The sequence below is a fragment of the Chamaea fasciata genome, unplaced genomic scaffold (genome assembly GCF_029207755.1).
Source record: "Chamaea fasciata isolate MVZ Bird 193981 ecotype frontalis unplaced genomic scaffold, bChaFas1.0.hap1 SCAF_19, whole genome shotgun sequence".
NCBI classification, from domain to species: domain Eukaryota; kingdom Metazoa; phylum Chordata; class Aves; order Passeriformes; family Sylviidae; genus Chamaea; species Chamaea fasciata.
The window spans coordinates 7,567,891-7,704,818 of NW_027094104.1; the positions used below are offsets into that span (position 1 = coordinate 7,567,891).

At 50.4% G+C, this 136,928-nt stretch overlaps 9 protein-coding genes and 1 long non-coding RNA gene across 22 annotated transcripts in view; 4 read left to right on the forward strand and 6 right to left on the reverse strand.

The window, feature by feature from the left end:
* Window positions 1-203: 203 nt before the first annotated feature.
* On the reverse strand, window positions 204-5,325 carry MRPL38 (mitochondrial ribosomal protein L38). The gene is made up of 9 exons (XM_066200531.1): window positions 5,241-5,325; window positions 4,138-4,317; window positions 3,478-3,606; window positions 3,183-3,391; window positions 2,782-2,854; window positions 2,054-2,099; window positions 1,569-1,727; window positions 1,076-1,212; window positions 204-790 (listed from the first exon to the last, which is right to left on the reverse strand). The coding sequence occupies exons 1-9, from the start codon at window positions 5,305-5,307 to the stop codon at window positions 654-656; spliced, it is 1,137 nt and encodes a 378-aa protein (XP_066056628.1). The 5' UTR covers window positions 5,308-5,325; the 3' UTR covers window positions 204-653.
* A 1,210-nt stretch (window positions 5,326-6,535) lies between these two features.
* Window positions 6,536-27,286, reverse strand: ACOX1 (acyl-CoA oxidase 1). Of its 3 annotated transcripts, none has more exons than XM_066200828.1 (14): window positions 27,093-27,286; window positions 25,895-26,054; window positions 17,238-17,398; window positions 15,394-15,501; window positions 14,805-14,924; window positions 13,472-13,587; window positions 13,105-13,274; window positions 12,646-12,808; window positions 11,754-11,944; window positions 10,972-11,151; window positions 10,264-10,369; window positions 10,035-10,178; window positions 9,025-9,231; window positions 6,536-8,078 (listed from the first exon to the last, which is right to left on the reverse strand). In XM_066200828.1, exons 1-14 carry the CDS (start codon window positions 27,205-27,207, stop codon window positions 8,028-8,030), a joined length of 1,992 nt encoding a protein of 663 aa, XP_066056925.1. In that variant the 5' UTR covers window positions 27,208-27,286; the 3' UTR covers window positions 6,536-8,027. The 3 variants fall into 3 exon arrangements, with proteins under 3 accessions (XP_066056925.1, XP_066056926.1, XP_066056927.1); XM_066200829.1 differs by lacking the exon at window positions 17,238-17,398 and adding an exon at window positions 20,273-20,433; XM_066200830.1 differs by lacking the exons at window positions 25,895-26,054; window positions 27,093-27,286 and adding an exon at window positions 20,273-20,335.
* Window positions 27,287-27,333: 47 nt separating this feature from the next.
* On the forward strand, window positions 27,334-31,663 carry TEN1 (TEN1 subunit of CST complex). Of its 3 annotated transcripts, none has more exons than XM_066200832.1 (4): window positions 27,334-27,395; window positions 29,101-29,203; window positions 29,326-29,483; window positions 30,639-31,662. In XM_066200832.1, the coding sequence occupies exons 2-4, from the start codon at window positions 29,118-29,120 to the stop codon at window positions 30,776-30,778; spliced, it is 384 nt and encodes a 127-aa protein (XP_066056929.1). In that variant the 5' UTR covers window positions 27,334-27,395; window positions 29,101-29,117; the 3' UTR covers window positions 30,779-31,662. The 3 variants fall into 3 exon arrangements, with proteins under 3 accessions (XP_066056929.1, XP_066056931.1, XP_066056930.1); XM_066200834.1 differs by lacking the exon at window positions 27,334-27,395 and adding an exon at window positions 27,497-27,666; XM_066200833.1 differs by lacking the exon at window positions 27,334-27,395 and adding an exon at window positions 27,690-27,889 and having other exon boundaries at window positions 30,639-31,663.
* Window positions 31,664-32,833: 1,170 nt separating this feature from the next.
* On the forward strand, window positions 32,834-37,707 carry CDK3 (cyclin dependent kinase 3). Its single transcript, XM_066200293.1, has 7 exons — window positions 32,834-32,961; window positions 33,872-33,949; window positions 34,289-34,409; window positions 34,864-35,034; window positions 35,453-35,554; window positions 36,213-36,416; window positions 36,796-37,707. The coding sequence occupies exons 1-7, from the start codon at window positions 32,834-32,836 to the stop codon at window positions 36,919-36,921; spliced, it is 930 nt and encodes a 309-aa protein (XP_066056390.1). The 3' UTR covers window positions 36,922-37,707.
* A 456-nt stretch (window positions 37,708-38,163) lies between these two features.
* Window positions 38,164-42,392, forward strand: LOC136299102 (uncharacterized). Its single transcript, XR_010723438.1, has 3 exons — window positions 38,164-38,392; window positions 39,074-39,231; window positions 41,355-42,392. It is a non-coding gene; the product is annotated as an uncharacterized lncRNA (long non-coding RNA).
* A 2,305-nt stretch (window positions 42,393-44,697) lies between these two features.
* EVPL (envoplakin) lies at window positions 44,698-68,216 on the reverse strand. The gene is made up of 22 exons (XM_066200539.1): window positions 67,911-68,216; window positions 62,057-62,156; window positions 61,456-61,610; window positions 60,660-60,783; window positions 59,875-60,000; window positions 59,571-59,609; window positions 58,664-58,825; window positions 57,982-58,089; window positions 57,263-57,358; window positions 56,904-57,029; window positions 55,911-56,057; window positions 55,612-55,766; window positions 54,251-54,348; window positions 53,528-53,709; window positions 52,624-52,802; window positions 52,079-52,217; window positions 51,338-51,531; window positions 50,840-50,990; window positions 50,171-50,254; window positions 49,973-50,083; window positions 49,262-49,354; window positions 44,698-48,506 (listed from the first exon to the last, which is right to left on the reverse strand). Exons 1-22 carry the CDS (start codon window positions 67,982-67,984, stop codon window positions 45,057-45,059), a joined length of 6,093 nt encoding a protein of 2,030 aa, XP_066056636.1. The 5' UTR covers window positions 67,985-68,216; the 3' UTR covers window positions 44,698-45,056.
* A 9,422-nt stretch (window positions 68,217-77,638) lies between these two features.
* SRP68 (signal recognition particle 68) lies at window positions 77,639-91,764 on the reverse strand. Its single transcript, XM_066200406.1, has 16 exons — window positions 91,423-91,764; window positions 89,480-89,546; window positions 88,877-88,990; window positions 87,795-87,990; window positions 86,999-87,081; window positions 86,674-86,783; window positions 86,256-86,338; window positions 85,870-86,010; window positions 82,640-82,738; window positions 82,291-82,355; window positions 81,847-82,006; window positions 81,071-81,165; window positions 80,713-80,842; window positions 80,240-80,315; window positions 79,392-79,444; window positions 77,639-78,962 (listed from the first exon to the last, which is right to left on the reverse strand). The coding sequence occupies exons 1-16, from the start codon at window positions 91,568-91,570 to the stop codon at window positions 78,735-78,737; spliced, it is 1,848 nt and encodes a 615-aa protein (XP_066056503.1). The 5' UTR covers window positions 91,571-91,764; the 3' UTR covers window positions 77,639-78,734.
* Window positions 91,765-95,352: 3,588 nt separating this feature from the next.
* GALR2 (galanin receptor 2) lies at window positions 95,353-98,502 on the forward strand. The gene is made up of 2 exons (XM_066200759.1): window positions 95,353-95,693; window positions 97,026-98,502. The coding sequence occupies exons 1-2, from the start codon at window positions 95,353-95,355 to the stop codon at window positions 97,804-97,806; spliced, it is 1,122 nt and encodes a 373-aa protein (XP_066056856.1). The 3' UTR covers window positions 97,807-98,502.
* Window positions 98,503-103,605: 5,103 nt separating this feature from the next.
* EXOC7 (exocyst complex component 7) lies at window positions 103,606-124,379 on the reverse strand. 9 transcript variants are annotated; one of them, XM_066200270.1, is made up of 22 exons: window positions 124,247-124,379; window positions 123,362-123,427; window positions 122,128-122,312; window positions 121,355-121,460; window positions 120,636-120,858; window positions 119,415-119,582; window positions 118,403-118,414; window positions 113,938-114,030; window positions 112,891-112,959; window positions 111,547-111,692; window positions 111,164-111,316; window positions 110,656-110,754; window positions 109,995-110,057; window positions 109,628-109,694; window positions 108,161-108,199; window positions 107,069-107,134; window positions 105,919-106,039; window positions 105,445-105,540; window positions 105,107-105,170; window positions 104,542-104,583; window positions 104,242-104,375; window positions 103,606-103,861 (listed from the first exon to the last, which is right to left on the reverse strand). In XM_066200270.1, the coding sequence occupies exons 1-22, from the start codon at window positions 124,304-124,306 to the stop codon at window positions 103,759-103,761; spliced, it is 2,175 nt and encodes a 724-aa protein (XP_066056367.1). In that variant the 5' UTR covers window positions 124,307-124,379; the 3' UTR covers window positions 103,606-103,758. The 9 variants fall into 9 exon arrangements, with proteins under 9 accessions (XP_066056367.1, XP_066056368.1, XP_066056371.1 ...); XM_066200271.1 differs by lacking the exon at window positions 118,403-118,414; XM_066200274.1 differs by lacking the exon at window positions 112,891-112,959.
* Window positions 124,380-133,154: 8,775 nt separating this feature from the next.
* FOXJ1 (forkhead box J1) overlaps window positions 133,155-136,928 on the reverse strand; it is a 6,417-nt gene continuing 2,643 nt past the window's right edge. The window contains exon 3 of the mRNA XM_066200460.1: window positions 133,155-135,559. Coding sequence (XP_066056557.1) covers window positions 134,759-135,559 — 801 coding nt within the window. The 3' untranslated portion in view covers window positions 133,155-134,758. The remainder of the gene's footprint in view (window positions 135,560-136,928) is intronic.

Here is a 136,928-nt window from a genome sequence, read left to right on the forward strand (position 1 = left end):
GCTGAAGTCACCTCCACAAACAGTGACCTCGTGCAGGTTTACCACCTGTGTAGCCACACACTTCCCAAACTACAACATCCAAGAAGGGAAGTGACTCTGGCCAGCAAAGGGCTGCCCATCTCCCCTGCACCCTGCTGAGCTCCTCAGCTCTGTGCCAACTGGCCAGGGTAACAGGCGCCTTCTAATAAAGACAGCTCTGCCAGCACTGTTCAGAGTGTTTAATCAAACTCATCTCTCCAGGAGGACTGCACAACTAAAATCTGACACAGTCCTGAACCACAGCACTGTGAGAGGAAGAAATCCAGGCTGGCCTGGCTCTGTTTGTTCCATAAACAGACAAGAGGAGAACTGTGATCCTTGGCAGGAAGCAAGGCAGAGCATCTCTAGGGAGATGCAACCTGCCAGCCACTGCTCAGCTCTGCTGCAGAATCAGGAGCAAGGTTTCAGCCTGGCCATGGATTCACTTTGAATGTTCTTGTTTAGCAGCCTCTTGACCACGCAGTTGCCAGCCCTGTGAGCACCCAATGCTGTCTCCCAGCACAGTGGAACTGGGAGCTGAGGGGCTGAGACTTTGTCATTTCCCTCCTGAGGCACTGAGGGGAGCACAGGAAGTCCAGGAGCCAGCATCTCATAGACACAGAAGGGGACAGCTGCTAGTAAATGCCATAGGTGGGCTCCTCTGTGTCTCGGTACCTGTCCAGGTACCTCAGGGGCTGGTGCCGAGGGAACTTCACCTGGGGAGGGTGGTAGGGGGGCGGCCGCACGAACTCGAACACGGGCTCCCTCATGTCTGCAAAGAGGTGACAGGGTCAGCAGGAGGGCTCACATCTGAACCACACACCCCCCTTCACCCACACAGCACCAGGGCTGCTCAAACATGCCCATGGAGTTATTTTAAAATCCTCATCCAAGGATTAGGGGTTGTTCCTTCAGGGATGCTGTTAATTTGGAGGAGCATGACTCAGGAAGGGCTTAGTCTGTGCTGATCCTGGACAAGTGCCAAGACCAAGTGAGAGCCTGCAGCCACAGGGCAATGTCCCACCCATGGATCCCCTCTAGCATCCCCGTTCCTTACTGAGCAGCTGATGGAAGGTGGAAGTGACAGAGCTGTCCCACTGACACTGGAAAAATGCCAGCCCTGCCGGGGTCATGGCCTTGGCATGCTTTTTGTAGAAGTCAAATGTGCTAAAGGTTCTCATCTTCAGGCTGTAGCTGGAAAAAAGACACAAGCACCAGATGAACCTCTCCTTGCAGCAGTACTCTGCTCCACATCACCCCAGGGCATTTGAAATAGGTGGAAAAGGAAGCCACTAAAAGGAAATCTCCCAGTGTCTCCATCTCTATGCACATTTCTGGGCAGGACAAACCACTCTCTAACAGCCTGTTCTGTAACAACAGGACACTGCAGAGCTGGGATTGTGGCTGCAGAGCACACACAAACCCGAAGCAGCCCTGGAGAACTCTGCAGAGTGACAGGAGCTGTTCCTCTACTGCAGTGACAGGTACATGAACCCCACAGGCAGCAGCAGCAGCAGCAGCCAAGCCCAGCAGGTGAGCAGAGGAATTACCAAGGCGTTGGCCGAGCGTCCTGGCTGAAGTCGATGGGACCGTGTTGCTTGAAGAGCAGGAAGATAAAGCGGTGATAGCCCGTCCCCATGGCAGGGAAGGGGGGCAGGTAATGGCACATCTCCTTGCCAGCCTTGATGTCACTGCCTGGGATGTTGGTCCTGGACACAAACACATTGACACCCATTTCCCTCCAGCAGATTCATCCAGGACTGCAAATCACTCTGTCATGCTATCATGTGATTTCTGCCCCATTTGATAAGGGAACAGATAGCAGAGATTGCTTTCACCACAGGAAAAATCCCACCCAGTGATTGGAATGCTGAAGAGCAGCAATACTTGGAACTCCTGCATCCTTAGCAGGACCCAGAACACAGGGCTCAAGGAGCTAATGGCAGGAGCACCAGGAAAAGCCATGGATTCGGAGCTATTGGAGGAGTTTTTGCCCAGTCCACAAGTACAGAGCACATGGCTCTGATGTACTCACACCAGCCAGTGGAGGTACTCCGAGTCTGTATCCCTCAAATGTCCATCTGCCAACACACAACAAAGAAAAGTGACTTAGGGACACCCCGGTGCCAGCTTCGACCCCAAAGTGAAAATGCCCAGATCTGCTTTAACCAGGGGGAGCAGATCAAGACCTCCCAGCATTCCTTCCCTAGCAGAAAAGGAACATTCCTATAGGACTGAGTTTAAAATGAGGAGCAAAGAACTCTGCAGATCTAATTCCAAGATTCCTGAAATCTTCTTGGGCAGCTGCATCTCTTCACTGTGCCTCAGTCAGGGTGAACAGTGTCAGCAAAGCTGCCTCCCAGGCAGACTAGGAAGAGGAGGTTAGAGGTAAACAAAGATGGGAGTCAGGAAATTATTTCCTCTACAGTGTGACACAGGCCCTGTTGTGTCACCGTCCCTTCTCTCAACTGCTACAGATTTAGGGAGGCTACAATCTTTCCTCCGTATGTAATATGTCCCAATCTAACAGATATAACATCATAGAACACAAAACAGTTTGGGCTAGAAGGGACCTTAAAGCTTATCTCATCCTACCCCCTGCCATGGGCAGGGACACCTTCCACTAGACCAGGTTGCTCCAACCTGACCTTGAACCCTTCCAGTATTTATCACCCCTGTGCAGCCAAAAGAATCAGGAGTTAACCAAAAGCTGAGTGAAACAACCCAGTTTAAACACGTTCCTTTAAAGAACTCGTTGCTCACCTGGATTTGTGAGCAACAAGGTCCAGAGGGAGCCTTTGTCTGCCTCATACGACACTGCAGGGGGACTGGAAGCCTAAAAGAGCAACATAAAGAGAATATAAATCACTCACACAACAGCTTCTGTGAACTGTGTCTGGTCAAGGCTTGGACACAACACAGACTGGGCACTACCAGGCCACTGAGGAATCCACTTGGAAAGCTCCAGGGCATAAATAACCAGCAGCCTCCTGACAGACAACCTACAATCTCTGTCTCTATCACACCCATTAAATAGTTCTCTTCAGGACAGAGGAAACACCCTTGTAAAAGGCATCTCCTGGAATGAACCGTGCCCGTTGGAAGCACCTGGCAGAAAAAGGCTTTCCAGGGGCTCCAGGTTGTTCCCAGCTCCCCTCACACACCTCTGACGGAGTCATCACGTTCCCATAGTAGACTGGCACGAGGTGCTCGTCCTCCTGGCTGTACTGCACCCTCAGGGAGACCCAGGGGGTGAAAGTGTCCCCCTTGAACAGGTCCCGGAACACCCCGCAGTGCTTGGCCACGCGCTGCTTGTGGAACGGGCCACTGGTCCTCTCCCACTCAGCCCTGACGTCGTCAAGGGGAATGAGCACTGCAGGGAGAGAGGGAGGATGCAGAGGCAGCAGCAGCTGGAGCCCCAGAGCAGCTGGGGCAGGAAGGGAGTGCTGGGGCACTGACCAGTGCGGAGCCGCGCCGCTCGTTCCATCTCCGCATTCTGGCGGTTCTCCCTCAGGATCCTCTTCCTATCCCTGAGCTCCTGTGCCCGGGACAGCTTCTCCCGGGGCAGGCCAATGTCTGTGGGGGGCTCTTCAGAGAGGGGGGAAACATGTGAGCCCCCAAAGCACCCAAACACAACCCCCTGTGAAACGTCTGAGAGGGTGAGACAGAGACTCCCAGAGATGAGGATCAGGGAAGGGTTTGGGTTGGGAGGGGCACTGAAAACCATCCACTTCCAACCCCTGCTGGACAAGGACACCTCCCACTAGAAAAGACTTGAAAGGACAATCAGGACTTGACTCTGTCCCCTCTGCACCTCCTTCCCCGGCTCACATCCCTCCCATTCCCAGCCCCAAGGACTGCTGAGCAGCCTAGCTGTGTTATCTGCTGCAGGCCTGAAGCTCTGGCTCGTTGTCTGCTCTCTGTGGCCCCGCTGGGGCCCCCAAGCAATCACTTCTTTGCTCCGTGTCTTTCGGCAGGTGCTGGCCAGCCCCACTCCCTCTTAAAAACTGCCACCCCTTTTCCCTGGCGACATCTGCACTCTGCAGACTTGTTCAGGGGAAAGGGCTGAGCCTGGAGCACCGGGCGGGGTGTTTTGGGGACACCCCGAGGGGCGCGTACCTGCGGGGGGGTTGGTGTGTCCGCGGTAGGTGTTCCACCAGCGAGGTTTGCGGCTCTCCCGCTCCGCCCGCCGGAAATAGCGCGTGAAGCTCCGGTACCTCTGCAGCACGTCCCCCTGGCCGACGTCCACGGCCTCGTTGGGCATCGGCCCCAGCGGGGCTGCGCGCTTCCAGAGCGCGGCTGGAGGGGAACACACATCCCGCGGGGTTCAGAGGGAGAGGAACGAGCCTGGGATGGGCAGAGCCGTTCCCCACCTCCCGCAGCCACGTTCGTGGAGTCACAGGGTGGGTGGGGCTGGAAGGGACCAGAGTCGTCTGATCCCACACCCCTGCTCCAGCAGGGTCATCCCACAGCACAGGATTGTGTCCAGATGGCTCTGGAACATCTCCAGTGAGGGAGACTCCACACCCTCTCTGGACAACCTGTTCACGGCTTGGTCACTGCACAGGGGAGAAGTTCTGCCTCATGTCCAGGTGGAATTTCCTGGGCATCACTTTGTGTCCGTGGCCTCTGGTGCCATTGCGGGGCCCCCTGGAGCAGAGCTGGGCCCTGCTCTGCTCCTTCCCTGCAGACAGGGACAGAAAGGGAAGCGGGCCCCTCTCAGCCCCGGCACCCTCAGCCTTTCCCCAGGACAGAGATGTTCCCGTCCCCAGATCATCTTTCCACCCCTCCACGGGACCCGCTCCAGGAGCTCCGTGTCTCTCCCACCCCGAGGAGCCCAGAACTGGACACTGCTCCAGGGGAGGCCTCGCCAGGGCTGAGCAGAGGGGCAGCATCACTCCTGACCTGCTGGAAATGCTCTTCCCAACGCACCCCGGGACACCAGTGCCCTCCTCGTCCCCTCGGGCACAGAGCTGGTCACGGACAGCTCATTGTCCACCAGGACCCCCGGCTCCTTCCCCACAGAGCTGCTTTTCCAGCCTGTCCAGGTCCCTCTGAAGGGCTCACAGCACTCTGGGCTACCGGCCGCCCCCACCAGCTTTGTGCCATCAGCGAACTTGTGACAAGGCTTGGCGTTCGGGACGCAGCCCGAGAGCACCCTCCTCTTCTCCCCCCCCTTCCCCGGCAGGTTTCGGGGCTCCCCCGGTTCTCCCGTCTCTCACCGGCCGTGCCGAAGCTCCGCCCGCCGCGGGCCCCGCACAGCGCCGCGCTCAGCAGGGCCGCCGCCATATCGTGCGCCGCGCTCAGACAAGGACCCCGTTGCCATCGTGACGGGCGCCGCGCCGCGCCGCGCACTGCTGGCTTGGAAGGCCCGCCCGCCATGGGGCTGCCCCGCGTGCCGCCTGACTCCGGCCGCCCCCGCAGCGGGGCTGCCCACGGTAGAGCCTGATTAGAAACGTCCCTACAGCCGCAGCTCTTCCCTCGCACCCGGCTCCCCATCCCCGCCCTTGCCCCACTTAGGGAAGTGTCCCAAACCTCCTTCGTGCCGTGGGCAGTTCACACCGAGGCTGAGTACAGGACAAAGCCAGTCCTGCTCCGGCTTGTTTGTACTCGAGTTCCTGCTTCCCGCAAATCCCTGGGAATCATCTGCCTCTGGGAGATCCCTCGTTCCAGGACTCTGGAAGAACAGAGGCGCTTACAGGCGTCATTGCTTGACACTGGAATTACTCCTGCGCCACAAGAGGCTCAGCGCTTGTGGAAATGGCATCATCATCTTGTTGCCCCAAGATGGATAAAGCTGCAGGGTCGTCGGGCAGAGTTTAAGCAGTTTTAACTGTTTGCTGACCCCGAGACACAGCAATTCACGCCAGGTTGTGGCATTCAGGCATTATCACCAACCACAGCAAGATAAGGAGCGCACAAAATCCTCACCAACAGCAAGGAAGGAAAGTGTTTCCCAATACATCAACTCCAAAAATGAACGGAAAACAACTCCTGTGGGCTGAAGCTGCTGCTGCCCAGAGTCAGACCCTTGCAGTGGGCACTGATCAGCTTTTGCAGGTGTTGGAGCTGCAGTGACACCGAGCAAATGCCACAGCCAGCTGTGCCAGCTGTGCTTCCCCTGTGGCTGGGAGCAGCAGGAGAGGCTGGATCCCCTTAGGCTGGGGCTGGCTGCCCTACAACACTGCAGAGCAGAGCTAGGGAGGTCACACTATATAAAACACCGAACTGATTTGAGGTCTTCTGAATACTTCATTCTACTTCCCCCATTATTTTACATGAGATCCACTGAAGGCAGCGTGTGAAAAGAGAGACATTTTGCCTGAAAACACATTTTTGTAATTTATTAGATCTGTACACAGCTAGTGCTGTTCTCATTAGCATATTTTAAACCTGCTCCTCCATCCCCCCTCCCTAGGCCAGCAGCCTGTTCCAGTGGACACAGGGAAGGCAGAGCCCTCAGCCTCCTCTAGCATCCTGAACTTCCATGGGACCTGAAACACTCAGCAGTCAAAAGGCAAGTTTGATTAGTTTATTTAAAATTAAACATTTCTTTCTGTTCAGCTACTGCACATGGAGCCAAACCTTGTGTCTGATCATTGTTAGTGCCAGAAAACTGATTCAAAATTAGAGACTAACAGAGACCAAAGCTGCAGAGAAGCAGCTTCTCCAGTGTTGCCTCAGAGCTGCAGGATTTGGGTTTATGGTGAAGCTTTTTTACCATTTTAAGCTCAGAGTTGCCCTTCTTTAGTGTGAAGAGGTTTTATGGTTACTCGACAGAGTTACTGGTGTGGAAAAGCAGCAATGATTTTGCTTGGTTGTGGTTGTTGCACTGATTTGCCTGGGCAGCAGGACGTTCTCTTCCAAGCTAAATTCCTTCTGTTCAATCAGAGAGCACTGTGCAAGGCCCAGGTCGATATCAAAAGAAAATTAAGCAAATCAGAGAAAGCTCCTTGGAAATGCACGGATAGAAAAAGAAAAACAACATCTGGACGCTTCACTTGGGATTGTCGTTTTCTTGACAAATGCCTTTAAAAAACCAGGACAACATCCCAGAAAAAAACAGAAGACCTGAGGATGCTGGTCAGCTGATTTCTGCCCTCCAATACTGGCTTCATCATTCCAGGTCAAATCTGCAGTTTTTACCACTACATGTGGTTTTTTTCCGTCACCAAATCAACGTAAGTAACATTTGTAAAGTGCTTTGAGATAGTGCTAGAAAATGCTAAGAGTGAAAAGAGGGGCAGAACATCTGTCATCAGCACCCAGCTGATTACTACGAGTTGGTTTTTATCCTCAGAGCAGCATCACTATGTTCTCCTTTGACCTCCTATTAACCAAGAGCTGGCACAAAGGGAAAAAGGAGTTTGTGCAGGGCATTGAAAGAAGGAAAACAAAGGAAACACGAGGATTTCTTCTGGGAAGATGCCTGAAGCAGAGCTCCAGAGAAGGACGGGTATTTACTTCCCAGATCCATCAGGAAAACAGTGCCACACGCAGACTCACATGCACAGAGCTCTGCAGGAGGCTTCACACAGCAAAACTTTTGCCAAATGAGGAGAGAGGTGGGGCTAATCTTAAAAAAAAAAAAAAAAAGAAATCAAGACACTGATGCTTTTTTTGAGGGGAGGACATAACTGCTCACCAGAAGCTACTGCCTGAGGGCTCTCAACTACGTCGTAGTAAAGTCCTGCCATCTTTTCCAGCTGACAGGAACTTCTCTCTAGTTAGCAGCTTCACAAAAGCAATCCTTGTATAAATCCATAAAGCTTTCCCAGATTTTTAAAAGGTTAATTTTACCATTATAATTGCACTTTAAAAACAGGCATCAATCCCTACGCACTCTTCCCGAACACCTCCTCCATTTATAAAAGAGGAAAGAAAGGCTACAATTATTCACTGTCCTACAGCTACAGGATTCAAAGGTTTGATTTAGGTGCCTGAAGGAAGGATGCAAACACCCAGTTTTCAGGGCAGGACAAGAGTGCATTTTAAAAAATCTGCAGGCTTCACAGCTTGGCTTGCATTGGCTTCAGGTGTTTATGGAAAGATTCGTGAACCTGCAAGACAACAAGACAGTGGTTACAAGGTTAGGTCTGGTCTTTGAAACAGTTTTACCTCCTCACATCTTGCAGTGTTTTTTAATACTACTTAAATTTGAATCAGAGGCACTTTGGAGATTTAAGACCTAGATAGATTTAAGAAGCCAGATAACTTCTGTACTTCAGGATCTACATGATACAAAGCACGAGGATATAGAAAACAGCCTGCCCACTACCTTTCTTTTAAGAAAGAAATGTAAGATTTATATCCATGCAATTGTTTGGCATTTTAATTACAAGAAAACTGGTACAGGTTTCCTAAGGGGCTGTAATGAAGCTCCTAAGCCCCACTGACTTCAGAAGTACAGAACAACGAGCAAGCTGTGGTGGGATTTAACTCCAGCTGCAGTCTTTGGCAGCCCGTTGTAGGAGATACAGTCTGCCCTCATCAAATATCGGCACCAGGAGACAGGATTTACCATCCTGGCTGATGGAGCAGGGACACTTCAGTTTATTTTAGCTCAGCTGCAGCTCCAATCCTAGGCCAGATATACAACATCTGACACCTAAGTACTAGGGGAGCAATTTATCTTTTCCTCCACTCACTGCTACTGCCTGAAGACTGGAAGATTTGCCAGAAGATGGGCAAGGCTTCCACAGCTACTGTCACTAAGCAGAATCAACAGCAAGTGATAATTGCTTTTGAATTCACTGAGATAACTCAGTTGTTTCTCTGTGGAATGCAGCATTTCCACCCTCGACTGAGAAGCTCAAGAGATCCCACAGGGATGAATGCAAGGTACACCTGGGAGAGAAACTCCAGAGAGCAAACCAAAAGAAGGCTGTTGGTTTTGGTCCATTAGTACTTGTGACTTTTCTCCCCCCTTCTTCAATTACCTACTGAGATCACTGCAGCATAACTGAGTTGTTGCTCTGGTCATGTGAGAAAAAGAGGTTTCTTTACCTGTGTTTTGTTCAGTGGGGATTTCTTTGCCCATTCAAACATGTTCTCGTAGACGTTGCCGTCGTAGCGGCCCAGCACAGATCCCAGATGGACATCATGGAAGTCAAAGGAGTCCACCAGAGCCACTGCATTGGGACGAATGACAGCCAGGAGCTCCTTCACATGCTGGTTCACTTGGCTTATTTGGGCACTGGTCAAGATTCCCGCCTTGAGAGGGGAAACAAGGATTACACAAGTCACAAATCCTTCCCTTCTCCAACATCTCACACAGCTCACACACAAAAATGCAGCAGGTCATAAAACACCAAGGGTTTTTTTTTTTTTTCTTCACTAAGTAATTAAATTGGCAATTTGCCACAATGCACAAGCCGAGGGAGATGCTAGCACAGCTCTCCATACTGCCCAGCTATTAATCCTGGGTGGGATACTCTGTGAGTATCTGTAAGTTAACTGCAGCAGCAGGTTTTCTTGGAGAATATGCATATAAGGATATTAAATTGTGCCTGGCTTCAGGGAAATTTTTAGTAAGCAGCAAAGAGAAAAATGGGAAGACAAAACATGCCATGTCTGCCTGAAGAGCAAACAAAACACCGCTGCACAAATGCATTCTCAGATGGACGGAATGAAGAGAACAAAAGCAACGCCTGACAATGTAAAGCCATTCTTTGAAGGATGGGTTAGAATTTGGAGCACAAGATCCCCTTTGAGGGATATTACTTGTGGAGCACGTCTAACTGCTGCTCCTTTATTAATTCCTAGTTTTTTAACACACAGCAGCTGGTCACCAACTGGAAACCATTCAAGCTAAACCTTGGCACGTGCCTGGTTTCCATTTATCACAAGGGAAACATAACAAGAGCCTTCCAGCAGACACACACTTCTAATGAATCTCTGGCAGACAACAGCCAAGAATTTACACCTATAACATCCATACAGCTTGGCATTTAAAGCCCATTTGCAAGCAGTGAAGGTGGCTTCAGAGATTTAGAGTGCTGGAGGAAGACACCAACCTGCAGGAAATCACCGGCGTTCCTGCTGATGCCGAACAGGGCGTAGAGGAGGCACAGGTCGGTCAGGACCGCGTGGACGGCGGCGTCACTGACCTCGGCCAGCTTGGCTGTGAACAGCTTCACTATCACATAGTGACAGTGGGCCTGCAGAAAACACGGAGGCTCAGTCAGTGCCACAGAAAGATGAGGAGCTCCCTCAGTACATTTCTTTAGCAGGCACATCACTGACCTCTGATGCCCGCACGAGATCAACAGAAGTCCTGTTCCAGGCATCCTCCTTGCTCTTTCTGTGGTTCAGCTCAGCTTGCAGATTCTTCGCTGCAGATTCTACAAGCCTGATTCATATGATGAAAAAAACCAGTTTATATAACAGCACCACATTAACAGGATGACATACACTGAATTCATACACGTCAGTCATGGCACATGAGCTCAGAATTCTTGTCATGTGCCGTGAGTGAAGACAGTGACTGGAGTGACAAGTTGTGCCTCTAAAACACCAATAATCACTGCTGCAGCTACAACACAGCTACAGAGGGGTAAGAGGACTTGTCACAGCACACGTGGTGCTTCAATACCTACTCACCCACTTCCCTCACAATGAACTTTAATATCAGGATTGTTTCTCTCCACAAGGACCTCTGAGCAGTTTGGTATTTCTAAGTTTGAATATAATTTACACATAAATAAGAAGAAGATACATCCCAAAGGGATAGGGAGCAGAGTAACCAGGCTATGAGCAGGCTGTGAGCAGCCTCCTGCAGCCTCAAAGCACTTAACCCTGACCCCCAACCCAGTAAAGTGTGTCACTTCCTGAAAGCAACGCACGGATCAAAGCTTTGCCAGCCACGCCTTGAGAATCCAGCACAAACAGGGCAGTGCATCACCACAACCTCACCCAGTTTTTCTTGGCTCAGCCCAGTCAGTGGGAGCTCACCGGGCAGCACGTGACTTGTAGGCCTCTACCAAGCTGGTGGGGTCGTTGATCCTCATGGTGACAGTCCTGGCAGCCACGTGCTGGGGCTGGATGCGCTGCCTGGAGAGGTCGTTCAGGTAGGACACCATGCCAGTGACCTTCTGTCCAGAGGTCACCTGGGAGTAGCTTTTCATAAGGAACCTGAAAATAGAGACAGCAGATGGCAGATCTTACTCATGAGTTGTCTGAATGGACAAAAGTAATCTCACTGAGGCTCAGGCCAGAAAAAACAGCTGTAGGCACACAATTGCCTGTCAAAAATGGGGTAGGGGACAGAAACCTGACATGGTAATACAGACACTTCTGCTCATCACTTTGTCACCAAATTCACTGCAAACCAGTCAAATAAAAGACTCCTTAACACCAATTTAGTGTTAAGAAGGGCATTATTTATTACAGGTGCCTGGTTGCATGGGGGTAACTCCTCTTGTGTGCATGCGATTTTTTACAAGCGTGTTGCTTACAAACAGGCACTACATGCATATTATAATTCACTCATTACCATAAAACCCTCCCCAAGTTCCCAGATTCAGTCCTTGTTTTGGCTGTAGCTACATTCCTAAGCCAGATGTCTCCCCCTTATCTTCCAACTGTCCTTGCTGGGATAGCAGATTCTCCCTGCCCTGTTTCTCTGCTCAAAGTTACACAGACGCAGCAGAAATTGAATTAACCCTTTTGGCACCAACTTCAGCCACAAAGACCACAAGGAGAGGCTGGAACACCCCTGTGCAGAGCTCCCATACCTGGCCGTCTGCAGCATCATGACCGTGTTCTCGCCCTCGTAGGTGCAGGACGGGGTGAAGGTGACATAGATGTCAGGGATGCCACTGCAGCGGGAGTAGCCGTGCCCGCCGCAGGCCATCCGACATTCCTCGATGCCAGCATTGGCAGTCCAGGAGGTGAACGCCTTCAGCCCCGCTGTCAGGGCGTGCAGCTGAGGGGCAACAGCAAAGACAGGTTCATTTTCCAGTCTTAGCTTGTACACATACATGTTAAGGACTGCAACTCCCAGAAAAAAAAAGAAGTAGAGTCAACGTCATTCTTGCGCTGTTCCACGGGGTCTTGTTTTTCTTGAAGGAACTCTTCCCTGAGCCAAGTGTTTATATGAAAGCCCTTGTACATGGAAAGACTTCTTTTAAGTACACCGTTCCTTCTGCCCCTTCACATTTTAAGTACAAGACTGTTTTTAACTGCCTATTGTCACAAACCCTAACAGAAAATTAACATTTTACAACCCTAACCCCTCAGTACAGTACTGATATTTTGATCAACACACCTATTCTACCCATGGCACTTGGAAAAATAATTCAGAAGTTACAGCACAAGCACAAGACCAGTTGTAACTCCCAAACAGTACTCCGTAATTCCTGGAAATGCACCTTTTGAATAAAAATATACTCCCAGTAGCTTTCTCACTGTGCATTACTCCGTGCATTACACTTTTTTTATAAAGTGCTAAATGAATAGAGCAAATAAATGTCACCAGCACATACTGGACTTGGGGGCTTCTGAAACTACAGAAGTAGAAGACATCTCATGAGTGAAAGTCAAAAAGGCTCAATGCCTCTTTTTCCATGCTGTAAAGAAACCTCCCACAAATTCAACCAACACTCTGGTTTCCAGAGGACACAGTACCTCTGGCAGCTCACTGAGGTCCCCTGTGCTGATGTCCCCACTGATACGATGATAGGTGTCCTTTATGTAGGCTCCCACAAAATGGAAGGCGTATGCTGTTGCCAGGAGAGGAAAGAGTTTGTATTGCTGGGTCTGATAATCCAGGATCTGGGGTTCTGGTTCCCTACAGCAAAACACAGATGAATTAGCACGTCAGTGGTAGCAAACTGCTGCAGAAATCCCATTTATCCCTACACTAAGTATGTTCACCATCCATATCAAGCCAGACTCTCTAAGGCCATCCAGCAAAAACCTCTGGCAGGGGAGGACATTCCAAGAATGAAAGCACTCCCCAGGACAAACAGTGTTTTGAAACCGTACCGAGTGCCAAAGCAACTATCAGCCACAGCCCCGATTCCTCCCAATACTTCAGCATTTTCCCTCAGCTGTTTAGGCTGCTCTGGGTCTTCCTGCACTCACCCTGGCTTCAGCTCAGACTGGTGTCTGACGGCGCTGTAGCGGATGGCGATGGTGCAGGCCCGGGACAGCGAGCGAGCAGAGTCACCCACGATGAGGGAACGGATGAACACCATGGTCCCATAGGTCAGCTTGTCACTGACTGGTTTCACATAGGTGCCATCTGGTTCAACCTGCCAAAAAATACAAGATTAAAAAGAAAATACAGGCTGTTGATTTGTGAAGTTTCCTCTCTTTTACATGTTCACACTCTAAACTCATCAAACAGCATTTAAAAGCCACCCGCAATCCTTTTGGTGCAGTGCTCAACCTCACAGGAGCAGTCAGTGTGCCCACTTCTAACAGCAGATACTGAAACTCACGGCTTTACCTGGGCGTATTTCATCAGCATGTTTTCCCGAGGAATTCGGAAGTTGTCCATTTTCAGGTAGCCGTTATCCATTTCATCATAGCCAAATTTGGGGCCAATGTCTCCCACTGTAATACCTGCCACAGACAAAGCCACTTGCATTAAGAAATAGGAACTAAACACCACACAAGAGGTTCAAGCCTCCTCCAATAAAGAGATTGTTTAGTTTTCTAGCAAGTCCTGGCAGTGTTATGAATAAGAGTTAACAGAGGCCTTAATCTCTTTGATGGAAAAGTGGTGTCCTGGTTTTGGCTGGGATAGAGTGAAATTATCTTCCCAGTGGCTGGTACAGTGCTGTGTTCTGGATTTAGCAGAACAATGTTGATAACACACTGATGGTTCAGCTGTTGCTGAGTAGCACTTGCATCAGGTCAAGGACTTTCCAATTTCCACACTGCCCCAACAGCGAGGAGGAGGCTGGGGGGACACAAGAGGCTGGCAGGGGACACAGCCAGGACAGCTGATCCCAGCTGGACAAAGGGATATTCCCCACCATGTGGCATCATGTTGAACAATAAAGCTGGGGGAAGCCAGCTGGGGGGGATGACAGCTCCCTGGTCAGGGACTGGCTGGGCATCAGTCAGCTGGTGCTGAGCAATCACACTGTGATCACTTACTCCGCAAATTCTACTACTGTTATTGTTATTCTTATTTTTATTATTATTGTTGTTATTATTTTCCCTTCCTTTTCTGTTCTATTAAATTGTCTTTATCTCAGCCTACAAGTTTGTTGGGGGCAGGTTTTTTTATTACCTGGCAGATACCTGTCTTCCCAAACCAAGACAAAGTTTTACCTTTTTCACAATTCCTTCCCCCATCTCTTTGTGTGGAGGGAATGGCTGTGTGTGTTTAGTTGCCTGATGAGTTAAACCACAACAACTGGACTTCAAAACGTAGGAATCTCCATAATTTCCATGCAGCCTTACTACCCACTCACTGCAAGAGCTGTCTCTAAAGTTCATCCAGCTCAAGAGTGATGAAAGCTCTTCTTCCACTTTCAGAAAGCAGGACGTGGTGCTCGTGGAATGCATAGCTGGGAGACACTGGAGCAGAACCAAATCCCAAACTAAACTTCACAGGGGCAGAATCAAATCACAAACTAAACTTTGCACTGAAGGCCTGGTAGGAAAGATGATTTAGTGGTAGTTCAGTCATAAGAAGGACTCATTTAAGCCCCATGATCTACCAGCTGAATTCAGCTAATGAAATGAGGCATGGACTTCAACAAGACAAAGCAGCTATATATAGCCAGAGAGAAAGAGATTTAATGTATTCCCTGAGTGTGACTTTGTACCTGGCAGAGGCTCATGTGTGCCCAGCTGCCGGATGGGGACAATGAAGGCGTGCAGGCCTTTGCACTGGCCCTGGGTGTAGAGCTGAGCCAGAACGATGGCGTGGTTCGACGTCTTCCCAACTGCAACGGGAGCGGGAGTCAGCACAGAAACAGTCACACACAGTTACACACACACAGAGTCTTTCTTCTGAGATAACCTCATCACATCATGCACTAGAAACCCAGACTGACCCCACTGGATGTCACCCCAGTTGTACGGCTCTAGGACAAAGTGTTGCTCAACAGAAGTTGCACAACACAATTTTCTTGACTATAAAATACCACACCTGCCAGTGAAGCTGAAGGAACTATAAATAATTTGATACAAGCAATCAAAAATTACACCAAATCCACAGTGTGAATGGTTCTGAGCAACAGTCCAGAGCACACAATGTTTAGCAGGCTCTGGTAAGTCTGCTTGTTATGCAAGAGTGACTGGCTTTCAGCCAACTCTTTGGATCAACTTTCAGTTGTCACTCTGTAGATATAACGCCCATGGCATCACCTCCCTGAGTTTTTCCATACATCTTCCAGATTAGGACACACTTACGTCCACCTGGCCACCACTTAATGGAGGTGACAGTGGGGCTGTTGAGGATGAACTCCTGTGTAGAGGGGTCGTAGGTGGCTGTAGTTTCCAGGCCCCGAAGATGAGTTCCTGGAAACAAGAAAACACATTGTTTTGGCAGGAAGTCAGTCACAAAACAGAGACAAGGACAGAACTGGACAATGGAAAGTGGAACTCCAGTAGTAATGTTTCAGTTTTAACTGTGCTTTTAGGCTATATATAAAAAAAGCTAAATATCAACCAATTAAGGAAGAACAAGTGAGAGCCAGACCACATTCTGGCACAGGAAGCCAATTCTCAGAAAACAAATTGATTTTTTTCCCCAGTGGTCTAAGACTAGTTTTCCAAGCACCTCCAATCTGACACCTTTTTGCTATCACACACCAGAAGCCCTTTCTCAGTTAAAATGTTCCACAGGAACACACTCACATGAATTTCACTAAAATGCAATCTGATTAAATTGCAAAACAAAACCATCCAGTTCTCGCCACAAGTCGAAATAAACAGTGCCCATCACCTCTTCATTCCCTCATCAAGCCTACATTCTCCTCACTTGATGAAGCTGATCTCCCAGAAGAGATCATCCATAGCACCAAGACTGCAAATAATGGCATGGGTATGCCAGGTACTGATGCAGGTAGATGAAGAGACTGCAAAAAGATGGAGATAATTCCAGGAACAGTCTTGGTCTTCTGCCCCCAATTCTTCATTTCCCACACACCTGTCCCAGAGCAGTGGCATTGCCCCTGAATGCCTTAAAAACTCCCCAAAGCACCAGGCTTACTTGCTTAAACTGGACAAGCTGTGAACACTCCTGAGAGTCTGGACTGACAGGGCAGGACAAGAGCTCCAACAGGAGAAAGGAGATCACCTTGCAGCAACCACGTTCTCAAAGCATGGAGATAATGGCAGACTTCCACAGGCAGCTCAACACAGACTTACTCTGCTGGGAAAAGATCTTCAAACCTCACTAGTTCCAAGAGATTCTCCTCAGACTTGCAGTTACTTTATGCTTCACACAGTCTCTACATTTCCCTTCAACACAAAGGTGAATCCTGCTCATTTTTAGAAAATAATTCTCATCTGCAACTCTGAGATGACCAAAATTAAGGTTTCCCAAGGCAGAATATCCTCCCTTTGAAACTTGAATTAGAAGTGTTGCAATCACAATACTGTTGGAGTTATCAAAATCCATTTCAAAGCTTGAAAGCAAAGGAATAGCAACAAAAAACAAAGTCAACTTGAGACCGAGAACTCAAAAAGCCCAACACATTTCACGGTCAGTTAAAATGAACACATGGGAGTGAACTAAGGGGAAAAAGCTCCCCACAGAACATGAGCGTTGGAACCAAGTTAATCCTGACCCATCTAATCCAAGTTTAATCCTGAGGTGAACAGCCAACTTTAAATTTTTTGGCATCTCTTTCAATACCTCAAAGCTGTGTCCTTTTGTCTTTACACTGAACATTAACTAGAGCAAAGCAGAACTCAAACTGGAAAGAACAGCAAATGTAAAATGAACAGATGCCACCTAACTGACAGCACCAGTGATGGCAGCAATGATACTGGTTTGAATGGCACATGGAGCATCCAGGTGCTCATTTACAGAGCTACAGACGTCAAACCCTCCCTTCCGAGGAAGAGAGGGAAGCAGCACATGGCATAATGCTCTATTTACCCTTTCAGAGGCTGTCCACTTTTCCCGACAATCCCAGTTGCCCGTGTAAAACTGTGGGATACACACACACACACTGTTCATCCCAGGCACGGGAATCCTCTGTACACAAAGCCATTCTTAGAAAGAGCATTTACTGAATGTACTGTACCATGGCCCATTTCAGTCTGGGCATAAGTGCCAATGATCTCCAGGTTCCAGGCAGGCATGAAGAAGCGATCCTGCTGCTCTGGGGTGGCCTGGGTGAGAAGAGTGGGGAGGAACATGCCCAGGTGAAGGTCCAGAGGTTCAGGCCGTCCGCGGTGAACAAAGCTGTGAAGAATTGTCACGGGATGGGAGCGTGAAGGGAATGTTATGGGAGGGAAGCAAGCATGAGGATTCATGGTGGAGATTGAGGAAGAGACAAAAAGAAAAAAAAAATGATTCACGTGTCAATCGGAATTCAGCGAGTGTATTCTAGAGAGCCAGAGCACTGTCCTTTTCTCAGGGCTGAGTAATAAGAAATTGCGCTCGCTTTGAAATTAACACGCTGCAGTGCATTTCTTTGTAATCATGCAGAAAGTGCATCTGCAACATTCCCCTAAATTGACTTAAAAAAAAAAGGATGAATCCAAACCAAAAGATGGACCAGACCTTCTGGTCTGAACACCAGAGCATCCCTAAGTTCAACGGGCTGAAGCAGACAGCTGAGAATGTCAGTTTGTTGGAGATGTGATGTGGCTGAACACAGTGTGCTTTCAACCAAATACAGGAAGTCCATCTTTTTCTTTTTTCTTTTTCCTATGTTTTGAAGGTGGAACAAAGAAGGTACACCAGGTAGAACTTGGTGGAAATCCCAGTTTATCCAGTTAAACAAGTTAGGTTTTCAATGGACTTTCTTTTTCTAAAAAAAGGCAAACCTTAACTGGCTGCACTATTTACTTTAATTTTTTAAAACTGAATATCAGACACAATTAGTGTACATGTCCCTTCAGCTTCTTCTATTTTAAAGAACTTTCTTAAAAGGACAGTGCTCTGTACCTGTAAGTCAAAGTTGTGAACATGAACAACTTGGGAAGAAAGCCAACATTTTGCAATTTGTAAATCACCAGCACAAATTATCTCCAATTAAACATCTTTCATTAGAATTACTTTTTCTCCATGTTCTGACAAACATCATTGTGAGGTAATTAAGTGGTCTATTAAGTTTTTTGATATGAAGAATTAATCCATTATTAAACCTTAAAATATTGACAGCTTTGAGTATTAAAATAGTGGGAATAGACTGAAGACCAGTACCTCCATCTGGCTCATTTATGTATGAAATTAATTGGACTTTAACAGGAATATATAGATATATTTAAATGAAATGCATTATGGAAAGAGCACTGGTCTGAGCTTGGCTCAAACTCATCTGACATTCTTAGCAAAGTGGGAACAATGCATCCTTGTGTTCTCTAAATACACATTAATATGAACTAGTTCTGTCCCTAGGGCTTCCCAAGAACTGTTTTTTTGATATTCTCAGACTCCTACAAACAAATTCAACTATTTAATAAACCCAGAAGCAAGGTTTTCTAAGCTTTCTGACTGCACAGTGACCAAGTCCAACAGGGGACTAATGGCCTACCAGGAATACCAGCTTCTAAGTGAGCTCAGTACTGGTGAGGACTACACAGCTGACAGCCAAGAGTGGAAAAAAATTTCCTTATTTACCAGCAGTAGTTATAAACCAGATAGAAACAGCACAATATTTTCACTTTTTCACTGCTCCTTCTTGTTTCATTTTCAGCCCTGTGCTATTTGTTTTTTCTTTCTTTGAATTTTTTTTTTTTTTAGAGAGAGAGACTTCTTCACTATGAAACAGGCTAAAATCAACACAGGCTATCACACACATAGTCACCAAGATAAAACTGAGTAACTACCCATTCAGGCCAGAGTTCAATAATCCAAAGGTCTGTTTCCCCATCACCAGATTTTAAACATCAGGATTAAATTAAGCAAAGTTCAGTGACAATTACTGCAGCAGCTTCACTGATGAAATATCAGATACTCAACATTCATAGCAGGAATGCCAAATGTTTGCATTTCAATTATTCAGCATAGAAAATATATCTGCTTCACTGTATTAGCTCCATTTAGTGTCAAATAGTAATTTAACCATGAAACAACATGAGAACTATAAGGAAATCAACCATCACCAGGCAAGAAAGTGCAATGATTTAATGTGAAATCATAAGTAAAACCAATCACTGCAGTGTGTATGTGACTGATTTCAAGCAGCTGGTGTGAGAAAGCAAATAAGGCCAGCAGGCACTGATTGTTGCCATCCAGTTATCTCTCAGCTTCTGGTGTTGAGCTGGGTTTGTTGAGTAGGAGAGAGGACAAGATTTCTTCCACTGAGTCTTCTACGAATGTTTCACAGCTGTAACTGAACAACCAGACAGCTGGCATTGCCATCCAGCAGCGTCCAGACTTGTACACCTCAGGCTTTTCCACTTCAGATGCCAGCACAAGCATTGGAGTCCTTGTTGGTAAACTATTCTTGCTGGTATTTAACAGCCATAATTCCAGGTGCTGGGCTAAAAGACTGTTTCTTGATCCATTAAATGTTTTTCCATTTGAAGCAGTGAAGGTTGCTTTCAACAGCAGCAGGAATAAGATGGTTTTTTTTTCTTTGTAAACAAGACCTTTCCAGGAAGCTGTACAGCTGCAGTGGAGCAGCATCTGGAAGAGAAGTGCCTAGGGCAAAGCATACCTGACTTTCAACCCAAACCTCACAATTTTGCTCCACTGCTCCTATAGGAATGCTCCTGACCTGTTTCTGCAGGCCAGCCATGCACCGAGGGCTCTGGCATACATGTTCCAAAATCAGGCAAAAGTAAAAACCACAGTACTGTTCATTAACATGTTCCAACTGGCTCAAGTGAAATTCAGACTCTCAGGGCTTACAACAACCTCCTCATTTCAAAAAGAAGGTAACAACTACCAATGCAGAGATCAGCTAAGAGGTGCATTCTGGAAAAGACCAAAAGGAATCCTGGGATTGTCAGGATGTGAAATGAGGCAGCTGTCTGGTTACACACATCAAACCATTAACTGAGGAATTTTACCTTTCCCCCTTTAGACTGACCCAGGGAACATTAACAATTTACCCACTGGAGTTAGAGAAAAGAGGTTACCCATTGATCCCTGAAGGGAACTAACCATGTCCCATTTCGGTTTGGGCGTAGGTGCCAATTATCTTGACTCCACGGACCAGGGGCAGCCACTTCTCCTTCTGAGCAGCAGTCGTTTGGGTCTCTATGGTTTTGTGAAACATGCTGAAGTGGAGACCCATAGGTTCAGGAGAATTGCCCAAGCATGTTCTACAGGAGAGAAATAGAGGGATCTGGATCTCAGTCTTACTGTTACCACGAACCTGAAAGGCTTTTCTTCAATTGGAGCATAAGATAAATAATCTCTTTGCTTCATTCAACCTTTTTTTTTTTTTTTTGTCCCAAAAGCAACCTCCAAATGTGGAGGCATCAGAAGCAGAGCTAATGGGGAAACAGATGTTTCTTCCAGGCATCTTCTTCACCCCATGAATCCTGCTGTGGCTGTGTATCTGGAAAAAATATCCTACAAAGGTTCATGAGGAACTTGAAACTAAGGACATGAAAACCGAATTATTTTCTTCCCCAACTTTCAGGCTTTGTGGGAATAAATCCCACTGCTGCTGCTGGTAGCCTGCAACTAGGGCATTGTTAGTTAAAAGAAACATATATTAAAAATGTAAAGCTTTCTTTGGTGACTGAGTTCTTTTCAGAACAGCTCTGTACTACCTGCAGCTGCTTCTAACAGTTGTGAGACCTGGAACTCAGCTTCAATTAAAATTACCGTTACAGTCTTGTGCTGGAGAGAATGGAAAGAAAAATCAGATATTTTAAGTTTGCTTCACCAAAGCAGAAGTTATTTCATGAAAGAGAACTCTAATTATCTAGTAGCCACAATGGCAGGCAAAGTACATTCTCAATTAAAACATCTCCCTTCTGCAGCTTGAACAGTTTCTTCATCTTCTACTGTAGACAAATGTTTATTCCATCAAAACTCTAAGACAAAGGAGGAAAAAAAATGAGCCCTCTGCATAAGTACCACAGAGGGGGTGTTCTGCACACAGCTTGTCAATTACAACAGCATTTGTGACTGGCATTTTGCTCCATGCAGAGAGTAAATAATTGATAATTCAACAGCAGGTCCTGTACAGGCTGTGAAAACCAGCCTTAGAGTGAGAGACAAAGCACCACTGAACTGCACGTTGCCTTTTTTAAATGAACAAGACTAAATGAGCCATGGATTTTACCAGGACCAAAACTATTGTAATCTAATGCTGGTGCTATTAGATTTTCATTTAGATATTTATTGAGATAATTATAATCTAACTGTGCTTTAAGCTGGTGTGGGTGCAGGTACAGTGTCTCAAGTTCCTGGAATCGAGCCACACAGTTCTTTCACCAAAAAATTCTTGCCTACAGCAGCACATGTTACCAAAGCTGATGCTTTTGGGGCGACCAAGGGCTAAAAAATGCTGCAAGGACAGTAAGACAGAGCTTTTCAACACTCTTGTGGTTTCCTAAGTGGGTCATTCTTTTAGCCCAGGCCCTATACAGCAACAGCAACACCCTTTTCTTCCTCACTGCCTACAGCATAATTATCGTGCACCTACTCCTTGGACCCAAAAAGGACAAATCTACAGGGAGAAAATGAGTGCTGACTTTGTTTCAAAGTTTCACGGAAGCTTGGGAAGAGTTTGAATTGGTCTTTGCCTATTTTCAGCAGTCATTGAAAGAACTTGAGAAAAATGTGCAGCCCATGCTTTGCTGTCAGAAAAATCAGGTCAGACACTGCTTCTCCGAAGGTAATTCTCCAGGAAAAAATCCCAGAAATCTTCTGAAAGGTCACACCAGCAACTTTCACTGCCTATGAGGAAGTTTAATCACAAGTGCCAGATATCTCCTCATTAACTATCCCCTTCTCTGACAGGAGGAAGATAACAGACATTTTGCAAGTGGATGCTTTAACACATCCCTGTGTCAGAAGGTCATGATGTTTCAGTAGCCAATCGTGCAGCAGTTTAACAGCTTCTTGCATTAACTAAGATGAAAATTAAATTATAGCAGAAACTATTCATCTCTGCCTACTACACACTGAAGATTTAGGATTTCCTTAATGTGCCTTCTAACAACTTGAATGACAATGAGAGAGAATCCTGTTCTCCTCAAGACACAGGGCAAACAGGAGAAGTACCAGCTGTGAAGGGAGGAACAACAGCTTTTCTTCCCTTCCTTTTTCTTTCTCTGAACTCTTACTGCTTCCCATCATAATTTCAGTACTCCCAGCACGTGGACTGGCTGTTCTCCAAAGGCTGCAGTGTGTAACTAACTGTTCAAACACTCTGCTCTGTCAAGACTGATGGTGGCAGTTACCATCTAATCAATGACCAGCTGCTCTGAGGTCAGCCCTGCAACAACAACCAGTGTCACAATGAGGCTGCAGCTCCAAATCCACTTCTGGGAGAAGGCTGTGTAGTAATATGTGCTTTGGCAATACAGATCTTCTTAGATTTCACAGCAACCAGTGCCACCCACACAGTAAATGGCACTTATGTGACAGGTGTGTCACTGCCTCCAAGTGCACAGAGGACAACAGAGGCAAAGTCTCTGTTCAGAGGCTCCAAAGCTACAGAACAGCTGCAAAGCCATTCTCAGGCTGCAGAACTTGGTCACAGAACAGGGGGCATTTACTTTACATTAGTCTGTGTGCAAACTTTTCTGCTTTGTGCAGTTCTTGAAGTAACTCTCTCAAAGAGGAGCTCAAAGGGTGGAGATCCCAGTGGAGAAGGAGCAGGAGCTGCGTTTGAGCTGTGCTATCTGGGCTTCAGAGCTAACAACTGCTATGGCAATAAACTCCTGTTCCAGCTGTGTCAAAGTAAGATCAAGGCAGACTCATGCACTCTGCATTAATTGAGCAATGGCAAGTAGGGCCCATAGTAGAGTTTTTCTACTTTGACAAGATCAAAGCTACTCCAGGTCCTAATTTAGAGATGTAAAACCAAATTCCAACAGGGAAAGTGCACATTCATGCAGTGCTCATGAACACAGGAATCATCTGGTGACCAGCAGCTCTCAGGTCTTCTCTTCTTCCATTACCCAGTTTATCTCAACTGTTTTTCACTTCTTTGTTTAAACCCATTTTCCTCAATGAAGGTTAATTAAAGTTGAAGGTGAATTAAAACTGAGCAGCTCGCTCTCTTCCAAGAGTGTTGGAGCACTACACCAGAAACATTTCCCATTTTTCATGCTGAATTACATCTTGCTGCAGTTAGACCGTAAAAGAAATCTGGAATATTGGCACTTTCAGGCTGATGGCTTTCAAAGCTGTAGTCACAACAGCTGCAACTGCAGTGTGGACATAGAAGAATTACTACATGAAAAGGAATTAAGTATATTTAATAGATCCTCTTTAAGATTTGGAGTCCAACAAAGCCCTTTGGAAACAGGAAGGAGGAGCATTCACTTGGACATGTCACAGCAGCAGCAGCAACTGTTTAAGTATATCTTCAGGGCAGTGAAGGAAGCAGCATTTCTCCTCACCTACTCATAAATCAAGCTATAAAGTTGGTGAGTCATGTGCAAAGCTACCTGGAGATGTTCTGGCAGTTTAGGAAAGCTGCAGGGAAAAACTCCTCAAAATTGCATATGTAAATCTGTCCCTGCCTTTTGGGGATAACTGAGGAAATTTCTTAAGCTTCCGTAAGTAGAAATGTCAATCACAATAAATACAACTTGAGGTCTGGATCAAGGACGTCAGTCTATTTCATAAACTTCATTTGAGGCATGTTGCAACACCATATCCATTCAGATTTTAGTTTGGAAAAATGAACAAGCCCAAACACACTTTTTCCAGGTCAGCTTTTACACAAATGAAGTCACTTACAGTTAGCACCAATTAGCATGTTTGGATATGGGATAGAAATAAACATAATTTTGTCAGTTGGGTGCAGTTCACCAAATCTAAAAAATATTTAACACTCAAAAGGTGGGAAAGTGGGGACAGATGTTAAAATGCAAATGAAATCAAAGGATGAAAAAATAATCCTTTCATTTCATCCATTTTTTAAGCAGCAGCAAGCCCACATCCTCCCTTGCCAACACCACACATTATAGTAAAGAAGACAGTTCAGAATATTAACAACGTACAGTTCTTAGAGCAAACACATTTCACCTGTAGGCAAGAAGTTTATGCACTGCTCTTCATTCTGTTACATGTTATTACAGAATGAATATGGTATATAAAATAAATAAAAAATGGCAAATACAGTCAGTCTATAGTAATTGCAACTATATTTTGAAATTCTGAGTGGCTGCAATTAGATTTTACCTTGGAACAAAATTAGCCTTTTTCATTGCTTCAGTTGGTTTTGGACTGTGAGTTCTGACTAATCACACATAACCATTCATGTTACGTTAGATATGGAGGTACTATTTGGTATCTCTAGGAAATATCACACTTTCACCCACCTAAGAATTGCTGACTCCAAAGTAAGGTTATGGAAAGACAAAACTAGAATGTCTCATTTGACTACTTCAGAAAAGTCTGTTTTCATATAATATTATCATTAATGCTACAAAAAGACAGAAAATTTGTTAAAATTTTCCATCTGACAGACTAGATGACTTTACTGAATTTTCTCCATGGAAATAAAAAATGAAGAAATTTCCCTGACACTTTCAATGAACCTTGTGTAGGAAAAGAATTAATGATTAACTTTGGCTGTGCAGCACCTGAATAATGCACTGCTGTCACTGAACTTGTTTCCTATTATCACTGTCCACCAATGATAGATTTTAAATTATTTACGTTACTTCCATGAGAACTTTCAAGACACAGGTCAGTGCAAACCAGTTTCTCTGAAAGTAAAACCACAGTGGACAAGATGACCTCAATTTCCAGTGCCAGTGGTCATGCCCTGGGGCCCATGAGAGCTTTTCTACAAAACAAGTGAGAGGGGGCTTGTGGTTCATTATTTAATGCACCAGAGGATATATCCATGGGATTACAACAGATTTCTAGATCTGTGTAACCTCTCTGCTTTCAGTTTCTATTTCACTAAATCAGAAAAAGTTTAACAAAATTAGGGGGAGAAATGTATCAAAATCGGGAACTGAGCTCTAATTCCTTCTGGAAGGAATGAAAACTCAGATGTAAAGACATTCTTACTTTGATTAACTTGATCCAAAGGTCATATTATCAGATAAACCAAAGGTCAGATACAACAAAAAGCCTCTGGGTCAAAGAGAACCTCTGTGGAACCAGGAGCTTAAAGGAGGGACACAGAACACACAGTGATAAACAAGAACTTATAAGTCATCTTGGAATATTTTCAAGTATCCCTGCAATGTGACTTTATTGGGTCTAAGTGCAAGGTGAAGTAATCAGCTTTTAGAGATTTCATTAGAAGCTGACAACTCATCAGATCTATTCAGATTCAAAGTAACTCAGTATAAATTTTTTATTCCTTTGGGAAGAAAAATCTGACTTCAAGTTCTGTTTTATGTTTTCTGCACCACATATAAAGTGCAATTGTTAATGTTGCATTTCTGTTAAAAAAAAAACCTAAGAAAACACAAAAATCAGGAATTTAGGGTTTCATCTGAAATTCACTGAAGCCAGACTTGAGAGGTCTTGAGCTTCCTTTAAACAAAAAACATAGGGAAAAAGCACAACTCTAACATCCTTGGTGATGATTAAAGTATGTACAAGAAGCAAACTCTGCATCTTTTTAGGTACCTTTTAAACCAGTAGATCTCCTCGGGATCTGCAATTCCATATTCCCTGAGCTTCATCACCATCAAGGAGCTCTTCCTGATGGCTTGCTCATAGCGTTGGCTCCGGGACAGGAAGTTCAAATCCTCGTGCTGGAAGTCAGGGTCATTAAGAACTAAAGCCTCTGGGGACAGAACAGGAAAGGAAAACAAGCTCAGTTTCCACAAACCTCAGCAAGGGGTGAGAAACAACCCAGCACTTTACCTGCTCTACCTCAAGGCAGAGGTATCGGAAAATTGAAAATAAAATTAGAAGTTAACAAAACGGGAAAGAAATCAAAGCTCTTTGCGAGCTCAACTCCCAGCACTCTCGTTCCACACATAAACCCCATTTTCAGTTCAAAGCACTCTGGACTTGGCAGGAGGGCAAGCCACTGATGTAAGACCTGCAGGCCCCTCAGCAACAGCCTCACAGGCTCAGGCAGCCTCGTGAACTCTGACCCCCCATGTAACTCCAGCAGAAGGGCACAGTTATTATTCCCACTGTGCCAACTGGAAAACAAGGTGCCCAGAGACCACAGACTTTCTGTGGCCCCCCTCTGGCACCGAAGTTACACAACAGCAGCCTCTGACAGTCCCAGGCCAGGGAAGGGACTGGAAGTAGCTCATTAATCTCTCACAACCACGTCGTGCCGGGTGACAAACAGATGACATTTGCACTGTTGGGCAAGAGCATGTGAGGAAGGAAAAAGGAGACAGAGTACATGAGAAATGCCCATGGGAAGCTACTTCTGACCCTCTGGAGGAAGGGGAAACAGAGAAGTAAAAGGACAGTGCTCTACCAGGGTCGCACTACATCCTTTCTGGGGAGAAGAGGGGGACCAGGGACTTAACGCAGCTCTTGCTCCCCTCTAACCCCTTCCTTTACGCTGATCCTCCACCTGCAAACCCTCTCCTCACAGCTTTCTCTTCTCCTTGGGGAAAAAAGCTTCTCCACACCCTCTCCCGCCCCGCGACCCCCTCACAACTTCGTCGTTCCTCACCTCCCCGTTCCTCACCTCACCCCGCTACCCCCGCCCTGTACCCCGCTCTCCCTGAGGTGCTCCCTGGGTCTCCCCCACCACGCAGCCTCTCCCCTTCCCACCCCCGCACATCCTCCTCCTCCTCCTCGCCCTCACCGGGGCTGTCTCGCCCCGTCCCCACGGCCCGGGCCCTCCCCTCACCGATCTCCTTGCGGCGGCGGGTGCGCTCAGGGCCGCCGTCCAGGATGTGAGTGAGCAGCTCGGGCTGGAAGGTGGCGGCGGCGCGCTCCCTCTGCAGGTCCGCGTTCACCGACATCGCGGCGGCGGCTGTGCCCGATCCCGATCCCGATCCCGATCTGAATCCCAACCCCGATCCCGACCCTTCCCGTCCCCGCCGCGCCGGCACCGCCCCCTCGTGACGTCACTGCCGCGACGCCACGTGGGCCCTGAGCACGTGGGCCCCGCCCCGTGCCCGCCCTTCCCGCGGGAGGCCATGGCGGAGCGGTGAGGGCGCGTTCAGTCGTGCTGGGAGCGGTGCTTTAAATCGCGCCGTGGTGGGCGTAGAGCGGCGTTGGGAGAGCGCCTGGCACGTGCGGCATCGAGTAGTTAATTAAATAAACAGCTCATTAAGTGCCATTAGGGGGCTGCGTTTGTGCGCGCGTTAAATGCGGTGTTGGATAGTGCTCTGGGTGTGCGCATAAAGGGCTGCGCTTAGGGCTGGGCCTGCCGTAAATCTCCCTACAAGGTCCTGCGGCGGAGGTGGCGCATGCATTAGGTAGCACATTGGGTGGGCAGAGGGGGTGTGGTGATTGGGGTACGGCTTTTACAACCTAAATGACTCTATACGTTAAATAGTGCATTAAACGTACACTGAGCATCTTGCATCCCTGGCTGATCCACCTTGCTGCACAGTGTGATTCAGGAGCAAAACCCGAGCGGTACAGGACAGTCTTTGCCCTTCTGGAGGTGCAGAATTGACCCCGTGTTTTCAATGTGAGGTGCGGTGGGGATGCAGGGAGCTGCAGAGGGCGGGGAGTTGGGTTTCCACCCTACCAGAAGGGTTTTTCAGCCCGCTCTGGGTGTCCACAGCCTGGCATGGGACTGTGGGGCAGCAGGCAGGGAGAGAGAGGTGTGTGCAGTGACGGGGTAAGCCAGGATCGCCCTGGTTTCGGCAGCCTCCCACGGAGTCCTCCGTGGGGCATTTTGCAAGGTTGCAATCCCGTGAGCAATGCGTCGGGTGGGCAGGGGACACCGAGCATTAAAACCACAGTGTGTGTGAGTAATCAGTACTGGGGGTCCTTGAACACCCAGCAATGGACCCACTTGTCTGAGTGGCAGGAGTCCCTGCCTGGGCTGTTGTGCAGCTCTCGGGGTCCACCACAGAGGAAAAAAAAAAAAAAAAAAAAAAAAGTAAATGAAGCATGGAAGTACTCTGAACACAGGCACGCTGCAAGGGAGATCAGAGGGGAAATTATGCCAAAAAAAACCACTTCAGGGCACAGCCAGGAGCCTAACTATGACATTGACTGGGCAGGATTAGAACTTGGCTGAAGCTGCTTTGCATTCCTGCCTTTCTGTGTGCTCTGTGCTGTGGCTGACTTGCCTGTGCCAGTCCTGCTCCACTGCAGGAGCTCCCAGGAGGCCCCACCTGAGCCTTGTCTTGGAATTAATCCTTCTCACTCATCTCTGCTAAACCCTACCAGACTTCTGACAAAACCAGGCTGGCTTGGATCCAATTTATTGTTCTCCAGTTGCAGGATCAGACACTCCCAGAACTTCTTATGCTGCAGTAAGAGAAGAGGCTCGGGATCATTCCTTAAATCTTGCTGTGTAGTACTCTACACCCCAGCAGCTGTGGCTATCGCTGCGTCTCAGTCCCTCACATTCTCTGAACTGCTCAGTCACCATTCTCCCCACTTCCTTAACTTTTCTCAACTTGTCCACAGCCCGGGGGAGACCCAGAGGACCTGGTAGGCTGCCTGTAGTTCATGCTGGGTTGTGTGGGACTATGCAGCTCCTGTTTGTGCCAGGATGCCGTAGGCTTGGCACAAAGAGGAGCTGCAAATAGGGCTCAGCAGGGAAGCTGTGAGGCTCTTGCAACCCCCTGGATGGTAGAACCTGGGCAAGGAAGGAGTTGAAGGGCAGTATCACTTAAAATTCGGATCAGCTACTGGAGAAGCACAGAGTCAGACCTTTTGCTTTACTGCAGGCCAGCCGTTGTGTGAGATGCTGCCAAGTGCTGGTGTCTATTACTTCCCGTGGGAGATCAACAGCTCAGTCCCTGAGGGGAAGACACTGAGGACATTTGGCAGGTGAGAAGGGTACTCTGCTCTCCTTGCAGGCCAGGCCTTTCCTTCACTGGCTGAGCACCCCCCCTCTTTGGTTTTTAATTGGATTTCTGCACAGCTGAGCTTCCCACATTGATCATTCCCAGGTTATGCTGCTACGACCTGGCCCGATCTGAAGCCATTCTCGCCACGCAGCACAACTCAGCTCAGTACCATGTCTGTGTTGACACCAAGTTTGTGGAGCCATTCCAAGCCCAAGTGGGATCTTTCTACCTAGTCCTGGGAGAGGCTGAACACAGGGAAGGTAAATGCTCCAGGAACTGATGCCCTTTGCAGCTCTTTCGGGGTTCCCTGAGTCACTGAGGGCAGCCTGGGCCAAGGCTCCTCTTGTGCAGCTCCTCCAGTCACACGAGTGTGTGATACAAGGTAGGAGCAGCCTCTGTCCCTGCTGACCATGAGAAGAGCCACCCTTATCTTGGTGAAAATCTGGTCCTCTGGCACAGATTATTTTAGAAACAAGAAGCATTTCATCAGCATTGCTGGTCTTGTGAAACCTGTGCTAAAGTCTTCTGGCATCACTGCCAGCCACCACACCAACTGTCTTCACCCCAAACGTGACAGATTGCAGCAATACCTCATTGCAAGTGGCTGGGTTGGTCTTTGCCATCCTTGAAAGGCTCTAATTATATTCCCTGCCCTCAGACATGTGAGGAATGTGGGCAGGCTCTGTCATGCAAGTCACCCTGTTGTCCTTTCCTGGGGTGCCCTATGTTCCACCTGCTTGGTGCTTTGCGTGGTGAGTTGATCTGATGGTGAAGGAAATTTTTTGTTATCTTGGCCACACCTGATAAAAAGCATTCGTATTCATGCCACCAAAGTCCTCAGTGGCACGTGGGAAGCCTCTTCACATGGCCTCTAGAGAGTGACCTGCAAAATTCCTTTAGAAAATTGTTATTTTGGTCATCCCAGCCTAGGAGGGGGTGGCAGGGGAGCAGACTGAGATGGTGGCTGTGTCACCAAGGTTTGGCCCCTTCCCTGCAGCTCCATGTTGAAAGCCACCAATGAACTGTTGGTTGTAGCCAGCTTTGAGCCTCTTCTGAGCCCTCGTGTCTGCACGGGGGCATTCAGAAATGAGCTCAGCCACATCACTGCTGCTTTTCAGACAGGGAAAACCAAAGTGCATCCAGCCACAAAGTAGGCAGATGCTGCATGGCAGGCACTGGCACTGTTCCCCAGTGCAAGGGGAGTGCAGTGTCAGTCACCAGCATTTTGTAGCCATCAGGGCAGAGGGAAAGCATGTCACTAAATTAAGCTGTCCTGCTGCTCACATCAGTGGCAGCATGCAGCCAGTCTGGTCTCCTGAAGTTCTCAGGCTATGGTTATTTGTCCAGCTTGAGTCATGTGTTGCCTGAGGGAGCTCTCTGTCTCCAAGCTGCTCTGTCTGTTTTCCTTTCTCCAGAAACTTCCAGTCCTGTGGTAAAAGCACGAATATTGACCTGCGTGGAAGGGATCAACGTGCCCCTGCTGGAACAAGCCATACAGGAGCAGAGGAAATACTTCAATGAGAGGCAGGAGCAGAGGGAAAACAGCATATCCTGACAGCAGCTCCAAGGCCAGCGACGCTGGTCCTTGCACTGCCATTTGCAACAAATATATTAAAAGTAAATTAGGAGGTGTGTTTGCTGTGGCAAACAGCAAATCACTGAGCAGGGAATCACCTGAAGACTGCGAGTCAACGTGTGTGACTGTGGCCTGTCCGTTCCTGCCCCAGGTGTCATGATTGAAAATAGCTCTGGGAAGCAGGTTTGTTGTTTGCTTGAAAGGGTGGTTAAGGAAAGGGAACACTTGGGTTACACTGATCCTTTCATAATGCACAACATGAAGAAGTCAGAAGAGGAAGTCTCTGAATCTGGAGTTAAGCAGCTCAGGTTTGGCAGATGGGGGAAAAGGGCATTGACACAAAGTTCATTACCCCTGCCTGGCTATGAGCCCATGAGTGTCTGTGTTGGGGTACCCTGACTCAGCAGCCACGCAGGAACATTCCTGGCAAAACATTCACATAGCTGGGCTGACCAAAAAAACAAGAAGAACAAAGAGTCCCTATTTTCAGTAGCACCTGCCTCATCAGGTAGGAAGAACTGGTATCTAAGGGGAGGATTAATTCTAAGTCTTAAATAAATATTTGCAGTACCCTGAGTACTTGACTTTCTTCCTTGACACAACTAAGTTTAAGAGACCTTAAATCACTATTTTTGAAGTATCTAAAGATTTTAATTGAAATTTTTCCTAAATAAAGATGAAAAAAGAAGGCAGCCTGTCTTTTATTGATTAAATCCCTCTTTCTTGCCAAGTTATATGTGTTAGGCCCTGCACAAACCCTATAGATGATGTAGGAAAATTCAGTTTTCCTCCTTCTCCTAAGTACTGGGTGTGTATGGAAGTGGCTGGCTTTAAAAAAGTTGCAGAAAAGGAGATGAAGTTACATCAGAGCCACTCTGATTAAAGAACAAGGTGCCCACACAGCTGAATTAAACCATTGACAAAAGGACAGAACATTGCCAGTGGGAGATGAGAATCAAATATTTGTGCAAGGGAGAGAAGACTCTCATGTACTGTAGAAATCCCCAAATCTGGGGTGAGCCATGCCTGTGGTTTGCAGGGGAATGCAGCCATCTCCAGCCTTTTCTGCTTGCACTCAAAGATTTTGAGCTGCTGGCTCAGCAATGGGTTAAATCAGGCCTTTTTTAGGTCACCCAGAAGTTGGGGTCTTCCCTGTGGACACATGTAGCTGCAATGTCCATGCTCACCCAGAGACATGGAGCCCCCAAGTCCCCCAGATGAAATTCCCTTTGCCTCTGCCTTTCCTGGTGCCACATGCCTAAGTTTGTTTTAATCTTGTGTTCTGTCAGCTATCAAGTCAATGATTAATTCCCCCTCAAGGACATTTCCCGAAGGCTGACGGAGGAGCACAGCCCATGTTGGGGAGGTTCAAGGGACAATTGTGCAAGACAAAAGGGGGAAAATAAAGACAAAACAGAGCAACAACAACAAAACCCTGCCAAACACCCCCCCCCCCCCAAAAAAAAAAACCCAAACCAAACCAAACAAAAACCCCAAACGAACAATATAAAAGGCATTTCTGCTGAGTGTTTGCCCTCAGTGTGTCCCAGGGAGCCGTAATTATGAACCCAGTTACCGCACCGATGCCCAGCACTGTGCAGATGGAGCAGGAGAGCTTCCCCTGGTCCGGCGCAGTTCGTGCTGCTCTTCCCCAGGCCCCAAAGTGCCTCTTTACATCAACTTCCCTCAGTTTTTGGCTGCAGCCAGCACACTGGACAACCTGGGCAACAGAACAACCAAGCCTGTGTGGCTCCTTGTGCCTCTGTCCACCTGAAGCTCCCCGGACACCCCGCACCCCACCAGGCCGCCCTGTGCCCTCACAGCTGCCCCAGGCAGGTCCCTGAGGGGTCACTTCAGGCTGAGGGAGCAGCAAGGTGGGACCCAGACCCCGGCAGCACCTCAGGGAATACCTGGTGGGGGCTCAAACGCTTTGCCCACATTCATCTTTTTTTGTTTCCCGCTCTTTTTTTTCCCCTCCCCTCAGAGCGCGGTGCCAGCCGCCCCACGCTGCCATCGGCAGGCCGAGGCAGCCCCATGGAGGCCATCCAGGAGTCGTTCCAGAAGGTGGAGAAGATTGGGGAGGGCACCTATGGCGTGGTGTACAAGGCTCGCAACAAGCGCACGGGGCAGCTGGTGGCCCTCAAGAAGATCCGCCTGGACACGTGAGTGGGGCAAAGCCCTGGGCCTGCCATGGCGCCAGGCCTATGGCCAGTATGGTGCCAGAGGCACAGAAAAGCCTGACATGAGGGGGGAAAAAAGGTGTCTCTAGGATTAAACCTTATGTATTGTGGCGCCAGGAAAGGCAGAGCCAAAGGGAATGTTGTCTGGAGGGCTTAGGGGCTCTATGTCTCATGGGCATGGCAGCTGTGTGGGTGCACAGGGAAGACCCCAACTTTCAGGTGGCCTAAAAAAAGGGCTGATTTAACCCATTGCTGAGCCAGCAGCTCAAAATCTTTCAGTACAAGTGTTTAGGGCCTGATCTGGCACCACTTGGCCCCGGGTCCATGGCACAGGGCAGGGGGAAGCAGCTGCCATGTAGTGAAGTAGTGTCTCCCTCAGGGCTGTGCTGTGTGGGTCGGGCAGGGTCAGCCTCGGCCCTCCAGGGTGGGGTTGAGCAGGTTAAAGCTTATTGCTTTTCCCCTGGGTCGGCCCTGAGCTGTGTGCACAGCGAGGGGTGTCTGTGTGGACTGGGAGCCAATATGCTGGGGCTGCACCCCATGGTGGCCCCTCAGGGTGGGGGAAGTGGCTGCCCGAGGGGCGAAGAGCTTTAATTTTCCCCCACATCCTAAAAGAAAGACCTAGCTATTTAATGCATTATTGTGTCTCTAAATGCACCCTTAGGTGCTTCCAAATAAGCTCTGCCCCAAGGCTTGCATATCTAGGTCATCCTCTCCCTCTCCTTGCCCACAACTCCATTTCCCCCCGCCTCACCCCAGCCCACCCCAGCCACTGCTCCACCCCAAACTCAAATTCTCCCTTCGGGTACAGTGGAAGAAGGAAGGGACACAGAGCCCATTGGGCTGTGGGATCCTCCTGGGTTATGGGGTGCAGTACAGCCTATCTCTGCCACAGGGAGTCAGAGGGTGTCCCCAGCACTGCGATCCGAGAAATCTCACTGCTGAAGGAGCTGAAGCACCCTAACATAGTCAGGTAAGACCTGGATGCACCCTCCCCACCAGCTCATCCATGAGCCCTTGCTCCAGGAGCAGATAGCAAGGGGGTTATTCTGTCCTTCCCCAGCTGCATAGGCAGGAGCAAAATACACAGGAAAATGCAGAAATCCCTTGCACTTCCCTGGCTTTCAGTAGTACCTCAGGGGTCTGCCACTTCAGCAACACACTGCTACTGCCCCATACTAGATTCTGCCCTTAAGCTGCCCCTCTCTTCTCCAAAGGACCAACAGAGCAGAGGCATGAGCGGGAGGAGGGATGTTTGGGAATTTGCAGAGGTCTGGAGCAGATACTGAAGGGAGAACCTGTACTTTTACAGGCTGCTGGATGTCATACACAGCCAGAAGAAGCTCTATATAGTGTTTGAGTATCTGAATCAGGACCTGAAGAAGTACATGGACTCATGCCAATCTGGAGAGCTTCCTTTAAGCTTGGTCAAGGTACAGTGTGGAAGGGATGCCAACAGGCAGAGCAGACAGCATGTCCCTGCTGCCTTCTGTTGGGCAGAGCCATCTCTGGGGAAATGATTCCTCAGTCTCCCAGATCTCAAACATTTCAGCTGGGACACCCTCACAGCACTATTGCTCAGAAACGTTTATTTCCCAGCTGTTTCTAGGCTGTCCAGCCAATCTTGGTGCAGAGGAAAGGAGGGATCTGTTGCTAATTGTCTTTGTAGACAGTAAGGGTGCCTGGATTAGAGTCTCTCTGTCCCCACGTGGTGTGGCAGCAGTTTGTGTGTATCTCTGAGTAGTGGCCCATAAGCCTGATGTTGCACTGTAACAAGAGCTTCCTTCCCATTCAGATCTATAAGTGATCCAAAGTCAGTTGGTTTGCACAATCCAGAGTTCAAAGTGTTTTCATCGTGGCCTTATCTGAAGTCTCTTCTCTCCTTAGAACTACCTTTACCAGCTGCTGCAGGGTGTGAGCTTCTGCCACTCGCACAGGGTCATCCACAGGGACCTGAAGCCGCAGAACCTGCTCATTAACGAAGCCGGAGCAATCAAGCTGGCTGATTTTGGACTGGCAAGAGCTTTCGGGGTCCCCCTACGCACATACACTCATGAGGTAGTGTTGATGTTCCCCGAGTGGGGTACACAATCCAGAGTGGGTGAACAGCAGCAGCAGCACAAGTTGCTGATCTGTAACAGAGGCACAGCCATGCCAGGAATGTGCTCTTAACTTCACCTGCAGCTAAGGGACCTCCATGTCCCCACCAGGCGTGCTGGCTGTCTCTACCGGAGCCTGGCTGCCAGCTGAGCTCCCACCTTCTCTCCACAGGGTACATTTAATTGTTCCAGAGTGCGTTGTTGAAGAATGTTCTGTTAATCCCAACCCTGCAGGCACTAAAGTGTCTGTGAATTCAGCAAGGTCTTAGCACGCTCTGATTTGTAGTCACTGCATTACAGCTGAGAAGGGAGGGTCCCGTGCCTCTGGTTTCATCCAGGGAAAGGCAGACACAGCCTGTTTGTTGGTTCCTTTCCAGGTGGTGACCCTGTGGTACCGAGCCCCTGAGATACTGCTGGGATGCAGATACTACTCAACCCCTGTGGATATCTGGAGCATCGGCTGCATCTTTGCAGAAATGGTAGGATGGGTTTAAATAATCTCTTTAATGAGCCAGAGGAGGCAGCTGCAGTGCGAAGGAGGGATGAGATACAGAACATCTGGGATGCTGTATTCCCACCCTCTCCTGGGGTGTGCTTTATGGAGAGTCCACCCTAAGTGTTAGCTGGTCCTTATCTCAGAAGGAAATCTACCACCCTGGGGGCCTGGCAGAAGGTTGCAGTTCCAAGTACATTGGAATACAATGCCTCCCCTTGCAAAAGGGGTAACTTCAGCCTCATTGCTGCAGCATTTTGGCCCTGGGAGGAGATGACTCTCTTCAGATGTCCCCATGGTGGGCTGCAGAGAACAAACACTCTCGTGGCATGGCAGAACAGATCTTCTAGGGGTCCATACTCCCCTTGGAAGAGCTCTGGTAAGCCCTGCAGTGTAATGGCACTTTTCCTCATTCCCAAAGTCCCTGAGCTGCAGAGCTGACAGGAGGGAGCTAGCCCAGAGTGGGAACAAGCAGTCAGACACCTGTGATGTTCCCAAGCACTGTCTGGCAGAATCACTGCATTGTAACTGCCCTGGTCTATGCAGTTGTTTGCACCTGTTGGGACAGAGGGTTGCTTGCAGCAGGAAATAGGGAACACAGCGGATGGAAAGGTGGGAACTGGCTTTTCCTTTTCTTCCCCTAGATGACCAAGAAGGCCCTGTTTCCAGGGGACTCTGAGATTGATCAGCTCTTCCAGATCTTTCGCATCCTGGGCACTCCTACTGAGGTGACCTGGCCTGGTGTGACCCAGCTCCCTGACTACAAGGGCAGCTTCCCCCGGTGGCCAAGGAAGGAGATGAAGGACATTGTTCCAAACTTAGATCGAGATGGGAGAGACTTACTGATGGTGAGTGAGGGCTCAGAACAGGCCCTGGGGATAGACAGGATGCTTTCAAACTAGGCAAGGAATAGGGATATTTGAGATTTAATTACCTGGAAGTGTGTTAGCTCACCTCTGACATTGCAAAAGCACCAAATCATGGAATAGGTCTCAGTCCTACTCTGAAGAAGGACTGTCGTTACAGGTTCCTCTAGGAACCACTGCACTAGGAGTCAAGGAACTCTTCTAAGATAATCCCCAGAGTAACTTCAGTTGTGAGTGACTGCTGAAGCCCAGAGAAGGAAAAAGGCAGGACCAACAACTGCAACTGGGCCCAGCTGTGTGCAGGTGCAATCAATCACCCAGTTTTTAAAATCCTAAATCTGTTGGGCTTTTCTCTTGGCAGCAATTGCTCCTGTATGATCCCAACAAGCGCATCTCAGCCAAAGCAGCCCTCAACCACCAGTACTTCCTCTGCAGAAAGTCTGGGAGCCCTGAACAGCGACCTGTGCTGTGGAGAGACTGCAGATGAGAGGACGTGGCTCTCCCCAAGCTCTTGCACCTCCAGGTAGCACTGCAGTTCTGGTCTGGGGCACCTAGCAAGGGCCTGGCTGGAACCCAGTCTTGCTTCTCCTGAGGAGCCTGGAAAGGGACATTCTTAGTATTTAGAGCCTTTCAGTCTGTTGCTGTGGGAAAGTTTGTGTTACAGCCAGGAGAGCTGTTTTGAAGAGGTCATGTGCAAAAGGTGGGGGTAATTTATCAGCATAAACCACTGAAATGAAGAGAAGAGAGCATCTCCCTGAGGTTTGTCCTTCTACTAGCGAGCTAAGGTGACACACAGTGATTTCTGTCTCCAGCACTGGAGCATTCCCAGGTCTGCTGGTGGCAGTTGCTGGCATTAGGGAAGGGGGGCACTTCTCTGCTCAGCCCTTTGCTGCTGTAATCAGCCAGGTTTCTCAGCACAAGGCAAGCTGTTTAGCCTGAGCTGTTTAACAGAGCTGACATCCTGCTCTTTCACAACCTGAAGAGCACTATCAGGTGTCTTAGTTTGTGCCTTAGCTGGGACCAAGAAGTCAAAAGATCCGGTTAGCATAAAGCAGATCCAGTTAGGATAAAGCACTTGCTGCATGTGACTGGAAACAGGGAGCAGCTAAACCACTGGCTTTCCATCATTGTTCCAGATGTAATGCTGTTTGCTTTATTGTCTTGGAAACATTTTTGCTCTTCAAATGTTTGGGGGATTGTCTCTGACTCTTGGTGCGGTGTTGACATCTTAATTTCTTTCTCATCTGTATAAAATAAATGCTTGTCATTTGTTCAGAAACCTTGGTGTTCATTGTATGGCAAAGCCCATCAGGCTGGTAAGGCAGGACAGCCTGGCTGGTCTTTTCCCACAGAGCCTTTTTCCTTTCCTCATCTCCTGCACTCTTTCTTTTATCCTTTCCAGCCCAAATCCTTGGCAGGTGCAGAGATGTGCTCTCAGTCCTGTTGTGGAACTGGCAGCAAAAGCGTTAGTCCAATTTCTGCTGTGTCTGTGTAGTTTTAGCAAAGAAACAGGGTATGCAGGAGCTGCTTTCTCATCAAGGACAGGAAGAAGATAAGGGGAAGACATCTGCCTTAGGAATGCAGCTACAGCCAAAACAAAATTATAGAAAAAACTGAACCTGGCAGCACGGGGAAGGTTTTATGGTAATCAACAATTATAATACACACGCGGTGTCTGTATAGAAGCAATGCACTTGTAGTGAATCCTGTGGACGCCAGGTGGAGCTTATCCCCTCTGCACCAGGCCTGTTAAAACTTCCTAACGCTACGTTGGTGTTAAGGGGTTTTATTTTACCCGCTTTTCGGTGAATTTCGGTGACAGTTATTGGCCACCCAGATGGGAGCTCACCTCTGAGCCTCGACGGATCTGCAGTCTACAGATTTCCAGCCGGCACCGAGGGGTTCTCGGGGAAAGCCTCGGCCTCAGACCGTCAGGGGCTCGGGGCAAGGTCCCTGGGGTGAGTAAAGGCATCATTAAAATTGTTTATCTTGGGGTTATTGACGAAGGGGACGAGTCCCCTCCCAGAGTTCCTGCTGAAGGGTTTGAGTCACCCAACAGGGTTCAAGTCCCTGGGAAAGCTCACCGTCCGGGGCTTCGAGTCCCCCAGGACTACTGGGGAGGTTCCAGTCTCTCAGGACTGGGGGGTTCCAGTTCCCTCCGAGGGGGTCCCCTGGAGCAGGAAACTTAAAGCAGTTGTAGCTGGCCGAGGAGTAGAAAAACAGGCTCATAACACCGGAGCCAAAGCATTGCTGTACTCGCTTTTGTGCTGGAGTTTGCTTAGACACTCTGAATCCTTTTTGGTCTCTGGCAGCGTGCGCGAGTGGGTTGTGTGTTGATTTCAGTTTGCCGGCCTGTAAAATCAACACTGGGACGCCTGCGATACAAAGCTCGCTTGCTGGAAGAGTGTTGAAACTTAAATGGCTGTTGGGGTTTCGAAGCAATCGCGGGTGTGCGCTATCGATTATTGATTTGTTTTCTGTGTGCGCGGCTGAAATCGCGGAAACCTGTGGACGCCAAGCGCCCTCTCGTGCCAGTGCGCGCCGGATTCCCGGCGCGAGTGGGAGCGGGCGGGCGGGCGGGCAGGGGCACCCCCAGTTGCAGCTCAGCCGTTTTCCCGCTGTTATCTTGGCTCGGGGAGGAGCAAGAGAAGAGAAAAAAACCTAACAGACCCGCAGCACGGCAGCCCGGCCCCGGCCCCGGCCCCGCGGGCTCTCGCCTGTTCCAGCGCCAGCCTCCTGGGCAGCGTCACCCGCCCGCTGCAGCGCAGAGACAGCCGCGGGGACTCCCCGCGCCCAGGTAATCGTTGTATTCGCTTTCCAGCCGTTGTTATATAATTGTGTTATTGAGTACGGGGGCGGTCTGTTCTAAAACTAGAGTGGGAAATGATATCCCGAATTCTCCGTTGAAATGTATGTTGAACCACTGGGGAAAGATGGGGGAGACTCGCTACTTAAATCCAGATTAATCCAATATTGTAACTACTGGTGGCCACTGTATAAACTGGACAATCAGGCGAAGTGGCTGGAGAATTTCACACCATGTTACAGCTGAGGCTGTTTTGTAGAAGAGAGAAGGGGAGTGAGATGCCTTATGTAGAACTGTTCTTTAAGAGACCATCTGGAATTGCAAAGGGGGTGCCTACCCAGCCTGTCAAACTCTCTCATGTTAGCTTCTGGAAAGGAACGGGAAAAGGATAGGAGATTGAAGCACTATTGTTCTTCTTGTAGTATTGGGCCCCACTGTTTGAAGTGTCACAGCCAATGGGAGGAGGATGATGTAGAAATGAAAGGAGCACCAGATGCAGGAGACAGGAGGGGTACAGAGAATTGGAGTGTGCCTGATAAGGGGGAAACACAAGGAGGGGATGAGCAGTCAGGGGGGAGGCAAGAGTTAATTTCAAGTCCAGTGGTGGGGAAAACCCAGGGTGAGCAGGAGGTGAGAATGCCAGAGGTAGGGGAGCAGGAGGAGAGAAAGTAGGAGGTAGGGGAAGAGGAGGTAAGAAAGCAGGAGGTCGGGGAGCAGGAGGTGAGAAAGCAGGAGAGGGATAAGCAGGAGGCCATAGCTCAGCTCTGGGCAGGGGTGGGGTCTCACAGCCTGACAGTGGTGAAGGCACCTTTCTCCCCCATTGATCTCGAGGCATGGATGAGACTGGCAGGGCCCTACAGAGAAGATCCGGAGAGAGTATCTAGGGTATTTGAAACTGTCCTCAATACCCAGAAGCCGGACTGGGGGGTTATACAAGTTCTATTAGATACTCTATTAGACTCCACAGAAAGAGAGGTAGTACTCAGGGCTGCTAGGAAAGAAATGGACAGGATAAGTACAGCAGGTGCATTACCTGGAACTGTGGAAGAGCATTTTCCCTCCCAGGACCGCCACTGGGACCCTAACACAAAAGAGGGGAGGGTTTTTCTGGGGCAATATCAACAGCCTTATTTGGCTTTAGACATGCAATGCCAAAGGCAGTCAGTTGGTCTAAACTTTATGAGGTGAATCAAGAGCCGCATGAGACTCCAACTGCATTTGTGGAACACCTAAGGGCAACTGCCAGGAGATACACAAATATTGATCCAGAAAAAAAACAGAGGAGGCTGTACAGCTGGCTTCCATTTTCATAGGGAACTCAGCACCCGATATTAGAAAGAAGTTACAAAAAAACTGGAGGGAGCAGAGTCTCGTGACTTAGGAGAACTCCTAAAAGTGGCCTGGATAGCTTTTAGTAATAGGGGAGAAGAGGAAGAAAACAAGATCCGAGAGAGAGAAAAGGAAAAGGAACAGAAAGAAAAGAGATGGGAAATTGAAATGGAGGAGAGAGAAAAGAAACGGGCGGTGGAAAGAAAAAGAGGAAGATGCAGGGATGCAGTGCTCAGTGCAGCCCTGCAAAGGGCGCTATTTAACCGCAGAACGCAGCGGGGCTCTGCTCACGGGGGGTTGCAGCAGAATCAGTGCGCGTATTGCAGGGGACTTGGGCACTGGAAGCGGGAATGCCCCAAGAACCTGAAAGGGCCCAAGGTAACCGAGCTAACCCTCCACCAGGAATGATGGGAACAGGGAGCGAAAACCCCAGCTAAACCCCTGGTTACAACAGAGCTGGGGGAAAGAGAAAATTGACTTTTTAATCGACCCTGGGGCTACTTATCCGATATTAAATACAAATACTGGAAAATTAAAACAGGAAACGGTAAATGTTGTTGGTGCAACAGGGTAAGAGGAAAAACAAACATTCTTTAACCCCATTAACTTTAAATTTGGCAAACAGGGGATAACACACCAATTTTTATATATGCCTGAATGTCGAGTTCCTCTGTCAGGGAGACCTGCTAAGTAAATTGGAGGCACGGATTTTGTTTAAAGACAGAGAAGTTCAGTTATTGGTACCTGAGACTAAAGCTATTGAGGCAAGAACTTTTATATTGCAGGGAACACTGGAACCAGACATGGCATCTGAATTCAGAGGTTCTGACCTAGAGTGAACAGTGGGAAACACTCGGCCCTTGTGGCTGAAAATGTTGAAGACATCTGTAAACCATCAGCAAAATGCATAGACTAATATTTATGGGAATTATTTTATCTTTAGATGGAGGTGTTGAAGAAAATTTAGCATTGACTTGAATCCAAGGGTTTGGTAAGATGCACAATCTGTCCGGTGCTACAGCCTGCCTCCCTATCCCTAATTGTAGCAGGGGAGCCTATTCTTGGGGAATTGTCCCTATTAATCTGTCAATGGTGAGTCAATATGATAATCTGACAATACGAAACAGAATAGCCTTAGATCTATTGCTGGCCAAAGAACCAAGGGGGTTGTGGATGTTTTAAATTGGATAGAAAACGTTGTGTACACATCCCAAATGTAACAGATCTCTAAAGACCACAAAATGTGGCCAGTTGCTGAGGATAGCAATGCTATCCTGAAACTAATTGGTTCAATAGAATTCTTCAAGGAACAGTCTGATGGTCCCTGAAAGGAGGGCTGGCTGGAATATTGGAAACCATTGTAACTGTCATTGTAGTTGTAATAATTATTAGCATTGCTATTGGTTGTGTTTGCAAAATGATCAGTCATAATCTTGAAGGAATATAAGTGACTATAGATAGAAATAGAGTTGGAACTTATCAAATGGCCTTAAGGAATTTGAGATGTTTCAAAGGAGGGAATTGATACCAAAAGGGTTAATCCAATTTCTGCTGTGTCTTTGTGTAAGCAGGAGCTGCTTTCTCAGCAAGGACCTATTGAATTCCTAAAACATCTGGCTTAGGAATGCAGCTACCATCAAAACAAGACTATAAAAAACCTGAACCTGGGAGCATGGGGAGGGTTTTATGGTAATGGGCACTTAGAATATGCATGTAGTGACTGTATATAAGCAATGCTTTTGTAGAGAATCGTGTGCACATTAGGTGGAGCTTATCCTGTAATAAATGATGCCTCTTCTTAACACTACATTGGTGTTAAGGAGTTTTATTTTACTCGGTTTTTGGTGGATTTCAGTGACAGAACGAGGGGCTGATGGTTCTGCAGCCCAGTGATGTCTCAGTGTAGGATTCCTTTCCATTAGAAGTTGCCACACGCTATTTCAGAGTTATGTTCTACTTATTTAAGTACTCAAAAGCCAGATCTAATTTATGGAAGCCAAACTTCTGTACTCCTGTTTTTCATGCACGTGCACACAGGTGCTCTTCTAGTAACTGCAATCGCAAAAAACCAATTTCAGCACAACCCGACAGCTGTGCTCATGCATCTCATGGCCTCTGTGTGGTGACAGCCAGCTTGGAGGCACATATTTGTCGATGAATCCATGGAACCGTGGATGAGTTCTGCTGTGGGAATCATTTCCCTGCCTTTGCATACATGTTGTAAAGTCAGTGCTCCACTGTTTGCTCTATGCAAACAACGCTCACGTTGTACCAGACAAACTGTTTGCAGAAGAGTTTCCTTTTTTTTTTTTTAATAAAAGATCTGGAGTAAAAAATAAATACTAAGGATATTCATCCAGTCCAGAAGCATAAATAAAATGCTAGAGCAAACCTAGCCCAAAAATTGAAGCAACTGACTTAACTTTAAACATTTCTTATCAACTCCACAGCCAGCAAAGGGAGCAAACAACAGTGTTGAAATAACTGCTCTGGGAATGCCAGAGTGCAGCACCATCACTCAGTGCCTGGGAAGGGAGGAAAAGTCCTGCCTGGCTCCTCCTGAGCAAAGCACAACCCTGCCAGACAGCAAGGCTCTGGGGAAAGCCCCGTGGCTGAGTGGTGCTTCCTATGGGCACATCAGGATCTGACATGAGCTACTTTGTGCAGATAAGGGGCACGTGGTAGCAAACAAAAGGATTTTTAGCGAGTCTTTTTCAGACTAGACTAAACTGCTTAGCCACCTAATCATCTTTTAACAACTTCATCCAACCCCAGGTAAATCCCTCCTGCCACACAGTTTTGTCCAAAATTATTAACTACCTGCTTAATTACCAGCACTCCAAGTCTCATGGTGGCAGAGCACTCCCCAAACCATTAATCACCTCACGGTGCGGGGTGAGGAAGGCTGGCAGCAAACTCACCTGCTGGGCTGAGCTGCAGGAAAGGCAACAGCTCCATTGCTGATGGATGCTCCTGCATTCAGCCAGCCAAGGGGAGCAAAGCCATGGCACAACGAGGCTGCTCCCAGCAGCTTTGAAGAGCTGTGACCCAAGGTTTCCTGGGAACAGCACTGCTCCAGGGCTCCTGGGTTGTGCTGGGACAGGATCCTCACCTGGCCATGCTTCTGAGTTTCAAGGGTTGTTGGGCAGAGTTTCTCTCCTGGTCTGTGACAGTCCAGCTCCAGGGCCTTGCTGCTGGTCCGGACCAAAGGAAACAGGCTGGGAGTGGATGCTCCAGGCTGTGTGCAATGGTTTTCCCTACTGTAAGCCAGCAAATTGCCCAGCATTGATCATGGCAGCTGAGATGGCCACAAACAGCAGCCATAGGCCTGACGACAGCCAGAGACCCTGCAGAGCCTGGGAAGATCTCAGACTGGAAACTCGCTGTTACAGATTACTGATGCTGGGCACCACCTACCAGCAGGAAGGTGATGGGAGCTGAGTGTGCTGAGCCTGCCAGAGTGGGAACAGTTTCTTCCTGGAGCCCAGACTTCAAATTCCAGCTATGCTATATGGAAATAGAGGCTATGCTGCTGGTCTGGGGGGTGAAGGAGGGGAAGAAAACCTCTACTCTCATGGATTATTTCGGGTGTATTTGAGTTCCTGAATAACATCAGCTAAAAGAGCCCTTGGGAGATGGGAAGGAGCAGCTGATATGGATAGAAAGTAATTTTCTCATCTCGTAAACCCAGGGGCTGCTCCACAGTAGGGTAGATACTAGGAAAGAACATTTGGGATATGAGAATTGCTTGTTTCAGGAAGGACTGAGTGGTGGAAGTTACACAGAGGAATAACTTCCTTTTAGTTCACCTAAAGAAAGAGCAAGTGCAGATTTTGCAGTACAGTTAGGTGGGACTGCACCAATTTGGTGTTTGGGTTCCTCTTTTAGAAGTGTCCAAATGACCGGGAAGCAAAGTCCTGTTGGTTTTCAGTTTTAAAGACAAATATAATAAAATCTTTAAAAATATGGACTCATAGGCAGAAGGACACTTTAGGGGGTTCAATGCTGGGAGATCAGGGAAAGCAAGAGTCTGCAATACCTTTGTGGGTTGGGCTGCAGGGCATGGGATTGCATGGGGGAGGAGTAACTGTGCCTTCAGCCACAGCCTGCAGAGACAACACAGCCACAGACACTCACTTGCTATGTTTATTGCATGCAGAATGACCCAACTGGAAAACACTCTGGCTCTCCCCGCTTTCTGGGCATAGCCACGTTTAACCTACTGCCTGTGAAGTTCTCCCAATCAACCTCTCTCTGGGCTGATCAGGGAACAGCACCCAGGGCTGTGGGGACCCCTCCATGGCAGGCCCATGACCATGTTTTCTTCCTCGCCGAGCTGTGTTGGGAGGCAGGTAGCTAAGAGAGAAGGGTAGGCAGCCCTAAATTCTAGATGCTCCATTCCTGTGAGCCTGCTGCCTCTGTGGGGAGAAGTGTTCTGAAGGGATGAACTCCTGAAGGAACCAGCCCCAGTATCTGCCTTGGTCCATTCAGTGCCTGAATCGCGAGAGCCTGGGGGAACGGCTGGCCTGGTGGTATCGCTGATACCCCTCTGACGCGGCTGGGAGCAGCAGGAGGTGGCTCACAGAATCCTTCTGGCAGAGGGCCATGGCCTCCTTGTAATTCATCTTCTCTTTAGTGACAGGGTCAACGAGATCTTTTTCATAGTTGGATTCATCCTGGAGCCTATTGGCCAGGTTGCTTGTTATCATCCCCGTCTGGACAGCTTCCAGCACAGGGATGCGACCGGTTTTCTTGGGATCGATGAGCCCTCCAGTGAGATGCTGGACTTGCAGGTAGGGGAAAGCACTGTCCTTGGTCATCCAACCCTTCTGAACTGCTTCCCCCACAGACAGCCTTCGCTTGGTCACTGGGTCCTCAATGCCTGTGAAAGCTTTCTGAGCATTGAGCAGTCTCTGCATGTAGGTCCTGTCAATCAGCCCCCTCTCGATGGCCTTATGGACCGAGAACCGGTCCCTGGAAACGAGGTCTATGATGCCCCCTGTGGCAGCCTGGGCTTCCAGGAGCTTCTGAGCTGTCATGGGATCGAGCAGCTTCTTTGCAACGGCAGTTTTGATGTTGTACTTGGTGTTGGTGGTGGTGTCATACACCCCGGCGATGGGGGACGTGTCATCACATATGCCCTTCTGTGAGGCTGGGGGGAAGAAGGTTTGGGTTTGGTGGGTGGTGGGTGATGTGAGTGGGGATTTGGAGATGATAGAGCCAATTGAGAGGGACGAGGGAGGCTTGGTTTCCCCAGCCACCAGCAAGGCAAATTCAGAGATGGGAATCTTGCCATCCCGGTACAGCTGGTACTCCTCCTTTGTGATCCTCCTCAGCCTTAGTGCATCATCGATGGAATACTGCTTCCCACTTTTCTTGTCAAGGAGAAGTGAGATCTCCCCATTTGGGCCCAGGGTGGTGATTTCTTCCCAGTCACACTCCAGCTCTTGCAGCTGGATGTACTGGCCTCTGTCTATGATACCTCGCTTATAGGCTTCGTAAGGGGACATGTCCTTCCCTGTGTCAGGGTCCAAAATAGAGATCTTGGTGGAGAGGTTCGTCTCTCTCATCTGGGTCTCATGATTGATTTCTTCACGGTTGACCTTTGACTGGAGATCCCGAATGAACCTCTCCTTGTTGTAGATCTGGTCCTTCTCCCTAAGGATGTCTGCCTCCAGCAGGGAAACCTCATGCTCCAACTGCTTCTTCTTCTGCCTGTCACTCTCAGTCCGCTGGCTGAGCAGTTTGGATTCCTCCCGAAGGAAGAGGACTTTCTGCTGCTTCTGCCTCTCCAGCTCCCGCAGTTCACTCTCCAAGTTGGCTCTCTCCTGGATGGCCACGTTCCTGGCTTTCTGCAGCTCCGTCTCTTCACGAGCCCATGTCCTCTTCATGCCTTCAGCTCTCTCAATCTTTTCCCGGAGCCGCCGTACCTCTTCTTCTGCCTTTTGCTTGGCTCCCCTCTCCCTGCTCAGCAGCTCCCAGATGCGTGCACGTTCACTCTCCAGCGCTCTGTCCTTTTCCACTCGAATCACCTCCTTGTAGATGGTCTTCTCCTGGGATTTCGTTTTTTGCAGGACATCGACTTGCACCTGCAGGTTCTTGCATTCTCTCTGCAAGCTCAGCACCTCCATCTTCTCCCGGTCCAGCTCCAAGCGCAGGCTGCTGGCAGACTGTTCCAGGACTGGATCCTTCTCCAGCTTGACCACTTCTTCCATAATGATTTTCTCTTGTACTGGAGCTGGGCTCTCCTCCAGCTCCTTTATTCTCAGTGTAATTTGTCTCATCTCCTTCTCAAGTGCAAGCCTCTTGCTTCGATCCTCCTGAAAGTTGAGCAACTTCTCTTGCTCTTCCACCAGCACACGAACCTGCTGCACGTCGCGTTCTAGGCGACGCCTGTTGCTCACCTCCTCATCCAGACTGCGTCTCAGCCTGCTGTGCTCATCCCGGAGCTTTGGATCCTTTTGGGTCAGTATCACCTCTTGAACAACCACCTTCTCCTCCGGCTTCCGCCTCTCCAGTAGCATGTATTTATTCTGGAGGTCATAGATGGCATCCTCTGCAGCTCTCCTCTTCTGGGACATGTTACGGACCTCCTGACGCAGGCGATCGGCTTCTTTTTCCAAGAGTGGATCATTCTCATAGCGGATTACTTCCTTGTTGACCAGCTTGGTTTCCACCTTGGATCTCTCCCTCCTCCATTCATCCCTTTCCCCCTGCAGCCTAATGAGCTGCTCCTGGGTCCTGCCATTGGTGTTCACAAGTTCATTGAGCTGCTCTTTCAGCCTGTCAATTTCTCTGAGAATCTCTGGACTCTTTTCATGTTTCACTACCTCCTCTATGACCTCCTTAAACTCCACCTCTGGTTTTTGTGACCTGAGGACTTTGAGCTCTGCTAACGCCTCTTCCACTTCATTGTCAATCTTAGTCCTTTTCAGAGTGACTTCCTGCAGCTCCCTTTTGAGGTGTGCAATCTGCCGCTCTGTTTCAGGGTCCACCAGGAAGATCTCATTGACCCTCTCTTTCACCTCTATCCTGGGCTTTTGCTTCTCTGCGATGCTGTACTGGCTCTGCAGCTCTCCCAGCTCACCTGTCAGCATCAAGTTTTTGCTCCTCTCTTCTTCAATCAGAGTCTTAAGCTTGGAAGTCTCTTTCAATAACTCTGGGTCCTGTTCTACCTGTTTCACCTCCTTAACAATAATTTTGGGTTCTGCTGTTTCAATCAGTCTTTCCACCTCTTCAATCTTGTTCTTCACTTTCACTATCGCTTCTTCTGCAGACTTTCTTTTGAAGGATTCCTCATCGATTTGTAACTGCAGGGTCCTAACAGACTTCAGCATTTCTGGGTTTTTCTCCAGTTTGATGAGTTCCTTCACCACCACCTTCTCTCGGATGTTGGGCTGCTTTCGCTCCAGCATGTGCAGCTCCCTCTTTTGCTGCTCAAGCTCAGAAGCAGCAGCCAAGCTTTCCTCCTGGAGACGCTTGATCTCCTGACGAAGACTGGCTGCTTGGCCATCCAGGCTTGGATCTTTCTCGATTTTTGTGATCTCTTTGGTGAGAAGCTGGGCAGGAGCGACCTTCTTCTCACTCTCCATCTGGGCAAGCTTACGGCTCATCACATCAATGTCTTCTTGCAGGTTCCGCCTCTTTTTGCCTTCCTCTTCAATCTGCTGTACCATCCTAGACAGGTTGCTCTCCACCTGTGGGTCTCTGTAGTATTCAATCACCTCTTTTTCTTCCACTCTTTCAATGGGCTTCTGAGTTTTCAACATCAGCAGCTTGTTTCTGTGTTCCTCCAGGTCCTCTTCAATCCTGGCCACTTTCCTCCTTTCCTCCTCCAGCTGCGATTTCAACCCCTCAGATTCCCTGCTTGTTGTGGCTTTGTTTTCAGCTTTCTGGGTTTGCTCATGTACAGCTTCAATGTCCTCATGCACTTCCTTCTGCAAGGGAGAAAAAAAAAATCACTCTTTTAAGGTGACTCAGAGATCTTTTAAATGACATGGCATGGTGGGAGACAAAACTGGCACAGAATCCTCACACAGTCTTCAAATAAGGCTGTTTGTAAATGGAAAGTGAGCACACAATCCTGTCATCTCAAGCAACTGACTTGGTGAGTCTTCCCCTTGAGATGGAGGTGCTGCAGCAGCCCAGAAAGGTGCTTTGTGCTGCCTTCTTGTATCTGCAGCCAAGGGTGAGCATCACAGCCAGTCCCCAGTTTAATCTCTTGTGCTTCCTGAACCCACTAAAAGTCACCCGGTCCTGAGACCTTTCCTGCAGGTGGTTCAAACCTTAGAAAGGTGTAAAAATCCAATTGCTTTGAATCGTTTCCAGAAGGTTGTGAGCACTAAACTCCAGACACACCCACAAACAAATCTGAATTTTTCAGTCTGTGATTGTTGAATAGCTATGGCTAAGAGAACTGGACTTAAAAGCCCTAATCTTTTTTTTTTTTTCTAAGCATAAACTACAGCTTCAGTAATGAGCTGAGGGCCCCCAGAGTTGATGAGTCACAACCCAAGATCAGTGTCAGTGAAACTGTGGTTTCTTGTGGTCTTTTTCTCAGAGAGGCTTCCATTCCTGTCCTTCCTTACACCTGGCTGTGGAGACTCAGGGAGGGGTGGGGGAGTCCCAGGCTGAGCAGATTTGAACCCCAATCTCGAGTACCCCAATCTTGCAATGAGCTGAAAGCTGGTACCTTCTCAATGATCTTCTTGGCAAACTCCAGCCGGCTGAGCTGCTGTTTGTTTTCTGCTGCCAGCTCCATGTAGAGCTTGGTGACATCATTTTCCTGCAAAAGAAAGAGTGGTGAGAGCCTTGTGCCCTCACTCGGACACTGCTCTGTTGCATGGCAGACTCTGCCACACCTCCTTTCAGCCTGGACGAATTTTTGTGTATGGCACAGTTCTAGGGATTAGTGTCTTCCCATTGACTCTTTAGAGAGAGACAGAGTCTAGGGACTCATGCAGGAGATCCTGTACCTGTTATTTGAATGCCTGTTAGATGCCTGCAGGCCTACACAGGGTCCAGTCTTCCAAATTCACAGATGGACAGCAGCTAGCAAAAGCCTTAAGGTGATGCAGGAGAATTGGGGTGTAATTGGGAAGAGCACAGAGGAGCTGCGGCTCCTTCCTCTCCCCACACACCTACCCTGTAAGTTTTATTTTAATACACAATGTGGTGAGGAGGCAACATCAGCAATCTCAACCCAGGTGCCAGGCACAACCCTAATTCAGGATCTCACATGCTGCTTTGGCCCAGGCACAAAGGGATCCCTGAGGACTCTGACGCTGGGATTAGGACCATAAACAGTGGTGGCTGTGAGAGTGAATTAAGGCCTTGCAGAGGACATTGGGGCAGGGGTAATGAGCTGGACAATGGTTTCCTTGCCTTCATCTTAACATTTTACCTGGGCCTGGATGCTTTCCTGCAGGGGGGTCACACGCAGCCTTTTTGCAGCCGAGTCGGTCAGGGAAGGGTCCAGAGAAGAGCTGTATTTGCCTGCTTCAAGCTCATAGTCCTGTTCACACACGAGACACACGAGAATCAGGTGGGATCTCTTGGATGAAATGCTAAGGAAGTGATAAATGGGAAAACCCATCCTTACATTGAGTGTGGACTGCACGTTCTGGGACAGCCTGATCAGGGCGTTCTTCTCAGGCTCCTTGCTCTGGATCTCCTCCACCAGCCTCTGCAGGAGACACACGTGGTGTTAAGGACACACTGAAATCCAGCTGCCCAGTAATACTCATGCAGCCTAGAGAATCAGCTCAGCTGAGGGAATAGTGGGAACAGGAAGACATTTAGGAAGAGTCTCCAGGGGTTTAGGGTATCTCAGCAGTGCTATAACTTTCCCAGGACCTCCCACATGGTTTTATCACAAATAAGATAAATAGCAGCCAACACAGAGACCTTCACAACTCCTTGTCTGAGCTAGTGAGCTTAGAGTCTGCTCAAGGAGAGAAAAATGAAGGACCTGGATGCAGCATCTCAACCTAAGGTGCAATATTTCAGGATCTGAAAGTGTTCTGTCCGTAGAGATGATTTCAACCTGGAGGTGACTGGCACAGATGAGGACACCAGCACTGTAGATAAACCCAGCAAGGTGAGATACACCAGGCAACACCATCCGTGGGCTGCAATCCTTCTCTAGTTCATTCACTGTGATGGGGGAGCACACAACTAGGAGGTGGCTGGTACTATTTTGCATGTGCTGTTCATAAGCAAATTGCCCCATCCCCGTAAAGTTCCAGGCTGTTCTTGCCCTGGAACACACCTTCTGTGCCTGCAGCTTGTAATTGATCTGGCTTGGCCCATCAGTGGTCTTCACTTGGTGCCTGGGTAGGTTGTTCATCCAGAACATCAGGTTCTCATTGGAGTTTTGGAACTGCTGGTAGGTGAGGCTGATGTTTCTGAGGGTCTTCTCTCTGTGCAGCACAAAAGTGGACAGGAACATTAAGGGGAAGGGCAAAGATTCATGTGCAAGTTCCTAGGAAGGAAGGTGAAAGGTGAAAACATCACCACAACAAACATCAAGATAACAGAAACAAGGGGGTGACAACTGATGCCTGAGTGGGGAGCACAACTCTGGAAGCTCAAAGCCTGTGCTGTGAATAGGAAGGTGGCAACTACACAGCAGGACACACCTGGTCCTCAGTATTACAGGACTGTGGTCAGGATCAGGGCCCTGCAATGAAGAACATACTCAGGGCTGTGACCCCTGCCTCAGTCCACCTTAGCTAAGCAGAGCAGAGATGACCCCACAGGTCCTCACCGCTGATCCAACTGGTCGGCCACGGCGTGGTAGCGATCGTTGAGGAGCTGCACCTCCCGCTTCTGCCGGGGCAGGTCAGGGCAGTACTCCTGGAAGTTGTTCTGCACAGCACTGCAGCTGTGCTCAGCATCCTTGAGCCCCCGGTTCAGCTTCAGCACACAGTCCTCCTGGGCCACCAGGTCCCGCCTCATCTTCTGCAGGGGACAAAAACAGACACCTTGTGTTTGCATCAGTCACAGCAACACCCAAACACCCTCCTTTCTGTGTCACTGACTGGGCAGCACTGGGGGCTGGTCAGGCTCTCCGAGTGACGTGCAAGGTGGAAGAGGTGGAGCAGAAAGGCGTTATTCACCAGGGAAGCTGGGATGCAAGGTGGCTTGGACAGTGCACTGAGAAATTTTGGGGAAGGCAAAACATCAGGTCACTGTGGGTGCCAAGGATGGGGCAAGGAGACTGGGAGCAGGGAAGATTAGGGATAGGTGAGAGCAGGAGAGATTAGATGCTAAGAGGGACATGATGTATTTTAGGGACCACAAAGGGAAGGGACAAAGGGCAGAGTGCTTTGTTGTCCAGTGAGAGCAGGTCAGCCTGCAACACTAACATTAAACCTTCAAGGAACAAGTCTACAAAACGGCTTCATCACTGGTTCCTCAAGGCGCTCAAATAAATCCAGCTCCTCTCACATTGCACCCTCAGCTCAGGGATCTCCCACCCTGAATGAGAAGCCTGATGTTCCCCTACCTGCAGGTCATTGGCCCGATCCTGCAGGGCATTGGGGGATGCAGGAATGATGCTGTCCTGAGCCAGCTTGGCCTCAAACGTGCTCACAATCTTGTCTGTGTTCTCAATCTGAGTCTCGAGGTTCAGGGCAGCCTTAGCCCTGGGAAAGGGGAAAATGAAGGATAAGGTTAGCTACAGAAACCCCATTCTTCTTTTCTTCCTTTGATGTTTAACCTTGCTCAAAATTAGAGCTTCTGCAACATGTCAGAGAACAAGCAGCGTGCACTCACACCCCTGTCATGCTGCTCACAAGTCAGATATGTTGCAGTTCACCACAAAGCAGAGCTGGGACACACGCCCATTGTGGTGGATTTTCCATGGTGGGGGAATCTGCTCACAAATTACACACAAGAACTCCTTCAGCGGTGCCTTTGGTGATGGATGGGAGGTTTCCAACCTGTGCTGGACCTCAACCAACACTCATATAGATAAAAGCATTTTCTCTCATGCTTCTGTGTTGGCACACCTGTGCAAGGACACTTCCTTCCCTCATCCCCATCACTCACTTCTCGTTGTACAGGCTGGAGAGCATATTGACATCGTTGTATTTGCTCCTGAGGGCATTCAGCGTGACAGGGAGCTGAGAGGCCGAGGTGCTGGTGGGTTTCTTGGAGAGGTAGGTCTCACACTCCTTCTGCAAGGCATCCTTGGCTGCCCCCAGGTTCTCAAGTTTCTTTGTTGTTTCCTGGCACACCAGATGGAAGCACAGTCACCCAACACAGCCATAACAGAGCTGCTGTGGAAATGTGTTTCCCTCAGGGGCGGATTTGGCTGTGGGGCTCAGGGTGTGGTGCCCCTCTCATAAGGAGCTGCCCCTTGGGGCACAGCCCCATCCAGACTGTGGCTGTCTGGCAGTGGCAGGGTGTGGGAAAGAGATCCACATAGACAGAGATGGAAAAAACCTACCTGCCTGAGCCCATCCTGCTGCCAGGGCCTGATAAATAGCCACAGATGAAGATGTAACAAGCTGAAATACTGCAAACCCAGACCTCGACTCCGAGGAAAGGAGCGGGGCTCCATGGCACTGCCTCTTTTCCTGTCTTCCTGACATTTATGAGTCTGTACTTCCCATCAGATGAGACAAAGCTGGCCCTTGGATTAATCCCCTTTATCCCTTAGTCTCTTTATTCCAGACTTCAGAGTGTAAGGTGACAGTATTCCCAAGACTGGCACCTGGACCACAGCTCTGACATGAATGGACCCTCTTGCTCCAGAGCCAAGGGAGAGACCTGCATTTCCTGAGGGTTTCATTTAGTCCCATTTCAAGGGTTCAAGCCAGCCTGAAACCCCTAAATCTGCAGCATGGTATTCTCTTTTGGAGCACCAGCTGTCATCTGCTGTGTTATTCCCATGTTGTCCTGCTTTGGACCAAGGACACAGCACTACCAAACTGCTCCAGCTCCAACTCACCTGCTGCTGTTTGATCCTCCTGCCAAGGTCATCTGTGGGGTCGCTGTAGTTCACAGGAGACCTCACTCGGTTCAAGACCTCCTTCTCTACCTGGACCAGGTCCTTGCCAACACGATCCAGGCTGCTGAGGAGCCGGTCAGCTTGGGGATCATCCTGGACTGCTGGAGGGGTCCTGGACAGAGCTGCAGAGAGACATGGGTTAATCCCCAGGTTTTAGCTCTGCCATGGTGAGCCACAGCTCCAGAGGAGGGACAAAGCCAAGTGCTGCCATGCAGACACATCCCTTCTCAGCTTTGCTGGGAGCCTTTGAACTACAGCTGTGGGAATAACACAGATAACCCAGGGTTGGGATTTAGCCATGGCTGCCTGCTTATCCCACAGCCCCCAGCTAGGGAAGAGAACTGCAAGGCACTCAGATTACAAAGCAGCTTTAATTAAGGTTTCTGGATAAACACATCCCCCTGAAATCCTAAATACCCTCCAGCTGTTGATGGAGCTGGGGGTCAATCTCAGAGGCTTGAGAAGGGCAGCAGACTGAGCGAATTGCTGAGGCAGGAATCAGGTTATCCTGCCAGTTATTCTTTGCCATCTTTCCTGCCATCTCCTTTGGAGGAGAGAACATCCTCCCACAGGGACCTCTGCAGGTGCCTCTGCCCACCCTTGGGTGGGTGGTCTGTTTCCAGAGCTGCCTCAGGAGAGGGCTGGACTATCCAGGTGACAAACCTTGCTGGCTGGGCTGGACCTGCTCCTTTTGGCTGCGTCTCAGGGTGCTCTGAACCGCTGCTCGCTTCTGCTTCACCGTGCTCAGTTCCCCTTCCAACCTGTGAGCAGAGAGGGGCATCATCAGCCAGGAAGGGACTCAGCACAGCAGCAGCTCCGTGGCTGCGCTGGAAAGGTGTCCCCAAAGGCTGGGAACCTGCAGCCTCTTGTAACTCAGAGACATCCCTCAGGAAAGGGAACAGCAGTGAGAGCAGCTGGTTGGTTTGAGCAGCTGAGTTCTCCCAGGGAAGACAGTGTTTCCAACTCTCAGCAGAAGCTATCAAAGCTGGAAATGTATTTCATATGGTTGCAGTGCTTTGCAGCCTTTGCAGGAAACACATACAAGTGGCTGCTTCCGTGGCGGCAGCACTAGAAATGCCACGTCTCAATTGTAAGGATGGTTCCTGCCTAATGAAACTAGGGCTGGGATCTGCCAGAGCTGGAAGGACCAAAAAATATTTCTGGGTGAAAAAAGACTCATGGAGCCAGAAGGAGTGGGAACAGGAAGGACCAGACCAGTTCTCATCCCTCTCGTGGACCCTTCCAGCTAAACACTGTGTGCTAAAAACAGCAATTCCCAGCTTGCCTGGCTGCTGTCAGATGAGGGCTGTCCCTCTGTGCATAGGAACCAAATTTCTACTTTAAAATACTCATGAAACCCATCAATCCAAAGGATTCAATAGTCTGGGATGTGTGAAGAGGGTTACACATGAGGAACACAATGAAGCAATCACACCCATGGCACTGGGGAGCCAAGCTCCCACTTTGGGCATGCCTGCATAGCTCCGAGTCTGGGCTGTGGCCTTTCCTCGGCACTTGAGCAGCACCGATTTACCCAAACACCTGGGGCCATGATTAAAAAGGCAATGCCAGCCTCCCTGCACCACCGCCCCATCCTGTGGGAACGGCAGGAGCTGACGGAGCAGGCAGGCAGCAAACCTCCACGGGCTCAAGGAGCTTTGCTCAGTCTCCAGCTGGGGCTGGCTGAGAGGAGATACCACAGATAACTCTGTCCTGTTTGGCAAGTCCCGAGCTCCAGACTGATTCTGCAATGAATTTAGTCAAACCTATGCCAGTCACATGTTTGGGTGAAGAACTCAAGCCTGACTGCCAGAAAACTCATTGACAGTGAGGTCTGTGCAGTGTGCAGGAGTGTTGAGGAATGGCAGACACCTGGGTGCAGGGAAAAATCCCCCTCCAGGAGGGATTCAGTACTAGATAGTTGAGAGGCCTGTCCCCAGCTGCTGTTTCTCTGCAGTCAGGCTGGTTATGACCCCAGAGAGTCTAAATGTCTCTCTGGGTCAGGGTCCCTGCTGCAGACTCACCTATTGACTTTGTCTATGGACTCGGGGTCAGGAGGAGGGATGGAGAAACAAGCAGAAGGTGCCTCCTGGACCACACCAGTGCTGCTCTGCACCACCCACATCTCTGGGTTGCTGTTGTCCTTCAGAGTGTACTTGTCCCCTCTGGTCAGCTGCACCTGGGAGAGGACACAAAACCCAGTGAAAGGCTTGGCTTTCTCGCCCTAGGGCAGTTCCTCACACCGTGGAGCCAAGATCTGGAGCAACCAGAGAAGAACCCAGTTCTCTGTCCCTTCTGAGGGCGTTGCTAGTCCAGCCCTCACCTCCCCAGCATCCCAGTCACAGAGGGTGTCCAGGGTGAGGGGCTGAGAGGGACGTGTCCTGCGCAGTTTCAGCGGGCTGATCTCTTTGCTCCTTCTCTTCAGGTCAGCGATGCTCTTCTCTGCCTGCTTCAACACCTTCTCTTCATTCTAGACAAAACAGGGGAGACGGTGGTTGTGGCCAGGTTTGGATAAGGAGGAAGGGGAGGGTCACACTACAGCAGGTGTGCTGCGACCAATTGTCTGTCCTTCTGGGGTAGAGTCAGGAGTTTCTCCATTCTCAATCCCTCCAGGTCCCTTCTTCCCCTTTCCATAGCCAACGCTCTCCTCAGTTTCCTTTGCTCACCAGTCTGCCGTTGAGGACACAGCCTGGGTTAACCTGAGGTGAACCCACACTTTCATATCAAATATCCTGAAGAAGTTTCCCTTTTCAGAAACGGAACACTGCCATGAGGTGGCTGCATTCCAGTGTCAGAACGTACCAAGACTCCAGCATCTCTCGAGAGGGAAATGTGTTGTGTGCTTGGGAAGATCCCAAGGTGAACGTGTCCCCTCCCTCTCTCCAGGGTAAATCTTCCTTTCCTATCTGCATCTCACCCCTGAGGTCAGATTTCTTTATTCCCTCCCTTGCCCTTGGCTCATGAGAGTGCTGAGGAGATGGGAGGATCTTTCCCTGGTTGGATGCCAGTGGCTCAGGCCCTCTAATCCAAGTGTCTTATGTTAGGGACAACACATGGCTTCTCCCTGCACTTCTCCTTTACTCTGATGGTGACTTGGGGCCTGGCTGTGTGTCACTGATGGGGACAGTGCCATCTCAGGGCAGTGTGAGCAGCATGGATCTTCTGGGCTTCCCCCTACCCAGCACAGAGCTGGGGTGACCTATCCCTGCAGGATTATTCACCCACCTCTTCCCCTTCCCCTCTGTCATTGATTGGGGAGTTTTTAACTTCGGATTTGCCCTGAGGTCTGGCTGGTGCCACCTCCTGAAAGCCTCACCTCCAGCTGGAGCAGCAGATCTGACACCACCCCAGGGCTGTCTTTGTTGAACTTGCTGTATTTGGTGTCCAGGTCAGAGCTCATCTTCTTCAGGGAGTGGCTCACAGCCTCAGCATCATCCTGGAACTGGAGGTGTGGGTAGGGAAACAGTCAGGCATGAGGGGACATTACTGTCTCCAAGTCCAGTGGGGTCTCTCAGTTTCCAACACCTCTAAAAGATTACATTTTGAGGGGCATTTTCCCAAAATACCTTTACTAGGTGCAAGCAAAGGGTCTCCCATCCCCAGCCCCTCTCTTTTCCCTGCCTGCCCACTCTGGCCTGACCTGCAGAGCCAATGCCCATGAATTTGCTTTTTTACCTTCTTATAGCTCTCCACGCTTTTCAGTTGGCTCTCTTGGCAAATGCAGAGATTCAGGAAATTCTGCCACTCGTTCTTCAAGGCTTCCTGGTGAGCCTGTGGGGGAACAGAGCACATCTCAGTGGGTTCCAGCTGATCCTACCTCCCCCTCCACAGGTCTCCTTTCCTCAGAAGTCCCAGAGATCAGAGGAAGAGCAGAGACAAAGCTGTGCCCAGGCACTGCTTGATCCAAGCCTGAGTGAGGACCCACCTTGAGAAGGACCTGGCTCATACATAGCAGCCATCACTTCTCAAGTGGTCCCAGCTCCAGAGGTGTTGGGGACTGAGAGCCCACCTTAGCCTGGCACTGCATCTGCAGGCTTGGAAATACAACCTTGGAGGCTGGGAGCTGCTTTCCCTTGGGAGAGGTCACATCATGTCAAAGCTGGAACTTCCTAACAGTGTGAGGGTGGCTGCACTGACGTGTGGGAGCACCTGAGCAGGAGCTGGTCCCAGCACTCAGATGGTGGCCACTATCTCCTGGAAATTTTGGAAGGGGCGAAGACCCTGCACTTCCCTCAGCTTCCCTGTAGGGCTGGAGCAGGCAGAAAGATGCTGCAGTGCAGCGTGGAAGGAAAGAGTAACTTAACTGCAGGGAGAGGTGAAGGGGTCTCCTCTGACCTACCACAGAAACACTCTCATTCTCCCACAGGGCTGGGGAAGAGACCCTCTCTCCCTACCTGGATAGGTTTGATGGCTGGGTGCTTCAGCTCAATCATCCTGTCCCCATCATCCTGAAGGTGGTTCACAAACTCCTCCTGGCTGAGCAGCTCACTGGACTTGAAATCCTGGAGGAGAAAAGAAACTTTCTACCCTTGGGAGCATGCAGGGAGCACAGAGGGGTCTCCTGGGACACCGAACATAACAGAGATAAGGTTCCCAAAGCACAGACATCCTTTGTTTGTTTGTTTGTTTTTAAAACAGAAGGGGCTAGGCAGAGCTAAAACAAATGAGACACACTTGGGCCTCAGAAAGCATCAGGGCATTTGTTCAAAGAGCATTTTCCTAAGCAATTATCCCTCTCATTTTCTGTGTCCCAGCACATGGCAGTCGCTGGGTGTTGTACCGTGGCCATGGAGGCTGATGTGGCAGTGAGTCCTTCCCTTCTCTCTGACCATGGAAAGCCTCCCTGACAGCTCTCCAATGCATGATCCCTCGTGCCAGCTCAGGGAACTGGAGGGGTCACACAGAGCAGCTCGTTCCTAGTTCCAGCATGGTCCCAGGGGGTCTCTTCCCCCTCTGTTTTGGAAAGCCTCACGCTCAGGGCTGTTGGTGGCTGTGCAGGAGGCTGGGATGCACCCTGCAGATCCCACATGCCAGCCTTTCCTGGCCAGGACACGCTGCCACCCCCCGAGGGCTCACCTCATACTCCCGACGCACGCTCTGGACATCCATCATTTGGTCACTCCAGTCCTGCTTCAGGATCTTGGTCTGCTGGTCTGTCAGGTAGCCCAGCTCCTTGGTGCAGCCCTGGAGGTGGTGGTAGAGGCTGCCAAGGCTCTGCCCTCGCCAGATGGAAGCTTTCTGCCCACACACAGGACAGAGACAGTGTCAGTGCTCAGCCTGGGGAGTCCCTTTCCCCTCCTCCTCTTCCTCCCCAGGACCACACTCCTGTTGCACATCCAGCAGGAGATTCCCAGAAACCTCGGTGAGAAATCTGCCACCACTGGCTCTTATCTGATGGGGCTGCTGTTCCCTCTCCCTCCTCACAGACAAGATATGTTTGTCTAACCAGAATCCCAGGTGTGGGCTGGTGCCCGGGGCAGTCTCAGAGCTGGCCCAGCTCTGCTGTATTTCTCACAAATCCCATTTTCAGCATCGACCTTCATGGGCCCAGCTGGGTAAATCCAGAACCTTCTTCCTGGCCACCTCCTTTGCTCTGGCTGCTCATTTCCTCTCTGGAGCCCTTGTTAGGGATCAGGGCAAGCCTCCCCATTTGCAATCCTGATTTGGAACAGTGTGTGGGCTGGATTTCCAAGTGCCTTCTGGTCCCTGTGCTCATGGACATAGAGGAAACTGCAGATCCATGACCCGTGAAGAGGAGAGACATGGATCTCACCCTCAGCATTGCCCTGAGCATAGCAAGAGTTCTTTCAATTTACACGTATCCCAAGGAGGGAAGGAAATGGGGAAATGATGTGAGGGACACAACTTTACTGTGCAAGCCCAGGGGTAGCTCCTGTTCTGAACTGGGCATTCCCTGCCCATCAGGGATGGTGTTACTCTGCTGTAAGACCCCATCTGCTCAGAAAACCACCGAGAACCTTACCAGCAAATCCTTGTACTGGCTTTTTAAATCTGCCACATCCTGGGTTACAACAACAGTCAAGACCAAGGAGGTGAACGAAAAAAAAAAGAAAAATAAAGAAAAGCTGTTAGCAAAACATGTGGTGAATGCTGATGAACTGATTCATGGAATGTGCTTTAGAAACCATCCAGGAGCCTGGCCCCCCATGCCCTCTGCAGAACAAGGGTGGACATTCACCGTGCAGAGGAGCAGATGGGACAGGGAGCAGAGCCAGCAGGGTCCCCAGGGGAGTGACAGAACAAGGAGGGGACAGAGGGTGCCTCACCCCAGAGCGGAGGTTCTTGATCTGGAGCCCGTAGGCTTCGATCTCCTTCTGGAGGATGTTGTGCTCAGCTATTTGCTTTTCCAGCTCCGACATGCCGGGGCCATACTGTCCTGCATCGACTTGTTTCTGTGCAAAAGGAGTCAGACACTAAAGCAAAAGGCTGCATTTCAGGGGGAAACCCCCGGCAGTGCTGGCAGGGCATGAAAAGATCTGGTGTCTGATAACAGTCCAGGAGAAAGGGAGGGGATTTTTTTTGTCGTTTCCCATTATTGCTGTTGGTTGCCATTTCCCCAGCCACACACAGGGGCAAAGATAACCAGACCACATAACCCCGGGCTACAGACTTGAGCTGAGCCAGCCCCCTGCCCATGGTGACATGGGATGCACTTCATTAACATCCAGCTTTCAGGGGAATCCAAATTGGCTCCAGTCTGGGCACTCCATGTTCCCAAACCTTGCAGAGTGAAACCCTGAAAGGTAGGGCTGTAAAATTCCTAGGTGACATCACCTTCTCCATCCTTTCATCCCAGAGCAGGACTCTCTACCTGATCCCCCTCTGGTAACTCTTAATCTGAAGAGGTCAATTCAGAGGGTGCTCCAGAGGGTTTTTAAGAGGTAGAAGGAGAGTCTGTCTTCCATCCAGAGCCACTGAATTATTCCCACCACCTCCAACACCCCTGCATTACACTGAGTATGCGGTGCCTGGCACAGCCTTACAGACAACAGCAAACATCATCTGGCCTGGCAGGAGATGGGAGATTACATCCAAACCCAGCTGCTGTTACCATCTTTTGGTCCAGGATCCTGGCCCAGTCCACCCTGGGCCCCACCTCGGGGATGTTCAGCTGCTCGTAGAGGGCGCGGTACTCTGCACAGAGCTGTGTCACACGGTCATGGAGCTGCTGGATGCTGCCAAGGGGAAAGGCACAGGTCCCTGAGTCAGTTGGGAAGCAGGAGAGCCGAGGTGGGCCTTGTGGAGCCCAAATTTCACCCCCACAAGACCCAGGGTACTTTGCTGTCCCTTTGTGGCACTGGCCTCCTTCAGCAGCGTTCAGCACTTGTCCTGCTGCTCTCCATCTTCAGGGATGTCTCAGGAATTACTGCCCAGGAGGATGCTGCAGGGAGGCCAGGGCTGTCCCTTCCCACTAGGAAACTTCCCTCCTGATTTCTACATAGAAAGGCTGGAAGTGAATGGGAGCAAAGCACCAGAAGCCAACTGAAGTTCTTCTCCCACTCCAACACCCACCTCTGACTCTGTGCTTGCCCCACATTAAAGGTATTTATTTTAGGGAAGGCAGAGGAAAAGGGGATTTGCCCTGAGAGTGGGGCCACAATTTAACTGCATTTTTCTAGTGCCTTTTGTAAGGGCTCCCAAAAGACTGGGGCCTCTTGGGCAGTTGCTCCGGCATCCACTCTGCATACCTGTATCTTTATAATAAATTGGCAGAAAAGATGATTTTAAGACTAAACTCTGTGGGAAGAAGAGTGAAACTACCACTCATGGCAAGGACTGGAGCTCATTCTGTGTCCTGAGGAGGTTCCCAACTGCTCAGCACCCTCCAGTCCCTCCACTGTACTCACTCTTTCTCTATCTCAGGAGCCTGTGGGTGTTTCAGCCTCTTGGCACGGTCCACATCCAGGAAGAGATCCTTCAGCAGGGTCTCAGCTTCCTTCAAGTTCCTGGCATTCTCTGTCTGGAACTCAAAAGCCTTGTTCTTCTGCTGATTGCTGGAATCCTGGAGGCCAGGGAGACAGAGGAAAAAGCCTGGTTGGACCACGTGGACATCACAACACGTTCCTTGGGCAACACAGAGGCTCGGGATCCTCCACACAACAACCACAGAGGAGCCCTGGTGCCCAGCCTCCTGCTCCAGCTCCCTCCCTCCCAGGGGCTTTGTGGGTCAGGCTGGCAGCCTCTGGGGGTGCTGGGAGGGCTGTGCTGCCATAGGTGAGCCAGCCTTGGCTGTGCAAAGCCTGAGGCATTGAGCAGAAAGAATCTGGGAGGCCTTAGGATGCAGCCGCAGGGGTTGGGAGGCTCTGCGGGGTGTCTGTTCCTCCCCAGCCTCGAGTCAGCCCCCAAACCTGCAGCAGCATGCACAGAGCAGACACCTGACCCGTTGTCCTAGACACTGCATTTCTAGGCAAAGCCTTTCACCTCCCACCACCCCCTGCCACAACTGACCTGCTTGAGTCTGGACTGAGTCTCCAGGATGTCCTTCTCCACCTGGTCAGCATTTGTCTGCATGCGGGAGATGAGCACGGCCAGCTCGTTTGTGGAGGACCTGAGAGAGGGAACAGCACAGCAAGATGGGTGGGTAGAGCAAATCTCAGCCCCTCCATCGCTGCCCAGGGCCTGCCCAGACCTGGTTCTTCGACCCTTTCCCCCGTGCCCACTGGGGCTCTCAAGAAAGAGCCTGAGCTGTGGCCAAGGGCACGGACACACTCAGGGGGTCAGTGCCCGTCAAGGCCAGAGCTGAAGTGTTCAGAGTGAGTGGTGGTGGGATTTTTGCACACTACCCAGCCCTTCTGCACAACTCCTTGCTGCAGATGCTCATAACTTTGTATGGATTCAGGAAAAAAAAATTAGAGGGGGGAGAAACAATAGGGGGAAAGAAAAGGGGGGGGAGGGGGGGGAACCTGCTGTAGGGTTCCCAAAAGCACCAACACCACATCTGGGGTGGGAAGACCCAAAGCCACAGACAGCTAGAGGCCAGGGGAGCACCCTGCAGAGGCAGCACAACATGCTCACCCTGTTTGGAGGTGCTTCCCTGGGTGCCTGCCCTTGGCTGCTGGCACAGGTGGCCCTGCAGCCCAACCCAGAGCTGCCATCCTGCTCCATGTGAAGCTCTCCAGAGCTGGCCCCAGGGAGACACTGGAGAGCCCAGTGCCACCCCAAGACTGGGCTGCAGGGGACAAGGACTTGCTGTGCAGAGCACAAGGCCCTCTGGGTGCCGCAGTGGTATTTTCAGAGGCTGGGAAACAGCATGAAGCTGAGTCAGGGCAGGTTTAGGTTGGATATCAGGAGAAGGTTTGGTACCCAGAGGGTGCTGAACAGGCTCCTCAGGGAGGTGGTCACAGCACTGAGCCTGTCTGAGCTCAAGGAGGGTTTGGACAATGCTCTTGGCACATGGTGGGATTCTTGGGCTGTCCTGCACAGGGCCAGGACTCCAAATTCCCAAGGCCATGGCACACCTACCAGCCCTCCTTGCCCCGGTGAGGGTTCCACGAAGGTTCCTGACAGACCATTCCCCATTGCTGTCACCTCAGTGCCACCACGCAACCAACGGTGCCATCACAGCCCTTATCCCACCACCAGCCTTGGGAATGAGCACCCCTGCTGGAACAGCTGGATCCAAAGGCTGCAGCCAGGCATGGGATGGCTCCCAACGCTCCCTGCGGACAAGGAAGCACAAACCTCCGTGCCACCTTTGTCCTCGTGTCCTGCTGTTTCCAACAGCATCTGCCCTTGAGGACAGTGCCGGCCCTCCCCTGCAGGCAGGGAGAGCACAGCACTGCCAGGATGTGGGCAGAGGCAGGAGGGTGTGGAGCGATAGCATCACGCAGGGATGGAGCCCTCGGAATGCTGCTGATGGGGCAAAGTTCAGCAGAGGCTGAGTGCATTATGTGCTGGGGCTGGCATCTGAGACCAGGAGGAAAGAATCTGAGCAGCAGCTATGGGACAGGACATCACTGGGGGTCAGCTGGAGTGGGGGGACATTTCTTCAGGGCAGGTTGGTACCTCTTTGGTGGAAGAAGAAGGTGGGAGAAAGGTGATGTCACACACATCTACCCCTTAGCCACGTGCTTTCCTTCCAAGCCCCTGAATCCACACAGGACAGGGGGAAATGATTCCCTTAATGGCTCTGTCATTGCTCCAGCTCCTGCTCGTGGCTCCAGCTGTTCCACAGTTCATTCCAAAGGCTGGAACAGATGCTGGGACGTTCATTTATTACAGCCCCAAGTGACTGTATCGTGCCAGGGAGTGCTGTGGTCACCCCAAGCCAAGCACTCGGATGCCACAGCTCCCGTTTGAAGTGAGCACAGCCCGTGTGGCTCCAGAGGAGGGACAGCCCCAGCAGTCCTGCTCACAGCATCCTCCTGCCCCCTTTCCCCAGCTCCTCCCTTGTTTTTAATTTCCCAAGCGTGGGCCTGCACAAAGCGGCTCTCAGCTGCCCGGAGGTTCGGGGCTGGCAGCCGTGCTTCAGCTTTCCTGCCTGGCATGCACATCAGCAAAAAGGGAAAAGGGGACTGCTGTGCTGCGGCAGCGCCACCTCTGCAGGGTCTGATTCCAGGGACCGTGGAGCTCAAGGGCCCAAGCAGCACGTCCATCACCATCAAAGCATCATTCCCTGCCACAACCTGTGTTTTATATCCCGTTAATCATCCCTCCTACTCCATCCGTGCCCTTTCCAGGTGTAAACTGCAGCACAACAGGGAGGATGGGAGCAGCCCAGGGCTCGGTCCCTGTGAGCCTGAGCGTGCAGCAGGCTGGAAGCTCTGAGAGATCCCCCCTCCCCAGGAGGTTACACAATCTCCCACTCATCCCTGACACGCCTGGAATGAGGTGGTGTCCCACGAGCAAATACTTGAGCACCACCCAAATTTCCTGCCCGGGCTCTCAGCGCAGGGAGGAGAGTGTGAGTCACGGGCTGGGCTGGCCGCTGTCCCGGCGGACGGAGCCTCTCCCCGAGCGCCGGGAACGGCAGCGTCCCCCCGGGAGCTCGGGCGGAATTCACCTCCTGCCTAAAGAGAGTGGATGGGGTGTCCTGTTTGAGCCCATCCCAGTTTGTCATGTGGCTGTGGATAACTCTGTGCTGCTCCAGGAGGGGAGAAGTGAGGATCCATCCTTCCCAGGGATGGTAGACCACCAACAAAATCCTGTTTATTCCTGCTGGCACTCCCTTTCTGGCTGGAGGAAACTCTGGGGCACACCATCCCTTCGTTCCTAAGGTTGGGCACGAGAATCTGCTTTGTTTAGGCTGAGCCACAACGAAACTATGGGCTGAAGAGCTGTCAGCAACCTCCTGGTCACAGGCACTCAGCCCATCCCAGCCTGTGCTGCACTTTCCTGAGGTTGGCGACCAGGATGCTGCTGCAAACAGCCTGGCTTTCAGCGAAGTGGGGATGATTCCTGGACAACATCATCACGGGAGCAGCAGGGGTGTGCTGAGAGGAGTCCATGCAAACACCCACCCACACACCCACCCATCACTGTCCCTCCTCGGGGTGTCCCCCTGCCCATCCCTGCCCCGTTCCTGCTGCCCCTGGGCAGGAGCTCTCACTCAGCCAGAGCTGGGCCCTGCATTTCAGGGTGAACATGCTGACATTTGGGCTGCAGAGAGGCAGCCTGGCATCAGGTGGGATATGGGCAGCCACAAGCTCATGTTGGACACCCCTCAGCCTCCCGAAATTCGGGTTCGGCTCCACACGCAGAGCGTGGTACAGCCACAGTCCTGGGACGGCTGAGGGCAAGGCTGGGCAAAGCTCCTCCTGCTCCTCTGCCTCAGGAGCCAGGGCAGCCTCCTCCCTAGGGCTATCTCATGCCTAGGAGAGGCACAGCACCATTATTATCATTATTAATTGGTTCATTTCTCATACCACTTTCTGTCTCCTGGACAGCCCAGCTGCACACAAGGGACGGTGTCTCTCAGCAGCAGCAGGACTGTCCCCCACTCCTGGTCACTCCTGCCAGGGCACTTTGGGCACGACCACAGCAGCACCCACTGCAGTCCCTGACTCCTCTGTCCCTTCCTCACGGGGACTTTGCTTTATGGCCACAGAGCCCAAAGCTGGGTCTGTTCTCCCCGACACACGCAGAGGTCCTGGCACATTTTGATTTGCCAGCAGATCCCAGCAGACCACCACTGACCCCCTTCCAGGGCTGGGTTAGTCCCCAAGCCCCTGCATGTCCCCAGGGTCCACACTGCTCCAGACTGACTGGGGAGAAGCAGAGGGAGGTGGTGGAAAAAGCAGCAATCCCAGGAGACACTTAAATCCCAGGAGATGACTTGCCATCCACCTCCCAAAACCACCCACAGCCTTTGTTAAAATCACACCCAGGCACAGCCAGTCCAGCCAGATCCAATTCAATTCCACCTTCTCAAGAGTTTTCCCTTTCAGCCCCGCAGTGCCTGCACCTAGAGCAGGGCACATCCAGGATGCTCCTCAAACAGGGACAAACCTGTGCTTGCTGATGCCTCCCTGGGATGCACCCACCAGCCGGAGACAGCAAAGGGCCCTGACAGCCAGGGGGCTCGGCAGCACAGCCCCCCAGGGACCAAGAGCCCTCTATGGGGGTCCAGCTGCTAATTATGAACGCCAGAGAGAGAGAAATTCAGCTGCCGAGGCTCTGGCCTTGGAGCCACCAAGAGTGGCTGTGGGCCACCAGCATTTTCTTGGGGCCATCTGCAGAGTGTGTGCTGGTGGCTGCTCCCAAGATAACTCACCCACCTTCATTTTCTCAGCTGCTTTGGGCACTGACCAAGCCCCAGGCCATGGCCAAGCGAATTAGGCTGTGTCTGATGGTTGGTGCCTCCTGAAACAAGCACAACTAGCTCAGTAATTGCTGTGCTCCTGCCTCCATCCTGCATGGGGAAGAGGTCCGAGGTCTTGCTGGGATGCAGCTCCAGTTATTCTGAGAGGTTCATGCCCAGGGAGAGCCTGCCCAAACCCTCTGAGAAATCCCCAAGCTGCTTTGGAAGCTGGCTGGGAAGGTGGAGAGGTTGCGCTAGTAAAGCTGAATAAACCAGAGCCTGACACAGCTCCAGGCTGCAGCCAGGCCCCAGGCAAAGCTTGGTGTTCAGAGAGCCCCCAGACCTGCCTTTGAGATGAGTTTGCGTGTGCTCAGCTCCACTGAAGCTTCCCATGGCAGGGCCCCAGCTCCTGCCATCCCCCCGGGCAGTCCCAACCTTTGTGGGGTCACCTTGTCCCCAGGCCCTGCTGCCCTGCCCAGCCACCCCCTCCTCTGGGGCTGTTGGCTGACCTGGGGTTTGACCCCCAAAACAGCACATCTGGGGGCCAGAACCGTGTTGTGACCACACAGGTGTCCACACACACACACACACACACAAACACCGTCCTGGGCTGCTGCTGGTGGTCCTAGGAGATGTGGCCAGCACCCCCTTGAACCCTGCATGTCCCCTTCTCCTCAGCACAACCCCGCTGGCGACTTCCTCAGCTTCCAACCATGGCGGGGCAGAGAATTCCCATGGAATCAGCCAAGATGCAAAATTGCTGAGGAAGGTGGAAAATAATCCTGAGTCAACAAAGCAGCTGGAGGGAGGGATGGGATCTCCCTGCAGGAGTGCTCCCTCCCAGAAGATTCCCTGATCCTCGGGAAGCATCACACATCCTATTCCCTTGGAACTGAGGGAATTTGTTCATAGAATCACAGAATGGTTTGGGCTGGAAGGGACCTTACAGACGCCCAGTTCCAAGCCCCTGCCATGGGCAGGGACACCTTCCCCCAGACCAGGTTGTTCCAAGCAGGTCTGAAAGAGGCAAACTCAGCGACTTGACCTGAGAGACCCGGCCTGTCCCAGGCTGGGTTAGAGCAGCCACCAGCAGACCCATCCTCACCCATCCCCACCACCTGAGCAGCAGCACGCTGAGCACCCCTCTCCAGGGATCCCAGGGCAGCATCACACCAGCCTCACACAGCCAGGGAATCCCAGGATCTCAGACCCAGGCTGGGATCTGCTTCACCATCGAGCAGACCCCGCTCCACCTAAGCACAGAGGCTGCTTTTATCCTGCTCCTGCCTGCCCAAAAGGGGCTCGTTGCACCTCCCTGCTCAATGACCACAGCTCTGAGCACATCCCAGGGGCTGCAGGACACTGGGAAGGAACACAAAGACCACCAAAGACAAGGACAACCGCCAGGCAGCACATTTTGGTATCACCTGGCAGCAAACCCCAACCTCCTGCTGCTCCACAGAGGGATGGCACTTTGGGTGGCTTAAAAAACACGGATCACCCATCCCTCATCCTCCCCCGGGGCCACACACAGCACAGACACAGGAGAGGGGTCACACTTACTTGCTGGGTTTGACAGGGGAACCTCTGCTGGGGGAATTCCTGCTCGGGGAGCTTTTGCTCACCCCCTTGAACATGTTGGCCAGGTCCCAGCTGGTGTCCCGGGCTCTGCACGGTCGTGGTGGGCGCTGGCTCCCTGCTCCCCGCTCCGGTGTGTCGGGATGGAAGGACAGGACTCAGGGAGGGACGGTCGGCGGCGCAGTAAAGAGCAGCTCCGGAGAGGCTCCTCCCCGAACGCAGGTGAGCAGCAGCAGCAGCAGCAGCAGAGATGGAGGCACATCTGAAAAAAAAAAAAATGACTCGAAAAACCAGTTTGGGGTGGAAAGAGCAGAGCCCCAGAGGGAGAACGGGAGACCTCGCCCTGGCTCGGAGAGTGTTTGGGCTCACACAGACGAGCAGCAGCTTCCCAGCAGAGGGACAGAGAGCACTTTGCAGGGAGGAAAAGCCTGGGAACACGGCTTGCAGGGAGTGCGCTGCAGCCACTGAAGCACATTTTAAAGCATCTCCCTTGCAGCATCTGTTTAAAATGCTACAGAAAAGCAGAATCCCCACGGACAAAGCCAACCAAGCGTTTTCCAAGGTGGCAGCACCAGTTTGGGAATCAGCAATTCTCAGAACACGACGTTATTTTGCAGTCCAGCAAACTTTTGGCCCAGACTCAGCACAAGGTGGCCCTGGCTCCCAGGAAAACTCTGAGGGCTCACAGCAGAAGCAAAGTCAGCAGCTCCAGCACAGCATCCCAGGAGCCTCAGCCACCGGGATTGGGGCTCTGGAAAAAATCCAGACCCAATGATCTGGGTCTGAGGCTCTGCCCAGGCACCCTGTCGACACAAGACCTTTGGCCAGGCTTTGCCTCTGGGCAGGTCTTTCCCCTCTCTTGCAGAGTCCCAAGTGGTTCCCAGGAAGTTCAGCAACACCCTGGCATCCCTGTGGCTCCCGGGGATGCCCAGCCCCGCGGCTCTCCCCAGCCACAGCCAGGGCTGGCTACCTGCTGCTTTCACACAAAGCCAAGTACAAAGGGCCCCACAAACCAGGAACCCTGTGTTTCAGGCTGATCCACCATGGATCCCTCAGCAACACGGGATCTTACCCAGTGCAGGACCAGGGAGGGAGGGCAGAGGATGGAGGAGGAAGGAGACAGGAGAAGATGGGGGTCACAGCTCCCACATAAGCACCAGCAAGACACCAGTGATACCAACACAGGTTTGTGGCTGCTCTTCACTTCTTCTGTGTGGTCCAAGGACAACCCAGGACCAGAGGAAAAGGCCCAGGGTCCATTGTCTCTTCCTGGGCGACCTCTTTGTCCTCTTTAAATTTAAATCACACTTGTCTCAGGAGAGAGGGAGAGACACAGACAAGATGGGAAGTGATTGCTGAGAGATCACCCCTCTGCCGTTGACATCCCACTGACCGCTGGCAGCAGTGATGATCTCTGGCCAGAGCTGCTGAAAGCCCCAGGAGGAGACCCAGACCAGAGCCAGTCCCTGTCATGGGCATTCAAAGGCTCCAAGTGACCCAAAGCCTCGCCAGAGATGAGAGATGAAAGTATTTGATTCCACACAGACCTGATTTTGTACCCAGACAAAACAGGAGCATGGGACACGCTCTTCCGTGGGGGGCTGCTGTTTGCACGGGCCAGGAGGGGATTAGTTTCCTGTAGATTCAAAGGAAACTAAATTGGACAAGATCAACTGCCTGTAATCCCCCGGAAAACAGCCCCTGGCACGTGGAGGAAGTTCTAAGAATGAGCTTCAAGAGTAAACTAAGCACATACCAACACAGCCCTCTGGACAGGCTGCTTCCCAAGCCATCCATCACCCGGGAGCGGCCTGGAGCCTGCTGGGGCTCCTCACCTGCACAGCTCCAAGACAGCACCTTCCTCTCCTCTGTGCAACAAGAACACAGCTGTGATCCTTCCCCCGGCCAAGTCCCTGCCTGGCCAAGATCCCTCGGAAAGACAGAGCATTCCAAAGGCAGCAGTCCTTGCTGTCAGCCTGTGCACACACAGACACACGCCCTGGCAGGCAGCAGCAGCCTCTGTGCCACACAGACGGACAGACAAACACGGGGATAATCCCTGGGAGGAGAGAGAGCAGAGTGCTTGGCAGGGCACCTGGCTGCTCACAGACCATGTGAGGCAGGAGCTGGGAAGCCAGGCCAGGTCCTGCCTGCTCCTCAGCCCTAGTCCAGGAGTGATGCTGAGCACCCAGCCTGCCTCGAGCTGCCTCTCCCTCCCTCAGCCAGACAGGGCAGGAGGACAGGCAGAGTCCGTGCGAGGGGCAGCTCCTGGCTCCCTGCTCATCCTCAGAGAAGCAGGGCTTGCCCAGCCCCTCAACAAAGCCCCATCCCAGCTTCAGGAGGAAAGGCTGGCAGGGGAAGCCAGAGGATGGCTGTGGGGTGATGGGTCTTTCCAGTCCAGCAGCCCCAGCACAGCACCCAGCCCAGAAGTTTCTGCTGCTGCTCAACACCTGTGACACACAAGGAACGTTCTGTTGCTGCCAGTTCGGCCTCCCCTGCTCTGTGATGGACACCAAGATCTGCTCAGGGGAAGGGGAAGTCGCTGCAAGAATCATCAGGGGATTATGACAGATCCTCACACTTGTGACAGGCGCTGCTGGATTCAGCCCAGGTCACTTCCAGATCCTCCGTGGGTTTTGCCCAGACTGGCCCGAGCTGTGCCAGGGCAGAGCACCGTGGTTAACCCAGACCCTGCAAGAAGCAACAGGCAAGGAGACCAGTTCAACCAGTTCTTCACCACAGCCACCCACACAGCTGCACCTGGCACTGGGACCTGGGCCCTAAACGCTGGGCAGGACCTCCCTGCCCCTGTGCAGCTCTGGGAGACCATGCCGACAGCATTGCCAAGAGTGCCCCATCTCCAGATCACCCCAAGCCCAGCTCCATCTCCAGCAGGATCACTCTGTGCTGCAGCAGGGACTGAGCTCCCTCCTGCAACAGCTGGAGATGGGTCAGGGGTGGGCAGCCTTCTTTTCATCCCAGTTGTTCCAGCCTGGAAATGCTGATCCAGGGGCAAAGTCGAAGCCAGAGTAGGTTGAGCCTTGCCCAGGCACATTCCCAGCTGGGCTCTGGCTCTGCTTGGGGGCCGTGCTGCATCTCCTGGGGGAATAGACGTGGGGCTGGCTGCTCCTCCAGGGCTCCAGACACAACAGGAGGTGGTATGGGAAGTCACACCACAACCACTTCATTCATTTTCCAGAGCAGGATTTATCCCCATGGCCGGGAGCTGTGCCAGGATGCAGATGCCTGGTTTTACAGGGCAGTCACACAACCAGCAGCTGCCTCTTGCTGCTCACACAGCTGAGTAGTTGCCTGCAGGGACAGATAGCAGGCACAGCTGCCTAGAGGACCTCGGTGAGCACAGAACATTTCAGGGCAGGAAGATTTCAGAAACCATCCCAGCCTAACCTTTCATAAGAGATTGGCAGAGGCTGGAGGATGGCAGGCCATCATTATCCGCTTAGCCTCTCTGTTGGGTTTTTACAGGGGGGATGGCAGGTGAACGTGGCCCATAAATGATTTACTGTTACCTGTGAAGAACACTTGCCTGAGATGACAACGAACTTGCCTCCCCTGTGCCTCTCCCCTCCTGAGCACCCTCTGCACACCATTCCTTCGGATCAGTTTTCTTTCCATTTCACCTCCTTGCTCTTGAACTTCTTCATTCTTGAACTCATCCCCTTGGGACGTGATGCAACAAAATCAAAGCGCTGTACCAACCTCCTGTGTCTTCACACCACCCAGAGCTGCTTCTGGCCAGACACTGCAGGGCAAATTCCACTTTTAAGGTCCTAAATGACTCTATAGCCAAGTGGGTGCCACAGCAGAGCAAGGGAAGGATCTTTACAACAAATTTAACCATTGGGAAGTAGGAGAAACACAGGAACAACCAGCGAGCACAGATGCAGAGGGTGGTTGGGGTTTGGTCTCCAATTGTTTGGCATCTGCAAAGTGCCTGGAGCTGTTTATAGAACACCTATGGAAAAGCAGTTTGTGCATCTCCTCACCCTGTAAGGCCCCTGCTCAAGATGACCCATATTTACACCTAATAAAGCCAAGGGCCCATCTCACCAGCACCCTGCACCACCACATCCCCGGGGAGCCCTCGGCATCCACGGGGGATGCTCTGCTTGGTGGAGACACTGCTTGTTTGGCAACAGGACCAGCAGGTACAGGCAGCCCAGGCCAAGACTTACAAAGGGTACCTGGATTTGCAGCTGGAGACTGAGCCTGTAACTCTTGAGCTGATCTCACCCACAGGGAAACCCTTCTGAGTGTCTCCAAAGCCATGGAGAACAGTGGAGCATGAAATCAGGGCCCCCAGACACCACCTTGGGAGGAATCAGAGCCTGGTCCCACACACTCATCAGCTTCTGCTTGCCTTGAGGACACCAAGGGTGGCACCTTTTCTACAATTCCCATTCCAGCCTTTTCCCTCCTTGTGGAGCAGTTTTCATATTCCACAAGCCAAAGTGAATCTCCAGAGTCTCAGAACAGCCTGGTTGGAAAAACTGCCTCACCACTGGGATAATAGGACACTTGATTTTCTGGAGTCTAGAATTACTGGGTCCTCAGACCTTGTTTTGCTTTACCTTATCTTTGCCAACTGATAAGCAGAGGGGAAGTGCAAAGGCCCCAGGACTCCTCCCTGCAGCTGGAATTAAGACCCATTAAAAAGCTCCCCAGCTTGGGGCAGGCTCAGCACCCCGCCAGGGTCTGCAGAGGCCAGGAGGCTCTGGATGCAGAGCCGGCTCAGCTCCAAGGGATCTTTCCCCAGAAACCAGAGGTGGCCCAATCCAGCAGAGCACAAATGGGCAGCCCTTGTCCTGCTCCTTTGGATCTCTCTAAATACAGAGAGATTCCCACCACGCCATCTCCTTAACAGCCCAGTCCCAGGGCTGTTGTGGACTACTCATCCCCTTCAGACATCAAAAGGACCTGTCTGCTTCCCACCCCACGGCCTCTCCAGGCTCATTCCAGCATCCCGCAGCTCCTTCTGAGTTCAAGCCCCAGAGCTAACGAGCAGGACATCAGGGCAATTCCCTGCAGCAGTTAACGCGTTAGCCTAATTTTCCTCTCCCCAGAGGATTAGCAAGGCTGTAATAGCACTAAATAAATCCACTAATGGCAGATTCTCAGGACACTTTGTCTGGAAAACTTGCTCATAACTTACAGGATGCAGCCTGCACTTTTTGGCTTTATTATCCGGTGACACGGCTGAAGGGAGCTGCTCCCAAACAGAGCGATTGGATCTGAACAAAATGTGTCCTAGATCATTAACGAGGCAACGAGGTAATTAAACACCTGCCTGGAGTGGCAGCCTTCACACACATGGCACAGCTGCAGAAGGAACCCATGGAATCAGGGTGGGAGATCTGAGCTTTTGGAGTGTTTCTTTCAAAGCTGCTTTGCCCAAACAGGAGTGTCCTGGAGAAGGGACCGTCCCCTGCGAATGCTGGGACAAAGCACCAGGCAGCCAGCCCATGTTGGGATGATGGAGAGTTAAACACGAGGGCAGGTCTGCTCTCCACACTCAGGCCCCGCAATGTGCAGAATACCTGCAGGATGGTGTATTGCAGGTGGTGGCCAACTGAAACACGTGCTTGGAACAGCTCACAGATGTTCCTGCTTGGGAGAACAGCCTCAACACAAAGAGCTGACTGAAGCAGCAGGCATTCAGAGAAAAGGGGCCCAGGCAGGAGCACCCCATCCAGCAAGACCTGGAGGCCCTTAGGAAGGAGGGTGCTCACACCAGCTAGGAAGGATCACGCTTTCAGACACCCACCAAACCAAACCAAGCTCATGGAAGAGCTCTGCTTGCACCACAGGGCTATCAGGGAGACAAACCCTTCCAGGGTGACTAAGGCAGGGGACAGAACAGTGACACCCCCTGCAAAACACTTTCCAACCCATCTGTGAGGGCAGAGGGTACAGCAGCCAAGAACATTTGAGCCAAGGGGGCTCATACTCCCAACTGCAGTTTGCAGCCCAGAGCCCCAGATGCTTTTTCAATCACACATAAACCTCCTGCAAAGCTCCAACTGGGAGCTGCTGTTTCCTGACTCAGCAGCAAGTGCTTCTGTGTCACAGGGAGAGACCAGAGCAGGATGAATGTGTCTGCCACAGCTAATTCTGCGTGGCCAGGCCTCACCTTCCCTGACTTAATTTGATGCTCTGAGAAAATTAGACGTTCTCCTGCTTCTGTGGAAAAAGGCAAGCACTGAAGGTAATTCAGAGGCTTTGATGCTGCTCTTTAGTCATTCGGGCACCACAGCCCAGGCATGGCTCCCTAGACTGACCACGGGCAGGGATGGGAGTCACTAATCCTCATGCACAGCGTGTGAGCCTGGGGCAAAGCGCCGTGTCTGTGCTGTGCACGGCCAGCAACGTCCTGCAGCCCAGCAAGGCAGGGACAAGATCATTTCCAGAGCAAGAATTTTAACTTTAATAACCGCAGCACCTCGGGTGCTCAGTAGAGAAGGAGTTTGATGAAGATGCCAGTGTGGAAGTGCCTGGAAATGCCAAGTGCACGCTCAGACCTGGGTCTGGATTGGAATGGATGGCACTGGGGAACATGAAAGCTGCACCCCAGGGCCACCCGTGCACAACAGATCTGTACATGACACCCTCTAAAAGTGGTTTTAAACCTCCCTCTCTGAGCTATTACGGCCTTTTAGGCCAGAGGTGGGAAGGTTTCAGCACAGGTCCCTCGCAGCAGCCCAGGGAAGGGCTGGGGATGGACACAGCCTCCTCCCTCCCACACGGAGTTTGCGGTTGGGCTCAGCTCTGACGCTGTACCCGAGCCCCAGCACTGAGCTGGGTACTGCTGGTCACAAAGTTAATCCCCAGAGCAAACCAAGAGAGTGAGCACACTCCAGGGGTGGATGCTCCCCAACAAGGACTTCCCTGCTTTGTCTCCACCCAAATCCCGTCGTGATCAGCTTCCCCAAGAGCCAAGCGACAGCCGCTGTCACGCCGTGGCTTTGCAGGACCGAGCCCCTGCTCAGGCACAAAACCAGCAGAGTCAGGCTTAGGAAACCTCGCCCAAAGGGAGAGGGGCAGGGAGGGGCTGCATTTCTCAAACCTGCTCACCCTCGGCGTGATTTGGGTGAGCCCCAGAGCCCAGCAGGAGCCCTGCGGGGTCAGCTCCCGGTGAAGCCACTTCGCACCGAGCCCTGCCGGAGCTGGAGGGACGACACGGACTAGGGCAGAGACCCCGGGCTCTCAGCCGGGCTGGACGGGCAGCTGCAGTCCCAGCACCTCCTCAGCCCCGAGCAGGGAGGGAGGAGATGGCAGAGCAGCCGGGGGAGCCGCTGCCGCTCCCGCCGCAGCCCCAGGACAGCCCGAGCACCGCGGCTGCTCCCAGCCCCTTCTGCCGGCATCCCTCCCTCCCAGCCGGGTCACAAAGGGCTTTTCTTTGGCAGGAAAACCGACCTCCAGCTGTTCTTGTTTGGAAACAGCAATCCCATCCTGAAGAAAGAGGAGGAGCCACAGAGAGTCAGTATGAAATCAACTCGCTGCTTAAGTGAGCGAACACCTCAATTACACCCCGCCTGCAGCCCACAGGGCACCTGTGCTGACGGGGCAGTTCACAGGAGCTGTGAGGGAGCACAGAAACCCCTCAGCAGATGCATCTTCTCCCAAGGATGAATTCTACTCCCACTGGAGCTGGACAGGGACTTCCCACTCCTCAATTCAGCACCTGCTAGCCAAACCTACCAGCTGCTGCTCCGGAGACACAGCCACAAAGGCCCCAGGGAACTCCTGACAGTGCCCACCTGGGATGTCCCGCAGCTGGAGCAGCTTGGCTTAGGCAACAATTTTCTAGCAAAACAATCCCTTTTTTTAAATACCCCCAACCCTTTTTTTCAAAGGAGGCAGACACTGTTATTTGGGAGCTCCCAGGCCAGACTGTTACAATCCCACGTGCCACCTTTCAGTTCTTTCACTGCCCAGTTTGCCCCATGCTCCTCACTTCTGTCCCCCCATGAGTCCTTCCAGACACCACCACTGTCCCCAAACCCCTCAGAGTGCACAACCAGAAATAAACACTGCTCAGACACAGGTCTATCGCTGGTGGTGGAGTGAGGGCCATGATGAACATCTCATTCCTCTTTTAATAGACGTGATGGTACCAGCCACAGCTAGATCAGCCTGTAATTAAAATTCCAGTGCTAATCCCAAAGATACTCCATAGGAAAAGTTGATTGAAAGCAATCCTCTTGACCATTATGCTGGAGTTTCCTGTTTTGAATGCAATCACATGGCCTCCTTGCCAATTAATTCATGGAAAGAGTGCAAGCACTTTAAAGGAACAGCCATGAAAGCACAGTGCAATAAGGAAGTTTCCAAGCCCCACAACATGCTCTGAACCTTGCCCCGGCTGTTCCAGGCCCAACACCTGGGCAGGCCCAGGGGAATTGGTTTGTTCTGCACGTCAGACACTTCACCTGCCTGCCCCGTCCCCCTGCAGCTCTGAGCCTCACCTGTGCCAGCCCAGGCTCCACTGCAGAGCTAAAAGCCTCAGTTTTGTCAGTCTGGTCTGGTCTGCATTGTACAGGTGACTTCAGTAACAATTTTTCCCCCTTCTTTACATTTTTAGGTATCTTCTCCTGAGCCTCATCAGCACTTTCCATGACTTCCGTAACACAACTGCTCACAAACACCACTCCATTCACTTTCCACTAACATTACAGCAAAACAAACAAGCCAAGTCACTTCGCCACTTCGCAGTGGTGTTACCTGAGCCTTGGGGCAGCAGATCCTCCTCCAGAGCTAAGTGGCCATTCCCCAGGGGTTCAGTAGCCCCAGGTGATGGTCTGACCTCAATCCTATGAGTGCTTGTGAGGCAGAGTGCTCAGCGTTCCTAATACGAACTACACGCCTCAGAGGTCAGGAATAAAACTTTATTGTTTTCAAATCTCTTATCTGCGTTCAACTCATCAGTTATCTGTCAAAAAACGTTTGGCAGAAAGAAGCCAATTGCTCTTAGGTTTTTGTAACTGTAACTAGAAAGTGGCCGCAGTAGGAGTTTCCCTGGAACCAATCCAGGCACAACAGAGCTCCGTGGAAGGAAAGCAGAGTTTGGTGCAAACCAAGGAACGCTTCTGTGATTTGATCCACAGGCTGAGAGGAGCAGCTCAGTGGACACAGGGAGCAGGTGAGCCTGGTCACTGTGGGCCTTTCCTTGCCTAAGGGGAAATGGGCTTTATGGGGAAGAGAAAGCTGCCAGTCAAGACCAAGCTTTCTAGAAATTGCCATCTGATAAATAAAGCCTTCCACATTTCTTTTAACTGTACACTTCCCTTTCTTCTGTAAAACGTCCATGGAATGGAGAGGCAAAGGGAATTGGCTACACCACCAAAAATTCCCATATTGTTTCCATGTTGCAAAAATTAAACAAGTTGTTCCTCCTCCTCCCACCTCTGAGCACACAGTCCTTCTGTACTTTGAGAACTCACAAATCAGATCAACTTGGAACAAAGTGAACATTCATAGTAAAATAATGGGAATTGTTAATTCCGCCCATTCATCTGACATGCATCTTGCAAGGTAAATTCCCATTACAACAAAAAAACAGTAATTCAAAATAGTCCTTCTGTTTCCAACCTTAATTAACTGCAATGCCTAAAAAAGGAGAAAAAACACCAAGTCCACACAACCAGAACAAACTGTTACTTCACCTGCCAGCTACAGACTGAAAACCCACACAGTGCTGGTTCCAAATGCTTTATTTAGGAACAGTTCTGCCCATGTGCTATGGGGTTTTTTTCCTGTTGAAGTGATCATAATTATGAAATTATCTGCACTTTCAAAGTGCCCATCCCCGTGGCACCTGGGTGCTTTATAAAAAATGCTGTCTGGCACGACAGAGATGAATTATCACTCACGAACCTACTGGTCTTCTGTTCCTTATCCCTCATTTCAGGTGTAGCTACTGACCAGGAACAAGAAACAAAGCAGCAGATGAACTCCAGAAAAAGATCATCTTGTTGTCAGGCAAGGTTTAGATCAGAGACAAAACAAACACCAAGAGACCCAACTTCCCAAGAAGAGCAAGTAGCTATTTCTAAAGCCACCCATGAAGCTATTTTCCCAGGAAAATACTTTCAGGAATAGGTTCTATACTGTATTTAGGTATTTAACAAAGTACGTGTATGAATAAAGAAGGCTGCTATTGGCCCAGAGTACAAATTCACCACCACAGCAGGATTAACCATCAACATTTCATGTTTGCCATCCTTATTGATAAGGAAAGAGGCTCTATTTTGTCATTTCTGAATGTTACATTCTTAAAAAATACAGAGACTTCTGGGTTCAAGGGGAAGGGGAAGCTGCCCTCTTGGCTACTCTTTCACAGCCATTGTGTGGGAGCCTCACCTTGCTGGTTTAGTTCTGCCTCTGTTTCCCAATTACACCCCAATTTCTAGATTAAAAAACCCCAAATTATAGTGTCAGATAACGGGGCAGAGGCAGGAATCAAATTGTATCTATGCCCTGGTCCATGGTGAGTAGATGTGTCCCAGCCCTGGACAGGCCACTGATTACAAAACTTCTCCACGCAGAAAGGAATTTCTCTGTGCTCCAGGTTATTTTCAGCTATTTATAGTGTATGTTTGTTTCTGAGTAAGTGTTTGTCTTTAATACACTGGGAGAGAATGTGTGTGCACAGACATAAACAAAGGACACAGGGGAGAAGATGGTAAAACTTCCCTCTCTTGGTTTCAGGTGCAGCTCTTTGTGTCCTAGAACCTCTTGGAGCTTTTCCTTCAATACAGAATAAAACCTCTGTTCCTCTGGGGGTCCTGGTTAACTTTTGAATCCAAAAATGCCCTTTATGTATCCTGTGAGGCCACTCTTGGCCTTCTGCTCCACCTTGTCCTCCAGAGGAGGGAAAGCAACATGGTTAAGGGCGAGGTCAAAGAACAAGGGTTTGCATGGAATGGGCTGGAATCCTGGTGGGAAGTGCACGAGGCTGACTTGTTTGCTGACCAGGGAAGGATCCAGGCAGAAAGTCTCAAACCGTTCCGAGAGTGGCTGCAAGAGACCAAGGCAGGGACACCAATTAAATTCCAGTCGCATCAAAAGGGTCAAACATCAAACAGGACTGAGCAGCAAGTGAGACAGGAGAAGTTCAAGCTCCCTGGTGAGACCTCTGGAGACTTGGAAAATTATTTAATCTGTCAAAGCACAGCTGCAGGATCTCTGGAAAACCCTCCCATGTGCAGAAGGAAAGCTAAATAAAGCAAGCTGCCACACTGGAAGCTGCAAGCAGCCTCTCAGCCCCTACCCCATTGTGTCAGGTACCTTCTACACTAAGCCTAATAAAATCCAAAAATACACGAGTCGTGACCAAATCCTGATCAATGTGACATTTCTTGTGTCGTGAGAGAGACTCAGGAAACAGGATAAAGGTGATGATCATTAAGAGCACAGCTGGAATTTGCCTGAGCTCTTGGCTCTTACCTTGCCATCCTTGACCTGAGATGGAGATTCAGTCTCATGAGGATCATTTGCATCTGCAAAATTGAAGAAAAGGGGTAAAAATAACAGGCTTGACTTAGGTGTAGAGTAAGATTGTCTCAGGAAGCAGCTGTGCTCCAAGCTTAGCCATGATCCTTGCTCTCTGGGATGCACAGGACAGTATTTTCAGCAGATCTGATTTCCAGAGTAAGCACCACAAACACTCATCTACAGCCAACATATCCCTGCAGTGGTGGAGCTTCTCCTTTCACGCTGTCATGAGAAGGTCTGGAAAGCAGCACAGACTTTGAGTGAAGCACCCAGCAGAAGAGGATAGAAACAACCCAGGGGGCGTCTGTTAAAGCAATCTTAAGGCAATAAAGGAAGCAACACACTCCTTGTCCTGGATTTCCAGCAGCACGCACAGGAAAAACAGCAGCCCAAGAAATCACAAAGTTCATCCATCCCCCAAAGTTCTGCTGACACTGACAGAGAGAACATCACTGCTCTCCCTCTTCTTAGTAGTTTGCCCAACCAGGCAAATCTGGGATGAGTATGGCTGAAGTGTTTGCAGCAACAAAATAAAAAACACTGAACTGTCCCGTCCAGGTCCCCAAAATGGGCACACATCCCCAAGAAGGGTTTTAACATCCCTGGGCAGGGAGCAAGATGCCAATGCCCAGTCACTGCCTGCCTACCTGCACTACACACAGCTTGGAGCAGCTAGAACTGAGGGGAAAGGTTCTTTTCCAGAGCCCGCACAAATGGTGATGGAAAAACATTTGGAACTTCAGAATTCAAATAAAAGGAATGAAATAGCTGCAGAGTTCTAGTATAGATGTGCTACTCACCTAAAATAGCTGCTGCTTGCAAGGAATACTTCTCTGCATTGACTTGAGTGATGAGATCCTGCACATCAGGCAGCTCCTAGAGCATTAAAGAAAATTATTTGAGAACCTGAAATATGCCAGTCTAGGAGTCAGAACAAAGGTAAAATTGGACAGAGTAAGAACTAATAAATTAATTCCTAGTGTTAATAAGCTTTCCCAGAAGGGGAAAAGCTACAGCATTGTGCTTCAGGCACTACAGAAGTTGTATAAGAGAAAATGCACAGGTGAGAAAAAGTGGTAAATTGTTTTGGAGTTGGTGCAGGTCTGTCCCTCCTCAAAGCGAGCAGCCAGGTGAAGTGTTCCCACGTCACTAGAAAGTCTCTACTGTTTTCCCTATTTAAAATCCTGAATTGTAATGGCCTGGCACCTAATTAACAATAAACAGTGAGACAGAGCTGCTTCACAAAACTTCAGCTTCAGGACTGGGCTCCTACCTTCAAGCTGTTCCTGTGAGCTCCAGCTCCCGACTGAACCTCGCGGGCGTATTTCAGAACCCTCTCGTACAACACCAGGGCTTCACTCCACTTCTTTACCAGGACATAGGACTGGGCAATGAAGAAACACCTGCAACAGTCAAGAGAGCACTCCTGACAGGTTTGTTATCCACACCTTTCGCCAGCTGAAATGACTGACAATAGAAGACATCCTTAAGTAGCAGTGGACAGTTTTCCTTTCCTCTATCAAAGGATAGAGGAAACTGCATCAAAGGCCTGCACAGCACACGGAGCTGTGGAATTACAGCCTTTGAAGGTGTCATGTGTGCTAAAGAAAACCTGGCTGCTTCTCAGTCACCTGTAAGCTTTGTACACGAGTGTCTTCAATCCAGTCTCCTTTTGGAAGTTCTTGTCCTCTTCTAGGCCAGGAAGCTGTGTCAGTTCCACAAGGTTCTGTGCAAAACAGAGTCAGAATAACAAATGCAGGCATTGCCTTCCTCTGGAATCTGCTGGACTAAGAGAAAGCTGCCCCTTCTGACAAGTCAACAGAACACTCCCAGGGAAATAGTTTCCAGTTTTCTAATTATCAGTTTTCTAACCTTGTGAAGGACTCTCGTTGAAACTTGTGCAAGTTGCCCTCAGGACAGACTTCCTGACACATACAGGAATTAGGACAAATACTCCTTAGATTTCACAGGAACTAATTCTTTCATAAGGCATTTCCTTCTCCCATTCACAACTGCTTCAGCCACAGGCTCCCTCAGTTAACTGCAAAATTATGGCAGAAACTGAGAACCTGCTTATGAAGAACAAGTGTTTTTAACTGCAACTTTCCCTGGCCAACAGCAACTAAGGCAGCTCTAAGGGTGCTGCACAAGAGTCGGAAAGACTATTTTAAACCTGTATTAGAGTGCACAACAAAGGACACTCATTCAAGCAGCAGGTTCTGCTCACAACTAACAGAGGTTTTTTGTGTTTCATGCAGACGTTGAACATCTTTGAGGTACTTGAAGGTACTCAGTTGCTCTTCAGACTTCACGGTAGCTCACTTGCAGTGCTACATTTCTACAACAACCTTGTGTACCAAAGTTCTGTGGTTAGACTGGAGAGCTGGATGTGTTTCCCCAGCAGTACCTGCAGGATGATGTCGTAGAGGCGGATGAGGTCCTGCGGCCGTGGCGAGCGCTTGCCGTCCTCGTCGGAGCGCTGCTGCTGCAGCAGGGCCTTCTGCAGGGACTTGGCCATGCTCTCGTTGCGCTTGATGGCCGTGGACAGCTTGATGTAGGTCAAGTAACTGCCAAAATAAAGAGAGAAATCCCATCAGAACTGTCAGAGCTACTCAGACGTTACTCTGTGTTCTGAGCTGGTGGTAGAAAAACATCTGGAAGGTCAACGTGAGAGTCGGGAGTAAAATGTTTACGAAGCTGCCCGAATTAGATCCTTATCTGTACAGTCATCCTTTGGGATCCCAGAGGCCCAGAACAAAAAGCCCATAAAACAAAACCAAACAAAAATAAAATCTTGGCATAAGAACGTGGCCTCTTCACACTAGCACTGGCAGCAATGTTTGCCCATTACCTGTGTAAGTACTGGATGTTGGACACCTTCCCAGAATCATTTTCCAGAGAGTGTTCTCGCTGCTTCTGTGGGCAATGGAGACAAAACATTGCATGATTTACTTAAATCTGGCAGCCAAGGGACAAAAAACACAGAACAACCCAAGATTTGGATAAGCCATGGAAGCTGTAACAGACTTCTAGGCAAAAGAGGGAGGGCTTTTCCACTGCTATTCCCCCCCTCCAGTTCTGAAGAAAGTAAATTCAAATTCTGGAGCTTTTTATTAAAGAAATTCCAGCAAGTTTAACACCAAATCAGCCTCAAGGAAACATGGTGTCACTGGAAGTAGAAACTGATGTTTGCTGCTTACCTGATCTGGTTTCAATTCTTCCCGAACAGCCTGAATGGCATCTCTGCACTCACTGAGTAAAGACTCAAACAAACGTTCTTTTGTCTCCTCGTTTTCTGCCTAAGAGCAAAGGAGAGTCAAGACAGATGAGAAATCAGAAATTTTTGTATGATGCATGAATTAACCAAGGAGATTAAACAAAGTTTCTCCCATATTATGTCTTTAAGGTCCATGAGTAGCTTAAACTCCAATCTGTGCCTGTCTGCAACATATTCTTGGGGGAAATCTGCCAGAAATCGTGGAGAATGGGATCAGTGCTGAGAACTGAACAGCAGTGAAGGCCAAGCAGACACAGCTCATGGCCTTATTCCTGCACCAGTTACCTTCCTTCCTAGCAACTCCCTTCCCTTCCTGGATGGCACCTGTAATGCTCCCTGAGCTGAGGCTGAACTGCACAGTGGGAAAGGCCCAGCAACAGAAGAGCAGAGCTGTCCTGAACTGGCAAACTACCAATGCAGACAGCTCTTGTTATGCTGATTTAATTTTTCCCATGTGGTAAGAACATGCAGATGATTATCTTCCTTCCACTCCCACTCTAGCAATGTTCACAGTGGCAATAACTTGCTTGTTTGAAGCATTTTTTTGCAGCAACCCTATATTTTAGCAGCAGGAGTGACCGAGTGCTTTTCTGCTGTCGCCATAAGTTTTGGTAAAAAAAAAAAAAGAAGGGGGAAAAGCAGCTTTTGGCCTTCTGCTCCAAAACCAGAACTTGAAAACACCTTTTAAAAAACAAGTTGAAACCTGATCTCTGCCTAATTTATTGGCATATCGTGTACCCAATTAAAAAAGCTCTCAAATGCAAACTCAGCCTTCATTCAAATGCTGAGAAGGAATCCAGGTGGAGACTGCAAGACTCACTGATTCAGTAAGAAAAACCTACTCAGAAGCAAACCTCAGCCTCAGTGATTGAAGGAGAATTCAAGAGCATCAACACCACGTTCCACCAGTCCCTTGTCATGTAACAGTGTAACATGAGTTTTGCTGCAATAAATTTGCAGTTGTCCAAAAGAATAAAAAACTGTCTAAAACCATGCTCACTTGTCTTCTGTGCAGCTCTACAGTCTGCCTCTCCACTTCCCACGTTCACAAACCCGATCAGTAATTTTATTTTTACTCCCTCACAAAGCCTCAGGTATCCTGTGATGGAGGCGGGTTTTTTGCGTTTGGGGTTGGGTTTTTTTGTGTTTTTAATTTAAGATTTGCTGTGAGAATTTTTAAGGTGGGACTGACTCCTGAGAATTACCAGAGACGAGTCTGACTGCATTCTCAACCTCACCCAGAGCAGCACAGCAATTTCACTGTAAGCACAAAAATGAAAACAGACATGGCCAGATCATCATTCAGGCACAAACAGGGCAAGGGCTGGGCCCTGCAGTGAAACAAAGGCTTTCCTTTCTGAGCAAAAACTCCTTAAGCTGATTCTATGCATAAATACACATGTTCTGATTTGGGAGATATCAGATCATAGGACTGAGACACAAGTGCTATAGCTGGTGATTCAACTGTCCTGACAGAATTGCCCAGGTTCATCTTAGAGGGTTCATGGAAACCAATCCCACTGAACCCAATTCCAAAAATGTGGGGTGCTCAGCTGTCAGGTTTTCTTTGCCATAAACCACTGTGTAACATCTCTGACAGTTATTACCACCCATTTTTGCTGCAATCTAGAGATGAGCACAGAATCCTTGAGGCAATACCAGGTAGGAGCACACCTGTCTCATGCTGCCCTGCAACCTTGTCAGTTCAACCTGGTGAGAGCCAATGGGCCCTCAAAGTGTTGCCTTTAAATCTGTGAAAGGACTGGCATAAGCAATTTTAAACCTGGATTCCTCTTTCAGTTTGGCTTATTTGTACTGTTCCTCTCATTACCAATAAGGAACCAAAGACAACAGTATAATTGCACTGGGAGACTCCATTTTTATACAAAACAGACTGGTTTTACTCCTAATTTAACCCTGCAGAGCACTGCTGTTATGTCAGGGTTTCAGCTCAGTGAAGATGAGCAGAAAGGTGCCAAAGATCCCAGGAAGCACAATTCATTCACCTGAAGCTGGACTGCCCATCACAGCTGACACAACTCCAGAACTCCTGCCAAAAAGGCAAGCCATAGCTCTCTGGGAATATAAATAGTGCTGCTGCATGCTCAGCTCTAACCAGTCCACTCAACTCCTCTGTTTAGTCACAGCTTCTCAGCAATGCAAAGCAATATGAGAACAAATTCAGGCTGTTCTGCCACTACTTTAGAGGGCAACTAAACTGAAAAAGTCCAACTGAGCTGCCAGGATGAAGTTAAACAAGGGAACACTGAACTCTGAGCTGTACTTCCACCTGCTGGCCACACTTACGTGCTTCCTGAAACCAAATCCATTCATCAATATGCAATTCTAACATTATGGGTAACACTCAGGTTTCCCACCCAGCCATAGCCTGTTTAGCCAGTGAAAAGCAGGATAACTCATCTGGTCACCACTTTCAAGGAAAAAACTCCATGTGGGAAACTTGACTATAATACTAAAGACATGCATAGTATGTGCCACTGCAAGTTCCAGTGAGCTGGACTTCAGTGATCCTTGTGAGTCCTTTCCGACTCAGGATATTCTATGATTCTATGAAGTGTTTCAGAACCATTACATGTGAAATTGATTTACATCTTGATATTTATTAATCCACTTCCTGCTGTTGAGGATTTCTCTAAGTCAGTAAAAGAACAGGATAGATCTCATAGCACCTGCTACTCCTGGCAGATGGCTATTTGCTGCTGAAGAAAACATGGTCAGTATGTTTTTATTTCGGCTACTCTGAAGTTGGAGCATTTGAGCAAGATGCTTAAAGAAATTAAAAGAGTAATTCAAAACCAGTTGCTGTTAAAAATCTAACTTTCATTTCCAAGTGATGTACTAATAATAATGGTTATCACCCTGCTGCTGGAAGGCAGCACAGAATGTTCCAGGGAGCAGGCACACTCAGAACAGATCTCCCAGACTACCCCACTGAGCAGACTGTGAGAGCTATCCCCAGCTGACACTTCAGCTTTGGGTTATAATCAGTATTCCCTCACTTTTACCTTTAGCCTTCCAGCCTCAATTTGAAAAAAGTGAGATTACTCAAAAGCTTTTAGTTCAGGTACCAGGTATTGCACAGAAGGAAAGAGGACAGTTAGAAGGGCAGGACGGAGAGGGCTGCTGGGTTACCTGAGCGATTGCTGCCTCGTTGTCAGCCAGGCCCAGCAGGAAGATCCTCACTTTGTCAATCTTTACTGGCACAGTTCTCCCTCTCCACTCCACCTCACTCATCGTGGCTGCCTGCTTTGCCCGAGTCTGGGTGATCAGTGCCTGCACAGAACACACTGAGCTTAGGACCATGAACCTACAGGGACGCAAAACTGAACCTCCTGAATTCATATCAGACTTACTATTTTGAAATCAAAGGGCTTTGGGGAAAGTGTTGTTTCTCAAAGAGCCTAGGCTTGCTTGCTCAGTTCTGTTCTATTCTGGCTCTTGAATGGTTTGCTGCAGCAATATTCATGCTCAGCACAGTAATAATGAAGATTTCAAGTTGAGGCATGCAAATAAATTACCTCCAGCTTTTCTGCAAGAAGACCTTCAGTGCCACCAGACCTCAGCCTCATCTGCATCAACTCATTCATGGCAGATTGGTCACCTGAGAGAATCAACAAACCGAGATCACATTTCCATCTGACTTCAAAATTACTTTCATATACAAAAGCTAATCATTAGATTTTATACTGGCAGTTTAGGGACAAGCTTGCAGTTTCATTCTGACTTCACAGGCAAGCTACCACAAACTGTCATTCTGTCTCTCTACACATAACCACAGGTGCTGTTGCAAAATGAGGCCCTTCCTGCATTGCTAAACTGTCCCAGAACAAGTGCAGAATTTGCCCCAAATATTATGGCCTCAGTGTCACTTAGACCAGGGTTTAACTAAATCAAAATTGCTTTCCTGTGAACAGATGAGGCTCCCCCTTCCCTTACCAATGTTGTAGGCACAGTAGCGGATGTTGGGCGAGATCTCCTCCACACGCTGGTTATACAGCACAGCTTGTTCTTCTGTGAAAGCATTGGCCAGCTTTTCATAGATGGTCCTACAGCAAAGGACAAATATTAACACTGCAGTGTGTGTCACTTGTGAGGAGCTATCCTAAGGGAACAGTTTGTGTCTGTGCTCTGGGGGATGCTATTTCTTCAGCAGCACCTCCCAGTTAAGCACAATTAACTGAACGACTCACAGAGGTGCTGTACATAACTGAAGTGATCCAACACTATTTACTGAACAAAGCTGGTGAAGTGAGGGACTCACTTGCATTTGTTGAAAGCCTCCATTGCTGCCTTCCACTCCTGGTGCTCGAAGCGAAGCATGCCGGTGAGATAAGCCATGTATGCCTGCACACAGAGCGAGGGCAAGGTCACTTCCCCACCATCACAAGCCTAATTAGTGCCACCTTTAGCAGGAAGGCTGCTGTGACTCCTGCAGTGAGTGACTAAGCTTTGCCCTTCTCACTGGGGCTTCCCACAGAAGGCGATTGATTTGGATGACAGGTTACAGCTACCTACTTCTTCTCCTTTAACTGACTCTACCACATTTCTAAGGAACCACAGAATCATAAAATGGAATCACAGAATGGAATGGGTTGGAAAGGAGCTTAAATATTATCAAGTTCCAATCCCCTCACCATGGACAGGGACATTAGACAAGGTTGACCAGAAATTAAAGCAAAGATATTTCTTGTTTGTTATGCAATGGTCCACTGATGTCACAAAACTTTTTTCCCCAGCAATATGCTACACAATGGCAGTTTAATTAACCGGGAACAGCACTGCAGCCCCATGTTCAAAGAGGTCACAACAGCTGTTTCCTGTCTTCCAGGAACTGAACCTCCAAATCTTGCATTCTAGGTGGCTGCATCAGCACATTTAAGAAAAAGATAACTCAGTAGATAAGCAGTTTCTTCGGCTGTGTTGCACCATCTTAGTTGCCCTCAATTCTTCGTACTTCTATTATCTACTGAGAGATAGCAATTATTTCTTCACCCCCAATTCCAAAGGTTTCTTGTTCAGCCTTTGCTGTACAACAAGATGAAAGCATCAGTGTCTACCTGAGCTTCCAGCTTTGTCTTGGCATCCACCCTGTTGCTCTCACAGAGCCTCTCCAGCTCCTCTGCGTGTTTCACAGCCTTGCGCAGCCGCGACAGCAAATGGAAGCGCTTGCGGGGCTCCGTGTTGGCCTCCTGCTTCAGCTGCATGGCATAGCTCCAGGCCCTCTCTGCATCCATCAGGATCAGCAGCAAATACCTGCAGGGCACAGGAGGGGCCAGGGGACACTAATGACACTCAGACAGTGGGTGGTGATGCATTTGGTCTGCCAAGCTCAGTAGCAGAAGTTCAGCTTGGTTAGTAAGAGGCAGTTGCTTTTGCCTCCTAAAGTTCTAAGCACACAAAGTCTTGTTACTCCTGACTGGTTTCTGCTGTGTTTCTCTCTCAGAAGTGTAATTACCCCACTAATGAAGAGAATTAGGTATCACTCTGTAGCACCACAGACACTAGAAAGATAAAGGATTTATCACTTTAGGCCACTCTTCAAACTAGTTCAATATGTTCTTAACAACACAGGTGAATGCAGCATCACGTGTTGTTTTCCCACAAGAAAAGACAAGGCAGGAAACATTTCAAGTATTCCTAAAAGATAGGAAGTGAGCCCAAAACCCTGGCTATTCTCCACATATTCTGTGAGACGAGCATTCTGTCAGATTTAGAAGTTTTAAATAAAATTTGCAGTGCAGTATTTCTGTTCAAAGGAAGGGATTGCATCTCCAATCACAACCTTGCTGGCTGCACCATTTACATTACCAGCATTCCCATGGCTACCTTGCAACAGACCCAAATAAGCATTTCCTCTTCAATGTCACAGGAATTTACTGATTATGAAAAGAATCCATTTTAGCAACTATGAGGAAAGAGAAGGAACAGGCTGTTGCTGCTCCTTCTTCTCCCACTGGTTGAAGCTGGATCTGAGCAGCATCTCTTGCACCTGCACTACAGCCTGAACTTTTATTAATATCAACACCCACCTCTGAAAAGAAATGTTTTGGATGATACTGCACAGAATAGTTTTCCACCTGAAACAGAAACTACTGAAAGGAAACTCTTCAGTAACATACTGAATTCTCAGTCCCATTACCTGTTGTCTGAGAGGATCTCTTCAGTTACTTTCTTCCCAGTGAACTTGTGCCTGTTGCCCATCTTGAAGTTGAGAGTTTTGCGGAGCCGCCTCAGCCTGCGGGAGCAGTAACCCCTAAAAAAAGACAAGCACAGTCAGTCTGGCCAAAGGACAACTCTGCTTCTGTTTACTGCTCCATCCAAATAGAAAAAACAAAATGACTAAAGGCTCTAGCAGGCTGTGTTTTAACAATTAAAACTCCATGTGTAGCTCAAGAACTGCCTGTAAAGCAGCAATTAACAGAAAACAAGGTAAGAAGACACGTAGTTATTCACAATCTTGAAAAATCACGGTGATGTGCTCATTACTGACTGCTTTATGTGTGTTTATTGAACACTGGGTTCTGGAGGAGTGCAGTCCCTATCAGGAGGTGTGAACACAAGCTCCTGTGGGCAGTGGAGAGGCAAAAGTCAGTCTGCACAGCCACAGTACAGCCAAGGGAGATCAGCACACACAGCCTGTCAGGGGTACTCACCTGGCAGATGGGTTTTGCTGCCTGCTATAGGAGGGGTTACATTTTAAATGAAGTGAAGCAAAGGCCCAGGAGCAGCTCCCAACACTCACCTGTACCTCTGGAAGTCCCCGTGCCTCAGGCCGTGCTGCTGCTGCGACTCCTTCACGATCTGCAGGACTGTGGCTCACGTTAAGGCACACACAGCACAGCTCCTCCTGCCACCCCAAAATAACAGCAGGGAACCCCATAGATCCCAGGAGACAAACACTGGGGCACCACAAAACCTCCTAAAAGCACAGAGCTGAGGGAGCTGATGCTTCTGAAGCACCTCATGAGTCCAGAGCTCCTGGCTGTCAGCAGAGACCAGGACAAACCTCAAGCGCCTCCTCCCACAGACATCCAGGGGAGTGCTGCTGTCACCAGAGCTCATCCTGGGACAAAAAGCTGTGCCAAAACACCCAGCCAGGATAAGACACCTGGAGGGCTACAGGACCTCCCCAGCCACGCTTGTGACACAGTTTTGTAGGAAAAACTGAGGTAGAGAGAAGCTTTCCTGCCCCGGAATGTCCTGTTGCTCAGGAAAAGGATAAAAACACCCTGAACACAACCACTGCTGCCTCCCCAGCACAGCTTCCACAAACAAAGTGCCTTCTGAGCACAGAATCTCATAAAAAAGAGTGTTTGGAGATAACTCCAGGGCTGATTTTCTCAATTTTTCAGCACATTTCTAGTCCTGCTGCACGTTGCTGTAATGAGCAGCTGTGACACAAAGCACTGCCCTGTGACCTGGGGCACCATCATTTCCATCCAGTCTCTGCATCCTTCAGTGTGTCTGCAGAGCTCCTGCACTTCTTTTATTCCCTCACTTATTCCTACCAAAAAGAGACATGCCACATTTCAGTAAATCTGATGTTTTTCACTCAGCTTACAAGGCAGGTTATTTTGTGAAATAAAATCTCCACCATACACAAGAAATCTCTGTTCTGTATATATATATTCATATCCTAAAATTTCCCTTTCAAGCTTTAGCAAGAAGCCTTTCAAGAAAACCCACAACACAAAACCAGACTGTACAACAATCCCAACAAAAGAAAAAAAAATGGTAACTACACCTAAAGAAACCACCAAACATTCAAAGTTTAACATGCCAGATGTCCACCAAAGTGTTTTCCTGGGACTATACCTAAAAGAAAGTCTCTGAAGTATTAAAAACCTGCACCAACACTTATTACACTGAATTATTCTGTATTTGCAGAACAACCAAGTTGAACTGCAATGTCCCAACACAGCCCTCCTCATCCCTGCTGTCCACCCAAGATTTTTTTTCAGACTCTCTTTTATCCTGCACAGTTAACTGCTGAATTCATATCCCCTGAACGTTTTTATTTTTTCATTGGCTTAGACATTCCCAACATTTCCAGGGCAATTCCTATGCTTGCATCTTAGCCGACACTTACTGACTACACACCTGCCACGTGCCACGTGCAAAACTGCAACCTGATTTCCCTCGGGCCTCCCTCTGACCCAGAAGATAAAACTCAGCTCGATCACAGCTGTGCAGCCGGGCTGATTTCACATCGAAGTTTCACCCACAAAACCTCCACGAGCTTTACACGCCGAGATTTCAGAAACACTAAATCTGCAGGACCCCAGCGCACCTGTTTAGATTTTTTTAGGTATTACCGCTCACTTCAAGCTGCAATGTCACCACGAGCAGCTCACGGGTGACCTGCTCTTACCCTAAAGCACACGGCCCAGCACACAGCTCCGCTGTGCAGACTGACGCCAGCCGTCACGGGGTTCGGAAGGAGACGTAGCACAGGTGGATCGTAATTCCATAAATCAGGAAAGCCAGGCTGACCCGTTTTATCCAAACCAAACCCTCAGGGAGGCCCAGGCCAGCACCGCCCGCATCTCCGGGCTGCCCGAAGGCGGACCGGGAGGAGCCCCCGCCGCCCGCCCGGGCCCCGTGAGCCCCGCGCCGCCGCCACGTCCCCCCGCCACCCACGGGCCCGGGCCTGCCACGTCCCCCCGCCGCCGCTGTGCAGGATGCTCTCCAGGCCCAGGCTATCGCCGAGGCCGCCGGGCTGCGGCCCCGCCGGCCGCTCGTTCTCCTTGTTGTCCTTGCCGTCCTTGTGCTCCTTGTTCTCCTCCGCCCCGGCCCCGCGGCCGCCGCCGCCTCCCTGCCGCTCCGCCGCCATCTTGCGCCAGGGCCGCGGCGCATCACGGGCCGGGGAGCGGCGCGAGCGGCCGCGCGGGGGCTGCCGGGAACGGGGAGGACCCCAGGGGAGGACCGGGGGGGAGCCCGGAGAGGGATCTGGATATGGGGATATCGGGGTGTGGGATCCCGGCCTCACCCGGGGTTTGGGTACATCCCCCCTGCCCGTGTCCCGCTCATCCATCCCGGACTGAGCCCCGCAGCTCCGTCACGGTGCTCTGCCCCAGCGCCATCCCCCAGTGCTGACCCCAAAATCAGCCCCCAGGGTCACCCACCCCAGAACTGACCCCCCCCCCCCCAAAATCAGCCCCCAGGGTCACCTTTCTCAATCCTGTCCCACTCATTCCCCTCGACTGACCTCCAAATCACGCCCCAGGGTCGTCCCCCCGACCCCACCCCGGGATGACCCCACACCCGGCGATGCTGTCGCTGCTGTCCCTCCCTGGGGCTGTGGCAGTCCCGAGGGAGCCTCTCCATCCATCCCTTTGTCCCTTCCCGGGACACTGCGAGCCTGCTGCTGTGGGCAGCCCTTCGGGAGAGGGGGCTTAAATTCCCCCAGGCTAAGCACTAAAAACAAAACCCCACCTCCAGTCGCCTTAACCCCCTCGGGCTGTGCACCTGGTAAAAGAAGAGACTGCAGTTATCTCACCTAATCCCGGAGCTATTTCATGGTGTAAGCCTGTAAAACCAGGTCCTTTTGCACATGGGGTTGAACACCTCATTCGGGACGGACACCAAACTTAATTGAGCACCTTATCGTAATATTTACATGAAACCTTATAAGTACAAACTGCTCCAAGAGCTGCTTGTGCCCCCATGACCCATCTTTGCCAGCCCTGGGCTCTGCCTGCCTGGCCACACTTTTCTGTCACACTACAAGAAGCAATTTGGCTCCTCTCCCCTTCCAAGGGCTCAGCTGTGACCTGTTATTCCTGATTCCTAACTTACCCTTCCCTCTCATAGACAGCAAAGCTCAAATGGAAAAAAAAAAAAAAAAAAGAAATAAAAATCAACCGTGCCCTCAAGTTGCAGCTTTCTGTGCAAATCTTTTAAACTGTCTGCTCCAGGCTCCAAATGCATCTCCCAGGGATTCATTCCCTATCTGAACCAAACCATGCTCCAGGATGATGCTGAACTAAGCGGGCACAGCAATTGAAGCCTATTTTACCAACAACAGCTCCTCTCTTGCAGCTGTGGTGGTTCAGACAGGCTTGGGTTAGCTGGCCCAGCAGCACCCACCCTTAGGTGTCCAAAAAACCACTCCAAAGGATCTATTCCAGTGTCAGGAAAGCCACCAGGTGTGGCACAGGCACGTTTCTGCCACACCGCCTTTCCTGTACACTGGCACGAAGCTTTGCTGCTCCTCTGGATTCCTCTGGAATCTGGAAATGGGAGGATAAAACCATCAGCCACTGCCTGGGTGTGTGAATTCCTCCTGCAGAGCTGGCTCTGCTCTCCCCCGGGGCAGGGGGACAGGAGGATCACACAAACCTGCAGCCCCTCATGGGGCACAGCCTTGAGGAGAGACTTCCAGCAAGGCTGAGATGCCTTTGGTGTCACAGGGATTGTTGTAGAGAATAAACCCACAGAGTTCCAGGCTCCAGGAACTCACATCCCTCTGCCAGCCAGCCCTGCAGCTCTGCAAGGCCTGGGAGCCCCACAGCCTGCCTTTCCCTATTGATTTTGGCCAGAGGATCTTGCTTTTGGGGATCTGGATCATCCTCCTGCACCCCTGCCCAAAAAACCCAGCTGTGTCCCAGGACAGGAATATATTTTGCTGCTATTTGTTTTTATCCTGCTACTAGTGAGTTTTACTGATATTTGGGAAGAAACTGAGTGTTTTCTCTCGGTTTTTGTTGGGGTTTTTTTGTTTGTTTGGGTTTTTTTTTTTTTTTCTAATAATCTCACTCTGCAGCATAAGGGTGGACCCGGCCTCTCTGCAGGCTGACCAAAGCTCCAGTGAGACCAAAGACACCACCAGTACCATCCAAACACCCTGTGGTATCTGACAACACAGGGCAGGTCCCTCAGGGTGAAACCTCCCTGGGGCCAGGCTTTCCCCACGGGTTGTCCCAGCAATCTCCATGGTCGTGGCTGGGGATGTGGCACGGGAGTGGCTCCCCGAGGGCGTGCGGCCAGTCTGGGATCAGGAGAGGAAGGCAGAGCTGTGCTCTCTGTCTCAGCAGCCCCCTTAAGCCCTGTGGGGTGGCTGATTTTCCGCTGTGCTGCTCCTAATTGCCTGCTTTTCCCTGCGGGATGTCATCAGGAGCACGGAGCATCCTCGCACCAAAGCGATGTATATACCTCCTCCAAACGGGAGCTGGTTTTGTGGGGCTCCTTGAGGGCAGCCGAGGGTGAAAAGGGCTCCGTGTGCTGTGGTGGCAATGTCACAGGGCTGTGGGTGTCCCCAGAGCTGCCAGCACGGCAGGCTCAGCTCTGAACGCCCGCTAAGAGAGCTGAGAAGCTGTGGAGTGAGTTAGTTACAGGAGTAATTGCTGCATTAACTATTTCTCTCTCCGCAGGAGCAGAACAAGGCAGGCTGGGGTGGGGTCGGACGAAGAGTCCTTGGAGAGCTGATTGCACCTGTCGGTCCCAGCACTTTCATCTGTGCAGGACCAAAAAGGCAATTTTGCAGGAGAGGAAGACACGGCATGAAAAAGATTCGTTCTCGCTGCAGTGTATCACGCTGCTCTTCCAGCCCTGGGGAGAACTAGAGTCTTTCCTGAAAACCTGGGCTCACCTCGGGTGTTTTGGTGCGAGGATTTAGCTGCCCGCTGAACAACGCGGACACATTCGCAGTCAGAGGACCCCCATTCCTAAAATCCAGCCCTGCAGCCCCTGGGGTTGAACAAACCCTCTTCCAGTGAAGGGGGAGGCGATAAGAGAACCCCCGCAGATCCCTCACTTTTGGGTGCCCAGCTCGCTTTGGGGTGCCCAGCTCGCTTTGGGGTGCCCAGCCCGGCTGCCCCAGCCCTCCCGGTGGGTAAGAGCACCGACTGACACTTTCCCCCATCCCAGGCCAAACCCGCCCCGGCCGGAGCCCCTGTGCCGGGCGGTTCCCCGAGGGGAGCGGGGCCGGGATCCCCTCCCCGGGGCGCGATGCGCGGGGCCGGGCGGGAGCCGCGCCCCGGAGCCCCCCGGGCCCCCCCGCTCCGCCGGCGCACGGAGAGCGCCGGAGCCGCCCCGCCGGAGCCGCCCCGAGCGCCCGCGGGCTCCCGAAGACCCGGAGGAGGTGAAGGGCGCCCGGCTCCCCCGCTTCTCCCCCGCACCCCCGCCGCCTCCCCGTGCGCCCCGGCGGGACCCCCGCACGCTCCCCATGCACCCCCTTTCCCGTGCAGCTCCCGCGCGCTCCCTGTGCACCCCTTTTACCCTTCGCCGCCTTCCCGTGCATCCCTGGTGCACTCCCCGCTGTAGTCTCCTTGCACCCCCTTTTCCCGTGCATGCCTTCTGTGCTCCCCAGCGTGGTCTCTGTGCACCCCCTTTCCCGTGCAATCCCTGCTGACCTCTCCATGCAATCCCTTTTCCTTTGCATCCCTGCTGCACTCCCCACGGCACCTCTTTCCCTGTCCGCCCCTTTCCTGTGCATCTCTGGTGCTCTCCTCACTGACCTTTCCCTGCACCCCCTTTCCCTTTTCCTCCCTTCTGTGCTCCCCAGCGTTCTCTCGCCTGCACCCCCTTTCAATCCCTGGTGCATCCCACTCTGATCTCTATGTGCCTTCTCCAGGCACGCTCCCCCCTCTAGCCCCTGCCTGTGCACTCCCAGCCATGAACGGCTCCCTGGCGGGCTCCGGAGGGGGCTGGCAGCCCGAGTCCGTGATCATCCCACTCGTGTACCTCATCATCTTCCTCGTGGGCACGGTGGGCAACAGCCTGGTGCTGGCCGTGCTGCTGCGCAACGGGCAGGTGAAGAACACAACCAACCTCTTCATCCTCAACCTGGGGGTGGCCGACCTGTGCTTCATCCTCTTCTGCGTCCCCTTCCAAGCCACCATCTACACCCTGGAGGGATGGGTGTTCGGGCCCTTCATGTGCAAGGCTGTCCACTTCTTCATCTACCTCACCATGTATGCCAGCAGCTTCACCCTGGCCACCGTCTCCCTCGACAGGTAGGAAAGGGAACGGGGTGGGGCTCTCTGCACCCTGAGGCTCCCCTTTCTCTGGATCCCACCGAGGCAAAGAGGGGACAAAATCCCCTGGAGCTAAATCCTGACTGCTGTGATCACCCAGGGCTCTTGCGGAAATCAAGGAGCATTTCCCTGTTGATGCGTGCAAGGAAGTGCAACCACCCAGCATGAGGTCCTGCAGAGGGCTGGATGGGGATCCCTGGCCCTAGTGCCCAGCGGGAGGAAGCTTTCAGACCCCCAAGCTGTAGGACTGGGATTTATCCATAGGCCCTGGCAGTGAAATGGGGATGAAAAATGAGAAAGAAGCAAAGGTCAGTCCCTCTGCAGCTCTGGCCCTCCTGGGATGCATGGAGAGAGTCCCTACCCTCCCAACAGCCCCCAGCAAAGCAGTCAGACCTTGAGGAGAAAAAAACTCTGGGATGTTTGAGCTGAGACACTGATTTTCCCACCCTCCCCTTCTATTAGCAAAAAGCCCCTTTCTGTCCTGGTGCTGTCCCTTGTCCCGGTGATTATCCCAGCCTGTTCCAGGGTGGGTTTTGCTGGGAAGCCTGTTACTCCTGCCTGTGCTTTACCTCAGTCCCCACCTCTGCAAGGGCCAGTGAGTTATGACCCTGCAGCAAGCAAGAGGCCGAGAGCTCCTGGTGCTGCTCCACTCAGTGCCCAAAACCTGCGAGATGGGATGTGGAAAGTCCATATGCCAGTACCCTGGGTAGCCCTGGAGCCCGGCTGGATGTGTCTTGCCATCCCAGCACAGCACTGCACTGGCTGCTGACAGCACCCCCAGGAGCTAAAGCACTTCCAGGGGCTGCCTCTCCCCCTGTATCCCACAGAGCAGAGGGAACAGATGTGTAGAGCAAAGGAGGGCTTGCACAAGCCTCAGATCTGGGTGCAATTGAGGGACCAGCTAATTACAGAACTGAAAAGGGGTGATGTGCTCTCATGTGGGCCAGTACAAGGAGTGCTGTGTCTGGGGATCCTGGGCATTTGGTCCTGCTTTTGTATCCTCACTGCTCCAGTCACTTGTGTCAGACAGAGATGGTCAAGTGAGGGTCTGCTGGATTAGGGGAGGGACACATTGTCCTCACAACCACTGCTAAGAGCAGAGGGTGATGGGACAGGATCAGGGAAAGAATCTTCCTCTATCCTTTGTGCTGCACAGGGTCCCTAAGAAGCACCAGGGAATCAAGTGTGTGACTAACTGCCCTGGAAAGCTCAAATCCATCATTTCGGCCCTCTCTCCAATCTGCTCCTGGCAATGGTCCCTCTGTGCCCGCCCCAGGACTGCAGCCATGTCCCTCTCCCTTTCCCATGCAGGTATTTGGCCATACGATACCCCCTGCACTCCAGGGAGCTGAGGACACCCAGGAACGCCCTCCTGGCCATTTGTCTCATCTGGGGACTCTCCTTCGTCTTCTCGGGCCCTTACCTCAGCTACTACCAGGAGTTCCAGCTGGCCAACCTGACTGTCTGCCACCCCATCTGGGAGATCTCCCAGCGCAAGATCATGGACGTCTGCACCTTCATCTTCAGCTACATCATCCCCGTGCTCATCCTGAGCCTCACTTACGTGCGGACTATCCGCTACCTGTGGCAGTCCGTGGACCCTCTCCAAGACATGTCGGAGTCCAAGAAGGCCAAGAGGAAGGTCACCAGGATGATCATCATTGTTGCCGTCCTGTTCTGCCTCTGCTGGCTGCCCCATCACCTGGTCATCCTCTGCATGTGGTTCGGGTACTTCCCCCTCAACCACACCACGTACGTGCTCCGCATCCTCTCGCACGTCATCTCCTACGCCAACTCCTGCGTGAACCCCATCGTCTACGCCCTGGTCTCCAGACACTTCCGCAAAGGCTTCAAGAAGATCTTCAGCTGCCTCCTGCACAAGAAGGCAGCGCACAAGGTGCACGTGGCCCAGGCTGCCAACACGGTCAGCACGCTGGAGGCAGAGCTCAGTGAGGTGACCCAGCTGAGTGAAGCCCTGCCCAGCCGCTCCACTGTGCGCTGCAGGGTCCCCGCACAGCCCTGGGGGCAGGCAGAGCTGCTGGGACAGCAGCAGGGAGCAGATGGCTCCTCTGTCACCTTCAGTGTCAGCTAGCAGAGCTTCCTCCCACCCCACGGCTTTGCAATCTCCTGCAGCATCGCAGGCCAGGGGCTGGGCTATGTTTTGGGTTGAAACGGGTCCAGTTGAACCCTTTTAATTCAAATGCATCCAGATATCATAGCCATGATGCTGCTGATACAAACTCAGCCAGGAACCCACCAAGGACAGGACAAATCCTTCCACCAAACACTTACTGAGAACAGAGAGATCAAACCCAAAAATCCACTGCCATGTGTAAATACCTGTTCCTCTGTCATGGATGGACTTGCTACTCCCTGTTGCGTCTACACCCAGAGCCTGTGAAAAGCTCTGGTCCCTCCAATCAGCACAGCATCTGGAATTAGTGGGTGCAGTTTTAGGGACATTTGGAAAGTCTTGCTTTGTTTGTGTCCTGGTTTAGGAGCTGCATCCCGGGGCAGGGCTGGGCACAAACTCAGCCCCAGTAGGAAAATCCAGGAGTGAAGCACAGAAGGTCACCAAGGACCAAGGAGAGGGAGGTTGGTTGCCAGGGAAGGACAGCCATGGACCCATGATAGGGGAAGGATTTTAATGCCTTTGGACAACCTGGGGACAGCTCAGCATCTCAAGCAGGCGAGGTGCTCGTGGAGACAAGCAGGGCACTGACACTGCTTCCCTGAGGCAGGACAGCCAGGGTTGTGTGAGAGCCAGGGAAGCCTCAATAAAGCCCCTCCATTCCACCTGCTGTGTCCAGCTCCTTTGAGAAGCCCCACAGCTGCAGGAGAGGAGAGGCTGGGGGGTGGTGGGACCTGCTGGATGCAGGGAAGCTGAGGGGGGATGGAGGATGTGGGCCATGCTCGAGCACATCCCTGGAGGGGGGCAGTGCGGCACAGGAATGTCACTGCACCCGCTGCGTGCAGCTGCCCACAAGAGGCTGCTGTGATTCACACTCCCATCTCCTAACGCTGCAAAGGCTCCAGGGATGCCTGAGCCCTGTGACTGCCACCAGCCAAGGGCTTTAAAGTGAAGACCTTCCTTTTCTTCACCAGAAGAGCATCACCGGACTAGGATCAAGTCACTCTTTTGAAAACCCCGTGGCAGAGAACAGCCAGAGGTGGTGGCAGAAGTGCAGGGGAGCTGGGATGAGCAGTGCTGTGCATCCCTACAATTCCCAGGTGTGTACCCCAACAGCCCCCGTGAAGGTCATGTCCCTATAAACTGCCATTACAGAGGCCCTAAGTCTGTCTGCGCAGACTTCACTGTTGTGAATCCCCACGGCAGAGCTCCCCAGGACTGGGATGGGTACTTCTGTCCAGGACCCTGGCTCTCCCTGTGGTTCTGGTCCTGACACAGCTCTAGTGCTTGGCCTTGTTTTCTTGAGAAGCTTTTGACTGTAAAACATTTCTTTTCCCCTGCTGAGTGTTACTATAACCAGATCTTCCTCTCCCCACAGAGAGGGTCATAAATTGGCCACCTTCTCCTATCAGTAATGGTGATATTTAGTCTAGTCCTGTTCCCAGCATAAGTCACAGGGAGCAGTGTATAAGCAGCTCCATTAATTACATCTGCATTTATCTCCCTGCTCAACCCTTCACAGCCAGGGAAAACATTGAAGCAGCTGCACAAACAGAGCTAAAAGCCTTACTATCCTCGTGCCCTCATCTGCCTCTGCTCAGAGAGCCAAAGGATCTGACTCCAATGGATCCCACACACACTGAGGGGTTCAATCCACTCTCCTGGACAGTTATCAGCTCACCCTGGGGATGGAGATGTTGGCCCACCACCTCTGCACTGCCCAAGGGCACAGGTGCCTGTGCTGCCATGGCAGGGGATGCAATATCCCCATGGCCCCTGTCAGAGACACTGATTCTGCTCCCCCACCCATCCCACCCCAGCCCTTCTGATAGCCTCCCAAGCCCATGGCTGACCCTGCCCTCCCCTGCTAACTGCCCTAGAGCTGCCCAGCCACACCATTACCACTTGGAAGACATGTTCCATGACACCCCTAACTCAGCTCCCAGCCAAACGCATCACCCTCTCCCAGGCTGTGGGCACCACTGGCACCTGCTTATTTCCGGTCATTGTTCAGCAATGAGGCCCCAAAAGGTGACAGGGGGCTGGGGGCAGGCTCTGCACAGCCCCCAGCCTGGGGGGGCTGCACCTCACTGCTGCCTCCAGCAGCCCCAAATCCCCTCTGACATGCACCATGGCTCACATGGCTGCTCTCACCCTCTCCAGGAGCAGAGAGGGGCTTGGTGATGGTCAGACAGCAAGGTCAGGGCTTTCACAAGGTCAGGGCTCTGTGTTGTGACACATCCAACACCCCTCCTCATTTTACGGATCCTCACCCATCAATTGGCTCTCACTTGTCTGCAGGCTCTAAGAGTGAAGCCTGGGCCAGATCATTACACTGTTTACAGCAAATACAGAATTAGAGAGAAAAAAAAAAACAACAAACCTCCAGCTTATCTGACACTGTCCCTGCTCATCTGAGGAGGAAACCTTCACCCTCACACCCAGCCTGTGCCTTGATGAGCCCTCCAAGGGCAAACACAAGGTTTTGCTGCCAACACAGAACTATATTAGGAAGTTACTTTCCCCCTCAAATAACAGAGCATATCAGGCCCAGATGGAAAAGACAAGAGCATCAGGATCTGCTGACACTCAACATGCTCCCAGCTGAGAGAAATGGGTTCCTGGTCCATCCCCTTGGGAGGTTTTATTTTAAATTAAGAGCACTTCAAGTCCCTATGTTCCCGTTAAAAATTAATAAAAGCATATTTAACTGGAAGTGAAAAATGAATAGGCTAAACTGAGCTCCCATCAAGCCCAATAGTGGGCAGGGAGATGAGGGACACTTGGCTGAAACCTCAGTTAGTGTGAGCTTTCCAGTGAGCTTTCCACACAGATTTATCACTAGGGTTAGAGAAGTTATTTTGGTTTGTGGGGTTTTTTTCAAGTACTTACTCTGCCAAATTTGCTCTCCAGTCTGAGGAGGCAGCAGGTTGCACCCCCAGACCCTGCCACAGCCCCCAGCATGGGCCCCTGGGCATCTAAAAAATAAACAACGGAGAAATGGGGCTCTGGTCCCAAAACCTTGAAAATTAGAGACATGCTCCCTATGTCAGGGCAGAGGGGGGGTGAGGGAAGGGTGTACAACCCCACAGGAGCCTTAAAGGGGGAAGCAAAGGGGGTTTAGCCCCATTTGTGGCCCCTTGCCAAGGTCTCAACACAACTCCAGGCTCCACTCTTGGGTCTCAGAGGGGTGTGAAGGGCTCAGCTGTGAGAGGATCAGACTCTGCTGCCTGCCATGGCCGCTCTTAATTAACGTGTAGCAAACACATTCCTTACCATAAAAAGCCAAGGAGAACACGGAGCCCTCCCCTGGCACTTGACAGTGTTGGACACGAGCTCAGCCTGGAGGCTCCCCTGCTCCCACTCTGAGGAAGGGGGGGCTCAGGAAAAAACTTGCTGTTGCTCCAAAAGCAGGTCTGGCTCTCCACATTCATTCCCTATGGAGGGGAGAGGCAGACAGTGAGGGAATGCTTAGAGCCAGGCTGAGTGGGAGGCTGGATTCAGGGAACAGGGACCAGGTGGCTCAGCTTTCTCTTTAACTCAGGGAAATAAGAGTCTTGATTCTGACCTGGGAGCAGCAGAAGTTACCTGTTCCCCCAGGGAGTCACCACCTCCAGCTCCTCCTCACTGCACTGGTATCACCAAGCCCAGCTCTCAGCCCCCAGCAGCCTCTTACCCCCATTCCTTCCTCATGCAGCCAGGGCATCCCTGGGGTAGAAACAATGCAGTGAGCTACTGGTGCTGGAGTGACCAGGAGGGAGCAGGATACTTTGCATCCCATCTCTGGCTGCATCTGCCTCCCAGCCCTGGTCTGGTACAGCTTTCCTGGGGCAACAGGCTGACAGCAAAGCTCAGAAAGGCTTTTTTTTGGTGGGGGCCATGCAAAGGCATTCCCAGAGCCTCTGGAGAAGAATATGTGGCCCTATCCCAGATCCTTGAACAATCTCATGCATTTTCTCTGGGCTCTGGTTGGCACAAAAGCATCAGCTCAGGGAGGATTTCAGCTCCTGCACACTAAAGCTCAGGTGCTCCAGTAAAGCTGCAAGCAAAGCTCCCCCTCCTCTCTCCTGGCTTTCCCTGCGACCGTTCCGGGTGAATTGCCTCACCCTGGGATCAGTTACAATAAAACATGTTTTACAGCTCAGCATGAATTCCACGCACTCTCCTCAAGAAAGAAATTCATATCAGACTGCTGCAGTGTCAAAAACAGATCCAGAGAGATGGAATCCAGCTCCTTCTGGTGAATGTCAGGCTGTGTATCCAGCAGACTCAACACTACATGAAACACAAGTCAGCAGAGCTTTGCTTATGTATAAAAACACTGTCCGGCGCCTGCTGGCCTCCAGAGGCTCTTGGATCTGACAGAGGTTAAAAACAGCAAGTACAAGATCTCAGGTTTCCACAGACATTTGAGATTTGACAGCAGGAGGAAGGTTTCTGCAGGGAGGGTTCTTTTGTTGGCACTGTGAGCCTGCATGGTCAGACACATAAAAACAGTCAGGTGAAGTGATGAAAACTTGAACTCACACCGTGTTCCAGCTCTGGGCTGGATGAGCCTGTCAAAACTGCTGTTTTTCAGGAATTTGCTACACCTGAGGAAGAGAAGGTAAGGGGTTCAGAAAGGGCAGGAGCTACCTGAATAACATCTGTCTGAGGAAGGCACAGCCCAGGCAGGCAGCTGGGTCTGCCACAGCATGACCTGTGCTCTCTCATCCACGTTCTAACATCCAACAGCTCTTCCACTGCTGGGCTCATCAGACACCAGCAAACACTGCTGTAAACACTGCTCAGGTGAAGGACGGATCTGCAAAGCAGCAGCTATTGTAAGTGCTCCTCACTCTATGGAAACCCTGTATTTCTATTGTTACAGGCAAACAATGGTGCAGGCAGCAGGAGAGAGGGAGAGGGGAGCAGGAAGTGCCTGGTCAGAGACCACAGATACGACACAGGTGCTCCAAGGTCTGAAAAGCTTGGGTGTAAAGTGTCAGAGTCCAGCTCCCGATTCAAAGCCTGCCAGGATTGCTCCAGGGCATGTTTGAGAGCAGCACTTGTTCTTCACGTGCTGCCCATGGGTTAAACAAAGGGAATGGGCTTGGCTGCTTGCAGGAAAGAGATGCATCAGATTTAGGAAGACAGGGGACAAACAGAGATGGAAGGAAGGTGCTGAGTGGAAATCACTATGGGAACACCTGCTCTGCCCCAGATCAATAAGGAGCAGCACCCAGCCAGGCCACCATGGAGCTCCCTCTGCTTCCACTGCTCTGTCACAGCTCCAGGCCCTGCCATCACCCCACTGCCTCATGTGGAACAGAGCACTGATACAGGTCTGGTTTGGGGGTAAAACATCCCTGTACATGATGGGACTGCAGCCTTGCCAGGCACCCACAAACCCCAGAATCAGCATTGAGCACCATCACTGACATTAATAACAGTTGAGATTACCAATGTGAAAATAATTCGGGATCCTACAGAACTGAGAATCCCAAAACCCATCAGGGAAGCAGGTGGCACTATTTGGAGCTCACAGCCCTGAACAGAAGGACTCATAGCCCTTCTGCCCTGAACAAAAGGGCTGTACCCATACAGATTTTCTTCTCTTTTTTGTGTATTTTTCTTTTGTTTTGTTTTTTAAACACACTCCCCTGTCTGCTGCACATCAAGGCATTAACACAAACCCAGGTGAGGTGGATGTGCCCACACAGGAGCCCACAAGGCAGACTTTGCCTTATCTCATGAATCTGGAGCAAAGACAGCCAGGAGTTAGTGTTTCCACAGGTTTATAAATCTGATAAATACAATTATAACACCCTGCCCACCACAATGGGGCAGGGGAGAAGGGAAGGGAGTCCCAAGGATTGGTGAGAGAGCACTGGCTTGTACTTGGAAGCTGGAGAGTTCACAACAGCTGGAAATTTATGCTGATGTGTCAAACAGCTTCTCTATCATCTCCCCCACCTGGTCCACCTGGTATTTGATGTATTTCTCAGGGTTCTTGGTGAAGGGCACGTTGCCATATCTGCAAAAGGAAACAGGTGACAAACAACTGGAACACAGCAAAGAGACTCACTAGCCCCTCCTCTGTCAGAAATCAGCTTCACTCCAGCACACCCCACTCGAATTCAGAGTATCCTGAATAGAGCAGGTGACCTGGTTACAACTGGCCTCACAAGTTTTACATGAACAGCCCAGAGTGGCTCAGGGCTTTGTGCTCACTGAACAAGGAATCAGGGTGACAGCAGATATCTGCAAATACTCATGGTCAATTGGGGATGTCTGAGTGTGCAAAGTAGAGAAGCTAAGACAGGACAATTAGGAAGTGGCTTGCTCAGGCTATTCAAGGCCCCCAAGACCCCAGTAAACCCAAAGAGGAGAGGACAGTGCTGCAGAAGGTCTCACCTGTTCAAGAAGGCACCATAGGTCTCTTTCACAATAGTTTTCTGTGCCCGGCAAATTTTGTCCCGTTGCTCCATGTCTGGGATTGCCCAGGCCTTCTGGATCTTACACAGCTCCTCCAGCCCATCATTAAAACCCTGCCCAAAGAGAAACTCAGTGAGCATCCCATCTGCAATCACATCTCCACACTAAGCCTGATGCTCCTTCCCTCCCCTGCTGATCACCCAGAGGTCTCCTCCTCAAGCAGATCTGTGTGTCCCAATCAACCAGGGCATGTTCTGACACCATCCAACACCTCCTTACCTTAAAGCGCTCCTTTATCATCTGCCTCTCCTTGTCCTTGAGCTGCAACAAGAAGGGAAAGGATCTTATTTCATCTCCAGAAATAAATACCCAACACTAATGTTTGCCCACAGCTCCCCATCCAACCTGAGCAACATCCAGTACTTGGTTTGGACTCCCTCTCCTACAGCAGTGAGGAGAGAGGTGCAGAGAGCAGCACACCCTACACTCAGCTGAAGTAGGTTTAACAAGGACAGTCTTCAGCCAGAACAGACATAAAATAGACTTCTCCATGCTTCAAACCCTTTCCAAGGGAAGGTCTCAGGGTTTTGAAAATCCAAAACAGAGGCATCTGCTCAGGTGAAGATGTAAGAATGGAGGCAGATATTAAAAGACTTGGATGAATCTAGGGCAGGGGAGATCAGAAGGCACTGCTGCTGTCCACTTGTGCCAGCCACAGTGCTCACTCTGCAGAGTGATACTGGCATGAGATATAAAGAAGGTTTCTGAGAACTTTTTAAGACAAAGGAGATTATGTTTCAGGCAATTTCTGTCATGTCAAGCCTATCCTTGCCCATCCTCTCACCTTCACTCCTGGTTGAAAGACAGGCAGGTTTCTCTCCAAGATGTAATCTGTCACCTTCAACCAGCTGAATGTGCGATGAGACAGCAGAGAAGCAAAGGGTTACTCACACCTCTACCAGAGCACCTCTGTCTTCACCCGTGACCCAAAGGCCAACTCAGACAACACATACCCCAAAACCTCCCACAGCGACCCCTTCCCAAGTTGGATTATCAAATACTCTGCTTTGGTTTTAGAAAAATTTCCCGTTTAGGTAAATCTCTCCCACTGCTCCAGCAGCATTGGCTCCCAGAGAGCTCCCACAGTGACAGAAGTAGGGAGAGGCAGAGCATGTCACTGACCTGCGCTGGTAGGTCTGGATCTGCTGCTCAATGAGCTCCCGGTAGGACCTCTCAGCTGTTTTCTGTGTCACAGCCACCAGCTGGATCAACTCAGACCTGCAAGAGCAGGAAACCTGAGCCAGCTGCACTCCGGGCTGCTCTCAGGATGGCAGCATTTCAACCCCCCATCAACAAGCTCTTTTCAGCCCTTCACAATAAAATGTTCCTTGAAATGTGAAAACTGGGAGCCACATCCTCAGCCCTTCCAAGATCAAAGGATTCTCTAAAACCTAAAGGATTTCCTAATGCTTTTATTTTCCACTCTGAGGTAATGTGATTTTTATAATACTGCAAAACCTTCAAAGAGTTTCAAGGACAGAAGAAAAAGCAGATATGAGACAGACTGGCAAGTAAATGCTCTCAATCACAGCTCTGCTCCAAAACCATCCAATCAGCCTTGGACTTGAGGGAGATTCACTCAAGACACACACTTACTTCTCCAGAGATTTCAGAATGTAGTTATAGTTGTTATGCAGAAAAATGGCACTCAAAGCTGGGTCTTCATAAACCTTGGATTTGCTGAGCAGGTTAAGCTGCAGGTTGCCCAGAACTTTGCCTTAAAGAGGGAAAAACACAGAACAAGAAGTTTTGCACTGAAACTTATTATTGACAAAGCAAACCAAGCTGTGGGCCCACAGCAAAGTGAACAACACAGGCCTGACTACCTTTACAGAGGCTACAGTCACATGCACTTAACAGACCTTACACAGATTTTTCTTCAGCAAGTCACCAGAGCCTCTCTGCCAACTACTGCCTTCCATGTCTTGGCAACAGAGGTGCACTTTGGGTTCAGAGGAACTCCCAGAACCTGCCACAATGCAAGCTCAGGTCTCAGAAGCTGAAGGACCTGATCTCCATTGTAACAGAAAGAGAAATTACTGATCTCACTTTCTTAAACTCCCCTTTGGCAGCTGGGAGCCTTCATGGGGCTGAAGGTGACAGTGGTTTAAGGGAACAGCTCTGCAGCAAAGCAAGCTGCTGCCCTGTGCTTTGTCCTATCCGACTCTAACAGTCAAACTCCCAATCTGACCCTTTTTTGATCCACCACATGGAGAAGAGACACAGCCTGTGCCCTTCATCCAGAGTGAGCCCAGTGTCCATGGGGCAGAAGCAGGAATGTGATGCCTTCTACAGGCTACCTAAAAGCAGGGGCTAGAAAAAATTAAGAGAATAAAAAGCAGTTTTATTTATTGAAGGGCCTTCAGGTACGTTTCAGGCAGACGAAGCCCCCCAGGGGCTACACCCAAAATTGGATGGTGGGTCACGGGTTTTCATACTTTTACTTTGATCCATTTACATATTGGGGGTAATCTTCCAATTACAGCTTCAGGTAATGGAGTAATTTACCCCAAGTTTTTTCCCCCCCAACTCACTTCTGTTTACATTTTTCAGGGCCTGAGACAGTGAGGTGTCCTTGATTTCCAGGCCTAGAGAGGAATTGTTTTGTCTGACCAAAAATGGGAAAGCAGTAGCTGACACTGTATATGGAGTTTAGATTTATACACTAAATAATTGCATGATTACAAATGTATGAAAAACACAGAAACTAAAATCCTCATGCATCAAAGGTGTGCAGGGTACTCACAGATGTAGGTGCTCAGCAGCCGCCTGCTGAACTCTGAGCTGTAGCTACTGGCTGAGGAGCTGGTCTCTGAAAAGGAAAGTCTTAAGCCAGTTAACATGCCCTGGGAAGAGGGGGGTTGTGTGGTCAGCCTGCCTCTATTCCAACAAGCCTCATCCCTGTTGCTATGGAATTAGCTCCCATGGACAGTGAAATCAGCTCCTGCTTCAGAGCCCACTGTCAGCGGCTCATCCAGGGTGAGGGGGCAAGAGCTCTGCACCCTCTCAGTCCTTGTGTCTGCATCAAGTGCAGAGCAGCCGGGCAGAAATCTTTCCTTCCAGGTGCTCAGTGAACATCCTTTTGAACATAAAGACAGCCATTAAACTCCTCCTCCCCATCCTTTCCCCCAGCCTGAAAAGGGTTGGTAAGCACTAGAAACTGGCAATCAGAGAACAATGAGCTGGAGCTGTTAACAGCAAGCACACAACAGTAATTGAAACAAGCAGAAGGGCTCTGGAAAGCTTCAGCCATCCCCATGGTTGCTGACAGGGCCTGCCTGGCTCTAGGAAGGACAGTGCCAGCTCGGGAGGCTGCCCCTACAGGCAGCAGTGACTCCAGGCTGGCACATGCTCCTCTGTCTGAAGATGCCTTTCTGCCCTCGAGGGCTTGTGGGCCCTGTGCCCACAAGACACGTGGGGTGGCCACCTCCTCCTGCCCCCTCCGGAGAATTTGGCAGCCAGACCTAGCTCGGGTGGTCCGAGTTCACCAGCACCCCATGGGAAAGGCCTCGAGGCTTCTGTTGCTGGGAGCTGGACAATAAGGAGCTGAGTGCACACAGGATAAAGCATGACACCAGCTGGGCCAATCTGCTACCTGTGCCAAACAGATTCAGGGCCATCAGAGTGTCTTGAGCCTGTTTCAGCTCTTGTGGCATCCCTCATTGTCTGCTGGTGACAAGCCCTCCCTACTCTCTCCAGCCCACTGGCAAGGATTATTTACCCTCCCCTTTTCAATTATGTGTTAATTTATTTACAACTGCTGGAGGATAAAAAAATTAACATACATCACCAGAGTGCAAGGCAATATGAAAAGGTAGGTGTGGGTAAGTTTGCTTACCTCTGGGATCTAAAGGAATATTGTATGTGTCCCCAAGAACTACAGAGATTAGGCACAGCAGAGAGAAAAGGGGAGGGACGAGAGAGAAAAAGAAATGCAAAAGTGCAAAAAGACAGGTTAGAGACCACCATTCCTTTGAGAACAAAGCAGATATTAACACAGAGCAGCCACAGGCAGGTGCACAGGAGAGCAGGCAGGAGTCCCTCCAAGGCCACAAATGGAATGGAGATCACAGAGGAAAGGCAGAGTCCAACCTCCGTCCCCTGCTGGAGACATTGTTTGCATTGTCATTCGTTGTATTTAGCACACCACCTCATTCCAAATCAGTCCAAACCCGATTTCAATACAAAGCTACCTCAAATCTATGCTGACTTTTCAACAAGCTAAGACAGATCTCACTGCAAGACAACATGTCGAGACTTCCAAACGGCACTGACATCACCATTCAGGGGACAACATGGAAAACAGCTGATTGTTCCAAGAAAAATTTCAGACCAATTCTTTGGCCAAGGAGAGAGAGCCAAGGCCCAGAAGGGCCTGAGCACACTGAGCTTGCAAGTGGAAAAAGCACAAGGCAGTGGCTAGAGGAGATGGGGCAAAACCAGAGACATCTTAGTTTGAGTTGATTTAGAATTAGCAAAAATTTCCAAACAGAACTTTGCAGATAACAGTCTGGAGGCAGCTCTAAGCTTCCTATCTCTGCCTCTAATGGGCTCTTTAACCCTCTCCAGTCTGTGCCTCCTCAGGGCCCTATGCCCCCTGAATCTCCCTTCTGCTCTATTCCAACCTCTTGAAAGCACAAGCTCTGCCAAGGCCAAGAGCTCACTGGAGAGTCTGGAGCTGCCGCTCTGCATAGAACCAAGAATCCCACTCCAGCTGATCAGCAGCACCACCCTGCTACACAAGCAGCTCTCAGCTTCTGATCTATGCATTTATTTCCGCAGTGAGTCTCTTCAGCAGTCTGAAGGGCAGAAGTAAAACTTGTCTCTCTGACAGGATGCACAAATGGCTTCAGAATCCCAGCTTGCCCATGCCTCAAGGCTGAGGAGATTCTTGCTGCTGCTGTTGTACTCTGAGCAGAAGACAGTGCTTATTCACCACACAAAGCCCAGCTGGAGCAAGCCACCCTCACTCCAGTACAGTCACACAGCACCAGGCCAGGGCTAGGCTTGGAGCTAAATGACCCAGGCATCCTCTCTCAGAGCACACCAGCAGTAAACACCATCCTCAGTGTACCTGCCAGGAGCAAGTGTGGAAGGCCAGCAGGGAACTCTGCATCCCTTGGGAGTTCTCCAGATAATCAACAATGTGGTCAAGGCAGATCGGAGGACAAGACAAATCACAGGGTGAAGGACAGGAGGAGAACAAGCTCACAGTGCATGTTGAGGTTTGGTCACTTAATGGAAGATGTCCAGGGAATCTGAGGAAGGAACTGCATGCCCAAGCAAGCCCCATGCATGTATGTACCTTGTGATGCCAGCATGGCACCTGCTGTCTCCTGGAAATCCAGTAATTGCTGTAGGAAAAGGATGGCCTGGAAGCAAGGGAGGGAATTTAGGAGCAATGAACATTATATCTCCTGTGCTCTGCTATTAAGGATCATGGAAAACCACTTGTCCCCCCACACTTACAGGCATTCAAAAAACAAATCACTACACTCCTCTGAACTGCTGGGTTTTCCCCACACAGTCCCACCATGGCTGAGCAAGGGTCACCAATAATTGTAATTGTTAATGCCAAGACACCTTAATTTAGGAAGTTTCCCTATTGCTCTTTTTAAAACTCCTTCAGAAGCTGTTTTCCACAAAGGATGGTTCAAATCATCATCACGTACATTGCTGGTGAGTTCGTGAACTGTCCCATCTTTTGGCATGTTGTATTCCTTGTCTGGATCATTCTAAAAGGGGAAGAGACAGACATAAGGTGAGTGTGTAATGGGAGACACCTACAATACAACTGCTACAAGTGAGCTGAAGGCTTCTTCATCCAGCCACTCCCCAGAGCCTCAGGCCCAGCTCTTGCAGTGCCATCTCCTGGTGCTCAGAAACCAGAGCTGCCATGCACACACAGCTCAGAACCTCAGGGCTCTGTTCAGCGTGTGACCATCACATCTTCAGCTCACCTACCATTCACCAAGCCCACCTTACACAGGAACAGCTTAACATGAGTCCTGCAAAACTTTTCAAGGCAGTAATTTTCCTTCCTTTTTAAATAGGATTAATTCTGAGATAGACTTGGTATTTGTAGAGGCCTGGATGCTCAGGTCAAGTTATTTGCAGTACATGCATTTTGTAGTTAAGGATCTTAGGCAAAGGCCTTCTGTGTTTGAAACCAGCACCAAGCATTTGGCATTTGACTGTCCAAAGCAATCCAGCAATGTCCTGCTTCAGTCAGAAATTACATGGTTTCATGGAAAGTTGAAAGCTAAACTAGGGGTTTTGCTCCAAAAAAAGTCTCTTCCAAGCCTGATCAGAGACCACTGAGGAGAATCCTACCTTAATGTTGTCTGCAAACTCTTCCAGTGCCTTCGCACCAGTGGTCTCCATGGAAGTGATCAGCCCTGGCAGTTTGTTCTTTGTGCCTGCTGCAGTTCCCTGGAATAGTTCCACAATAGATCAGAAAAGGAAAACATACAGTATCTGAACTTCCACCCAGCACCTACCCTCCCTCATCCCCCACCCCAGCATTTCATTCTCAGCTCCCCATATGCCAGAAGAATATTTACAGCACCATCAACACATGAAATCCCACATTCTCCAAAAGAAAGGGAAGATGTTGTGGTGGTCCATCGAGGACAGGACTTGAACTGAAAAGAGCTGCTACTGAGAGATGCTGAGTTGCTGATTCACCAGCTCAAAGGAGCAAGGCACATTTGTGTAACTGCAGTCCATGCTGGGGGACAGAAGCAGCATGGCTTTGCTCAAAGCCACTGTGATAATCCATTCCAAAAAGTTCTCCAGATAAGGCAAACCACAGGACCCTCTCCAATCCCATCACATTTACCTGCAAGACCTGGTCAAATTCTGGCTTCATCTGCTTGAGATGCTTCAGGATGGGGAAGATGGTGAGCACAGCTGAATAGTCGTGTCGGATGATGGCTTTCCGGGCAGCTGAGACAATGTTATCACCCTCCATGATCAAGTTATCCAATGACTCCTGCAACAAAGCCAGAGACTCATGAGGAAGGAAGAACACTTCTGCCCATGCAGTACAAAGGGCTCAGTGCAGGACACCCATTCCAGGTGACCATTTGGCTGGTGTGTCATTTGTGGTACCAGAGAGGGACTCTGAGCACATGTTCTCCAGGCTCTGCGCAGGCCCTGGTTCCCTCAACAGGTCCTGGAGGACAAGCCAGCATCCTTTACAGGCACAGGGGCTCAACTGACCTGGATGAGAGAATCAAAAGTCTTCTTCTGGTGGTGCTCTGGGACAATTTCTGTCAGGAGCTGGTATTCACTCTGGGCCAGTTTGACAAAGGCACTGACGCAGTGGATGTACGCGTCGATCTCGATGTCGAAGACGTCGTCCCTCCCTGCAAGGGCAAGACGCCTTTGGTTTACACAAGGAGCATGAGCTTCTTCTGGGAAAGTTGGTTCTGGCTTTGCACCCATCCAAGTGTGTGAACAAGAGTCATCTTCTCACCACTCCTGCCCTGGGTTTTTGTGTGGGAATCTCTGAGTATGCTGCAGGAGGCAGGAAAAGTCACCCGCCGTTCAGGAAATGCACATCAGGGCATCACCTCTTTCCAGCCTCGTGACAGAAGGGAAGTTTGGAGTTCTTCTGGGATACAGACTAAATTTAATCATGGGTTTGAACACAAAGTACTAAACTCAGGAAGGTCTGAGGTGAATTATTCAACATCTCTGCTTGTATTTTTAGAATTCCTTATCTCCATCCATCATGCAGATGAAGAACTGCCATTTGGCATCAACATTTCTGGGAAATAAAGGCTGTCCTGGAAAGCAGCTTCTTCCCACTTGCAGAAACAAGAAAAAAACAGGCTGATGAACATTTACATCCTATAAAGCAGGAATATCAGCACAGCTAGGTGAGTTATCTGCCACACAATGTTGCATACAAATATCTCAGTCCTAAAATATGAATGACTTGGTCAAAGATCCATCAAAGATCCTACGTGGTAGGCATGAAAAGTGACAGAAGGGCCAGCACCAACTCATGCCAAGCACTGCTGGATGTGTCTGTGGGACAGACACGGACAGACCCCATCCTGCAAGACAGTACAATGACACAGAGAGGCCCTCTCTAAGCTATAGGCTGCTGCTTCTCTCCTCCCAGAGACTTTTGATGGAAAAAGAACCAATTCTTCCCTATGCTGACAGGTCCCTCAGGTTGATATTTCAGAAGTTTTGGTCAGCAGAGGACGCACAGACTGCCTGCGGTGCAGTGGTGCACTGCAGTGTGTGCTGCACTGAATCCTTTCCTGCTTGCTTTGCTTCAGCACCCAACAGGCCAGCAGCCACCCACAGGAAAATGTCCCTCAGCTTGGTGACCTTTGGTTGGACAAAGGTGGGTTCCTTGTCTGAGGGCTAGGGGGAGGCTGTGATTAATAGCAATGAATTCTACTGAGAAAAGCCAAAGCTTCTTCGGCAGAGGAGGCTCATGCTTCAGGACTGCCCAGGGAGAGGAAAAGCCCTGGCTACACTGTGACAGTGGAACACAGTGGGAAGCGGGGGGGACCAGCTGGTTCCCAGTGCCAACCCGGTACTTACCCGCAGGCAGCCCGTGCTTGTCGCCCAGGGCATCGGAAAGGTGCTTAACGCGTAAGTCATGCTCATGACCTAGTGAGATGGCAGCCGGCACAAACAGAAGGCGCAATTTATCCAGGGTGGTCACTGCAAGGATGCTCACTCTGGCTGGAAGCTGCTTCAAGCCTGGCTTATTTGATCTGGTGGACATCTTTTTCCCTACAGTCCCAGGAATGCTTCCTGACCAAATCCTTTTGTTGGGCTACACAGCGGTAGCAACCCTTTGAAACCTGATGAGAAGTGTGAGTTAAGTTGTTTCTTGGACCACAAGAATCCCTTGAACTTCCTGCCATATGTTCTGAATGGGAGTGCAGGCCTCAGAATCCAATTTTTACCCACAACCATTAAAAATCCAAACTCAAAGCCCCTCTCCTGCTCAGCATGAGGATTTCCCCCAACATAAGTGATGTTAGCCACCATCTGGGGTTTAGCAGGCTACAGCAGAGGTGCTGCAGAGACCTGCTTAGGATGGATTCACAGCAGGAGGCAGGAATGTCTTAGAGATGCTCTAAAGCATCTTCTCCCTTATCTGGCACAACCTCTAGGAGCAAAGGAGGTCAGAAAACAGGAGACAACCATTTAGGCAGGTCTGCATAGAGAAGATGTACAGGCACAATGCACTAAGCTACCTGTGGTCCCACACTTCAGCACCAGGTTTGGAAAGGTCACTAGGAAACTGAATGTCTCAAAGTCCAGGCAAAAAGAAAAGAGAAAAGGAACACCACAAGCAGATGTCAGCAGAGCTTCCATTATCCAGGTGGCTGTGGTGGGTCAGTGTTAAGGTAACATTCCTCTCCACCTCTACTCATGCTTATGGAGACTTTGAAATTCAGAGAGTAAATTCTAAATAAATAGAATAAACAAAACAAAAATAATTTGGCCCTCCAGCATCTTCTTGGTTCCCCAGTCCAATGCTGTCCACCAAGCACTGAACTAATGGAAGCTCCACCTGGGAAAGCAAGGCTGATACACAGAGAAAGTCAAGGGTGAAATAGCTGGAGCTGTGATTACCTTCCATAGGAATGAGGTTAGAGGCCCCCTTTTTCCCATCTAGACCATGCTGAGAGTACTGTTTCAGAAGGTTCTGAGCCTTACGGATCGTGCCTGTCACCAGAACCAGAGAGAAGAGACAAGAAGACCTAGAAAATGAGTGAAAGAAAACAAACCCAGAACACCAGCCCTCCACCAGCAAGTCACCTGGGCCCAGCAAGAGGATGCTGGGCCGCAATGAGGATGCTCAGCACGGGAACGTGAACCCCAAACTCATGTCCAAGTGTGCAGATACAATGGCATTTCCAGAATGTTTCCCTACTTTGAGGCTGGGAGCATAAATTCCAGCCAGGGATACAGAATCAGGCTGGAGACACAGCATGGTATGGCTGGGTGATAAACACAACCAGAGAAGGGAAGGCATGAAGCTCCCTTCTCTGTAATGGGTTTACTGAAGTTGGTGCTCTGCACCCAAGCACACAAGGTTTGCTGCTTTTCCTCAGCTGTGGAAGCAGGGTTTTGCATATGGACAATTCCTGTCTGGCAACATGTTGCCTGCTCCTCAGAGCCACAACTGCAGTCACTTAGTAAGAGATGCCTTTCTGAGGGGTATTTTCTGAGCATAATCAATAAAGAACCATCAAGAGCCCCAGAGCCAAGACAAGGAATGGTACAGGAAGCAGTAAAAGGGTGACAACCTCTGGGCTTTTTTTGCAGCAGCAATTCCCATCACAGGAATCCCAAAATAATGGATGCTGCCCACCCATGTGTAACTTGCACTAAGCCACCCTAATCCCCAAGACACTTCTCTTCTAAAGAACTGCAAATCAATTAAAACCATGGAAAAAAAATAACACTGGGTTAGAAGATTTATACTTTAAACATACAAAAACCAGACAGAACTGAACAAAAGGCAGTGCTGGATATACAGCTGGAAAGCACAAAACAAATCATTAATGTGACAACTAAAGCCTAGGCAGTGTTTCCACATTAAAAGGTTAGTTGTCATGCAACAAGCTACAATTATCACAAGCACATCGACACCCTCTCATAGCAGAGCTTTGCTGTTGCCTGCACAACAGGGAACTGGAAGTTTTGGGAAGGTGGAAGGGGTTTCTATAGGAGACCCAAATGAAACAGAACTGGGCTGAGTAAATGAAGAAGCCAAAAACATGAAAATGCTGCTGCCAAAATTAAGAGTTGTTCTTCCACTATAAAATAACAAATACTTCAAACATGCAGAAGATCTCGACTTCCACCACTAACTGTGAGCCACAGTGCAGCCTGGAAATGAGTGCTGGCTGCCCAAATGCTGAAGGGAGCCCAAGTACACACTGCTGCACACTCCTGGAACAACATTCCGGGACAGAATTCATCCCATAAAGGGATTTGTGGCAAGGGAAAGGAAACTTCAGGTCCCCCTGACAGTGGGGGACAACAGGACAGAGAAGTACCCCTTGAATTACTGAACTGCCTTAACCTGGTGCACTAAAATAACAGAACATGGTTCCCAAAACATAGTATTTCACTGGTGATATTATTCTTCTACCAGTTCAGTGTTCTCAATCACTTTGACAATATGATGAAATGAGGGCTATGCCTCTTCCAAGCTTCCTGATGCTCTTCACACCCCATATCTTCATTCTTAGCTGCTTCTAGAAACCTCAAGAGCCTGGGCACACCAGCAAGCCCCTCAGAGCAAGGAGGGCACTCCCTTACTGCTACTCCCCTGGCCCAGCAGCTGCAGAGCGGCTCAACTCAGGTACTGTTCCTCCACCTGCTCTTTCATCTTTCCCATTTTCAAGCATTTAGGGGGAGGGGAAAAATACAAAGGAGTAAAAATAGAGGGTGAATTGATGTGAAAACCAAGCAGACAGTACAACTGCTGCTGCTGTCTGCAGGCTCTCACTCCACAGGTATGCAGCGGATGTTTTCAGAGCCCACCCTTGATCATCTCTTCTCTTTTTCATTTTTTTCCTCTTTTTCTCAATTTCAGGAGCTGATTATGCTACATTTTATTTGCATAAGCACAATTACCTGTGTTTACTGACACAGACCGAGTGTTCAGTGTCCGGGGGCATCACTTCAGTGCTGCTGGATCCCTCTGACTTGGCATCGTAATTAGGCTTTAATGGATTCTGGTGGAAGCCAAATGCTTTTGTTCCAGGATTGTTTTCCCTATTTAGCAGCTCCCTAACCAAATGGGACTGTGCTTCAGCTACTAATGAAAACATCACATTCAAGCCAGGCAGTGATCAGTCTGGGAAACAGGAATGGGCTCTTTATTCTGCCACTCAACCTGCCTTTAGGTACCACCTCACTGGAGCACTAAGGAAACTGGAAAAGAGCTCCCCTGTAGCCTGAAAAGAGCCTCCAAAGGTCAAAAAACACCTGAAATCTTTGCTTCTGCAGCCCAGTTGTTCCATAGAGTGGGGTTTGGGCATGCCTGAGACGTTTTTCCAAATGCAACTCATTCTCTTGTTTCTCTCTTCCATTAGCAGTTTTCTATCCACGCAGCCTGGCAAGACATCCTCCTTCCTCAAGCACCAGCTGCAGGAATCTGCATGAAACCAGACAATGCCCTCTGGCTTTTGTAGGCAGCCAGGCTAGGTGGCTCCATCCTTCCATGAAAGTGCTGAGCTGCCTGCTGCTCTCAAGTCAAAAGAGGGCACAGGGTCTACAGGCATCACAAAGAAGCTTTATTGTACGCACATATATTTGCAGCAGGATGTTTCGGGAACCTGAATACACCTGCTCTCTGAGAGGAAGTGCTGACATTCCAAACAGCAAACTAAAACCAGAAAAAGCCCACAATCAACTTGACACTGTCAAGTGTCACTTAAGAGGAGATAACTCTTCTTCAGAAGCATCTCCAGCAGTTGGATTTTTAGCTGCATGATGTACTGAAAGGAGACAGCATGGGGTACGTCAACAGACAAAACAGGAACAGAGAGATGAACACCCTCTGAAACAATACATGGGTATGAAACATGTTCTCTAGAATTCAACAGTCCCTGGGGCTATCTCTGCCTTGTTACCTTGCCCCTAATACCTCACCTTCTCTTTAGCCTCTCTTGCGCTTTGTTTTGTGGTTAAAAAAAAAAAAAACAGTTATAGTACATCAGATTTAGTTTGTTATTTACCCCGTGGAACAGGTTAAAGTGTGCATTGGGGTGTGCACTGGGATATTCCTCCTCAAGGACCAAGGAAATAAAGTCTCTTGTTGGAACTGTCAGAAAACCCCCTTGTCTGAAACCCAGATTGGCAAACTTGGCTTTACTTACTGAAATAAAGTAACAGAACAGAAAAAAAACCCCTTTGTCCAAACTGAACAAAGGATAAACCCAAGGGACTCAAACACCACCACAATAATGTTGCTTTGAAGAGAGCCACTGTGCCAGTGTGGAGATGGTGTGAGACCTCCACCTCAAGAGCTGTACTTGAAAGCTAATGGAACTGCAGAAAAAACAGTGAATCTCTGCCCCAAAGCTCTATTTTTCTCCATTTTTAATTTCACTTAAGTACAGTTCAGCAGTCATAAGAGATGGCTGGTGTATGAGGTTCAACATCCACTGTCCTTCAAGAGCTACAGTCTGGTTCTCTGTCTGCTTCACGGAAGATTGGAGACAAATGAGCCACTATTTTTTCTTGACATTACAATAACCCAATGGATCACTTGAGACACTCTTTTCCTCCATGCACCATCAGCTCTGTAAAGCACACTCAGACCATGCTCTACCTGCTCTCCATCTCATAAAATCCAACTGAACTGGGCATAAAGACATGAAAATCTTCTGGCACATCTAGAGCTGAGACTTTCCTCATGACAAGTAGGTCTGGATGTCCAAATGCATCCACTGTTTGTAGGAATTTGTGCTCTCTTCTCTATGGGACCATCTAAGATCTGAGACTCTTTTAAAAAAATCCCAAGGACTTTTCAACAGTATGTCCATGAAAATAAAGAATGTCCCCCATCCCTGACTCTTTACCTAAGAGCACAGGGGAGATACTATCACTTGTCAGGCTGCTCAGAAACGTTTGCTGACCATGCTGAGTTCACAGCAATAAAAACCCAGGAACCTTTTCAGAATCAGGTGATAACTGAGAAGTGTCGACCAAATCTGAAGCACCTGCAACCTGAGCTTCCCATGGCTCAATTAGAGATCCCCACTAGCACCTTTCAGTGCCTCTGAGCCTTATCAGGTGGATCTCTGCTGCCAGGGGAAAATTCACTGAAATTCACTGACCAATTCCATCAGCTTTCAGGGACAGCTCCAGGGCACGGCAGCAATGACACAGATTGATTTTGGAAGACCACAGGGGTGATGTCTGGATGCCACAGCCTTCCCTAGGCAGCCCTCCCTCTCCAAATATCCCAGGCACACCCTCTGCTGTAGCAAGAAGAGGCCCAGCAAAGCCTCTCCACACACAGAAGTGAAGAGAGTGAGCACCAGGGCCAGCACACACACACATAGACACACATTACCTGGGATGAGGACTGCATTCACATCAGGATTATAAAAATAAACACAACACAATTAAAATGGGTATTTCTTCTTCCTCCTTTTCCCCATCCCATCCATTCCCAGTCCTTAGCCACATTTCTTATTACTGTCCTGAACCCACTAAGAGTATTTGGAGAACACAGGACAAAATAGGGAAGGGGAGTACTGCCCAGGTAAAGCTACAGAAATATGAACTTCTCTGATGTGATCACTGTCACAGAGGAGACAACAGAGTGTTGGGACACAGAGGATCAATGTCCCTGTGCTGGCTTTTGCTGTCCCTCCTGGCTGTGCTCCCACTAGATGGCACATTCCAGAGACAGGAACTCCAGCCCTACACTCCCAAACTCGAGTGACCAACCTCACCAGCTGCACCAAAAGCAGCAAAACTGCATTGTGAGGAGAGGAGGAATAACCCACCAGCCATATCCATAGCTCTTCCTGAGACAGGCTGAGGCAAGAGCTTTTAAGAGCCCTTTTAAACTTCAGACAATGTTGTATCTCATTTTCGTAGCCATCTACCTCATCCCCATCTCAGCTCCTGAGGGCTTCTTGCTTTCTAGCACAATAATAATTTATTCATAGCTAATGATTGACGTGAGGTGATTTATCAGACACGAGCTTTCCATTCGCTGTGGCACAGGCTATATTCCATATGCCAAGGCTGAGGATTTGATCTGAGGTGTTCTCAGAACAAATCCTTTTACAGCCCCCTCAGGTCTCTTTTTACTCATCTCCTTTGTTAAGGCCTTTGCTCTCCCTGTATACAAGGCCTCTCTGCTCCCTTTACAGCACCCAGAGAACAGACCTGGTGGTTTGATAGACAGACAGAGTCTGCAATCCCAATGCTAAATCCAGAGCAGAGAAGTGCTTACCTCCAAAATCTCACCTAAATGCCCTAAACTCACATTTTAGACACAGAGATACCTCAGCAATGAGAAGGCCTGAAGATCTGTTAATACCCAGAGCAGTGATTCCTCCTCAGGGACTCACCTGGCCTCTTGATAGGCTTTTTGGTGGGGGTGTCCTTCCTTTTGTTCTGAATGGCTGGGGAATATGGCACCCCAGAGGAAGAGCTGTTCTTACGGAAATGGTCTTTCAGCCCCTTGATGGAGCGGTCGAGCTGCACAGAGCGGATTTGGAAGTAAACTGTCATGAAATCTGAGGAGACAAGATAAAAAATGACATTATAAGCACACAGGGAACACAGGTAAAGCAGACACTTTTTCCCCTGCAGGGACTTACCAGCATTGGTATGGGACACCAAATCAGCATCCTTCCCTCCCAGAACCTCTCCTATTTTCTTCAAAAACTTCTTCTCCCTTCCCCTGCAATCTTCATCCCAGCCCTCCCACCACACACAACATTAATTCTGCCATTACCAAGTGGTGGAACTGACAGGAGATATTTGTGCAAGACATTGTCAATTCAAGTGCTCTGTTTCCAGCATGAGAGACTTTACACACTTTTCAGGATTCAGAGCACCTGGGAATTTAATGAGGTGCTCGTCATTTGAAAGCAGAATGTAAACTCACTCATAAAATATGCTCTATATGCATGACTTGCCTTTGATCATGGAAAAATTCTTAAGAAGCTTTTAAGATTGTTCATCCTACTTGGTAGGCACAGTAATCCCCCCCTCAGGAGTAAATCATTGAGGTAGGGGGTGATTCTTGGAGCTGCATGAATGTGAAAGTTCATATTTCCTGTACAAGTCTACAAAGTCACTCAATCCTGAAGGAGAAGTTAACAAAGGACTATAAAGCTCTAGGCAGTTCTTGATACTGCAGAACAGGAAAGGAGAGACATGTACAGAGTGAAGAAAGTCTGTGCTGCTTTCCTCCTGCCCTTGGTCACAATTCATACAAAGAGTTCTGGTCATAAATATTTCCCAAATGGGAGTAAGTGCCTATGTCTTGCACATTTATAAAACCTGAGCAGTGGATAACTGCAGCTTCATCTCAAGGCATTACAGGTGCAAGCACAGTGGATTTTTGCTAGAGGACAGATTTTGCATTAACATAATTTGTGCTTTGTTTACACAGCTCATTCTGTTCAAGTGACAAACCATTGCTTCAGTCTCACTACAAAAAAAATCAGGATTTTCAGGTGCTGGAAAGACTGAACTACACAGCTCAAAGGTGCCACTAAGGCATCACTTGTCCTGCCAGTGCTGCCAGACACCCACAGGGAAGAAGAGGCAGCACCACCCACCTTGATTCCTGCCGTTCTCCACCAGCCAGCCCGAAATGCGGATGATGTCGTGCAGGACACTCTCTGGGAGGTGCTCCAGGGACATCTCCTCCTGTGTGTCCATCTCCTCATCCCCACTGATCAGGTCCAGGATGAGGATGGGTGGCACTGGCTTGGTGTGTCGCGTCATCAAGCTGCGGAACTCCGATTCCAGGGATTCCTTGCCCCGCTCAAAGAGGGATTTCTGGCACAAAACAGCAGGACAGAAGCAGAACAGGACTTCTGTAATCAGTCACTCATGAGTATTTTTGCATAAGTACATCCTTCCTAACTACTGTCAAGTATTGCAGGCTTCAGACGCCAACCCCGCCTGTTTCTGAGAGACTTTTAAAGTGAATTAAATTTAAAAAATGCTTGGGAGTCATTCAAGTGGGATTTAAACAGATCACCCATTCTGCTCAAGCAGCTGAAGGAGTGACAAGAGCTGCTCAGGAGGACGTTCAATCAACTCCTCCTCCACAGGTGCAAGAGCTGCTTTCAGAGTCCTCCTGGCACAACTGCGAGAGAGCAAAATGCCAGGAGCAGAAATGCTGCCCAGTACAGGCTTAAACAGAAGCCAAAGCAATCATTTCTTCAGCTGTGCCCAAACACCACCTTCCCCAGGCAGCAAACCCACAGCCTCTCCCAGCAGGGCTGTGTTTTCCCCCCTCTCATCCATAGGTTGCAGGTCCATGACCCACCACACGGTTCAGCTCCGGGCTGTCCGGGTTGTTGTCCTGGAAGTATTCCACTGCCTTCTGAATTTTGTCCATGCAATTCAAGTATTCCTCCAACCTCCCCGTGGGGCTAAAAATAAAACCAGAAATAAAAAGTAGTGCCCCAAGAAGCAAACAAAATAACAAGAAAGCACCAGACCAGACTCAGGATAAAAATAAAGGAAATCTCAAATCCCTTTTCTTCAGCTGGGAGGAGATTGTGGAATTCCCTTCTGCCTGCAGTCAGTGACACAGCAGGATACCCAACCCACACAGCAAGGGCAGAAGTACTGAGGATGGAGCAGCACACAAACCTCAGCCTTGCTTTTCCTCTCCCAGACAGGCCCTGATGGGAAGGCAGAGGGAACTGCACACCACACCCCAGACAAGAGCCATCCAACAGCCTCTCAGACAAGGAGGCTCCAGAACAGCTCTGGTACATCCTGGATGCAGTGACAACCTCAATGGGCAGGGAAAACCTTTGGGAAAAGGGCAGAGGGAAACAGGGAAGCCACCAGCGCTCACGGAGATAGCTATGGCAGCATCTCTGCAAGATCTGGAAGAGATCCCAGTGCAGAGTCTGAGCTGTCTCTGCCCTGTGGAAATGGCTGAAGGTCAAATAAGTGTGGACTGGGGATGAGGAAATAGTGTGGGAAGGGTACCAAGCACAGCATGGGTGTGTGGAGTCAGCTCTCCTGCCTCCATCTCAAAAATCCAACAGGATGAAGCTCCCAGCAGGATCTGTCTGCTCAGCTCACCCTTCCTTGATGATCTTCTCTGTGTCCTTGGCCACGTGGTAGTAACTGATGACGTGATCCAAGCAGGACAGGGTCTTCTCCACATTCTCCTGCAGGCGCTGCAGGTTCTCTGTCTGTTTATGGACAGGGATGATGGAGTTCTCCAGCTTCATCAAACGGCTCTCAAAGGAGGACAGGATTGAGACCTGCACACCAAGAGAGAAACCAACAGCTGAGGACTTCCTTCCTATGGAGTGGGCTAGGAGTTAGAGCAGGGAACTCAGGGATCTTCAGGGCCTAGCTTTTCTTCTTGGGCTCGGCTACTAACTTGCCATGGCTCCTTAGCAGCTGTTTCCATCCCTCTGTGTCCTGAGTTTTATAAACAATCACAAAAACAGACCACCTGCCATATAAGGATGGGCCAACCTCAAATTAAATGCTTGCAAAGAGTGAAGATAATGTTCCAAGACAGAATAAAGGACAAGCAAAATTTTATTAGCCAACGGAAAATAAATCTATAGGAACTGCCTGGAGGTGCCCCATGTCAAAAGAGCAAGAAAAGCACAAACCAGCAGCCCCTTAGCTCCACACCACTGAGACCCAAACAGGAGCTGCACAAGGACCAGTCTAGTGGGAACCTTGTTTTCCATCACAGACATCTGGTTTTTAGAGAGGATTGTGATAGCATTTCTGACAGGTGGAAAACCACAGCAAGCTCATAAAAAGGAGCCTCAGTGTCATCTTTTCTAGGCCAAAAGGCAATTCCTACGAGATTCACTCCTATGTCATGATTTCCACACTTCTCTGGTGATGCCTCTATGACTTTTTTAAAGCACTGAGACCAAAACTGGACATAGTATACAAAGTGAGGCCTTATGAGCAATTACAACACAGTAATTACTGTAAAAGTAATTACTTTTTAGCTTTACACAGAATACTCGCAAAATAAAACCCCAAACAAAACCTGAATTATGAAGCAACAACATGATGCTGTTGCATGAACTATTCTGAAGTTTCTTAATACCTTTTCCACAAGAGAGAGGACTGACTGTAGCAGAGATGAGGCCATCAGCTCATCTGAGCCTTCAGCAGAGCAGGAGAGAAGCTCAGTATTGAAGCATTTCTCAGGATTCCCCTTTGCCCAGTGGTTCATCACTCCACATCCCTCAGATTGTCACAACAACAGCCTTGAAAACTAATAAACCTAAAAACCTAAGAAAAAGTAAAGCCAGGCCCAACATTAGGACCTCCCTACCATATTCTTGGTGAGCTGGTCACTCTTCTCGAGGCTCTCTTTGATAAAGGACAGAGTTTCTTCTTCCTGTAAGATGAAAAAATACTCTTAAATTCTAAACACTAAGGTTTAAGTCACTAAACATTACACACAGGTTTTTACCAACCTTGCAAACTCTGCTGCAAGCCATGTTTGGTCTGACACTGATTCTATGGCCACATTTTAATATTACCATCTCTTAACAGAAATCTAGCAAGTAACCCAAGACGGGGACACAACATGTAATAAGCGAGGGGTTTATGAATTCGTGGTTTCCCTTCAATGCCACGAGCATCGGCACAATATAAAATTAACACTTTGCACACTGAGACACAACGACTCAGAACACACATTTCCCTGACACAGCACAACACAGGTGTTGCACCGGCACCCTCCAAATCCGCCGGGAACTCAAGTGGCCAATGCAAAGCAGCCACCAAGGGCTGGTTTTAAGGCATTAAAGCCCACAGACGGGAGGGAACAGCAGCCCGCAAGGGCTGGCCTTAAGTCCCCAAAGGCCACAGGTAGAGGGGGAATTGCGGCCTGTCAGGGCTGGTCTCACAGGCTGCAGCCAAGAATCTGACAGGAGAGCCCACTGATCCTCCCAAGAACGAAGAGGGGAAGTCCAGGCCCAAAGCGGTGAGCAGAGATGCCCCGACCCTGCACACCAGGCCTTGTAGGGGACCTGCGGGTGCTCCCAGGCCAGGAGGGGGGTGACGAGGCCCTTGAGGGGTCCCGGGACACCCCTAGGCCCGGTGAGGACCTCCAGACCCAGCCTCGTCTCCCCGGCAACGCCAGGGGGCTGCGGGCCCAGGCCCAGCCCCCGGCCCCGGCAGCGCCCGCAGAGCGACCCAAGGCCAATCCCACCTGCTTGAGTTTGTCCTCGATCTCCCTCCTGCGGGCCGACACCTCCTCGCTCGGAATCATCGCGCCGGAGCCGCTCCGCCGCTCGCTCCCACCGCGCCCGGCCCGTCACTGCCGCGCCGCCATGATGGGCGCGGCGGGGCGCACCGGGCATGCGCAGAGAGTGCCGCTGCCATCTTGAGAGTGGCGCCGTCCAAGAAGGGCCCGAGGGGTGACAGGGGTGAGAGCGCGCGCGCACTGCCCTGCGAGCGGCCACGTTGGGAGTGGCAGGAGGGCTGCGTCGCCATCTTGGGAGTGGCGCGATGGGTCACAGACCCTAGAATCAATTATTTTGGACTCCAAGATCATCGAGTCCAACCCGTGCCCCAACACCACCTCTGTCAAGCAGACCATGGCACCGAGTGCCACGTCCAGTCTTAAACATCTCCGGGAACAGTGACTCCACCACCTCCCTGGGGAGCCCGTTCCACGATCTAATCATAATCTTTTTGAAGAAATTCATCTCCAACCTAAACCTCCCCGGCACAGCTTGAAACTATGTCCTCTCGTCCTGAGCGTGGCACTGTTGCGTAAAATTTTCTTAAGAGAGGATGTCCTTTGATGTTTGATCTTTGTGTACTTTCAAGCCTAAGCAACAATAAAGGAGATTTAATCCGTGAAAGATGTAACAGCCAGCAAGTTCTAAGTGATGTCCAGGTGTTACAAAAACAAATTGCTTATTGCTGGCATTGCCTTCTTAAGGTTTAGTGTTTGACTTTTTAAAATTATCTTAGAGTTAGGTTAACAAAGCTTGGGAAGAGGGATGTACTACTGATAGTGCGCACAAAGAATGCAGAATTTATGGGCCATGAGGACATTTTGGCAAAATCCTCAAGATAAAGGAGAAACCTCTAAAACCAACTCAGCAATTGGGCTGAATCAGCTCCAACCGAGTAACTGTAATTCCAGCAGGGGCAGATCCAAGAAACCCACCAACCCAAAAGAAGAGAAAGACTGAGAACACGGAGTAATTAGCATGGCAACCAAGAGATTAATTTCCCAACAGAAGATAGCATAATAATTACTAAGAGAACTATGTAACTTGTAGCAAATTAACACAAATTCCTTTGTTTGCTAAAATGCATAAATAGTAAAAGATTTTGATAGTTGTCATGACTCGATTTGTGGAATCCCAACGAGCACCCAGGCTTGTGCAGCTCTGAAATAAATAATGTCTCCCTCGAGTCCTGCCATCCTGTTCCACTCCAAGGCTCCTGCCACGTGCAGGGACTGGTGTGGGTCCATCTGTCTTCCCCTTGTCAAACCACCCCAAGCTCCAGAGAGCAGCTCTTTTTTTATTCAACAATTGATTTCACAACCCACCCTGTCCTGCTGCCCACGGATGTGCCCAAGCCCTGGCCCTGTTTTCTCTGTGCGGCCACAACCAGCTCTGCCTGTGTTTTGTGGGGATACCTGATAAAGGGGATCTCGAGGGTATAAGAGAGAAGATCCCTGTCCAAGCTCAGCACCTTTCGTGTTTCCCCACACTGGGCTGGTGTGATTGGGAAAGTTCTTTCTCCCTGAACGGCAGATCCATCACTTTCTTTACAGCATTCCATGCTCTTTCTGCCAGCACTCACCCCTTCATTCAAAGGGCAGCCAGAGCCACAAGGAACCTCCCTTGGGGAGCAGTTGTGTGTGCTTCGCACAGCAATGCCGTTTATTTCCTGCAAACCCACCCAAAAGGTTCCCTCACCCTTCATGGAGCGACAGTTCCTTAGAGCAAAGTAGGATAGATACACCCACCCCACATGCCAGCTGCGTGGGGTGATAAGGAGTGAATAAATGTGCAGGAATAAATGCACAGCATTGTGCAAAAAACTGCTGGACCCTGTGCAAACGTCAGGTGCAGCACCGCATCCAAGAGGAAGCCACACGAAAAAAATAATAAAAAAGAATACTGGCGAAACGTAAAGAGTCCAAGGGGTTGTTTTGGGTAAAAGGAAAAAAAGGAAAAGGTTAGAAATGCTGCAGTTTGAACGCAAAATAAGGCAAAGCACACCCGGGCTGCCCATCCCCGCAGGCGGCGGCTGGCCGTTTCCCCAGCAGCTCCGGGACGATCCCGGTCCCTTCCCGCCGCCGTTCCCGCCCGGGGCCCGCCAGCCGCGGGTCCCCGCGGGCCCGGCCGCGCTCTCCGCGCCGCGGATGCCGCGGTGCGGCAGCGACACCGTGGTGACACAGCAGTGGCCGCGCAGGAATGCTGAGTCACCTCCTGCTCCCTCCTCCGTGAGGCGCAAAGCCGCTTTTCCCCCCCCGCCACGGGAAAAGGGATTTTCACTTTGTCAGCGCGGGCACAGAAGATGGAAAATTCAGCCGATGTGCCGAAGGACTGCATTTAGTGCAGCGCTTACTGAGGGGTGGGTGTGGTAGTGAGAGAGTTAACCAGTCCCTTTTCGTGCATTTGCTGAACAAAACTGGTTCCAGTGCTCCGAACCCCGAGACAGCGGCTCGCATCGGAGCCCGGCACCTTTCGGGGCGTGGAGGCTGCGGGGCTCGAACAACGGCACCGCTCTGTTGTTCAGCAACGTGAGCTTCCACCACCACAGGCATGAGGAAGTGGCACCTGCTGGCGGGGACGTGACAGTCACTTCTCTCCGAGGACAAGGTGTTCAGGGCGTTGGCCACCCAAAAATGCCGCAGGAAAGAGAAGGGAGCCTGATTAGCAGGAGGGAAACTGAGGCAGTGAGGGGTTTTGCTTTGCCTGCTCAGGCAATTGCTGGATTCACCCAGATATCCCTCAAATTCCTGTTTCTACTGACTGCCTTTATGGCGGCAAAGGTCACTGCACAGAAGTGTGATCTTGACAAGATTTGGAGAAATTCAATTAATAGTCGCTCTTAAAGCAGGGACTTTCTGTCCCCTGCATTGTGGTTTGGTACTGCTCACCCCAGGAACAGTTCCTGCATTAAAATATAGTGCCATTTTATAAATAATAAACCGTTTCATTGGAAAAAAAAATATGCCTTCTCTTGCTTCCCACTGGCAGAGTTAATCCTGCTCCTGCAAGAGAGGACAGTGAGGAGGGGATACAACAGGGCAGCAGCATTCCCAAGCCACAGCAGCTGCCTGAGGATGCAGTGAGGGCAAAACAAGATTAATGCAGCCAGGAGCCTCCAAAAGGGCTTTGCATTTGATGTGGGAGAGGAGAGAGATAAGAGTATGGAGGAGTCAGGATTAACATAAATTTACAAACCTTCCATTCCGGGCTGCAGGGCTGTCCTGGACTGTATTTCCCCATGGGATGACCCACCAGTGCCCCAGGCTGTAGGAACACTTGGGAACACTGTCACTGGTGTTCCCTCCTCCTCAGACACAGCCTGTTCTGTCTCCCCTCAGGTCAGCTGAACAGAAAAAGTGGTCAATCTTCAGCCAAATTAATCTTCAGACAAAAAACCAATAGCTCTGAGCTGTCTGACAAGCCCCCAGTTTTCCCTTCCAGGAGGGGTTATAAGCAGGAAGCCCCTGAAAGAGGGAGTGAGTGTGCACAAAGAGGGTATGGGATGCATTCAGGCACGTTCCCTTGGCTGTTACGTGTCCATGAACTTGAAGGGATGAGACAGGAACCAAATCCACCACAGGACTTTGCCTCCCTGGTAACGCCTGAGCCCTTCTGACTTCGCTTTGATCCTGACCTGGGTCCAGAGCGCTCATTGTGCCACAGGGATGTGCACTGCTCCCGGAAAACCGGGTCCCTGTGGGACAAGGGCTGGCACCTGGGCTTCAGCAGCTTCCCAGCCACTTCTTTGTGGCCCTGAGCAGGGCCATGCCAGCATTGCACCTCCAGGGAAGGACGTGACACGGCTGGAATTGCCCTGAAACAGTGCCTAGCAGGGAAATCCCTCAACGGCCCTCCCTGCTCCTTGCAGGATGGAGCTCAAGGCAGCCAGCCCCTTCAAGGCTGGCCCCAAAAGCCCCCCCAAGCCTTCAACTATCACAGACCCAGGCCGTGCTCTCCTTCCCTCTGGCTTTATTTGCAGAGGGAATTAAGACCCTGCTGGGAAAACCTCCCCTGTGCTCTGATAACTGCCTGCAGAGCCAGCTCTAAATGGCTTTTTGTAAATGAAAACGCAGGATTATGAGGTTCCCCTCGTCACTGTTTACTTAGTGCTCTGCCAGAGTGAGGGGAGCAGGATAGAGACCCCCTGCTCTGGGCAAGCCCCTCGGGCCACCAAGGAGCTGGCACATATTGGGGACCAGCAAGGTGCCACCCAGGACATGGCAGAGCCTCCCTAGAGCAGGGGGTTCCCAGACAGATGTGGGATGGGTGGGATGCGTGTGCACGTAGCAGGAGCCTTGGTCCAGGGGACAGGGCATCTCCAGGGCACTCTGTTTTGTGAGCTGGGGGCCGGGCTGGGGGATGATGCTCATTTTCTTCCTACGCCAGGTTGCTGGGGAAGGAAGGGGGGTGTTTGCCATGTGGGTTGGTGCTGGGCACACATCCCCCACGTGACAGGAACGGGGAGGCCAAGCAGGGCTGCAGCTCCCCTCAGCAGGAGCTCACTCAGGGATGGCAAGGAGCTGCCCAGTGAGGCCATGGGGTCTGCTGAGGGGTGCAGATCCAACGAGCCCCGTGCAGAGGGGACTATCCTTGGTCATCCCTGTCTGCCGGCAGCAGGACGAGGGGGTCCTGCCTCTCTCTGCTGCACTCCCAGGGACTGGAGCCACCACAGCCGCCTCGCACAGCTCCGACCTTTGGATGTTTGCACATTCCTGCCTGTTAATGTGTCTCGTAACCAAAAGCTGCCAGGATGGAGCATTACTCCCCCCAGCACTTGCCAGGCTGCTCCCGCCCGTTCCCCAGCTGAGAACTGGCACTGACCCCAAACTGGGTGGGCTCTCCAAAGGAGCAAAACCTGATGGCTCTGATAGGAGTGATGAGCATCCCACCCCTTGACACCAGCGAGCCCCAAATGCTCCCAGAGCTCCTGGGGCAGGCAGCAGTCACCTCTCTCAGCCAGGCACGGGGAAAAGGAGCAACTGTTTCGGGGCAGAGCCGCGCTTCCCTCGGCTGCCAGCCTGGCATGTTGCCCACCAGCACGGTGCCAGGCCAAATTCTTTGCTATTTCTAGGTCAACACCCGCCTCTCGTAATGCCCTGAGCCCTCCTGCTGCCTGTGCCAGCCTCCAGCCCAGTGGTCCCTGTGTACAGGATAGGAGCATCCCAAAGGATCCACACCTGCTGCTGCTGCTCATCCTGGCTGGCCCCATCTGTAACCCCCGAATATCTGGCCCTCGTTGCTCCAAATTGGGCCATTCCCCAAATGCCTGGCTCTGCCCACAGCAGCACCCCCAGGAGAGCTGTGTCCAGGGAGTGCACAGCCTGCAGCCTGCCCCTGTTTCCACCCTTTTTGGGGGGTTTAAGACCCATCCCAACGAGTCAGACACCAAAGGAGTGTGTTTACTTTGGATTTCTAAAGCCATTTTCTCACTGTCATGATAGAAGTGAAAAAACGCCCACAATCTCAAGACATGGGATGGTCCTAACGCTCCAAACCTGGAAATAAATCACTTGGAAAAACAGCCTTTGTAAAGAAATCCCCGTGGCCCCGGCGCTTGTTTGCAAACCGGCCAAGTTTCGACCTTGGCATGACGTGGTTTCCCAAAGAAGGAGGCGATGCTGGCACGGCTCCGGCAGCTCAGCCCCTCCACTGGGGAGATGGATGTGTCCCCCCATGCCCACAGGGACCCCTTTCCATGGCATGAGCCGGGCTGGAGGAGCAGGAGCCCCGTGGGGCTGCCGCCCCCTACCCGGGCATGCATCCAGGGGGCGGTGGGGCTGAGGATGAGGAGGAGGAAGGGGCAGCCGAGCGTGTCCATGTGAGGGCTCTTACGCTGGGGCTGTTGCATTGTGGCTGCCGGCACTCCCCCTCTCCCTGCCGCAGGGCAAGCCCCGGCCTGCCGGGACATTGTGCCAGCCGGGAACAGCCACTGGCAACGGCCACTGACCCGTCCCGGGGCTCCCTGGGGCGCAGAGGGACGTGGGCACCCGAGGAGACTTCTGCTGGATGTGCTCCCCCATGCCAGAGGGTGCAGGGCCCCACGCACCGCACAAGAACAGGACTGAAATAGGTGCAGACATGCTCCAGAAGTTCTGCCGAGATAATCAGGTTCTGACCCACATCAGCCCTGCCTCAGTTTCCCCATCAGGGTGCTGAGAGCCATCCGGGCTGTGTGAGTGCCGCAGGTCCTGCTGGGCTCTGCTGGCAGTGCAAGGTCACTGCTGGAGAAGCAGGACAGGGGCTTTGTCCCCCTCTCTGTTCTCAAAGCCACCTCTCCCGGCGCCCCTGCAGCCCCACAGAGGCTGTGCATCCAGCCCGATCCCTCCTGGCAAAGCCATCGGAGTCCAGCCGTGGGGCTCAGCACAACCTCTCTGGAGTCTGCTGTGGCACCTCCAGCCCATCAGGTACAGAACACTAAAAAAATCAGTGTCACAGGGCAGGGAGTCCCTGAGCTGTCCCCAAGCCCTGCCTTGTGTGAGTGCCAGGCTGCCCCGATGCCATCCCCATCCCATCCCTACCAGGGACCTGCTGTACCAAGTAGATGCCCCTGACCGAGTGTGGTTCCCAAGAGATTTCACATCCATGTGAACTCCCGGATGCATGTTTGAGAACCTGATTTTTCCCAAACTTTGGAGGTTCATTCATTGCTATGCAAGGCGAGCCCATTCCCTACCCTCCTCCATCCTGTTTCCCCCTTCTCCCCCCTCACTACTCCAACCATCCCAGCCTAGGATGCTAAAATGGGCTGATTTTTTTTTACGATGAGAGGGGAAAAATTTTTTAGAAATCTGGGGATGAAGAGAGAACCCATGAGCTGTGACCTCCTCCAAATTCAAGGCACCAAATCCACACAAGGAAAACAAAAGGCAGCGAGATTAGCATTTCCAAACAGAGCAGAGATGGCCCCAATCTTTGAGCTGTTTATTCTAGGGTTGATTTTCAATATTTAGGATGATTAGCAAGTGAAAGCCGGCTGTTGCCAGAATGGCTCCGTGCCAGCCTCACACTCAATGGAGGGAAAAGAAAGACACGGCAAGAAAGGGAGAGAAAAGAAGGGCTTATGTGTATATTTTTTTTTTCCTCCCTCTGTGAACGGGAGATTGGTTTGAGGTGTCAATGTTTGCCCATCAGGGAGGGATGATGGATGAGGGGACGGCTGGGGAAATAGCAGAAATAAATAATAAAGGAGTAATCGCCATGTGCTGGGGAAGGACCTCACTAAGGCAGCGAGCTGAGCTTGCAGGGAGTGTTTGGAGATGGGTTCTTCCCAGACCCTCTTTGGTGGGTGCTGGTGGATGCCCCAAAACCCTGCCAGCTCTGGGTGGAGCGTTCTGCGTTCACTGCTTGTAGCAAGGGGGACACTGCCAGCGCGGGGTCCCCAACCCGTCACTGCCCCTGTGCCGGGCGAGCCGGGGCAGCCCGCGGGGCTGGACCAGCCCCAGCCCCGGCTGCAACCCCGCTGCCACCGGCAAGCCCGGGCAGGTCTGCGGCTGCCGGGTCCTGACCTCCGTGCTGGCACCGAGCTTGGGGCCGAGCACAGCCGCGCTTTGTGCCCCGCGCCCCTGGGAAGCGACGCCACCGCCCAGAGCACCCCCGGCTCCTGCACCTCCTGGCTGCCGCTCGAAAAAACACCACCCCCTCCGAACTATCTCACTGAAAGAAAGGAAAATTCACGTCCAAGTCGGTTCGGTTGCTTTCAGCTGCTGAACAAAACGGGGCTGTTTCAGGCCTCGCCTGCTGCCTCCTTTATATTCGCCCTTTCTCACTTTAAACCCCTCGACTGGCTCCGGCAGGCTGGAATATTTTTTCCTGGCAAGGGTGGTTTTTTCAGTCCCCTGGCAGGGTGGGGATGCTGGAGGCTTCTCTTTTCCAGGGGGTTTGAAAACAGTACTACGTGTTTGTGCCTGGCAAAACAAATGAAAGAAGTGGTCTGAGGGGCAGGGGAAGCGCCAGCTTTTTGCAGCCCTGAAGTGCCACCAGTACTGGGGAGGGGTAGAAGGGAGCAGCTCTTCCAGTTCTTCCGACAAGGAGCTGAGAGGAGGAGAAGCCAGGACAAGGAATTCCTTAATGCCTTCTGGTATTCATGGCCCCCAATAGCCCAAAGCTGAAAGGAAAGCCCAGATCTGCCTCTAAATCTCCCCCCTCAGACACTTCAAAGCTGTTCCCCCAGGGATAACCCTACCTTTTCCCGAGGTCAGCATCCTGCCTTCCCAGCACAGAGCACACACAGACCAAGGCAAGTGTCTGTCCTGAGCCCAGGTCTGATTTTGGGTTGAGATCAGCTGGATTGGGAGCAGCTGCAGCAGCTCTGGGACTGGTTCTGGTGCTGAGGGGATCAGTTGATCACTGGGGGGCTGATCAGGTGATCCTCACGTGCTCCCCAGGAGAAGCCAGGGCTGTGTCCTCAGGGCAAGAGGGATGGGACATGCAGGAGTGGGCGCACCCAAAGCACCAAGCTGGAGGAGCCCCATGCAGGGTCTGGAGAGGGATCTCTGTGCAGCTCCTCTCCCTACCCTGTACCCAAAAGGGCTCTGAAGCCACTTGGGCATCTTGGAGCATCTACAGGGCCAGGTGGGCACACGGTACAGCCAGAGGGACCTGTCAGCCCCAGGAGCTCCCTGCAGGGCCAGGGAAGGCTATTTCCAGGGTTGGAGCAGCTCCCAGGGCTCAGGACACCGGGCATGGCCAACCTTGTGTCACGTAGGTGGTGTGTAACCATTGTCTCACTGAGGCTGGTTTATGCCTCAGTTTTCCCACAGGGAATTTGCACAGTTGTGCAAGTGGGTGAGAGCTCCTGTGTCCTGGGACTGGGTTTACAAGCAGAGCTGGGCAAAGGAAACAAGGAGACAAAAGGAGTTTTTTCTTCTCCATTTTTTTTTCTTTATTATTATTTTTTTAAATTTGTAAATAATTTGCATGAAAAAAGTTAAATTGCACAAGTATCTCTGTAGTTCTCCAACATAATCCCCAAAGCAGGAAAACAGAAGAACAGCAAGTAAAAAGAAACACTGTCAATTCAAACAACTACACAGACCCCAAAGCCCCTCCTAAGTGCTTTTGTAACCAAAACAGAATCTAATTACAATCTTCCATTTCTTTTGCCAAGTCTAAGACACACAACTAAAATTCCAGCTTCTACTTGCTCCTACCTAATGGCTGCCCTACCTCTCTCAGCCTACAGCAAGCAGAGGCAAAGAATCAGGTTCTTGAGAGCTTCAAGTCAAGTTTCAGCAGAGTTTGGCTCTGCTCCCAAAATATTTCCAAGTTACCTTGCACCAACCCTGCTGCACACTGAGCCAAAAAGCCAAAGCTTCTTTTTGTGTGAATCCCAATGTCTCTCCCGGCTGGATGGAACTTCATTTCCACTCTGTCCCCAGAACCTGTTGCATGCACAGTTTTTGGCCTGAGCTCCTGGATGGAGCCTGAATGTGGATTTCTTTCCTCCTCAGTCCCACCTGGGAGCGTTCGGTGTGGAGTGGCTCCATCACCACCAGCTGAGGGCCAGGGCCAGGGCCAGGGTTTTCCTTGCACTCAGAGCCTGATGGAAGAGCTGGAGATGTGAAGAGCAACAGTCTCAGACCAAAAAAAGCAGAGAGGGGCTATGTCAGTGGGTGAAAGAGAGGGTTCATGGTGCTCCGGACCCTTTGGCAACTGCAGCAAGGGTTTTGGGTACAAAAATTACAAAAGCCGGTTTTGGGAGCATCCCGCTCCCTGCTGCTCCTCTCCTGCCAGGGCCAATTCCTGGATTCTTCACAAAACCTGTTGGTGCAGGAGTCCTCCCTTGTGTGGTCTTGTTTTACAAAACAATGAACACAAAACCTTTAAACTGTGAAAATATAAAACTCCTCTCAAACTGCATTTCAAGTCTTCCCCTCCCCCCTTAAGAAATCCTAGTGCTAAAAAATATAGATTTCTTTGAATATATAATATATAATAGATTATATAAAAACATCTAAAGAGGCACACTTGCTGAGTTTATAAACCTTTTCTTCTTCCGTAGGCACAAGTCAGCTGGGATGTTGAACTTGGAGAATCCAGAAGGGACCTGTATTTTCTTACCAGCTAATTATCACACTGTACTTACCAACTGCACTGAGACAGAAAAAGGAAAGACAGAGAGAAACAGAGAGACAAAGAGGTGTGGAAATTGCACTTTAGTCTATCAAATCCTAAGCCACCAGGAATCTCATGTCTTAGATGGGATTTCACAGGTAATTTCAACCCATCATAATTCACATTTCTTATTTAAAAGGAAAACGTCAAAAAATAAGTAGTGTTAACTTTCTTCTCTTGAGAAAACTAGAAACTTCTGCGGTGTCCTTTGAAGACACAGCAGGCAGTTCCTGGGGTGGTGGGCTTTTTTCCCTGGTGTTTCTGGGAATAACCTTACAATGAAGCTGGTAAAAGTCACCATGGGCATCTCTAGGAAATCTTGTCCCTTGTAAGTCCCAGCTTGGGGAGAGCATCCTACAAAAGTCTTACAAGAGTCGTGCCAGACTGCTCAGGTTGATGACATCTGCCAGCAAAGAGGCATCGATGTCTTCAAACACCTGGTCAATGTTCACACAGTTGGAGAGGTAATCACTTGTCCCTTCGTCCCAGGGATGCTCCAAGAAAGTTGTGGCCATGAGGGTTTCGTTAAAGTCCAGGCTGTACTGGTTGGTTTCTGTGACGACTTGTTCCTGCCCCTGGGGACACTCCATGTGTTGCCCTTGTCCTGTCCAGTCCAGGTCGCATGTGACAGGGTTGATGGAAGGTGGAAGCTCCATATCCACCAGAGTGGAGAAGTCTCCGTTGAGGTTGGTGTTAAAGACAGTTTCCCAGTCAAAGACACCTTTCAGCGATCCCAGCTCAGTCTGCTCCTCCTGGGTCATCAGGGCTGAGCTGGGAAGCCGGGACACCTTGGCCGTGGGCAGGGGCGAGGGCTGCTTGCGCTTCTGCCCCGCTTTGGTGCCCACTGGGCTCCAGCTCTGGCTGCTGGTGGTTTCCTCAAACTCTTTGAGCAGCTGCTGCGCTGCCACGTTGGCCTCGAGGACACTGTTGGAGCTACAGGAGGAGGTGGCTGGGCTGACAACGTGCCGTGCTTCTTTCTGGGCTCTCCCGGAGAAGGCCGGGTGGACCTGCACTGGAGACATCCTCCGCTTTTTGTAAGTCCCGTACTTGAGCCGGTTGGCATAGTAGGGGTCCAGCTTCCAAAAGCCACCTTTCCCTGGCTCGTCTTTCTCCCGAGGCACTTTGATGAAGGACTTGTTCAAGGAGAGGTTGTGCCGGATGGAGTTCTGGAGCCAAAAGAAAGAGAAATCAAGGCTGAATGCTTGTCTGCTGCTGTGGGACCTACCTGCCTGGGTAGGCTGGTGGAGGTTTTCAGCTTTGGGAAAACAAAGCAGAACTGGCAACATCCAGACATCCAAGGCTACATGTTCAGCAGAAAGTCCCTCAAACCCCTGAGTTTTCCCCCCTCAGTCTCCAGCAGTTTTCCTGCCTCCTATCTCATCCAGCCAAAGGTGGCAGGAGCCAAGGGGTTCAAGCCACCCAATGGGAGGCTCTTGGGCAGCTCTCCTTGGCTGGAAATTGGGGTCATGGGGCATTGGATCTTGCAGAGCACTGGGAGAAACTGGCTTGAATTGCTCTAGGCATGGAGGAGGTTGGATCCTCCTTTGTGCCAGGGAGGAAGAGGTGGGTTTCTACACCCATGTGGCCATGGCCCCTTTAAAAGGGGCAACCCATGGCAGCGCTGTGCGGGGATGGCAATCAGGGCCCTGCTGGCATCCCCCAGTTCAGCTGAGTCTATTGTTAGTGCTGAGAAGAAAATATTTGGACAAAACATAGGCACCATGCCTTCCCCCAGCCAGGCTGGCACAAATCAGACGGGAGAACACGGAGAGACACGTGCGCTGTTCCACCCTGTGTGTCCCCAGAGGTGCCTCCTGGCCCAGGGAAGCTCGGTGTGAAATCACTGCATCTTCATCAGCCACTGCTCAAATAAGCTGAGGGAAGAAAAAAAAAAAAAAGGTGGGGAGGGCAGAAAAGGAGGAGTTTCTGCTCCCGTCGAGCTGTTCTGAAACCCTGAATGTGCCTGGAGTGATGTGAATAATCAGAAAGGAAACTCAGTTATTGGGTAAATAACCCAGCGTTGGACTCCACAAAGCCAGGACTGTACTAAGAGATTGGATATGGTAGAGGTGTTTTTTTTTTTTTTTTTTTTAATGTTGCCTGGATATCTTTATGCTTATTCATCCATAATCCGTAGTGCCGAATAGGAAAAACAAGGCTCAATTGCTTAGAGCTGTTGAAAAACATGCACACACACTCACACACACACACACAACAAAACCCTCCTCTGGGCTGAAGCTCCTTGGGTTTGTTGGCTCCTCTCCAAAGCACTCAGCTCCCACAGGAATATATCCATCTCCCCCTCAGACTATGGGTGGCATGACCTTTCCAGGCTGTCTTCACGTACGGGAATCGGGATAGGGGATGAGAACACAGCCTCAACAAGAAAGAGAAAGAAAAAAAAAAGAAAGAAAGAAAGAAAGGAAGGGGAAAAAAGTGAAAAGAAACAAAAGATTAAAAAAAAAAAAAAAGAGAGAGAGAAGAAAGAAGAAGCAGGAACACAGATATTCCCCCACACAGTCCAGGCTGTGGTAA

Coding starts and splice junctions, on each gene's coding strand:
- MRPL38 (XM_066200531.1), bottom strand. CDS start 5,307: ATGGCGGCGGCCCTGCTGAGCGCGGCGCTGTGCGGGGCCCGCGGCGGG. Junction 4,318..5,240: donor GCGGAGCTTCGGCACGGCCG/GTGAGAGACGGG, acceptor GTTCCCCTCCAG/CCGCGCTCTGGAAGCGCGCA. Junction 2,100..2,781: donor CTTGTTGCTCACAAATCCAG/GTGAGCAACGAG, acceptor GTGTGTTGGCAG/ATGGACATTTGAGGGATACA.
- ACOX1 (XM_066200828.1), bottom strand. CDS start 27,207: ATGTCGGTGAACGCGGACCTGCAGAGGGAGCGCGCCGCCGCCACCTTC. Junction 13,588..14,804: donor CACACATGAGCCTCTGCCAG/GTACAAAGTCAC, acceptor TGTCTGTGGCAG/GTATTACAGTGGGAGACATT. Junction 10,179..10,263: donor ATCTCGTGCGGGCATCAGAG/GTCAGTGATGTG, acceptor TGTTTTCTGCAG/GCCCACTGTCACTATGTGAT.
- TEN1 (XM_066200832.1), top strand. CDS start 29,118: ATGCTGCCAAGTGCTGGTGTCTATTACTTCCCGTGGGAGATCAACAGC. Junction 29,204..29,325: donor ACACTGAGGACATTTGGCAG/GTGAGAAGGGTA, acceptor GATCATTCCCAG/GTTATGCTGCTACGACCTGG. Junction 29,484..30,638: donor AGAGGCTGAACACAGGGAAG/GTAAATGCTCCA, acceptor TCCTTTCTCCAG/AAACTTCCAGTCCTGTGGTA.
- CDK3 (XM_066200293.1), top strand. CDS start 32,834: ATGGAGGCCATCCAGGAGTCGTTCCAGAAGGTGGAGAAGATTGGGGAG. Junction 33,950..34,288: donor AAGCACCCTAACATAGTCAG/GTAAGACCTGGA, acceptor GTACTTTTACAG/GCTGCTGGATGTCATACACA. Junction 34,410..34,863: donor TTCCTTTAAGCTTGGTCAAG/GTACAGTGTGGA, acceptor TTCTCTCCTTAG/AACTACCTTTACCAGCTGCT.
- EVPL (XM_066200539.1), bottom strand. CDS start 67,984: ATGTTCAAGGGGGTGAGCAAAAGCTCCCCGAGCAGGAATTCCCCCAGC. Junction 54,349..55,611: donor TCCATAGACAAAGTCAATAG/GTGAGTCTGCAG, acceptor CTCTGCTCACAG/GTTGGAAGGGGAACTGAGCA. Junction 50,255..50,839: donor ACAAGCTGCAGGCACAGAAG/GTGTGTTCCAGG, acceptor TGTCTCCTGCAG/AGGCTGGTGGAGGAGATCCA.
- SRP68 (XM_066200406.1), bottom strand. CDS start 91,570: ATGGCGGCGGAGCGGCAGGGAGGCGGCGGCGGCCGCGGGGCCGGGGCG. Junction 89,547..91,422: donor CGATAGCCTGGGCCTGGAGA/GCATCCTGCACA, acceptor CGTGAGCCACAG/TCCTGCAGATCGTGAAGGAG. Junction 82,356..82,639: donor AAGAATTGAAACCAGATCAG/GTAAGCAGCAAA, acceptor CATTGCCCACAG/AAGCAGCGAGAACACTCTCT.
- GALR2 (XM_066200759.1), top strand. CDS start 95,353: ATGAACGGCTCCCTGGCGGGCTCCGGAGGGGGCTGGCAGCCCGAGTCC. Junction 95,694..97,025: donor GCCACCGTCTCCCTCGACAG/GTAGGAAAGGGA, acceptor TTTCCCATGCAG/GTATTTGGCCATACGATACC.
- EXOC7 (XM_066200270.1), bottom strand. CDS start 124,306: ATGATTCCGAGCGAGGAGGTGTCGGCCCGCAGGAGGGAGATCGAGGAC. Junction 108,200..109,627: donor TGCCATGCTGGCATCACAAG/GTACATACATGC, acceptor TAATCTCTGTAG/TTCTTGGGGACACATACAAT. Junction 107,135..108,160: donor TATTCCTTTAGATCCCAGAG/GTAAGCAAACTT, acceptor TTTCCTTTTCAG/AGACCAGCTCCTCAGCCAGT.